General features: G+C 35.1%; 3 protein-coding genes across 12 annotated transcripts; 1 reads left to right on the top strand and 2 right to left on the bottom strand.

Annotated features, from left to right (window-relative positions):
- Positions 1 to 11,581: 11,581 nt before the first annotated feature.
- LOC120634497 (mitochondrial import receptor subunit TOM40 homolog 1) lies at positions 11,582 to 23,191 on the bottom strand. The gene is made up of 8 exons (XM_039905152.1): positions 22,975 to 23,191; positions 21,381 to 21,448; positions 20,765 to 20,956; positions 19,461 to 19,592; positions 18,634 to 18,745; positions 17,719 to 17,795; positions 17,292 to 17,388; positions 11,582 to 14,434 (listed from the first exon to the last, which is right to left on the bottom strand). Exons 1-8 carry the CDS (start codon positions 23,102 to 23,104, stop codon positions 14,295 to 14,297), a joined length of 948 nt encoding a protein of 315 aa, XP_039761086.1. The 5' UTR covers positions 23,105 to 23,191; the 3' UTR covers positions 11,582 to 14,294.
- A 254-nt stretch (positions 23,192 to 23,445) lies between these two features.
- LOC120634602 (UPF0428 protein CXorf56 homolog) lies at positions 23,446 to 24,547 on the top strand. The gene has a single exon (XM_039905331.1). The coding sequence runs from the start codon at positions 23,568 to 23,570 to the stop codon at positions 24,213 to 24,215; it is 648 nt and encodes a 215-aa protein (XP_039761265.1). The 5' UTR covers positions 23,446 to 23,567; the 3' UTR covers positions 24,216 to 24,547.
- Positions 24,548 to 30,881: 6,334 nt separating this feature from the next.
- LOC120634577 (muscle calcium channel subunit alpha-1-like) lies at positions 30,882 to 113,335 on the bottom strand. 10 transcript variants are annotated; one of them, XM_039905284.1, is made up of 48 exons: positions 113,158 to 113,335; positions 81,743 to 81,969; positions 69,873 to 69,978; positions 68,554 to 68,693; positions 68,079 to 68,185; positions 64,582 to 64,734; positions 63,023 to 63,219; positions 61,758 to 61,861; positions 61,358 to 61,536; positions 61,083 to 61,195; positions 60,723 to 60,838; positions 60,121 to 60,223; positions 59,714 to 59,865; positions 59,142 to 59,259; positions 58,964 to 59,056; positions 58,422 to 58,542; positions 58,174 to 58,259; positions 57,870 to 57,973; positions 57,404 to 57,555; positions 56,722 to 56,872; positions 54,922 to 55,057; positions 53,589 to 53,755; positions 52,249 to 52,336; positions 52,018 to 52,125; positions 50,139 to 50,191; positions 49,812 to 49,949; positions 49,009 to 49,123; positions 48,688 to 48,818; positions 48,231 to 48,456; positions 47,629 to 47,727; positions 47,027 to 47,059; positions 45,417 to 45,602; positions 44,899 to 45,001; positions 44,435 to 44,595; positions 43,563 to 43,660; positions 43,401 to 43,489; positions 42,534 to 42,674; positions 42,108 to 42,273; positions 41,283 to 41,291; positions 40,194 to 40,365; positions 39,841 to 39,940; positions 39,463 to 39,538; positions 38,508 to 38,591; positions 38,345 to 38,382; positions 33,639 to 33,739; positions 32,814 to 32,920; positions 31,878 to 31,944; positions 30,882 to 31,710 (listed from the first exon to the last, which is right to left on the bottom strand). In XM_039905284.1, exons 2-48 carry the CDS (start codon positions 81,961 to 81,963, stop codon positions 31,528 to 31,530), a joined length of 5,691 nt encoding a protein of 1,896 aa, XP_039761218.1. In that variant the 5' UTR covers positions 81,964 to 81,969; positions 113,158 to 113,335; the 3' UTR covers positions 30,882 to 31,527. The 10 variants fall into 10 exon arrangements, with proteins under 10 accessions (XP_039761218.1, XP_039761221.1, XP_039761220.1 ...); XM_039905287.1 differs by having other exon boundaries at positions 33,639 to 33,736; XM_039905286.1 differs by lacking the exon at positions 52,018 to 52,125 and adding an exon at positions 50,723 to 50,830.
- Positions 113,336 to 127,279: the final 13,944 nt, after the last annotated feature.

Genomic DNA, 127,279 nt, shown 5'->3' with positions numbered 1-127,279 from the left:
CTAGGCGTACCTAAGGTGGCGCTGTGTGTATTCGTATTGTCATAGTTTATCTATTTGTTATTTATTTAATAGTAAACAGTTGTAAGACATATTTTAACCGGCAAAAAAGAATTATACAAAAGAGTTTTTTTTTTGCTTTATAGAATAGAAAATTTAACAATTTATGTGAACCTACAATTTTATATTTTAACATAATATATCAATTCAATAGCATATTTATTTATATAGATATATATACTACTACTGATAATGGACTATCGAACTATCGTGCCGCGAAGCGGCACATGATAATGTTCATGATAATGTCCATTATCAGTACTGAGAATAATTTGTGTTGGTGTGGCGGTGGTGAGGTATAGGCAGATTAAAAATCTGGCTAGTTATAAAATTTGTTTACCGGGTCCTGTTCGAGCGGCGTGACGTCACTCTTAGTATATAAAGGGTGTAAATTGTTAGTGCGAAACAAATGCCACCCATCCGCGGTGTTCATAAAGGACAAAAACGTTACGGTGAACTACAAAAGGCATATAGTCGTGCATGGAGAAATTTATCTGCTGCAGAACGATCACAATTTGTATCTTATAATCACTGGCGAGCAAGTGATGCTGGAAAAGCGGTTAAAAGGAATTTTATATTCTTGTTTTTCAATGCGGCGTCGTTTACTGCTTTCAAAAACGGCTTCATCACTCTCAACGTACTTCCGCTTTGCCAGAAATTGTTTAACCATTTTATTAAACCGTTGTTCATAATTGTTTTCTTCTGAGATGTCAATAAAGTTTTTCCTTTCGTACTCTTCTTTTTCTTGTTTACATCGTTCACTTCCAGAACATATTGAGTATTCTGGTCCAACAAATTCTCCGTTGTTTCCTCCGCTCCTTCGTTTAAGGCCACAATTTTCACACAGTCGTCCTCGTCGTTTAATATATTTTGTAATTCTACGTTGCTCGACATCTTTTTTATTAAATACTAAAAATTCTGATAATGAATCTATTTTGAAGTCTTCACTCGACCGAAGCTTGAAAGCGAATGGCAACAGAGCCCGGTAAACGTCTTTTTATAACTAGCCAGATTTTTAATCTGCCTATACCTCACCACCGCCACACCAACACAAATTATTCTCAGTACTGATAATGGACTATCGAACTATCGTGCCGCGAAGCGGCACATGATAATGTTCATGATAATGACGTGACGACGGATATATCAATATATCGTCGCCGGGAGAGCGTGGGTCGACGCTTATAAAGTTAGAGCTCTACCCATTCAAAGAGTGTGTAAAATTAGGGAAAAATCAATACTGGACGAAGCGGACGTTCTCATGCATGGGTCTGAGCTCTGGAGAGGATTCGCGTGTGCACAATCTGGCAATGAAGCTGAAATACGAATTAACAAAACAAATACTTCGTCTAAAAGATGTAAAGGTGGAGAAAAAGGCACTAACCGGTTGGAAAGGTTTTTAGAATCTTTTATAATTACGCCTACGAAAAATATTCTCTACACTGGCCATTGGACAAACGGTCCTTTTAAATATATGCCTAAAAATAAGGCGATATTGACTACATGTTTCCATAATGTTAATCAAACTATCGTGGACTTAACATATCGAGAAATATTTTTGAAATCAAGAAAAATTTCTTTAAATAAACTTATATATGTAGCGCCATGGAATAGTGTAGGCGATTATTATTATAACATTTGCGATAGTGTAAATGTTTTGGAAGAATTGTTGAAGTTGCAATTTGATGGAAACAAAGATTATGTTTTTACTTTTTTGAAAAATTTATACTATCTTATAGACAAAAAAGTACCAAAAAAGAATTGTATATCGATTGTGGGACCACCTAATTCAGGCAAAAATTATTTTTTTGATTGTGTTATCCATTCATGTATAAACTATGGCCAAATTGGAAATTTCAACAAATATGATAGATTTCCATTACAAGATGCTGTACAAAGAAGAATACTTATATGGAATGAACCAAACTTTGAACCAGGATCAGAAGAAGTACTAAAATTACTATTTGGTGGCGATACGTGTCCAGCTCGAATTAAATACGAAGGTGACGCAAGTATTCAACGAACACCTATTGTTGTACTCTCCAACACCGATGTCATCCCTAATTCGGCAGCGTTTGAAAGTCGTGTGTGGAAATATACTTGGAAGCAAGCGGGTTTCTTAAAATATGTAACGAAGAAACCGCATCCTTTGTCTATGTTCTATTTAATGTTAAAACATCGTATTTTAAGTCGTAAGAATTTTAATTTTGAAAAATGGGAAAAGGATATTTTAAATAAAAAATAAATGTATGGTTTTACAAATATATTTTCTGTTTCATTAACATAATGCCCTACACTTTCCTTATCACTAGGTTTAATAACAATGTTATCAGCGTTACTAATGGTATTGTTCGAACCGGTCGTTATCGCTGTGCTCTGATTGGCTCTAGGTACATTGTGGTTTACAATAACAATGTTATCATATAACACTTTGGGAATATTCCGTTTGATAAAAAAATCTAATTGATTCGATAGAATATCAACCTTATATTGTAGAGATTTAAGGTTATTCTCAATTGATAAAATTTCATTGTCACAAGTACATTTATTAATAGTTTTTGTAAGCAATAATGAAGGGTCCGGTTCGTTAATAACAATAAATTTTAAGTAAGCTATTAAATACCATAAACGCGATTCTTTAGTATTAGATTCGAGATTTAAAATAAAATCGTAAGTATACAATAAATCTTGACCATATGAATTCCACCAGTTAATTAATTCTTTATATCTACCACCTACTTTATTCCAATAACAATTGGTTGGTGCTATATAAAGAGTTTTACGTTTATATAAACAATCTTGATAGTTTCTAAAATCACCAGATATATATTGTTCAACATTAAATACATTCGATAATACAGAATCAAAATTACGTCTAACAATAGTACTTGAATCTTGTGGTAAAGTATACCAAATATGATTAATAACACACCTTTCAAAATTATTCTGTTTGGTAATCGTCAAACTGTTCATAGCTGTAGAGGTCAAATTCGTCATCTCCGGATTCAATCGATACAGGCACTGTTCGGCCTTGTTTTTCCCGATGGTGTCTATTATCGTTTTCAATGCCTGTTCGTTGAAGTCGCTTTGCCAAATTTGATCTGGGACTGGCTGGTCCGCTACGAACCCGTTTTGATTTAAGTGAAACGTTGTCGGTTCTCCCGACCATTCTAGACTCTGGTCGCTCTCGCTCGACTCTACCAGCTGTAGTAGCAGTAACGCCAAATACATGAGCACCATACCCTTGGAATCCTTTTTCTTTATTAATAAAGAATTTGACATCTTCTGGCCATTCATATGGATCACCTTTGGTACACATCGATTCCATATCAAATTCCACATCACAATGCGTATAACTAACCGTGTATAACGAAGAATTCAAAAAGTTGGCAGCTTCAGTAGCTGGATTTAGAGCGGGCGTTGCCAAAATTCCAAGATGAACTTGTGGCTGATTTCTAAAATTAGAATGTTCGCCCGAGTGTATGTGTACGTAAGTATAACCTTCAACACTTTGATAATAATTATATGACGCACGATTTGTGTAATTATAAGTCGTGTTACCAAGCGCTTGGCTAGCTACCACAGTACCACGTTCATTACCTTCCGTCGACAATTTTAAAAGGTGAGGCACTTGATGCTTATATATAACATTCTTGTATGTGACGTCATCGGCAAATCCATCATCTTTGTTGTACATTGGTAGTAATACTTTTTTTGTTGGTTTTATATAACCATTTGACGGAGAGTATGAGTAATTTATAATCGCCTTATCCATACACTTATTAGCCAATCCAGTACTTAATACTTTATCAAGACGATAATTCATTATAGTAGGAATACCATCATAATCACCATCAGCTTTGTTATATAATATTCCAGCATACCAATTTAGATGTCGAGGTATTTCTGAGGCTCCTCCAATTGAATACATAGCTTGAAATTGTTCAGCTAAAGATTTATTTTTCACACCTGTCGGTACCATTGGCTCCGTAGAAACAGATTCAAGAGGACGATTATCCAAATATATCTTATTATTGAGTCCTACACAATATTTTATTATAGGTACATATTCTGTAGTAGCAGTTCCAGATAACGTTGTACCATGATCAAAAGCTGTTCTTGTACCCAATAAATGAATATCAGTAGACACTTTTACAATTTTAGAATTGAATGGTAATGACATAAATTCTTGTGGTGATAAATACCATGGTACCCAATCAACTGGATAATAAGCGTATGGAGTTAAAACTCTTAAAATCTCTTTTCCACTTAAATTGGTATGTGCATACCCATATGTATATTGAAACCATTTTTTAGTAAATGAAAGATGCAATACTTTCAATCTTGGATTTGGTACAATCTTTGCTATCCCAGATCCCGTCGCAGTAGTAACACCTCCTCTTGATCCTCCGCTATTTGATCCCAATTGTTCGGTATCCATAGGCTCCTGCGCACTACCTCCCGGAGCGACCGACGAGGCAGAAGGAGCCTGAGGCAAATTATTTTGTATATCTGCCATAGCAGGATCTGGGAAATTATCCCAATCAATATTATTAAATAAATCGTCCAAATTGTAAGCGTCGTCGTCGTTATTGTCGGTCCGTTGTCTGGAGGTGGAGGGCTCACCGTCGTGTCCGGGATTGGAGGTATTGGATCCACTGAAGGCTGCGTCAAAATTCCTTTTAACCGCTTTTCCAGCATCACTTGCTCGCCAGTGATTATAAGATACAAATTGTGATCGTTCTGCAGCAGATAAATTTCTCCACGCACGACTATATGCCTTTTGTAGTTCACCGTAACGTTTTTGTCCTTTATGAACACCGCGGATGGGTGGCATTTGTTTCGCACTAACAATTTACACCCTTTATATACTAAGAGTGACGTCACGCCGCTCGAACAGGACTAGCCAGATTTTTAATCTGCCTATACCTCACCACCGCCACACCAACACAAATTATTCTCAGTACTGATAATGGACTATCGAACTATCGTGCCGCGAAGCGGCACATGATAATGTTCATGATAATGTCGAGTGTAAGAGTGACGTCACGCCGCTCGAACAGGACCCGGTAAACAAATTTTATAACTAGCCAGATTTTTAATCTGCCTATACCTCACCACCGCCACACCAACACAAATTATTCTCAGTACTGATAATGGACTATCGAACTATCGTGCCGCGAAGCGGCACATGATAATGTTCATGATAATGTCCATTATCAGTACTGAGAATAATTTGTGTTGGTGTGGCGGTGGTGAGGTATAGGCAGATTAAAAATCTGGCTAGTTATAAAATTTGTTTACCGGGTCCTGTTCGAGCGGCGTGACGTCACTCTTAGTATATAAAGGGTGTAAATTGTTAGTGCGAAACAAATGCCACCCATCCGCGGTGTTCATAAAGGACAAAAACGTTACGGTGAACTACAAAAGGCATATAGTCGTGCGTGGAGAAATTTATCTGCTGCAGAACGATCACAATTTGTATCTTATAATCACTGGCGAGCAAGTGATGCTGGAAAAGCGGTTAAAAGGAATTTTGACGCAGCCTTCAGTGGATCCAATACCTCCAATCCCGGACACGACGGTGAGCCCTCCACCTCCAGACAACGGACCGACAATAACGACGACGACGCTTACAATTTGGACGATTTATTTAATAATATTGATTGGGATAATTTCCCAGATCCTGCTATGGCAGATATACAAAATAATTTGCCTCAGGCTCCTTCTGCCTCGTCGGTCGCTCCGGGAGGTAGTGCGCAGGAGCCTATGGATACCGAACAATTGGGATCAAATAGCGGAGGATCAAGAGGAGGTGTTACTACTGCGACGGGATCTGGGATAGCAAAGATTGTACCAAATCCAAGATTGAAAGTATTGCATCTTTCATTTACTAAAAAATGGTTTCAATATACATATGGGTATGCACATACCAATTTAAGTGGAAAAGAGATTTTAAGAGTTTTAACTCCATACGCTTATTATCCAGTTGATTGGGTACCATGGTATTTATCACCACAAGAATTTATGTCATTACCATTCAATTCTAAAATTGTAAAAGTGTCTACTGATATTCATTTATTGGGTACAAGAACAGCTTTTGATCATGGTACAACGTTATCTGGAACTGCTACTACAGAATATGTACCTATAATAAAATATTGTGTAGGACTCAATAATAAGATATATTTGGATAATCGTCCTCTTGAATCTGTTTCTACGGAGCCAATGGTACCGACAGGTGTGAAAAATAAATCTTTAGCTGAACAATTTCAAGCTATGTATTCAATTGGAGGAGCCTCAGAAATACCTCGACATCTAAATTGGTATGCTGGAATATTATATAACAAAGCTGATGGTGATTATGATGGTATTCCTACTATAATGAATTATCGTCTTGATAAAGTATTAAGTACTGGATTGGCTAATAAGTGTATGGATAAGGCGATTATAAATTACTCATACTCTCCGTCAAATGGTTATATAAAACCAACAAAAAAAGTATTACTACCAATGTACAACAAAGATGATGGATTTGCCGATGACGTCACATACAAGAATGTTATATATAAGCATCAAGTGCCTCACCTTTTAAAATTGTCGACGGAAGGTAATGAACGTGGTACTGTGGTAGCTAGCCAAGCGCTTGGTAACACGACTTATAATTACACAAATCGTGCGTCATATAATTATTATCAAAGTGTTGAAGGTTATACTTACGTACACATACACTCGGGCGAACATTCTAATTTTAGAAATCAGCCACAAGTTCATCTTGGAATTTTGGCAACGCCCGCTCTAAATCCAGCTACTGAAGCTGCCAACTTTTTGAATTCTTCGTTATACACGGTTAGTTATACGCATTGTGATGTGGAATTTGATATGGAATCGATGTGTACCAAAGGTGATCCATATGAATGGCCAGAAGATGACAAATTCTTTATTAATAAAGAAAAAGGATTCCAAGGGTATGGTGCTCATGTATTTGGCGTTACTGCTACTACAGCTGGTAGAGTCGAGCGAGAGCGACCAGAGTCTAGAATGGTCGGGAGAACCGACAACGTTTCACTTAAATCAAAACGGGTTCGTAGCGGACCAGCCAGTCCCAGATCAAATTTGGCAAAGCGACTTCAACGAACAGGCATTGAAAACGATAATAGACACCATCGGGAAAAACAAGGCCGAACAGTGCCTGTATCGATTGAATCCGGAGATGACGAATTTGACCTCTACAGCTATGAACAGTTTGACGATTACCAAACAGAATAATTTTGAAAGGTGTGTTATTAATCATATTTGGTATACTTTACCACAAGATTCAAGTACTATTGTTAGACGTAATTTTGATTCTGTATTATCGAATGTATTTAATGTTGAACAATATATATCTGGTGATTTTAGAAACTATCAAGATTGTTTATATAAACGTAAAACTCTTTATATAGCACCAACCAATTGTTATTGGAATAAAGTAGGTGGTAGATATAAAGAATTAATTAACTGGTGGAATTCATATGGTCAAGATTTATTGTATACTTACGATTTTATTTTAAATCTCGAATCTAATACTAAAGAATCGCGTTTATGGTATTTAATAGCTTACTTAAAATTTATTGTTATTAACGAACCGGACCCTTCATTATTGCTTACAAAAACTATTAATAAATGTACTTGTGACAATGAAATTTTATCAATTGAGAATAACCTTAAATCTCTACAATATAAGGTTGATATTCTATCGAATCAATTAGATTTTTTTATCAAACGGAATATTCCCAAAGTGTTATATGATAACATTGTTATTGTAAACCACAATGTACCTAGAGCCAATCAGAGCACAGCGATAACGACCGGTTCGAACAATACCATTAGTAACGCTGATAACATTGTTATTAAACCTAGTGATAAGGAAAGTGTAGGGCATTATGTTAATGAAACAGAAAATATATTTGTAAAACCATACATTTATTTTTTATTTAAAATATCCTTTTCCCATTTTTCAAAATTAAAATTCTTACGACTTAAAATACGATGTTTTAACATTAAATAGAACATAGACAAAGGATGCGGTTTCTTCGTTACATATTTTAAGAAACCCGCTTGCTTCCAAGTATATTTCCACACACGACTTTCAAACGCTGCCGAATTAGGGATGACATCGGTGTTGGAGAGTACAACAATAGGTGTTCGTTGAATACTTGCGTCACCTTCGTATTTAATTCGAGCTGGACACGTATCGCCACCAAATAGTAATTTTAGTACTTCTTCTGATCCTGGTTCAAAGTTTGGTTCATTCCATATAAGTATTCTTCTTTGTACAGCATCTTGTAATGGAAATCTATCATATTTGTTGAAATTTCCAATTTGGCCATAGTTTATACATGAATGGATAACACAATCAAAAAAATAATTTTTGCCTGAATTAGGTGGTCCCACAATCGATATACAATTCTTTTTTGGTACTTTTTTGTCTATAAGATAGTATAAATTTTTCAAAAAAGTAAAAACATAATCTTTGTTTCCATCAAATTGCAACTTCAACAATTCTTCCAAAACATTTACACTATCGCAAATGTTATAATAATAATCGCCTACACTATTCCATGGCGCTACATATATAAGTTTATTTAAAGAAATTTTTCTTGATTTCAAAAATATTTCTCGATATGTTAAGTCCACGATAGTTTGATTAACATTATGGAAACATGTAGTCAATATCGCCTTATTTTTAGGCATATATTTAAAAGGACCGTTTGTCCAATGGCCAGTGTAGAGAATATTTTTCGTAGGCGTAATTATAAAAGATTCTAAAAACCTTTCCAACCGGTTAGTGCCTTTTTCTCCACCTTTACATCTTTTAGACGAAGTATTTGTTTTGTTAATTCGTATTTCAGCTTCATTGCCAGATTGTGCACACGCGAATCCTCTCCAGAGCTCAGACCCATGCATGAGAACGTCCGCTTCGTCCAGTATTGATTTTTCCCTAATTTTACACACTCTTTGAATGGGTAGAGCTCTAACTTTATAAGCGTCGACCCACGCTCTCCCGGCGACGATATATTGATATATCCGTCGTCACGTCATTATCATGAACATTATCATGTGCCGCTTCGCGGCACGATAGTTCGATAGTCCATTATCAGTACTGAGAATAATTTGTGTTGGTGTGGCGGTGGTGAGGTATAGGCAGATTAAAAATCTGGCTAGTTATAAAAAGACGTTTACCGGGCTCTGTTGCCATTCGCTTTCAAGCTTCGGTCGAGTGAAGACTTCAAAATAGATTCATTATCAGAATTTTTAGTATTTAATAAAAAAGATGTCGAGCAACGTAGAATTACAAAATATATTAAACGACGAGGACGACTGTGTGAAAATTGTGGCCTTAAACGAAGGAGCGGAGGAAACAACGGAGAATTTGTTGGACCAGAATACTCAATATGTTCTGGAAGTGAACGATGTAAACAAGAAAAAGAAGAGTACGAAAGGAAAAACTTTATTGACATCTCAGAAGAAAACAATTATGAACAACGGTTTAATAAAATGGTTAAACAATTTCTGGCAAAGCGGAAGTACGTTGAGAGTGATGAAGCCGTTTTTGAAAGCAGTAAACGACGCCGCATTGAAAAACAAGAATATAAAATTCCTTTTAACCGCTTTTCCAGCATCACTTGCTCGCCAGTGATTATAAGATACAAATTGTGATCGTTCTGCAGCAGATAAATTTCTCCATGCACGACTATATGCCTTTTGTAGTTCACCGTAACGTTTTTGTCCTTTATGAACACCGCGGATGGGTGGCATTTGTTTCGCACTAACAATTTACACCCTTTATATACTAAGAGTGACGTCACGCCGCTCGAACAGGACCCGGTAAACAAATTTTATAACTAGCCAGATTTTTAATCTGCCTATACCTCACCACCGCCACACCAACACAAATTATTCTCAGTACTGATAATGGACATTATCATGAACATTATCATGTGCCGCTTCGCGGCACGATAGTTCGATAGTCCATTATCAGTACTGAGAATAATTTGTGTTGGTGTGGCGGTGGTGAGGTATAGGCAGATTAAAAATCTGGCTAGTTATAAAATTTGTTTACCGGGTCCTGTTCGAGCGGCGTGACGTCACTCTTAGTATATAAAGGGTGTAAATTGTTAGTTAAGTTTTGTCAAGCCAAATATATAAACAATGCATGATTAAGCAAGCGCGAGGCCCGTAGCAAATTCTTTAAAAAAACCCATGATCTGCTATGGGTTCTTAAGTATAAAGTGGTAAAAAATACAATTCAATACTCAATACGAATCTTAAAAAAAATTCGCTAAAATACATGAAAACTTACCGAAAGCCGCTTACGCTGGTACGGTCTTGTGATGAGGCGAGATGATGACTATATGACAAAAAAAGTCATAAATATAAAGGACAGAAAACAGGCCGTGGACGACGACCAATCACCTGGCTAAGAACAATTAAGAACGACATAATCGCGAGCAACACAACAGAAGAGAACCCACAACCGCACGGTGTGGAGCAGGAATACTACTGACCCCAAATGAATTGGGATAAAAGCCAGGAGAAAGAAGAAGATTAAAATTGTAGTATATTACTATAGGCGATGTCTGTGTGCGTATGCGTCAGTCAGGCAGAGATGAGCGGTATTAAACGGCACTGAATGCATGTTTAATTAATAAAATATTAAATAAAAACATTAATCAAACAGGCCGTCAACTAACAAACACTCGACGCCCTCTGCTTAAAGTTCTCAGCAATCTCATCCACTGCACTATGTCTGCACAGTCTTCAGTAATAACTATGCAATATGTAAATGAAAACCGAAATAATATTTCACAGGCTTTAGAGGTACTGTCTCTGAGACTTATCTGTGAAACCGAAAACCTAAAAGTTTTTGATTAAACCACTCCCATAGTTTTTACTTAAAGAAATCAGATGTAGATCTAATTTCACATGCAAAATTAAAATCATGGGACTCCTGTCACTTAACTAGGTACGCGTCGCGTAGGGAAGGTACTATGCGCGCGTCGGTCTTTTATCTTCAATAGGGTTGTCATAAGTAATCACAGAATGTTTTGAATTCGTTTGTATGGAAAAATAAATATGGTTCTTTTGATTTAATATTTTTACAGAGTGATTCCTTATGAAATATACGTATGCATCTTTCAACATTATGACCAAACTTTATTTTCGTTAGAGGTTAGTACATTATTTTCTATCCAGAAAATTTTATTGTAGTGTGTGTGACAACTATGTCATCAAAAATATAGTTTTCACTGTGAAGAACTACAAAGATTTTATTAATACCTTTACCGAACCGATTTAAACGATTACTTTTTGAAGATTGTTACAATAACCAATTCAATTTCTTCAAAAATAAGTGCCTTTTCACCAACCATTATGAATAAATACAGCACTATATTAACAGTTTTGGTAAAATAAGTTGTAAAAGGCAAAAGTACTATTCTCTTTTCACTTTGAAATAGGGTTTTGGTAAAAATAAAAAAACTTATGATTTATTAACATAACTCTATTAAAAATAAACAGTTTAACAACAGGCTTTATGTACAGTACACCATTCTTATCTACACTCATACAAATAAACCATAAACTTGAATTGAAAGGCATATACCAGAGGACGTCAAATGATTGTCTTTAGAAATTGACCACACTATTGTTTTCCTTAGCCATTTAACTGTAAGCAACATTTCAAATTCATATAACCATTATTGCGTGAGAGAATGGCGCAACTTTGAAGTATAACCAACATGTCTTCTCGGCACATCTGTATATTTACTTCTCTTGTATTAATATTCTGTTAATATTATTATAATGAATTTAATACCAAAATAATAAAATATTAATTATGCACCACGTTTATTTTCATTTAAGATTTTATTCAATATTAAATTTATTATGTTTATAAGTAGTACTACATTTTCACATAAGGTGAAAGCCATACTGTGAAAGCAATTTTTTTTTAATTCTGCATTCGGCAGAGCTTATACTATAGAGTGTAAATTTCTTCATAAATGCTATACTGGTGTGTCAAGCAGTTTAAACAATTAATACATAAAGTATTTATATATGAAAATAATACATTACTTATTTTCCATACCCAATATGTATGACAATATATTTAAAATGTCTAGAAGGCAATTTGGTTGTACACAAAACCGCCAAAAAAATCTGCACATTACAGTGAAAAATGCCATGAAGGTAAAGTCATTTCTTAATCCAAACTTGTCAAGCAATACGAAGATGTCTTTCTTAATATGTTGCTCTTTAATACAACCAGGGAAGGGGAAATGATCGTTTCATGTCCATTTTAAGACCTCTTATGTGTCACTACTTCTCACTATTGTCAAATCATTATACAATTCTATGTATGTGTGTCACGGAACCTAAACCCCCCTTTTAATAAACTGTGTAACATCAGAATAGCTATGCACACTTCAACTGAATTAATGAATATACTTTTATTGCAGGCCACAAAAAGTGCATAAACAAAGAAAAGTAGTTTTACCAACAACATATACAATTAAACCACAATTAAAACTGACTATTAATTAACTGACTGTATAATTTGATATATAACACTGCATAACTACTCCAAAACTACACCACATTTATAAGTACCTTATAGTATCTATTAGTAATCTTTATAAACTAGCCTCAATATTGTGATGGAGAGTACTACATAAATTAAATTTTTAGTTCATGTTTTGTGTACAATCAAACTATCAATTTAACAAAATTATAAGTATTTTGGATCTTAAGCACATATTCAATATGTTATGATTAATCTTTTTATAGTTGACACTTGTTTATTGACATGAAAATCATAACAAATTCAATTTGGGTGTCAAATTAAGACAGTATTTCTATTGAAGATGCTTTGTGAACGTCACAAACACAAAATACTACATTCGCTCATATCATTTATCATATAATATTCATGCTATACAATACAATATGGGTTTACACACAATAGTACTGTAATAGAATAGAAATGTATTTATCTACCAATATAACTCAATGATCACCTACTCCAAAGTATTATTAAAATGCTAACAAAAAAGTCTATCGTTAGTTTTTGCTGAATGCATAATACAAAAGAACCAATGTTCAGTATTATGTTAAAACAAAGCCTTTTAATTTTAAGATTGGGAGTCCTTACAATACACCCATGTCCAGCAGTGAATGTCTATCAGTTGAAATATGATTCTAAACACATAACTTTAATATGTGTATAAGAAAAATATCTGTTCTGTTATATTTAGTACTGAATTAAATTAAGGAGGAATAACTTATAAAATTTACTCATAACTAAATATACTAAAAAAACTTCTGATTGGCAAGTGGAGTTTTTTCAATGGCTTTCATTTATACCAAGTTGAGATATCTCTCGATCTTTTTGGGATAATGCACGAGTGAAACCAACATTTACTTATTTGATTGAGTGAATGTTAATTACAATTCATATGTTAACAAAAGAGGTATGGTACGGTATGGTATCTAGTGACAATACTGTTTTCCAATATTTCACTAGATGGCACTCCTCCAGAATAGAACAGTCACGCAAGCCAGTCTGGTCTCTATTCTAAATTGCAACCACATTGGTTCAGAGTGACGAAGTTCAGAAAAGACAAATTTTTTTGTCATTATAAAATTAGTAGGATGATTTCCCATAGAAAATGCAAAAAAAATAAAAGATTTCTCATTCCTTTACAGACACAAATAACCTTCTTTCGACCACTAGCTATACAAGCTATTTATTAAGTAAAATTCCTCTTACAGTATTGTAACTGTAGTAAAAGAGGTAGACATTGACAAGGTCCTGAGTTCAATCCCCAGGACAGGCAATTTTGGTATTTGTAATTACTGAATTATTTCTGATGTGATCTGGTGGGAAGCTTGGCTGGTTACCACCCTACCGACAAAGCTGTGCGGCCAAATAACTTAGTAGCTACGCTACCGAACGCTAGACTGCATCATCACTTAACACCAGGACTGCAGTCAAGGGCTAACCTGTAGCGGATAATAAGAAATATATGTTTACTTGTTGCGTTTTGTTTTAACGTCTGATATATTGAGTTGGAGGTATTACCTACTCCACCAATCGTGGAATTTCTGCCTCTCAGTTTCCAGTATTACAAATTCTCGAACACTTTGCATCACTAAACACTTTTAACACTAGCACACACTCAACACTATACACTTTAGCCGATAATCAGTCCGCAGCCAAACTTAAACTGCTGATTGGCTTGGTTAGCCATGCCTGACAGGGCGAAGGAGAACGGCAAAGGTTGAAGCTTCTTTTCCAGGACTGCACCAATGTTCCAATTGGAGTCTGCCATGCCTGGAATTGAAAGTAATGTAAGTAAGTTTCTTGACGAATAGCCTTCTTAAGTTATCTTTTTGGGGGAGAGACAGGAAAGAACTATTATCATCCTTATTCCTGCCCCTAAGCAGAATTTTTGCAATGCTGTACTCCTATCTGAAGGGCGTGGTTGCTGGTGCAATTATAAGCACCTGAGGCTTAACACCTACGTCTAAAATTGATGGACAGAGGTTGGCATGTTGCAGGACGTGCTCCTTACATGCCCTGTGAAGCGGTTTGTAGGAGAGAGTGTTTATAGGAGATGGTTTTCCATTTACCATCAGGTAGGCCATCTGCATTGTTTATTATTACTAAAATAATAAAAAATGCAGATGTTTATTGTTATAGTAATTTTTTCATGTCAAAATTGGCACTTTTAGAAAATATACTATGGCAAAATAAGAAAAAGAAGAAGAAACACTTTATTGCACGTATAACATACAGGAAAAGAAACAGTAAGGAGTATACAGTACACAATGTAGACATGCAAAGGCGGCCTTATTGCTGCAAGCAATCTCTTACAGGCAACCTTTGTAGATAGGACTTACAGCAAGAGAACGGGATAGTGCCAAGAGTGTTGATAGATATACATAAATACCAAAATGTAAAGATACAAATACATATATAATTTAAATAAATATACGTAATATTATTTTATATATTGTTTTATTTAATATTATTTTATATACCTACATGATATATAAATAGAAAATATACATAATATATATAAATATATAACAAACATAATATATATAAGTAGATTTTAACACACAGTTAAAAAAAAAGAAAAAAAGAATATAAAGAATCTACTTCAAATTTCATCACTCAAAGAGAGGTAGTAGTCCTTCAGACGACTCTTAAATATCGGAAGGGAACTACTTCCACGGATTTCAGCAGGCAGATTGTTCCAGAGCATAACTGCTTTAAAGGTGAAAGAATTACTGAAGAACTTCGTTTTACTAAAAGGGAGTACCAGACGGTTACCAAGGCGGGATCGAAGGTTGGAATGAGAAGATGAGTCAGAAATAAAGCGAAAACGATCCCTTAAATAAGAGGGAGATAAATGACTATTAAGAATAGAATAAAAGAAGGAAAGTAGATGAACTTCACGGCGTAAACGGATAGGCAACCATTTTAGTCTAGCTCGGTACTCCGATATGTGATCAAATTTACGCAGTCCAAACACAAACCGGATGCATAAATTTTGAAGGCGCTCGAGCTTATTAAGAAGTTCTTCGGTAAGGTCAGGATAGCATGAGCCTGCATAATCCAGTATAGGAAGAAGAAGAGATTGGGCAAGAGAAATTTTAGTTTTAATAGGAAGGAAATTTTTCCAACGATTTAAGTACCCAATCGAAGCAAAGATTTTTCGACTCACCTCAGCTACCTGTGGGGACCACGACAGATTATTGTCTATGACGAGGCCAAGATTTTTTTACAAAAGTACTCGGAATCAAATTTGTGTTGTTAAACTGGACAGAGGGCAAGGTACAGAAATTCACCTTAGCTAACTGCTGACGGCTGCCTATAATAATAACCTGAGACTTATGCGGATTTAAGCAAAGTCCATATGAATTGCTCCATGTGTAGATACTGCGCAGGTCATTATTTAACTGAAAGATTGCTTCAGAAACATTGAGAGCAGGGGCAGCGACATAAACTTGCAAATCATCAGCATAAAGATGAAAGCTAGAAGTGAGGAGCTTAGAAACAGAGTTTATAAAAATGGCAAAGAGCAGAGGAGAAAGTACGCCGCCTTGTGGAACACCAGCAGTAAGTGAGGAAAAAGTGGAGAATTTATTGTCACTATGCACACACTGTTGACGCCCAAACAAATAGCTACGGAACCATTCAATAGCACCCCGAGAAATGTTAAGTGATTTCATGATAGCAAGAAGGATATCAAAATCCACATAAGTATTAAAAGCTTTAAAGTTTTTGTTTTAATGAAATTTTTTTCTTTCTGTTTTTGTATAATAATGGCTTGCTAGGTACTTATTCCTAAGCAATTGTGGTTAATGTTATCGTATTATATGTATAACCAAGTTGTGGAAACTTCGTTGGTTTATGTGATACAAAAATATGGCATTACTTTTATGTGTAATAGTACTGTTTGTTTCCCTTGAAAAGCTAATAAATAAATAATCAAAGCCCAATTTAATAATTGTCACATATAAACACTGTCTGTTATAAGCTTAACAAATTTAAGATCATTATTGAATCTATTTAATGATTTTTGTGTGTTGAAGGCATATCAAAATACAGTTATAAATGCCCCATCATCTCTCCCGTGATCACCAACCTATCTGGGCAGGGTGGTGATTATGCACAAAACCCCCTATTTCAACCAGTACTGGTCTGTAATGTTGGTTATCTATTTAACCTGTAACTTATATTACACCTGTAATAATTCAATTGTTTATCTGAATTCTGACATCACATAGTAGAAATTAACATAGTTTTAACTATTGCACTGACTGCGAGCAAATTACTTTTGTCCGTTGAAAACTTATTTAGCGATAGAAGCCTGATTAATCGCAAAAAAAAAGGAAAATGGAGTTAATTATTTGAAAAGCCTTTAAAGACAGTCTCATTCATTACTAGTCATATGTCACTTGTAATTCACCAAGATAAGTCAATAGAGATAAGCCTAGTTAGCCTAGGTATGAGCGTTTTAAGCAATAAATATATTGTGAGGGAACCTGCATGTCTGATAGTTCCCCAAAGGCGTGTGGACTCCACCAATCCGCACTGGGCCTAATCCCTTCTCATTGTGCAAGGAGACCTGTGTGCCCTATAGTGGACCAGTAACAGGTTGACATGATGAATTTAATACCTCTAAATACAAGATCTGCCTTTGGTATAGTAACTTGGTAGCCGATGGTGCCCACCGACTCCATGCCTCTGAATGATGTGTCCATTTCTGCTACCACCTGGAAAATAAGTATGAATAAATTTTAAGAACCTTTACGTCCACATTTGGGATACAACCAAATTATGATTACCAAATATGCAGAGATATACCAAAGTTGGTCTTGGTATATCTACAAAGATTGACAATACACCAATTTTTGCAAAAGTTATGCAATTTTATAAAGTAAACTAAATGGTAGAAATTACTTTAGTATTTTACACAAGCGTGTTTTTTAAGTTTCTTTAGAAATATTAATTTATTGTTAGTCTGAAATCACTGTCTGCTAATAATTACTATGATTGGGAAATATAATAAGATACTGGATTCAAAAATTAACCAATGCGCTAACCTGTAGTTGTTCACTGGCCTGCTTGAAGTAGCAAAGATGAAAACTGGCCGCGCCCACCGTCGCCGATATTTCAGAATCTGGTAATATAACAAAATATGAATAAAGTCTATGTAATTAAATTAATTTTAAAATTTTCCATTTTCTACAATACTGAAAACATAATGCCATTGGTACATAATTATCATTATCATTGTATGCACCCATACCGGCTCACATGCACGATGGATTTTGGTTTGCAGCCCACCACGCTGGCCCAGCTGCGGAGGTTGGACTTCATACACATTCGAGCACATTATGGAGAACTCTCAGGCATGCAGGTTGCCTCATCATGTATTCCTTCACAATTGAAGCAAATGATATTACAATTGCTTAAAGTCAGAGGTGCATACTGGGATTCGAACTCGACGCCTGAATGTTTAGCATTAGAGCACAGAAAAATATCATGTTTAAATATTTGATAGAAGTAGGTATTACTTTGCAGGACTCCTTGATACTATGCAATAAGCTTAATTTGCTTAAACAGGAATCCGTATGGATCAGCATGTATTCATTCGGTTTGCCAACAAAACAATACTAAACTATATTTCTTTAAGTATTAACCCTAAGATGTATGTTCTACATGGTATAGGCATTCATCCTACCTAAACCTAAAACATTTATATCTAGTTTATATTCAGTTAGATTATCTCTCAGAAAGTTATAAGCTAAAGAATTCATATAACGTTTTCTGTATTTAGAATACTCGATCCTGATTGGTCGAGAGCCTTTCACTTACTCGTTAGCGACGTTGCGCTGCACGAAGTGTATTCATTCCTTCATTCATCCATCCACCTTAGACTATGTCATCACTTTCCATCAGGTAAGTTTACAGCCGAGGGCAATATTTGTAGTAGAATATAAAAATAAAAGATTTACCATCCATGGTGTATCTGGCCGCAGCGGAGGCTATCGCGATCTCTCCGCCCGAGATCCTCGCACTGGACTGGTACACCAGCTCTGCCCCCAGCGCCAGTCGCTTGGTCACTGACTGCAAGACATAACCCATTAAATTCTTACACAGTTTGAAAAGTCATGTTAATATGTAGTGCTCAACCGACATAGCTCAACGAGTCGCGAAGCTTAAATGGCAATGGGCGGGAACATCGCTAGGAGAACCAATGGACGTTGGGGTCCCAAGGTGCTGGAATGGGAACCCCGGAAAACGCAGCTTTGGTCCATCCCCAACAAGCGGTGTAGACGACATCAAGCGAGTCACTGGGAGCAAGTGATGATGATGATGATGATGATAAGTACGGAGGAGGCCCAGGAACCGAAGAAGTCATGTCGGTACATATCGAAATTTGAATTTATTGCGACTCTACCACCTGCAGCATATGCGTAAATTGTAATAATTAGTATGTTATAGCTAGTCAACTTGTTTGTATACTCATTGTGAGTACAGGCGCGCAAGCATATACATACAATACAATGGCTACTTCAAAACGGTATTTTTTTAGCAAACTCAAATAAAAAAGAAGGATTTTTTTTTATTCTTTCTATTTCTACACACCAATTTGGAAAAAACATTGTTGGTTTCAAGGGACTTTTTACTTTGCTCCCTAGAAATTTTATCATTTTATCATAATTTCTTTAGCAGTTTAGTAATCCATGCAGCTAGGAGAATTTCGCCATTCAATTGACTTTAAGCCTATGATGCAAATAGTTTCCAACTGGCATAAATATGGCTGTCTTAAAGTTTATACCTGTAAGTAATGTCCAACAAACACTGAAGATTTGTCACTGCAGTCAGGTTTGCCCACTGCCAGAGCTAGTGTGTAGTCCGGACCTTTGTATTCTAGAGTGCCTTGTGTTGCTGACAGCTTGCATTCTTGCACCTGGAAAATAAAATATGAAATTAAAAAGTTGTTGGCACTTATTCATTTATTTATGGATTTAAGTATACTAACCTTCAGTACATCAATAGGTTGGTTTAATAATTTTTATTAGTGTTTTAACCTACACTTGGAGGAATTATCAATTTTATAAATTTAAAATGCATATAAAAAATTTCGGAACCGACAGGATTTGACCCTGCGACTCTCGGGCAATCGCGGCCTGAGCGCTTTTCACCAATTAAGCTACGGCTCTCCTACCGTCGATGCCGAAATTAGTATATCAGCCTTTCACATCAGTCTTATAGCGACTGTAGCGTCATCTAGTAGGGAACGTTGAACGGGAGATGACACATTGCTTTTATATATTTTCATTTCATTTTAAATTTTTAAAAATGGTTGGTTTAATTAAAGCAATTTAAATATCACTTGCTTTAAACGGTGAAGGAAAACATTGTGAGGACACCTACACGCCTGAGAATTCTTTATAATTTTCTCAACAGTGTTGAAGTCTACCTTGCACATACAAGCTTCATACTTATATGGCATCATTAAAATGATGTAAATAGCGTTTAATTCCTTTTCATGTTGCCATATTAGTAATAAGCTTGACCAGATAGAAAAAAAACAAAGTATTATAAGCATTATAAAACCATCCTGTGTGTATTCAAAACTAAATTAGCTTCTTATATATTAAGTAATACGTAGAATGAGTAGATAATAGTAAAATTGAATTTAGTTTAGTCTAATGGCGAAGTGTATTAATTTATTATAGAAAACTAAGTTTCCTATGTAAGTGACTTAGGTCTTTTTATGGGAATAAATCTCTTTAAACCTAAACTTATCCTGTGGCTAACTTCAAAATTCCTGAAATTAAGCCTACACACTTGAAAGGGGTTTGAATATAATAACCCCACAATACAGTATGAATGCTTCATAGGTGCCTGTGATAGCCTTAAAATGGAATATTTAGGATTGGCTTACTGTGAACAATATATGTATCATGAGCTAAATTGTACATGTAACCTGCATGCTTTATGACTTACTTTAAGGGCTTTATTAATCAGAGGGTAAAATTATATCTCAGAAATATTGGCATTGCCACATATAATACTATTTAGTGTCATTCGGCTGCTATATTACATAGTAAGCTAAAATCCCTTTGATATACTCACTTGTGCGGCACCCTTGACCCTGATTTCTGGCGTGAACTGGTGTATCAGGTTGAAGTTGACGTTTCCTGAAGGGTCCACGTCACCCAGCACGACGGGGAAGGCTTCCGTCGGTGATAGTTGCTTCGTGCCAATGTACGTTGCGCCTAGCTTGTAGCCGTTCTGCATTGAGCTCATTGTGAGAGTGTGAGACATCTGGAGTGAATGAAAAAAAAATGGTTTTAAAACAAGCACATATAATACAATTGTATAGTGTAGAAACTTAAAAAATGATTTGACTAGTGCGCTTTTTTTTGTTAGCAAGGACAACATTTTTATCTACTGATAATATCCACTGATACGGGTTAAAATTTACTTGTCCACCTGCCATAGTGAATAATGATAACAATTAGCTTTTTCCCTATGGAGAAAAGGTCACCTGCCCGTGTTAGCCTTGCTGGAGTGCTTTAGGGTGGGCACCAAAGGAACAATAAAATAATAGAAATAAAATGAAATCCCTGTATATATAAGTTTATGCAAGTTATTTGAAAAAAAAAAAAATCAGCTCCCTTACTTGAAAGCTGGTTATTTTCATACATAATTGATGTTTATATGGTTCTAAATCGAATAAAAAAATTACCTGAAAATGATTAGATATCCCTTTGTTGACCATCAGCTTGCCACCTTCAAAATTAACAGGCATTACCTCTGTAAATAATTAAATAAGGTCCCATTAGGTTAAACCATTTGAGACCAATTGAATTTTTTTTTGATTACTTTATATATTAATAAGCTTTAATTTATTTTATGGGAAAACAAGTTATTTTAAACAATTATGAAATTAAATGAAATGTATTTATTTGTGTATGTGAATATGTATATATGACAAAAATTTCTTAACAAAATAAAAACGGTGCAACATATCCAGTCAGGCAATCCCAACATAAAAAAATTTGGTCAATTTAAATCTAGGTCTGAGACTTTAATTGCAGAAATTCATCAATTGAATTAAATACATTGCTCAATAGAACAATTCTTAACAGTAGCTCACCAAACTTTTGTCTCTACTAAGATATATTAAGCTAAAAGGTCTGTGCCAGTTAATTATTAGCCTCTGTGACACAGTGGTCAATGTCACTACGGTCTTACAGTGGGAGGTCTAAGGTTAAGTTTTTTAGGGAATTTTGGGAACTTGTAATTTGGGGAGGCTTGGGCTGTTGCTAGTTACCATCATACTGATAAAGTTGTGCCACAAAGAAAACCATAAGGGCTTTTTTAATACTACTACCAAACCCCTAGAAGGTTAGCCTGATACCATCTGAGACTGCATCATCACTTAGCACAGTGTGATCACAGTGTGATCACCACGTAGCTAGCATAGGCTGGAGACAAAAATTGTATCCCCTGACAAGAAATAAAAATAGCAGGTCCACTTGCCATAGCACAGAAACAGGGAATAGGAGAAGTGAACCCTTATTATTATTTAGGTGTTATTCCCACATATGCACCAATGCTAGGAGAGTTGTTAAAACTATGGGAGAAAATAAAAATTTTGGCTCTTTCCCTGGGGAGAAATATGTATAGCCATGCAGGTGAGATTAGTGACCTTGACTGTTATCTCACCTGCACAGTCTTGTAGACAAATAATTAAAAAATATATATTCATATTAGGGTTATTTGATGAGTATATTTAAAAAGAGTGGAACTTTCATATGAGGCTTATTGATGAGTATATTAAAAAAAAAAAAATTGATTGTCAATCTAATCTAAACAAAAAGTTTCTAAAGTAGTCAAATCATATCAAGTGAAAGAAAGACATTACGCAGGCAGTATTTGATAAAAACTAAGTGAATCCTTCTTGCAAAAGGAGAGTAAGCCCTTCATGTGCAACTTCAATTAACATGAGTAAGTACTAATCTTATCACAAAATAAATAAGGACTAGTTAAAGTGAAACATTCATAAAGGCTGTGAAACTCTCAGGATTTTTTTTTAAGGTAGCAACATTTCATGCTAGAATAAAAATTAAAATATATTGTATGTAGCAATATTTTTACTACTCGGCACTCGCCATATTACATCACAAGATAACCAAACCTTAGGTTGATAGCCTACATAAATATTTAAAGGGCTTTTCTGAATGAATGAATAATAATTTCACATCTATATGGTTTATCATTAAATTTTAAGTCTTTTGCATATAACCTTTTTGCTGCTATGCCTTCTAAATCCTTACCTTTGGTCTTTTTGTGCAATTCATCCAAAGTCCCAGGATTTTCACGTTTATTAGCATTTTCTATGTTCTCTATGTCGGTGCTGGTAAGCCCTGAGTTGGAGACGCGGTACCTGCTTGCTATAGCGCCCATTGCCTTTGAAAATTTTCTTTACTTTTCCTAAAATCAACGGAAATCGATTCACATGTGCAGCCGCGCAGGGAAACACAAATCGGTAGAAAAAAAGACAATCGGTATGAAGTTGACAGCAAATCACAGACAAAATTTAACGAGCGTAGACAATAAAGTTGCCAACATTAAAATAATAACGCGATATCACACATCACTAAAAGCCCAATTTTTTAAAAGCATACTCTCAGACCCAACATATATCCAGTTCCTGTCTGGATTTATCAATAGCTAAATATAGTGCTTGTATTAATTGCCTCTTTGACCAATAATTGGACTCCAGTTAGTTTCATATTAATCTGTGGTTCTTTTATTTGCTACTGTCATTATCAGTTGTCACGCTTACTAATTATTTTTTCCAAAACATCACGAAATATAAGAACATTTAAATTAAAAGTGGAAAACATTTAAATTTTAAAACTCCATAATGCCGAAAGTTGTTTCACGTAGTATAGTATGCTCGGACACGAAAGATCAAGAGGAGTACAACGAAACAAAGCCTTTACACATATATTACTGTATTTGTGGTCAAATGTCTCTTATTTTGGACTGTACCCTGGACAGACTGCCATTAAGACCCACTGATGGTGCTAGAGTTATAGATGGTTCAAAACACGCTCACAAAATAACCTCAGACCCCGACGAAACCGTATATTTAAAGCGTGAAAAGGGCATTGAGAGACAGTATAGGTTGAAATGCAAAAAATGCGGTGTTCCTATTTATTACAAGCACGATCAAGCTAGTAACGTTGTTTTTATCATGAATGGAGCGTTGGTCCAATCAGCAGGTGAAGGTACAGTCACGGATATATACAAGCAAGTGGCTTTAGCTCAGCCGAAGAAGATAATGGTTACTAAGCACACAAAGAACATGGGCAAGTTCAGCTCGGTTACAGTATCGACGATAGATGAGGAAGAAGATGAAATTGAGGCCAGGGAGGTGGCTGACAGTTATGCAAATAATGCGAGGATCATTGAGAAGCAGTTGGAAAGAAAGGGCATGAATAAACGCCAGGCAGAGACACCATCGCAGACTATAGAGAAGCGAGTCAGAGGGACTTTAATTGATAAGTAGATTTATGATATTATTTAAGTTTTATAGTGTAATGGCATTATTGTGCTAAGTCTCTGTACATTATTTTCCTAGAATAAAATCTAGGCTCTCAAAATCTATGCTAACACAAATTCCAGTGTGAAAGAAAGAAAGAAAACCAATAACATTAATAGATCTATTCATGATTTCTGTTTTATTTTAATGTATTTTGTGCGCTGTATTCATTCATTCATTAATATGGATTCATGGATTTCTGTATGTTCACCATCAGTAGAGCAATGGGTTTTTTAACTCTACCTTGCATATTACTCCTTTTTTAATGGAACCTAAGAAATTTGCTTTTTCATTAGAGAAGCACTATATAAGTGTGTAAATTTTATAGTTTTAGTTTATCTATGTGTATAGGAAGAACAGCCTGGCCGATGTATCAAATCGCAGAAGCAGGGCTGTACTTTTCTTTTTCAAAAATTGTATCTTACGAAACTATTAATTATAAGCATATAAAATAAGATAATGTAAGAAAACTAAATTAATAAAAAAAAAAAAATTAGAGAAGCACTCACAAATTTCTTTTGAAAAAAAAAAACACATAGTAAACTTTCACATGTTTTTTATTTATATGAAAACAATTTTACAATGTTTTTTAAACAATAAATATAGATAATTAATAATTTCCCAATTAACTGAGTTGATTGAATAAATATATCTTTTAATTACAACTTTTTTTTTATTTACACAAGTAATTATTTATTTACAATCCAAGGTTCCATTACAACCTGCCTTGGACCTAGAATATAAAAAATTTACTTAAAAAAGACAAAATTTTGAATAGGTATTAGGTACAGATTTTTCATAATTTTGTACATTATTTACATGTTTTTTTGTAATGCTTATTTTTGTGGTATTGTAAGAAACATAATGAAACATTACAATAATTTAACATAATAATGATAACCAATTTCTAATCTCTTTTATTAATTAATTAAACCATATTTCTATTTTCTTGTGTAAAGGTTTCCTACCAGTGGAGGTATTCGTTTATCCTAGGAAAAGCCCAGTCCTAAAAAAGCTTCATATTTAAAAAACGGGTAAAGTGGTATCAAATAAAAACAATATCTTTCTATAAAAGAAGAACCACAAAAACAAAGTATGTGGAGAAATTAAAAAAACTTTTTTTTTGTATAAACAGCTTTTGAAAGTTTCTAAAATCAGGAATAAGTATTGGCAATTGGCTCCTTATCATTATAAAAAACTGGAAAACATTAACTACCCTTAAAAATTCTGCAGATCCTCAAAACCAGTATGATCCTCCATAAAAAATAAGTAGAGAAATAAATGAAGGTCTTGTTGACCTTAATTTATTCGAGATTTATTGGCCTAGAGTGCCTAGTTTGAGATATTTTATCGCGTGATAGCTAACTACGATTTTTATGAAATCGGAGAAGCGCCATCTATTTATTCCATCAGATTCAAAGTCAAAGTCAAAGTCAAAAATATCTTTATTCAAGTAGGCCCACAGGTGGCACTTTTGATGCGTACATAAGAATTACACGGTAGTGAGATGATGGCGATAACCACATTCGTAAACTTAAAACTAAAGCTACGAGGGTTCCAAACGCGTCCGCGTCCGCATTCCATACAAAACTTAGTTAACTCCCACGCGATAGTATTCGTAGACGTATCTAGGTAGAAAATTACACTAACGTCTAACACCTATTTAAGTTTTTTCAGTGTCATAATCTCACCCACGCAAATCATATAAAAGCTTGTTTACGTTATAATTAGCTTTTTGTTAATCTTTGTTTAGGTATTTACTTAGTAAATAAAAAAATGGAAGAGTATTGAAGGCTAATGGTCTAATTCTTCATGTCAATGTAATCATGAAACAACTTTTGCGACGGAAAAAGCATTTCTTCTTATTAGAATTACAATCATCTTTGACCTATTAAATTTGACGTCATGAATAATCGCTGTCATGAGTCTAGTCGTATTGAGAATCAGCACCTCTAAACTGCGGCTGGCGTAGGTATAGAGTTAATTTACGTAAACCAACTTTAACGTTATTTCCGCGCGTGAGAAAAGGGCACAGATATCGAGGGTGTAGGACAAGATTTTAATTTTTACGTGAAAGAGCGCATCTTATTGTAATACTGGTAAGCAGTATTAAATAATACATAATAAATTTAAATATATATATTACCACTATATACATCGCCATCCAGCCCCAAAGTAAGCTTGGCTGATGAATATTTTATGAATAATAAACATAAATATTTATAATATACAGGAAACACCTAAACACTGAAAAAACATTCACGTTCACGACATTCCAATGGTGGTACCTAATCGAACCCAAGGTCTTGTACTCAGAAAGCAGGGTCACTGCTCACTGCGACGGCACAATCGGCCGTCAAAATACTAATACGAGTAGTCAAAATACAAATATTGTTACTAGATTCGAGCGTTCTATAGATTCCATTAAAATCGTAGGCAACTGTTACGCGATCGAATAGCTAGACAACGTTATACTAGGCATTCAGATATTGAGTTTTTTCTCTTTCACGCAAATCAGTATCTCTGTTGTGTACAATAAAGATTATTTAATAATTATGAAACTCTTGGTTGGCCTATGTTGGCCTATGTGAAATTGTCACGCTCGTAAACACAACTTCAACACAATTAAATCATAAAGAAACCCTTTTAAAGTTATTGTAAAAACGCCTAACGTCTCGTTTACAGTTATTAATCCTATACATACTTTTGCATTTTATTTGCAATCGTTACGCTAAGTAGAAATTTAGACAAACTAAATCTGGGAACTTCCTAAATTGAGTCAACTTTACAATCGACGTTACAGTCATTTATTTATTGTAAACGGCTATTCAATTGCGAATATGCAAGTCTTACTAAGGGTACTAGGTTCTTAATAAAATAAAAAAAAAATAAGCTCGAAAGCATCAGTAAATAGATTAAAAATTTAGAATATCTTTACCACAGACTATAACTGCGAACGCGATGCAGTTATAAAACAAGTTTGCTTCTTAAATTCTAGAGGAATGTGGTTGTTTGATGAATGGGTTAGGTTTTGTCAGATATATATTCTAAGTACAAAGATTTTTAAAGGGCACTTACTAGGGGAATCCGTGCTCTAGAAAAGCCCATTTACAAACCACCGATAGTGCTACTTTGGTTGCTTTCAAATCTCTAAATTAAACTATATTGACGGCTCAGAAAAAAAAATCTCTAAACTATGGAGGGTAGAGGTATGGAGAGTCATCTGTGTATATGAAAAAGTGTCGTCAAAATGTATTAAATTAGGATGGCGCCACATTTGCATCAGGGTAACTCTTAAAAGAAGCGCCAAATATAAATATTGTTAGAGTAGGCTTGAAAAATAAACAAGGAAGTATGGAGATACAAGGAAGTAAGGTTATATTTACCACAGTATTTTGTACAACGTAAGTTGTTGAAATTTTCAATAATTAACTACTTTAGTCGATAATGACATTACATTTTTTAACTCGGCATACTTCAATTCATCTACGATTGCTACATTCATACCATACCCTGTGCATCCACCAGCGCCATTGTGGAGGATTTTTGTTATTTATTTAGCGCATACACTGGACACTTTTTCAACTTTTCTCCCATATAAGATGACTCTCCTTACCTCTACCCTCCATACTCTAAACCTTACAAAATTTACAGATCAGAAATGATGAACCCCAAATTGTTAAGTCGTGCTATCCTTTTCCACAAAGAATATTGTGAAAGGAAAGCACCACTTTAACTTTTGTTGTCAGATCTGTCAATTTAGTAAAGTTTTTTCATTTTTTTAGGTACATATTTAATCAGTTCCTAGCTGTACGTGTTTAATTTGCAATACTTTAAACGAATATAATTCAGCTCAAACCATGAATAAGCTCTGAACACATTCAATTTCATAACTTTTGTGCAATGTGAGGCTTTATAGTGATGCGTTAAATATTTATAAATTTTTATTTGTAACCAGTTAGTATGGCACAGAGACTGTTAAATTTAATATTTAAGAATTAGGACTGCAAATTATTTACGTATTTATATAATATTAAATATTTTTTATAAAAAAGTTTTATAATCGCAAATATCGAGACTGTTAATGGGGGAAAATAGTTCCTGTTTTAATTCTACTAACTAGATATTATTTATTTGCTATTTGTCTACTGTCTTTTATTGTGTTGTGATCATGGATTACGATAAAAAGAGTTGGGCAAACCATAGCAGTTCTTGTGGATATCAGACTACATAAGGACAGGTTGACGATTTTTTTTTACTGATATTGTTAAGACACAATGTATTAATTAATACCCAAAATAAATGATGTATCCGAATCCACGCATTAAATCGATCTCGGATAAATGCACATAAAGATTAATTTATATGCATTATTTATCAACTGATTGAGATAACATACCAACATTAGAAGATAAATTTCGCGCGTAGATGTTGGTTAAAAACAAGAAGGCAAGATAGTGTATTGAAATTAGCGAGGGAAAGAAGTCCAAGAGTAAATACAAATAAGGAGGTGTTCATATTTGATTGAAATCATATAGACGAAAGAGAAGAGAGCCGGGAAGAGACAAATTTGAAACAAGATACACCAACGATAATTTTCTGTTAAAGAAGATAAGCGAGATATTCCGATCATCAAATTTGGCTGAATTGTTGTGCTCTTAGAACTATTAAGAAAACAACAGGTATTGGAAAATTGGAGATCATCGTTTTGAAAATATGATAGTAAGGTGGAAAGCAAAATGTTTTTTTTTATAAATTGCATAATTTTTTATACTAGAACTCTTGACCTTGATTATCATTATAAAGTTTTAGAATTCAATTTGAGTTTAGAATTACCTTAAGTATTTTCAATTCCTGAAAGTGAATTACAATGTTCGACCAATCTACTAAAAATGGTGCAGGTTTATTTTGAGACTTACTAGTTTAACTAAGATTTGACTCTATATTAGTTTGAAATTAGTCGTAGTCCCGTTTCGCGTAGGTAGGCGTCACCGTCAAAATTTCACTAAACATTTTATTTCAAAAATGCTTTTCCGTATATAAATACAATACACTAATAATATTAAAGGGATGGAAACATTTTATCATATTTTCAGTTGTTGTCGAGAGGCGGGCGGACGTCCGAGTGAGCGTTACCTTTAGTAACCTCGTAGTCTCATAGTAAACCTGCCATCCAATTACATAAGAATAACGTTCGTTAAGTCTTCAAGTGCGATATTGTCACGCCGATGTAAATCTGGTATAATTTTATTTTTAAAGATAAGTGTGTGTGTAAATGCAAAAATTGTGTCGATTTTTAAAACTTGTAGAAAACTTTACGAGTAAAACTAGGGCTACTATCATTAGCTGGGCCCTTGTTCGTTATGGCATTTATAATGAAACCAGGAGTAAAACGAATCCAGCGTCGCTTTTTGTTAATTAAAAAATTATATGCATTTTCAAAGTGTGGTAATGTTTTAAATATCATAGCGAATAAGGCCTCCGATGGTCAGTCTGGTTTTATGGCCAAATCAAATAGACATTCACGCGAATAGGTCACTCATTAAAGCAGAAAATATTGCAACTTTTTTGTACACAAAAAAAGTCGGGCTCGTGGCTTAAATAACCGCATAAGCAGTTGAATGTTAATAGTTTCTACTTAAAAAGGCCTTTAGGATGCTAATGGGTTATGCCCGACTTTGCAGCGCATCAGGTTAATTCGTCAAAGAGTTCGTAAGCTGCTTTTACATAATCATGCGAGGTTTCTGGTGCTAATTGCATCCTAAAAGCCTTTGCGACTGTCTGTACTCGGATATTTGCTGTGCGAATGAAAAAAAAAAAGGTGAACTGTAGATTTTGTCTGGATTAGTATAGCTGGTGTTTGTTGTGCAAAAATAAATTATCTAATCTAAATTATCTATCTACTCACTAATATTTCAAAATCAATAATACTGAGTAAAACAGTTTTACACACAATTTTTTACATTACAAAGTTACATTGCTTACAGCTCGAATAAACTTGTTTTTTTTAACGTTCAATTTTGGAGTTACTTCTCTTTTTACGTTTATGGACCTGATAATATCAAAAAAAATTACTACTTTATTTTTCATAGACCATTTCTCTTGAAATTTGTTTTCGAATAATATTTGCAAAATAATTACGGGGTAGTTGACTCAACTAAAATAGAGTAAGAACCTATCCATAACTTTACGCAGTAGTATTAGGCAAAGTCTGCCTTGATCTAAATTATATAAAATTTACCTAAGTAATACTTTTAATAATGCACCTTTTAGGCTTGCATTTTCTAAGAAAATTTATCGTTCAATAAGTAAGTATAATATAAAACATGCTTTGTTTTAAATTATTTGGTCTACTACCCCAATTTACTCTAGACGAAGAAGTCTTCTAGATGCGGATAAGTCGGAAATACACTGTTAAAAAAATAATTATAGACCCAAATTCTGAGTAAAGGAAGGAATCGAAAAAACCTACGAAAAGTTCCACGGTTACAAAATTAAGCGATACTCGCAATGGAAAAAAGGAAAATATAAATAATTTCATCAAAAGTGATGCTAGATAGATTGCACACAAATCCTATACTAATTTGACAGCTCTAAAAGTAGTGCTCCCTTTCAACATGGATCATGAAGGAAAGAAGCATTAACTACTTGTAAACCTGTCAATTTAGTTTCGTTCAGAGACTTATGTCGAACGATATTTGCACCATTATCATAGTTTTTGTTTCACCCTAATCCATTAATCTTATCTTTACTATAAAATACCTACGGAACTACAAATCTCACTTTCAACTGTGTTTAGCATTTCACAGTCCCCAAGAAATACAGTATTACAATTCATAGTACCTAATTTGATCCTCCTGTTCGATTCGCTATTTATAAACTGCCAAAAGGCCAAGATCTAACATACGAAGGTATCAGCGCCGATTCTGTACAAATCTCTAAATTAAACTTTAATGACATTTATAAAAAGAGTGCCATCCTTTTCACTATGTTCTTTGTAGAAAAAGACAGCATTATCTTTGGTCATATCAATTAAAATATATTTTAGAGAGTTGTCTAGTATAGAATTGGCACTACTAGGGCCCATAATCGCTGCGACGCTTAAATTGTAATTAGAGTTTGTGATTTCAAAAAATAAAAATTAAACGTTACAGAATTAGATAAACTACCGTGGTTACGATTTCAATGTCACAGAGAGTTAGGGCCCTGACAAAAAAGACGATTGAGCATATTTTATAATCAGACTGTAAAAATAAGAACGCAAGGTATTTGGTAGTGTCTAAACAAGCACCGGCTTGCGTTTTCTCTTTCTTCTGTGGTGAGGATGACGTCTGCCGGCGCCATGCTGGACGCCATTTTGTGTCGGTGCTATAACCGCTTGCAGGGCTGCTGCACTGCCGGCTGGTGGAAGGGGTGGTGCTGGCGGGCTAGGATCTCGCCCTACAAAATCCCAAATATTACCCTATACATACATTAGACTCACTTTCTTTTAGGAAAAACTACGTTAGCCAGGTTTAGTTTCATCACCGCGTGAATATTAAAATTTTGTTAGTCAGACTTTTTCAGCTGTATATCAATTTTGGTATCTTGGTGGTGAAAGTAACCTTGGTAGAAATTTGGTATGCTTACCACTTGGGGCTGTTGGTTTTGAACTTGCTTTAAGTTTCTCTCTTGTATCATTAGTTGATGTGCCGCTCTAAAAATATTTAGAACAGTAGGTATATATTAATAAAAATTAATTGATGATTCGATTTTACACATACACATGTCTCAACGAAATTGACAGGACATAGATTAGTGCATCCTTTTTACACACCATACTTTGTGAATGGTCCCTCTTTTATCTGTCAATTTAGTTTTGTATAGATATGTGTACAACCGAATCAGCGCTTATGCTTTTATACTATTACTAGCTACAGCGACTTCGTCTGCGTTTGATTTTGTTTTTTGATTTGGCATTCAATTTAGTTGTAGTTCTAAAAAAATTTAAAGTATTCAGCATCGCTAAGCCTTAAATGAGGGGTTTGCTGCAGTCCGCGTAGGAGTTCTGTCCTCTATCTCTAACCACATTCATCAGATCTACAAAAAGTTTGGGCAAAATTAAACACATATTATAACCTCTATAGTAAAAAAATATTTTTTAAGATCGGTTATAATTTATCGGTGTTATAGTGTAGAATCGTCAAACACTTTCATCCCCTCTCCCAAAGGAACCGTGTCGGGATAAAAAATTTCCTATATTATTTCTAACACTTCCAAGAATAGTTTTTTTGTGAAAGCGTAACAAACAAACTTACATTCACATTTATAATATTAGTAGGGATAGGGATAACACGAATAACTCACAAAAAGTATCTTATGAGCGGTTTATACAAAGTTATGTGGTTTTTTTATGCACTGCTTTATCTAAACTCATATTTTTTAAGTCCTCAAGAACGCAGTAAAAGTTTAAGAGGTCCATCGCGATCGTGGGATTTCTGTAAATGTGTGACTAGATGTAAGTAAGTAAGGGTATGAGTTAAGATAAACAAGATTATGAGCGTGTATTTCGAAGACTACAGTTACCTATCCATTTGCTCTTGAGTCATGTCAAGTGCCTCCTGCATTTCCCTCGAGGTGTTTCTTACAAATTCCGGATCGCAGTACTCTGCTAGACCTTGTTCAGCTAGCACCTGTAATTTAATATTTAACGTTTTTTTTTTATATCAAAAAAAGTGAGACCAAATTAATTTTCAAAGCTAATTTTCTACGGGTGCCTCGTTTAAAAGGAGGTGAAGCTTACGTACAATTGTTATACATTCATAGTGGCTTATACCTGGCGCCCAAATTTGGTATATTTGGTACCGGTATTTTTTCCTCTTGCAATAAAATCCATGTCAACCTTTGGTCAAATCTTACAACTAAATATACATTTCTATAAATAGGTATATCTGCAACCAGGGGAAGCGAATCGAAACGATCGTACTCGATTTGTACTTATTTCTTTGTAGAATAAAGTTAAAAAAATATACAAAATAATTCGCGAAACGAAAATCTTTATTAGTTTTAATAGGGGTTTCTGGCGAGGCGAAAGATAACATTTTCGAAAAGATTTTTGTCTTTTTACGCCAAAGAAGTATATCTTTTAACGCGTGTACATAAATACACACGTGTTTTTTGAGCATAAATTGTTATGATTTTATCTTCATCATCAGGTGGATTAACACCACGCTGGCCAGTTGCGGATTGGTGGACTTCACACGTCTTTGTGAAGAAACGTTTTGGAGAAAACTCTGGCATGCAGCTTTCCTCACGATGTTTTCCTGCACCTCTAAAATTTAATTCTCAAAACTTTGAAAAGTAAAGTGAAAGTGCGTGCCTAGGTTATTTTTGTATCTTCAAATAACTTACCCTAGTAACCAGGCTCTCAGCAGACCCCACCACGGGTACCGAGGACGTGTTCCTGGGACTGCCGGGAAGCGACACCACCCCGCGTCCGGTATTACCGCCTACTGCATAGGGATTATTATTATACCTTCTATAATGATTGAATATAATCATTAAGAGTCAAAATTGTACAAAAATAGCTGTAAATATCAATTATTGTTTACTACGTTACTGTTTTAAACTACACTTAAATAACAAGTCTCAAAATGGTGCTATTCTTTTCGATAGTGAACAATAAGAGTCTATTTCGTTGTACACAAATCTCTAAACTAAATTAAACTAACAGATTAAAAAGTAGTGCTGTTCTTCTCACACTATATTATCTGAAAGAGGATAGCTCTGTTTTTAGAAATGTCTACTCAGTTTAATTGATAGTTTTTATGTTCAAGACAAAAGGTACCAATGTGTGAATATTACCACTTGACTTTAGACTTGTCAATTTAGTTACTTTAGATAATTGTTGTACTTACAGCTTACTTACTTAGTCTTTTCAATGACTATCAGTCTATAATCTTACTCAAATTTGGGGGTTTCAGCTCAAACAACTTTAAATCTATTTATGTATACAAAGTTTTTTGCGTTAATGGAAATTTAGAAAAATAATTAATTGCAACTATTGATGGTAAACTATTTCCTATATTGTAGTGTAATAATATATAAATGGCTGCTCACTTAGATTTTTATCAAAGTTTGCCCGAGTAGTTTCAAACTCTTTTGTTTTGTACTGAGTCATGTGAACAAGAACCTCAATAGAGTTCGAGAATACGCTGACAGATATCGACGTCAGTACGGCGGCGATTAAAATATATCTTTCTGAATGAACTAACTATATAAACTCAGACAGTTAAAACTCTACAATAGTACAATAGTCAGTTACTCAGGTATGTCGGATTCCTTAATTAAAATATTTACAGTAACTATGATTTCTAACGATGCATTCTAAAATTTTCAAGCCTGTATAAGCTACCATGTACCAACTCCTTTAACTGAAGCAGTGAAACATTCTATCGATTTAAACTAAGTATTATTTAGTTCTCGTGGAAATTTAAGATTTTCGATTACATTCGTGCAAAACTTTAATGAAAGCATTTTTAGATTTGTCACTATCCAAGTTAACTAAAAGCCTCTAAAGTTGTTAATCTATTACTAAATGAAACTCTAGTTAGCAGTTCAGATGACCAGTGTTAGTTTTCATGCTATATTGTTAGAGTTGCCACCTATTTTGAAAGCGAATAAAATATATTATTATCTTTTTAGAAAAGTAATTTTTTTTAAATCTTAGTTAATACATTTTATGTATTTTTTGTTTGTTAAAAACTTCTAAGTAGGTATGACTATCACTTTCTGTTTAATTTTCGAAAAATTAATGCAAAAATTCAAGAATTTGATTTCTAACTTCTTAGTGTTGTCAATTTTGTTGTAAGTCGGTACACATATTTCTAAACTACACAAAATTGACAGGTCTTGAAATAGTTAACACGTGAAATAGAAAACGTCAAGTGCAAAATAAAATCATGTGACTCCTGTCACTTTATTAAGTTTATCTACAATTACATTATAAAATAAAATATAATAATTTTGAAGTTATGCTTCTTTTGGCGCGTTAGGGAAAATTGTAGAGTAAATTCTTACGATGCGCGCGTACATCGTCACAAAAAATCGACACCATGAAGCTAGCTATAGTCAACATTTTAGTTCTTTTATTTTCTAAAAAAGGTTTGACAGTTGACTTTCAATAATTCAAACAATGTCTTTTTTCTATTGTTACTGTCGTTGTTTCTACACACGTAAAATAAGGCGAAAGTTTATAAAAATAAAAATAAAATTTTGAATAGATTTTTACCTTGTTACAGTATAAATTCTAACGCGTGTACATAAGTACACACAAGTTTTTTTAAACATATTTTTTGAAAAAGTGATAAGAAAATTGTTTAAGTTTAATAGGTGAACAAATAGACTATACAATTGTTTATCATAAAATATAGGTGGCAACTCTTAGTTGTTGTAGTGTTGCTATGTTTCCTTTATTTCCAACTTATTTAATTGCTGCAGGTCAAATGGGTGCGATAACCACATTGCGATTATCTCAATTGTTATTATCGGCCGAATTTAAGATACCTACTCGCTGTTGTTCGTATCTTAGCCCCGTGTTTTATCCACTACTGGCTAAAATACCAAACTTTAAATTCTGTAGTATACCAATCTCTAAATTTAACGAAATTGAAATTTCTAAAAATAGTGCTATCCTATTCCACGGGAAACATTGTGAAAATAGCACTATTTTTCGAATTGTCAATGTAATTCAGAGATTTGTGTACGACAGATTTGGCACTATCAACCTTATCAGCGTTAGCCCTCAAGCGTTAACTGTTGGACATAGGGTCTCCGATAGCCTTTCTTTTCCTATCCAGTCATTTCCAGCTACCCTTTTAAGGTCACCAGAATTAGCACCAGTGCCAAACAGAAAGCATTCATAAATTTGAAATATAAAATATAAATTGAATTTATCGTCATTTTAACCGATATTCTTCCACTGCAGGATTTCCACGTTCAACCGTCACTTGATGCAGTCGGCCCATCTAGTGGGGGATCTACCAATAACGCTGCGCATGAACAGCAGACGTGCAAAGGTGTTTCGATTATTTTTACGAAATTGTGCATTATCTGTGTTTGTGAAGTGAAATTTTAAATGTGATACAAAACATGAGGTTCGCTGATAAATAATGGGTATCGAGTCTGAGATTGCGCTATAGAATGCGTATATTATACCATCATCCATCGCATTTTCGTAACATTCGCCTGAAAAGCTTTAAGTTCATTAGTGCGTGATGCTCTTTCTTAAATTGGAAAGCCTCCTTCATAATCGTTACAAAATAATGGACTAACTCCACATATATTTTAACTAGTTCATTAAATACGTGACCTATTATCGTTGCACTAATTTTATGAATTAAAAATAGGAAGGGCTGAATTAGATTCAAAAAACTGTACAAGTAGAAAAGAACAATCAGTAACTGCTATAAATTAAAGTGGAGGAAGTAAAATTAGATGCGAAAAATACCAGAAATGTAGATAACATTTCGAATTCGACTCTGGTATTTTTCGCTAAATAATAGATAACAATAATCAAAAACTAAACCAAATTTTCTGTCGCGAATATATTCCTTGTGTGATATTCTTCCCTTAATTTCTGATAATTGACATTACATCCCCAAACAATTTTAAAATACATTGCACCATCCGAAAACAAAAATCGAATTAATAACCATGCCGTTTTTGTGTTCATAGTTAATAAAATGTGAGATTCTCAATTAATTTACCGTAAAGTTTGATTCATTGCAATTTTATATGGAGTCGATTGGTGCAACTCGGTGAGGGCCAGACCGCGGTGACTAAGTCGCTAAATCACAAGGCTTGCTCGAATGCGCGTTTTTTGATTGGTCGCACGTCGGACGCATTGGCGTGCATACAGGGTATGCACAGGGTACGCTCTAACCGGGAAGATTATATAAAATGGAAGATATATCCAGTGCGAGTTATGAGAAACCGCGAGGCAAGAGCATTGTAAGTGTTATACAAAGTTATGTTTTTATAACTCGTACTGGAGATTTTCTCCATTTTATTTGAATTGGCCGCTTCGTGAATACGCATGCATGCAACGCAGACGCAAGTTTGAAGGCCGCAGGATGGACAACGCGGTCAGTATTAGCCCATGTTTTAAGGGCGCAGGATGAGCAACGCAGTCAGTTTTAAGAACGTTTACTGAATAGGGGCGAGGCTTTGGAAGGAGCTAGAAGGAAACTTTCCGCAAGAACTAAGTGCAGACCTGGCGGCGGCGGATCTACAAGCTTGTGAGGCCGGGCGGGGGCGGGCGCGGGCGCGGGCGCATGCGGCGCCGCCCCCGACGAGGCGCTGCGCACCATCCGACCTGCGGGCGCGGGGCGCGGCGCCGCGCGCAGGCTGCGGCGCTCCCGCGCGTGCGAGAACGTGAACGGCAGCCTCGCAGCGGCGTTGTACCCGTACAGCGTCATCGGCCGCGACTCTGCCGGCGTGCACTCCCTCGCCAGCGACGCGGAAATCTTCGGCGCTATCGTCTCCCCGGGCGACGGCGTCTTATCCTCGGGCGACGCCTTTCTCGGCACTGCTAACTTCTCGGTTAGCTTCTCCGCCCCTTCAGGATGAACCCTCTGTCTGGATGGTGACGTCGATTTGGTTCCGGAAGTTTCGGGTGTCGTCAAGTAGTTGACGCATCCGAATGCTAGACCGATCTGGCCTAACATCTCCGGGTAGTTGGATTTTTGATTGCTGTTTATTTTGTTTGATCCAAAATAGATAATGTCAAGTCCCAAGTCAATTTTGTGTTAGCATCCAAAAGCAGCATGAATGGAGAATAATTTGTGTTCGTGTTAGTATCATGCGAAGTTATTTTAGCTTCGATATCTAAGAACAGATTGAGTGGCTATTTCATTTAGTTATTCGATGGTTTCCTTCTTTGTAGCTTAGCGCTCGCTATACATAACAATGAGGTATTTATATATTTTGGTCCTCCGGACCGGATTTTACTCAATCTATTCCTATATATAAATCAAATTATGCGTTAGTGAACTACTGGCTGTAAAACCCTATATTTGCATTTACAAAAACTTTCAATCGATCACACTCTTAGCTACCTTTGTAAATAGCGTTCTTTAGATCATTCGTTGTTGTTCTGCAATGACAAGCGATACACTTATTGACTATTAACGGCAAAATATTACTTTATTAAAGTTTGTATTATTAATTTAATACATCAAAATTATGATTATAGCTAGTGGTAATACGAAATATACTCACTCGAGCACCTGGTATATTTTTTCTGACTCTCCATTCAATATTAATGGTCTCAATGGTATTTGCTCTTTCGGCTGTCCGTTAGCTCTGCAATAACAAACACATTTATATAAAGTCTACCATTTTACTCGGCGACAAGTTGAAACACCTCAGAGTTTCTCTCGATCACATATATCGCGCACCTCCATATCATGATCGTCAAAATATTACCAGCCCACTTCAGGACACGAGTCTCCTCTTAGAATGAGAGAAAATTATGAAGAATTCTTAGACATGCCGGTTTCCTTACGATGTTATCCTTCATCAAAAAATCAAGTTATATTTAATTTGCACGTAACTTAGAAAAGGTGCATGCCGGGTTCGGAAATCGAAAGTGAAGCCTAAGTCCTGACCACCAGGGCGAAACCGCTTACAATAACAAAGATATTTATTAATATCTAGTGGGTAGCTTTGGCTGGCTAGTTTGCGGATATTTTGGAAAGTGTCCCAGTTAAATAAATAAATAAATAAATATACTACGACAATACACACATCGCCACCTAGCCCCAAAGTAAGCGTAGCTTGTGTTATGGGTACTAAGATGACTGATGAATATTTTTATGAATTATATATACATAAATACTTAGAAAATACATATAAACACCCAGACACTGAAAAACACTTATTGCTCATCACACAAACATTTTCCAGTTGTGGGAATCGAACCCACGGCCTTGGACTCAGAAAGCAGGGTCGCTGCCCACTGCGCCAGTCGGCCGTCAAGTTATCAAGCAACAAGTTGAGACGCTGCGGAATTTCACTCCATCCCACATTTGTCCTGAAATCTCAAGGTAAACTAATTCCGACATGTTCTTTATTTTCGGCAGTTAAAGCCAATCTATTACTTAAAGAAACTAAAGAGCATATTTATAGAATTAAAGAATACTTATTGCAAATGTTTTCGACTCTGATAACTTACAAATTGGGAGCTAAAGGCAAATTCGATACTCCGTATTCCCGCTGCATCATCGAGCTTAAGTGATTGCCGACAGCCTCTGGAAGAAAATAATTATAAAGGTTTAATAACATAGCAATCGTTGCCATCTAAACGAGTTATAATATACCACAAAACAAGACTGCAAAGTTAAAAGATGAGTCAGTGAAAGTCAAAAAAAAAATACGAAAATAATGAGAATTTATGTTTGGAATATCACTACCAGTCATAAAGATGAATTTCTTTTTGTCGTTGTGCTTTTCTAAATGGCCCCTTTAATGTTTTTTTCATGAGAAGAAACTCTGTGATGATGCTCGAAAAACGAAAAATACTCAAGAGGAAAAGAATTTAAAATGTACTAACCTGGAGGTCCTTCACCTTGTTTTCGATGTCTCGGAAAATGTCTGTTAGGGCCGTGCCTTCGTATACTGGACCATACTCCACCGAATAACGAATGATTTCTCTGTCAAAGAACAAGAGCTTGACTTACTTTGAAAACCTTTCTAGAACATGGATAAGAGAGCATTAAATTTGGCAAAGAAAAATAAATATAAAAGTACGAGTATATTATTTCTTCTTCGCAGTCTATGCTGTCTCATCATCAGCACTTACATTTTGCTAACCTTTTTAATATATAAACATAATATATATTTGACGTAAATTTTTAATCGTCAGTTTCAATTTGATCATCATTAAACTAGCAGATTTTTACTTACCCTATGCATAGGTACATCGGTATCTCCAACAATATCAACATCGAGATTCCCAGATATGGCTCGCTTTAGTTCTGGCCCAGCTTCGTGCAATGTCCTCAGACCTGCTTGTAGTGTCATTTGGTGACACTGCTCATCATTCTGCCTCATCTCCTGTTCCTTCCGCTTTTTGAACCTTTGTATCAAGAAGATATATTTAAAGTTTTGTTGATGTTGAGAAGCTCGGACTTGTGACCATCAAAATAAATTCAGTAAGTACTATTAGTAGGACTGCTAGGTGGTAGGTGCACTTTAAAACTTATTTCAATTACTGAAAATGCGGACTTCAATAATAACTTAACATTTTTAAGAAATTACATTACCTTTCGCGAATTCCAAGAAGAAAAATATGTCACAAGTTCGAACTTCAGCATTTATTTTATCATATAAGGATTCGTTTAAAGCATGTGCAACTAATTTTTCAGCTAGGCTATAATTGCTTTTAGAATTCTATGATAGGAAATCTGCCGTCGCTAGTGATTTATTAGAAAAAAATCTATATCATTAAAACTCTACTCCCAAATCTCGAGCTATAAGCTACTCGTAAATGTAGAAATTTTAAAACTGTACAAAGATGTAGATGTGCGCATGTTTTTATATGCAGCAAATAATATAGCCGTTTTATGAGTTGTAATACTATCTAGAATTACGTCGAGAAAAATCCACAAAAAAAAAACACAACATTTAAATATATCGGAGAGGCGGGTAGGTAAAAATTTTATTTGAAAATAGGCGTTTTGCTTTGTTTGCTTTGTCAATAGTATCAAGCATGCTTTTTTAAATGTTGGAGTATGATTACATTGTGGTGTGGGTACTTGGAAAAAGTTTGCCAAATCGTTTTAAATGTTTCTAGGATATTATTTCTTATTTAGTCTTCGAAGGACCATGCAGGGTACAACCGAAAACAGCTAGATTATGAATTCCAGCGATCTTTTGCGTTTTTATTGCGCTATTGAAATTCTAATTGTATGAGTTTCGCAAGTGAAAAAAAACACTAAAAGGGAAACATTCTCTCTCCTAAACCACATACGTTTCCTTAGATGCGTTACTTACGCGTGATTCCTATGAAAGAAAAACATTGTGTCAGTGTCAGACCGAACTTAACAGAAATAAATGACAATCAGGGGTTGCACTTATATACAAAAAACTCTTAAGATCATTTGTCAAGAATCCTAATTTTAACGTAACGTTAATTATTATTTATATTGGGTATCTAACGCAGCCAAAGATACACTTTAGAAACTTTAGAAACATATTAGCTCCAACGTTAAACAAATAAAGTCAGTTATTATAAAACATTATTTTAGCTTGTTGAACTACCCTCAATATCTTTTCTAATAAATAATATGTTATTTCAAAGAATATAATATATTCAATATCCTAGGTTATTATTGAGAACATTGTTTTACTAATAAGGCGAATAGGAGACGGTTAACTGTCTGCTGGATAGCATTGAATTGCTATTTGGAGGTAACTTTATGTGGTCAAAGTGGATCTTTGTGGCAAATCATTTGCAACGAATGAGGTGCTCTTGACAAACAACAGACAAATGGTAAGCTTCTGCAACCAATGCAAGACTTCCGTTGAACAGACACAGTAAGGGATCCTCGACATCTGTGTCTCCATGTCTGCCTGCATGAAGTGTCATTCGTCTACAGGAGCGGTTATCAAAAAAGTTGCCGCATACTGCGTTTTATTAGTTAGGACCATCTATTTCCAATTTTAAAATATTTTTAGCTCCAAAATAAGACAAACAGTCAATCGTAGACCAAAAGCCTATTTATCTAGATGAAATAAATGATTTTACTTTTGAGTAGGTACTAATTTTTTTTAAGTTGTTCTCCAGTTACTTCTGTTATTTAATTCATAATACCTTACCTTCTAAAGTAATCTTGGATGAGGAAGGTTGCATAAAACTTGCCGACCGTAATCTCATTTGGATCTCCAGGAGGTGGTACCACCTGGTCTAGTAACTTGGGTGAAGTTCGTTTCCAGATCTTTTTGATTACAGCTCGAAGTTCCGTGTTACAGTCGTCGATATTTCCTGAACAGTTAAAATTAGATATGTTTAAGTGAATTTTTGAAATTAAATATTAGGGATGGAATTTTCACAAATCTTTTCTTAGCGGATGCCTAGATTGTAATAACTATCTATGTGCAAAATTTCAGCCCGATCCGTCAAGTGATTAGAGCTGTGCGTTGATAGATCAGTCAGTCAGTCAGTCAATCAGTCACCTTTGCCTTTTATATATATAATAGATATAGTAGGGAATATAATACGAATGAGAAAAAGCAGTCAGTTACCATCGGTTTTGATCTTTAGCGAGGTTCGAACGACGGCAAACAGCGTTGCATTGAAGAGAACAGTGCCATCAGAGTTGAGAGGCATATTCATGGACACTAGTCGTTTGCACGCCACGCGATGCGGACACAGTTTACCGAACCCTGCAGAAAAAAAATGAAAATTCATTTATTTCAATTAAGCTTAATTTATAAGCCCTTTTGAAATATCTGTTCAGTCTGTTTTTAGTGACTCTTCCACCGGTTTGGAAGGCATATTCTACACAGCCGACAAGAAACTCGGCAGATTACTCATTTTGAACATCATGTAAAATTTTTCAATCTTTAGAATGTCTATCTTGTGAGAGATGAGAGCGGAGCGACTTTTCAAGCATTATTCGTTACAGTTTAAGATTATTAGCTTAAATTCAATAAAGAGGCATTAGATTAGTAGCTTCGTTCCCTCGTGTACTTTTAAATTTTTAACACAAACATAGAGCTCTCAAAAGTTTACCGAAATCTGCAGAAAAAAAATACTTAAATACGATATAGAGGCATTCGTTCAGGAGTACCTCATGGCCTTTTTAAAATGTAAATCCAAAAATAGCGATCACAAAAGTTTTCTGCCTTTATATATGTCAGATTGTAAGGTGTTGTCAAATTTAGATGTTTGTTCTACTGTGGTGTGGCGGTTTACATGAACTATTTTAATAAATGTTTGTTTTCGGATTCTGAAAATCTGGATATTTCTAAATCTGTAATAATAGCTCAGGGGCCACGTTTGCGTAGACTTGCCTTTCCATTTCTTATTCTTAGTGGACTGATAAAACCTTCAAATACCTTCAACCTTCAGTTGTTTGAAATCAGATTTAGACTATGACATCAACTTACCTAAAGGTGGACTAATTTTTCTTAATAAAGTAACTACATCTAAGTGTTTAATTCGACCCTTTGCGTCAGGATCATATTCACTCCAAAGTCTGAAATAAACAAAATCATTAGTAAGTTACTAAAATACAAAAACGCAAACAATAGTTTAAAGGGAAGCTTCACCTTATAAATTCATCTAAGTGGTGTGGTCCCAATATTGACCAGTCTCTCGTTAAATAGTCGAAATTATCCATAATGACAGCGACAAATAAATTGATAATCTGAAATAAGCATCAATATAATAGAGTCGCTTAATTCATTAATACGGATATAATAATAAAATAGTGTAGGAATAGTAATAGTTATATTTCAAGTAAAATTAATACTCCAAAGAAAAAAACATTGATTTGGATCTCTTACTTTGTGATAACACCTAAGTGATTGAATACACTAAAAGTGAAATACTCAGTAACGCTTAGTAAAATAAGTGTTTTGTGCCGCTTGGATCCAGCGGCTACCGCTTAATGACGTCTGTCCACCTCGTTGGGGGTCGACCAACGCTGCGCTTGCCAAGGCGGGGCTGCCATTCCAGCACCTTGGGACCCCAACGTCCGTCCTTTCTTCGAACAATGTGCTCCGCCCTTTGAACCCCCCTTTGGCCAAACTAATTCTTTAGCCAAGGCGCTCTAGGATCACCGGTAGAATCGTTAACCCTTTTTGAAGATTTTTTAAAAAGAGCTCAAGCCCTCGGTCCCCACGGACCCAAAGTCCCTACTCAAAGAGGTGCAAAAATAAAATTTATTTCAAGGTTTTCATATTTACGCCTATTGGCCTGCTCGGCACTGGTAACAGCCGCTCCCACCATTGACAAGCTGGCCTGGATGTATGATGCATCTGCATCAGACAGCTCAGACAGATCCGCGTATCGACCCAAATTGCATCCCACACAACAGACCTTCCCAGCTTCCACGGAATGAGCGTCATAACATCAGGTCTCTTGCCAAAGATAAAGTGAACATGGTATTGATAAATATCAAGTAACTGGTGATACTCACGAGAAATGAACATAGAACGTAGAAGGATATGAAATATGGGAAGGCAAGGACACTGCCACATGAGCCACTGCTGTCATCCTCCCCCTCCTCCTCGTAATTATTATCGCAATGCACATCCGGCTCCGGCGACACACCCATCATTATGTCTTGCCACGCTTCCCCTACGTACATGAAAAAACAGATTCGTTTATTAAGCTGTCTATGTTACATTGCGATTCGTCAAAGTTGGAGCATTTTTTTAAAAACCATCGCCTATAAAACAGATCAAAACTTCGCAGGGCATGCAAGAAACGTCTCACTAAGTGCCGTCCTGTGTCCAGCAATCTGATGTACACCCGGTAACCAAGCCCTTCAGATCGCAACACAGCAACGCTATTTGGCGACAAGAATAAGTATGGTAGTTCTTCCCCGGACAAGCTCTGTCCCAAAAATTTCTACTACTATAAATGCTACAGCAAACTTACCGGTAGCAGATCGGAATAAAACCAATATAGCTTGGGGAAATGTTTGAAAGTGGTTATTTCTTGTGATAGGCGTGTCGTCGTCGATTGCGATTTTTCCAAAAACCTAAAAACGAACCAACAATGTAACTTCAAATTGTTCAATTACACGCAGAAACCGTTTACTTCTCCATTTATATGATCAGTTACCTCAATGCAATTCATCTCACAAATAAACTAAACTGATTATTACCGGAAAAAATAGACAAAATTCTACTCCTTTCATACCAAGACATTATGCTTTAAAACCTAAAAACGAGCCAATTGTTCAATTACACGCAGAAATCGTAAACTTCTCCATTCATATTCTTAGTCTAGAGTTTGAATAATTTATTTTTAAGTATCATTAAAATATTTTGTTTTTACTGATTATTACCGGAAAAAATAGACAAAATTCTACTCCTTTCATACCAAGACATTATGTTCTTGGCCTTTTAATGTAGTTTCTTGATCTTATGATTAGTCTAAATTCTAGAACTCACCTGCATCCCAACCACAGCGTATATAAAAAACAGCATGAGAATAAGAAGTGCTACGTAGGGTAGAGCTTGAAAGGACTTGATGAATGTCCAGAGAAGTGTTCTTATGCCTTCCCCTCGGGAGAGAAGCTTTACCAGCCTCATAACCCGAAAGAGACGAAAGAAGTTTATAGATGGTATGGAGCTCTCCTGTAAGACAATTTTATGTCAATAATGGAAAATAAAAATTAAAACATATCTCCTGCTCCTGTTCCTTGGAGAAGTAGTCACGGGCATAACAAAGCTACGTTATCGTGTTGTATAAGCTTTCTTTTCAAACTGAGACTTAATTAATTTTAATTACATATATGCAAAATGCACAGTTAAAATTGCTGCACTGCTCAAAAATAATATTGTTTTTCTTTTTTCCTTAAAGACAAATTTTTCATTTACAATTTATTTAAGATGCAAGATCACGAAAGTGTTTTTGGTAATTTTAAAGGTATCTACTATAACTTTATTGATGCATCTATATTCGTTACTTCTTGAATAAGTTGAGTAATGTTGAACCTCTGTTATTTTAAGAAATCTTTTTTAATGATGCAAACTCCTAGTTTCAATCTTGATTTCAAGTTTCCGTCTTCTCTTTTTTCGTCTTCCTATAATGATATCTTAAATGTAAGCAAATATTGTTAATTTACAGTCTGTCTAATATCAGTAAAAAGTCTTTAAAATTTTTATATAAGTGTAGTAAGAAGCTTTTAGGAAGTGCTCTCAAATTATTTATATATTGACTTAAGGAATTTATCATACAAATGTTCTTATGTATGATATAGACTTTATATATTTAATTTTATGTATAGTGTTTCACTATTTCTAGTAAGTTCTTGTTAAAAACTATTTGAGTATTATAGTGTAGTGCTTCTGTGCATTTAACTAGATCTAGTAATATTGGTTGGATATATTGTATCTATTGCAAGTTACTGTCCCAAAATACAAATCATACTTTACACCAAAAGCTAACCTTTGTATATGTATTTGCTTAACAACATCTAAAGCTGGTTTAGTACCATCGAACATTTTAACATACATTCCTTGTATATCATTTATTATTATTACAAACATATTCATCCATACGTTAATTAGCTAAAAATATTTAAAATGTTTACCTTCTACGTTTGACAATATTAAAATATTCAAATCTACTTAGTATTCAAATTTAACTTATATATAAATTTATTTTTCTAAATTAAGATTACGAGTATTCACAATAGCTTTATCTATTGAGATAAACATCCGGGATGAGATTTTGGGAGTGGTCGACTGAAATCTAAAACTTTTGCAGAATTACATACGTATTAATAAACTTGGACTAAGATTCAATGACATCGATATAAAAGTGAAATAAATCAATATTAATTTTTAAAAATACTAACATACAAAGAACAGGAATCATATATTAGGAGTTTATTGCATAAAATCTATAGACCTTTAGTGTAACAGATACATCTTGTAAAAACCACCAATTTTTCTATAAATCTTCTATCAATAGTTTATTTTCATCTCACTGGCCACTCCGAAAATCTAACCATCTATAATTTCAAATAGTTTTCTTTGCAGAAGCGTGCACTTACCTTGACAACGTGCGCTCTTGGCAACCCACTTCCCTGAAATAAACACGGTAGCTTAAATTGTATCATCTACATAGAAAGGGGCTAATGTGAGATCGCTGTAGCTTGCTGTTATTACGACATCTATATCGTCCATGCTCGGGACAGTAACTATATAGCCTAATTTAATATTGCCAAATGACAGTAAAAGTGTAATTTACGATGATTTTCACAGTCTGAATGTTTTCCTTAAAAATAGTATCATACAAATGAAGAAACGAAATTGGTGCTGGGTGTCGAATATGTAAATTACGTAATGAACGAAATTGCACATTTTATCCAAAAGATATGTATATCAAAGAACAACGTTGATGTAAATCAATACAATATACTAGACACCAGTGAGCTTTCAAATACAAGTAACATATTAAATCAATGATAGATACAAAAAGGAAAGGGTTTATAATAATGAAGTTTCTAAATATACGTTAGGTAAAATTAAAAACATTGAAGACAAATATGTATAAACAGTTATAGATGGCAATATTAAATTAGGCAATATAACAGTGGTGAGTGTTGTTCTAAATATCAAATAGTTTGTTGCCAGCGTGCAGTGTGAGCATTACCTGATTCTTGAGTTCGTTTACTTGTGAGACCACGATGTCTATGATGCTACCTAAAACGATGATGAAGTCGAATGTGTTCCACGCGTCACCGAAGTAATTCTATACATAGAAAAATATTTTTTTATAAATTTTATTAAAATGAGGAATATATTGTTTTCGCGTCACAAAATATTTAATCCTCGGAATTATTTTCTCATTTAAGGCTATCAAAGTTCTGAGTGTCCTATAACCGCTCTGTGTCATAATAGCAGTCTAAACAAGTTTTTGTGGTAGAACATTCCTTTTCAAACATTATTAAAATGGATCTGACAGATTTTATTTAGGCACTATTCATCTTATAAATGATAAAGATATTCTTAAATTAACCGACAAATCAATTTTAAGAACATTGCAGAGATGTATTAGCTATATTACATACAAAATTTTACCCAAGTTTTTATCTATCTTCGGATTACTTTGTTTGGGTAACATATAAAAAACTATGTCAATTTAGTTGGTACGCGTTTTAAAAAAATGACTTATTTTTTTACTGTACCTGTCAGAGAAGCATAGTTTTTCTTTATTACTCGAATAATTTTGTGCGAAGTGCATCAAATGCTTACCTTAAATCTAAAGGCGGCGAGTTTAAAAATGAACTCTAACGCGAACACAGCAGTAAAGATCATGTTTAACATGTCCAACGCTTTGCTGTACTCGGGTGGTTGGTTGTGGTACTTCATGGCGAGAGTTATAGTATTTATCATGATCAGTACGAATATCGCGTACTCGAACGGCTGTGACGTCACGAACCACCACACTTTGTACTGAATACGGTGCTTAGGGATATACCTGTAAGATATTTGATTTAATATCATTTTTGAAATGTAATAATTTTTGGTTACGGTATTATATACTGTATAGAAGATCAAGTTTCACGATTGCTGAAAATATTGTGTTAATTCTTTTTTCTTTTTCGCAGAATTTGGTCAATATACGATGGTAAATAATTCACCTACTTTGTCTTGTATACTTCACGTCATTGATTCTTACTAATAAAAATAAATTGTATTATATTATTACCTTCTAATTGGTTTTGCTTTTAGGGCGAATTCTATACAATTTCTTTGGTTCTTATCTAGTTCACAGTTTTTATACTCTTGCTCGCCCTCATTTTGGAATGTCACTATGACGAAACCGACGAATATATTTACCTAAAACATGATTTGTAAAAACAAGGTATTTAACAAAACAAATGTGAATATATTTTGGTCGTTCGAGCCATATTAACCACCAAAGGAACAGTCTACGTTTGTAATAAAAAAGAAAGGAATCTGTTTGGGGAAAGGCAATATGATTTAACAATTAATAACATATTGTTTATAAGTTTATGATAATGCTTACCATAAAGAAGGCGATTATTATAATATAAATTATATAGTAGGCTGCAACAATTGGACGGAAGTTAGTAATGGGTCCCCGATCTTCGGCATTCGAATCTATAGACACGTACAGTAACCTGAAATATAATTTATATTATGTTGCGAATGTCATTATATGTAGCGGTCACATATAATGACATTCGCAACATAATATAAGTAACCGAAGAAGATTGCTTATTTGCAGATGTTGATTTCCAAATTTTAAATTCAAATTCATATATTGAAAAGTAGGCTTATTTTATAAGCAGTTTTAAAGACTGAATACGGCGACTACCAGCCAGCAAGAAACTCAGCAGATTCCTCTTTTTTAACATCAGTTTATAGTTAAGCATTTGTTTTGCTATTGTTTCTTAAACTTTGCAAAATATATTGAAAATCTTGTTGGTATGTACTCTGCGTGGGATCAGATTTCAACTTTCAAATAATGCGGTGTTCTATTTTCAAGATAATTTATGATTGGTCTTTCTAATATTTTTTCCCAATCCAATTAGACCAAGCAATAAATAATCCCTGGTAAATTTGTTATGGGCTTTTTCTTAGAGCAGGACGCGTTGGGAACCCTCGTAGATTTAGTTTTAAGTTTACGAATATGGTTATCGCCATCATCTCACTACCGTGTAATTCACATGTAATGTACGCATCAAAAGTGCCACCTTGAATAAAGATATTTTTGACTTATTGAAAAATTTATCTCTCAACATCTACGAAGTAGATTAAATGGTAGAAGTATAGTACAGTATAAAGCATCTGCAAAAATAATCTTACCCTGGCCATCCTTCAAAAGTGGATACCGTGAAGAGAGTGAGCATCCCTTTCATTACATTATCAAAATGGAATTCATTCCTCTTCCATTCTCTATCTCTAACTACATAATTACGATTTTCGAAAACTAAATATGTTCCTCTGAAAACAAGGTGGGTTGTTTAAAAGTATCGAAATTTCAGTAAAGTCAAGTAAAAAAATAAGAGCAGACATGGTAAATCTGAATACATATTTATATACACACATTTATTCTTTATTTCTTTGAAGTATACAGAAAAGGAGTTCAAGCTATCAATAAATTTATTCAAACTAAAATTTAAAATAACTTACCGACACTCGTCTTTTGTCATTTTAGAAATGTCATTACATCTAAAGAATTTACCCTGCAACAAAACTTCTGTGATTAGATGCCAGATTAGTACATCTTTAATGCTGCGGCTGCCCATGTTAAAATCAATAAAATTTATTTAAAAAAGCAGCAGTTAAAGTTAATTATTTACACTGATTATTTTTTAACCCATTTCTCATGATATTCAACATTCAAATCGATAATAAATCAGATTTTGGCTTCGAAAATGTTTTCAGATTTTGCAAGTTATCGTGTAAGTAATTATTTTTGATACAAATTCCATTAAATCTTTAAGACATTACTTAATTTCATGCAAATAATGTTTCATATATTTTTCGACTGATATCGTAAGTAACATTAACAGCTTTTATGAGACGAATAAGGTTCCAAATTGAAATTATTGTATACGCGACTATAATTGTTGCCAGCCAAATAATTAATTTACTTCTTAGGTTTTTATCATAATAAATTAATTACATTTATTGTATTTATTTATATTTATTACTATTACTAACATTACAACGATATCAATCATAATTTTCGTTAAATTTAATAGCCTTCTCACCTTAAATAGCTGTACACCGACGACAGCGAACATAAATTGTAATAGATACGTAACTAGCATTATATTTCCTATTGTTTTAATTGCTACTATCACACATTTCACCACGTACTAGTGGATTGTAATGAAGGATACAAGTGCATATTAGTTGCGTGGACATACGTTACCAGGGCAAGGATAGTCCGCATTTGTCCGGTAACGACGCAGCATCAGGACATAGGGGAAAAGCAAACATTTTTTTTTTATAACACTTGGGCATTAATATGCACTAAACCTGAGATAAACAGCCACGCGTGAACATGTGTAAAAGTGCTGAAATTTTATATAGTATGTAAAGCACTGTGGGAACTTCTGCTTGAATTTGAATTAGAAGTCTTAAAATGTAAAAAGTTGTGTATCTTTGGTTTGGTTATATTAATGCACATGGATGAGGATCCAAATTATAATTCTACAACGTTGTTATAATTAACTGGTTTCTTGGAATTTTGTTAGATAATTTTTCGATATAGGACTGAATTATGAAAAAAAGTAAACGCCAAGGTAGGGGGATGGTTACACACTATGTAAACGAGGGTATTATTAGTCCTCTAGATGATTCGGATATTTATGTAAACTCTACACCTTTGGGTCAAATATATTACACATGCTTATTCAGTGATGTTATACATTGTTTATTAATTGTAACTCTAGGAATTAGAAACTATCTAATGTTAGTTGACTAAAACAAAAATCATGCCTACATAAAATTTTTTTACAACTAATATATACTTACTAAAAACTGTTTACTAGGTATGTGTTTTTAGGAATTTAATTATGAATGTATGATTTGGGAAATGAGAATGAGAAGAGATACTTTAAGAATAAGGCGGAAACATACAAACACGATAATAAACATATTATAATAGAATATAAAAAAAAGTAAACTACTCATCTGACAAAAACAAAAATAAGCACCAGTGAGTATCTAAGCATAAAAGCAAATATATATTGTTGAAAATACAGAAAGACAGAAATGTAAATCATGAGAAATGAGTAGTGTATAAATGATAGAAAAGAAGTGTTAGGCCAAAATATTAACGATAAAGATAATAAAATAAGTGTCAAATTTAAAGATATTTACTACCCAAAGGTGTACCAGATAAGTAAATAAATCACTGTGATTAATATTTGCATGTGTGATTGGTGATCGACACTCTTGTGATCGACATATCGATATCACTTGTATCGTTGGAGTTCGTTATGATTAATTTGATGGTGCTGATAACTTTGAAGTTGAAATTTAAAAATTTGCCCCCTACCTTGAACATTTGCACTCCCATGACCGCAAACATGAATTGGAGCAAGGATGTAACCAACAAAATGTTGCCGATCGTTTTGATTGCAACGATCACGCACTGAACAACGTGCTATAAATCAGGGAAAAGCTTATTCAATACAATGTCTAATTGAAATGTTAATTAAGTAATTATTTTAAGATTGATATAAGTGAACATTTTTAATGTGATACAAGTAGAATTTATGTAACAGACCTTAAGGCCTTTGGCCCTGTTGATAGCCCTCAGAGGCCTCAGCACCCTGAACACTCGCAATATTTTTACTACAGATATACTCCCGGACCTGTAAATATATATACATTTTTGTTAAGTTATTAAAGCGGTTATGGAGATGGCGATAAAAAAAAAACACTCGGCTAAGTTTGTTGTGGGCTTCTCGTTAGACCAGGACGCATTTGGAACCCTTGTAGCTTTCGTTTTAAGTTTACGAATATGGTTATCGCCATCGTCTCAGTATAGTGTATCTCTCATGTAAGGTACGCATCAAAAGTTCCACCTACTAGTAGGCCCATCTACTTTAATAAAGAAATTTTTGACTTTGATTTTGACTTTGAGTATAGCCTAGTGGTAAGGGCTTCTGGGTGCCGAAGTTCGAGTTCGAATCCACCTTAAGTTATGTGCGTTCTAAGCAATTAAAATAGCATCTGCTTCAACGGTGACGGAAAACATCGTAAGGAAACCGGCCTGAGAGAGTTATCCATAATGTTCTTAAAGGCGTGTGGAGGACACCCGTGTGGATACGACCCGTGCCGTGAAGTGGGCCGTCAATGGTTCGATATGATGATGTTCCAAAAACATTAACGCTCGTTAGATAATAATGAGTGGTGATAGCCTTGTGGTTAAAGCTTCGTCTTTCTTTTCGGGGAGGACCGAGTTAGATCCCACACCCTTTTCGAAGTTAGGTGCGTTTTTAATCTAAGCAATTAAATATAGCTTGCTTTAACGGTGAAGAAAAGTTCAGATGTTTCTCTCTATTCGTCCTTTATTTTCCTAACTGTGTTGTGGTGTACAAATAAAGAGTTTAAATAAAATAAATAATAAAGAAAAACATCGTGAGACAACCTACATGCCTGAGAGTTCGGCATAGTGTTCTGAAAGTGCGAAGTCTACTAATCCACAATTGGCTTGTTGTAGAATACGGCCTAAGCCGTTCTCATTCTGAGAGGAGGACCGTGCCCTGTAGTACGGCCATGGGTCGATAATCAGATGATGATGACAGAATAATGGTCCCAAATGATTGTATAGAAGCAGGTGTTACTTTGTGGAATTCCCTGATATACAATGATCATTGAGCTCAATTTGCTAAAACCCACAAAAAACAGGAAAATCGGTGCAAATAATATTTTTTTAAATCTTTATATCCATACCAAACATATCTTACAAAATGTACTATCAATTTATTGATAAAGCAATGTAGTGCATTCATCCATATATAAGTTTGATCTCTTTCTCTTATAAGAGAGAAGGAGTCTGGCAGTGTGATAGTGATAGTCTAAGAAAATGAGAAAAGGTTAAAATAGCTTCAAACAACTTACTTAAAGCTCATAGAAATGAGGGAGACGCAAACAACTAGCATGTCGAGCACGTTGAAGGCGGAGCGCAGAAAGGCACCCTGGTGGAGAAGAAGGCCGTACGTGATCAGCTTCAAGAACAGCTCCAGAGTGAAGATGCCCGTGAAGAATATATCGAATTGACTCAGCAGCTAAACACATAAAAAAAAATCTTATAACATTTCACCGGTGTAAAGTCTTACTTCCAACTGTGCTTGCGACTGATGTGGACGAGGTCTGTAGACCTTGATAAAAATACTAACAACGTAGAACTCAGTCGACTTGCACTCGTTTGAAAATTATATCGTATATCTTAAATTCTTAAGGCACACCGTATACGCGCGATATTAATGACAATACGAGTATTGATAATAGTTTTGATCAATACTTCAATGGCCTTCAACACGCCTCGCATGCAGGCAATACTATTGTAATATTTAGATTATTGTCAATAATATTGCACTCGTGCGGTGTACACAACGAAATATTACCAATTATATAAATTATTATTGAAACACGCATATGTTATATGTTATATTGGAACATGCTATGACACGCATATGTGTAATGTGTAGTAATCTTAGTCTATACTATATAGTAAAAACAAAAACAACAACAAAAAGTATATATATACTTAATATTATTAAGCTGAATAGTATGTTTTTGTGGTTGTCTCAGAAATAAAATAAAAAATATAACTAACTACGACAATACACACATCGCCACCTAGCCCCAAAGAAAGCGTAGCTTGTGTCATGGGTACTAAGATGACTGATGTATATTTTTATGAATAATATACATAATTGCTTTGAATATACATATAGACACCCAGAAACTGAAAAACATTCATGGTCATCACACCATTTTCCAGTAGTGGGAATCGAACCCACGGCCTTGGACTCAGAAAGCAGGGTCGCTGCAAACTGCGCCAATCGGCCGTCAAGCCGATCTTTTTGTGAAGGATGAAGAAATCTTTATGTGTAGGATGGTCCATTTATTAAAAAAGGCTTAAGGTTATATAACATTACTCTACTATTAATAGGAGCGGAGCATCGTTGAATAATGTTGCAAAAGTGGGAAAATAATATTTCTATTGAGAGCTTCTGTTGCGTACACTGCATAGTCCGTTAGTTACGCAGAAATAATGTTTGATAGAATGGTTTCCCTTAAGAAGTTTTAAAAAACGTGGCCATTTTCTAAGGTATCCGCCGCGTATTAGTTAATACGCGGCGGATCGCTACTAAATTACATGCTAAATTCAGATATGATATAACTAACGTAAATAGATAATAAATTTGTATTTGAATGTACATATTACCCAATTCCGAAAGCCTTTCTGTGCAGCATCCAAAGGGTCCTCTGCAGCCAACATGGCAGATGACAACATGATGCAAACCAGGATAATGTTGCCGAACGTGGACGACGCTGACATCTTGTAGCAGAATACGCGAAACCTATACCGATGTTATGTTTGTTAGATACTCGATTGAATATAATGCATCACATATTAGTTATAGACAATAGTACCTCTGCGGCTCATAGGTTTGACAAGATGTATAAGACTTATAACTTATATGTGGGCACTGTTAATGACACAAAAGTGTTGAACTTGATTGTCTTCATTTTATACATTAAAGTTTGGTAAATATTCAAAAATTGATTATAAAACCTTTCCACATTCAGAATCTGAATTTAAAACTTCAATTGTTGATGATTTGTAAATCAATTGTTCATCAAAACGATAGTCTTAAAATATGTAGCCATATAAATCTTAAAAATATAGTAATAAGTTATAACGCAATCATTCAAATTGACAATAAGCTCATAAAACATGCACTTTAAAAAAAACTGTTAAAACTATGGTAACACAAAAATTATATCATGCTATCACAACAGCAAAGACTAAATACATGCTTTGAAGTTACAAACATTCGGCATTTCAAAAATAAATATAATATCTATGACTATGGAATCCAAAATAAAAGGTGTTCTAATTCTTCATTATGTCATGCTTAAATATCAGAACATGAAACCAGGTGTCTACGAACAAACCGAACTGCTAACATCGGAAACTTAAAGGTACCCTGTTATCTCATTGCCATGGAATTTAAATGGATAATTTTGAAAATCTTGATGTTATATGTACAACGAGGTTTGGATGATTAAGTTTGTAAACATATGTATAACGATGTACTAAATTAACAGGATATCACCAATGATATTATATGTTTCCTTTATATATAAGTTACAATGTACTTAAAAGACCAATGTTTCACTGGTTTACATAATTATGAGCGATCAGTGTGACAATGCGTTTGTACTTTGTAAGTATGCTCATCTGAATTGCGAAACATGTTCTTGCGGAAAGTGTTTTAAAAAGGGCAATAATTACTATTTTCTAACCGTCGATAATCTCATCATAAAATATCATTGGACTATATACCATCATCATTCAGGCTCGGAATAACACAACGCCAATCGTATACAATGAGACACGGGTACCAAATCACCAATCACCTGTTAGTTGGTGAGAATATGAAGAAACTACTAGCGTTTGGTATTGGCGGCGTCTGATTTGGCATATTCAGTTCAGATATCCGCCGTGGTCTAGCGGTAACTAGTGTTCCTTCCTCTTCTAACTCGCCACCATCTTTATAAGACAGAAAGAGATAACATTCCTGTGTTTTATATCTCAATTCACCTTCACTATGTTCAAAAAACATTACACCTTTCTTTCCTTGATCAACCTGTTCAGGGTTCACTATTAATTAAATTAAACCTACCTAGTCATGCCGAAGTGTTTATTTATTACAAAATTCAAACATCTATGTCGCAATTAAATTAAATATAAGAAACAGAAGTGAGATTAGCTAAAAAAGTGAGAGATTAAAATTATAACAAAGAATCAGTTGAAATAGTAAAAAGTATATAATTATACGAATAAAAGGCATAAATATTAAAACAAGATTGCGAAAGTTTTGCAAAAATAAAGTTATGAAACTAATAAAAGTACAAAATAAAAATTCAGCGGTAGTTATTGAAGTATAAAAACCAAATTAAGAGGCAGATAAAATAACATCTAATTAATCGTAAGCGTGGTTCCTGCGATGTCCCTAACCTGTTCGTTTTAGAAAATATGAAGAAGGAAGTGGCATCGGGGATGGGTTTGGCCGAGCTTTGGATATCGACCTCGGAAAGGCGCCGCGGCCTCGCCGATGACGTCGTCGGCTTACGTTTCAATCGCGGCTCATCCTCGTACTCTGTGTTCACTGTGTCGGTTTTTGTTAGCGTCTTCAATTTCTCTTGCCAAATTTACAACCTTTGTATCGATAGCTTTATAAGAGCTTTTTGAATTTTTTTTCAAACCCTTATATTTAATGTTAAACCTTATAATTAAAGAGTGGCATAGTAATAATATTTATTGTTTTAATAAGATCATCAAATCACCTATCATATCGCTTTGCAATTATCGCATTAAATAAATTCGGATAGTGATTTCAATCTAAATGACGACGATGCAACTAATTCAAAATAAAATTCTGATGCCATTGCATTATCGTCTTGTTCAATTTGGACAAGGTTTCGCGTAGGAATTTGAAAATCTTATTTATAAATTATATTTTGAGTTTATTTTTCATTTACTATATTGGAAGCAGACTCTTTTCAATCAATCATATTAACTTATCCAATTTTACCTATTCCAATAGCTTAGTTAAATATTCTTGAATGACATCAATAGTTCTTTTAATAGAATTTGGAGATAAGACTTTTTTTGCAAAAAATACTGTCTACATAATTACCTATATGATTTCTTTGATGGCTTTCCATTTCTTCTTGTTCCTCTTCGATTCTCTCTTCATTTTCTTCGTCCATAATCCCTTCATCGCTCTCTCCATCGATCTCTTCTTGTTGGTCACCCTCTGACCCCATCTCTTCGTATTCCCTTTCCGAGCTGTAAAATGTATGTATCAAAACAGCCTTTACTTGGAGAAATCTTAAAACATTAATATCTTCCATTTATCTTATAATCTTCGTTTAGATCGGAGCCAGGTTAGCAATGTTAAAGTATTTCTAAAATATATTTTGTAAAAAATCGTCTGTCTAATGTGTGGCTATAAACTTACTACTAAAATTTTTATTACGTTAAACTTATTGTTGTGTCTTTCAGTAATGAACTAAAAATAATATTTTAGCGGTTCCATTACCTGGAATGTATAGGGCATTCAAAGTGTTCATACTATAATACAAATACGTAATAAGGCATACTTATCGGTGGTGTAGGCATCGTCATCGTGTATGTATTCGTCATCAGTTTCTGCGAGGATGCCTTCCACACCTTCTTCAACTCCTTCTTTTTCTTCTACGGCTTGCTACACATGATAAAAAACACTATTAATAATATTATGAACATCGTTTTTATGGACTTTATAAAAAAAAAAATTGTACACATTATCCAAAAAAATCTAATCAGGACTGTAAGCAGAGGAGGATTTTTATATTTTTCTTTAGATGCAGCGAAATTTAAAATGTAGCGCAGTTATTAACTATGTAAATATACAAATACACTTACACCTTCTTCCTTTTCGATATTCGTCAATGATTCAGCATCAGCCAAGTTGTCCACGGCAATAGCCAAGAACACGTTCAAGAGAATATCTGTTTTACTGTTAAGGAAAACTATGTGATTTTCATTAGCAAAAATGATAGTTGCATGATTGATTATTTGTTTATCTAAACATTTCTAGATTGACTAAATGATCTTGAAATTCACAACTGACAAGATCGATAACAATACCAGAGATTTTCTGTAAAGGATACAATTACCGCAGATGAAGAGGATGATAAAGTAAATGCAGGCCAGTATGCCGAAGGTACCGACGCCACCGTATGCCTTGATTCCCTCGTACATCACAGCGTTCCAGTCCTCTCCCGTCAGAATCTGTTATTTCAGGAAACTATTTTAGAAAGAAATCATCTACCTTAATGTTTTATTTATTATTAACTAGCGGCTCGGTTTGCGTTAATGTTGATTTTGTAAAACTATTTGAGTTTCTCTTTCTCGAAAAGTTATTTTTGCATCCCTCCGGGACAGTATATATTTCCGGATTTCAAGAACCTTATGTCATTTTCTGTACCTACTCTTTATGAATCATGATGATCAGTTTGGTAGCTGACATAAAATCGTTTAATTTCAATTTAATTTTATCATCATCGAAAATGAAATTAAGGAATTCCAAGAAGTATATATTCCAAGATTTAGATGGAATTTATGTTTAGTCCGAAAACAATATAAATGAATAAATCAATGCAGAAAACCAACAATACGAATAAATTATATTCGAAAAAAAAAACATTGTTACCTGAAATACGGTGAGAAGCGCCTGCCAAAAACAATCAAAGTTATGTCGATCCTTCTCCTCCACGGGATCATAGTTAAACTTGCCTCCAAACACCTAACGGAAAATAACTAGATGTTAATCCATTATATAACTTACAAACTTACTTAATAAATATGTTGTGTATATAATGGATTGTAACCTGCATGCCGAGCAGCGCAAATATCATGATGAAAAGAAAGAGCAGCAGTAACAGCGATGCGATAGACTGGATTGAATTGAGCAGCGACGCTACCAAGTTGGATAGTGATCGCCAATATCTGTGGAAGAAAATATCATTGATTGCTAATTCGTACCACTATCTTGCCCTTATAGTTATAAAATAGTTTGGGCAGCGACACGAAGTAGATTTTTTTTCTTAATTAACTAAAAGTTAGCCCTTGACTGCAATCTCACCTGTTGGTAAGTTGTGATTCAGTCTAAGATAGTAACGGGTTAACATGTTAGGGATATGACAGATACGAAACCCTAACCCCTTCTCCTCGGCATCGTACTCGAACGTTTTATCGCTTAGCGGCACGTATGTGTCGGAGGACTCGTAATTAGCCTCGCGTGAAGCCTCCCACCCAACCAGACCAGAGAAAATTCGAATCAGAGACCTCCCACTTAAAACCACAGGATCCAACGCTGCGCCAGGGAGTTCGTTATAAATTATTTAGCCCAGCAACCCACCAAACAAAAACTACTAGATATAGGTACTAGATGCCCACATACTTGGTGACCTTGAACACACGCAGCAGTCGCACGCAGCGCAACACGGATATGCCGAGTGGTGGCATCAGCTCCGTCTTCGTTAGTACCATCTCACTGATCGACCCGATCACCACGAAGCAATCAAAGCGGTTGAACAATGAGACGAAGTAACCCTAAACGTAAAACGAATCCATGCAGGACAAAATTGTACAATTAATCTATTCAAAGTCAAAAATGAGGTGTGGAACAAGGCGGAGCGGAGCTATGGCTCCATTGTTCTTTCACTTTTATATTAAAGACATTGACAAAAAATAATGGTGCCATTAGAATGCCTTACTTTACACCGCATCTGTTTGAGAAATTGATAACGTAATTTTTATTTAATTAATTCATTTGAGCTAAACAACTGCTTAAATTACAACACTCACCTGTAATCCTAAGCTGTACATTTTAACTAACATTTCTAAAGTAAAGAGTGCCACAAAAATTGCGTTCCCGTACTCTTGAAAGTAGTCTAGCCAGGGTGGCTGGCTGAAAACAAAACCAACAAACAACATAAGCGTTATTGAAATTCACAAAATAGTTTCTGAAAAGGACGGTAAATAAAGTAATTCATATGTTTTATAACTTGATTTCCGAGGTCGTTTTGGACACACATACATACGTTTATGTTTCAAAAGACTTTGATTACAGCGAGGTTACTAAGTATGCAATTGATGATTTTATTAATGACAAGATTGCTTGGAAGCACACCGCTCAGTTTGCATTTCTGGCAAGACCGAATAATTATTGTAAAAATTATAAGCACCAGCTAAGTTTCTTGCCGTGGTGATACTGTTACTACAAGCTAACAGACATGGCGTTACAAAAATGTACTTAAAAAAAAAATGTTGCTCTTGCACACGACTCTCAGCGCATATAATGGCTTGGCTTGATCCTAACTTTGGTTTAAGAACAAAAAAAAAAAGCTAATAAAAACATACATTTTACAGCCTATTTTGATCATATGATATTAGTATAAAGAACTTACTGATAATGTTCACTGGCAAGAACCACGGTGTTGAGGAATACAAGCACGATGATGAGCCAGTAAAAAGTTTGTGATTTGACGGCACGCCTGCATGCACGCTTCATTCGACGATTTACCTTCACAAAAGTAATTCACTATGATAACTTTTATAGTTTATGATAAATTGATATCTCAATCTTAACATATTTCTTTCAACTTACGTTTTACAGAAGGTTTGACCAACTATCTCAATAAAACTTTTATCGGCTTCTTTAAATTTATTTATTTAAAATTTAAGTAAACGCAGTATAAATAAGCTGTTTGACATAGGATCCTTCTTTAAGGCTTTATTGGAATTAAAAAAATAAAAGTTGCTTTTACCTTATCAAAATCTTTCTTCCATATTTTCCCGATAGACACTTTTTGTTGCTCTGGAGCGTCTATTCCTAAGTGGTCTGTCGAATCATGCTCGTTTTGTGTTTGATTTAAAAACTCTGAAAAAGGATATTCGTGATTTTCCTTAAAATTATTTAAGATAAGGTTTTGGTTTACATTTTTTATTTCAAAACCTTTAAGCTTATCACGGAACGATGATCGAATATTACCTTATTTATTACACATTCAGTTTATATCACTAAAATAACCATAATGCTTACCAATGCCGTAATCTCTTTTTTGGTCCACAGTGTCATGTTGATCAGCAAGTGGTTCCAAATATTCAGCTTGCGTGATCCAATCTAGATATCCTTTTAAATCTTCTTCCAACTGCTGCTTCTCTCTTAACTTTTGAAAATCACCACGATTCTTAGCTTTTTCTCTTTCTTTTGAAAATTCTCTAAAATTTTTGCAAGAATTTATAATTTTGTTTACTTATTTAAATTATTCTAACAATATCAATATTGATTGAGCTATTCCATGTGCTCTTTTCCGAAGGTAAATAGACGAAGCTTATATTAAATAGTTATTCATTATTATTGCTTTATCCACACAGCGCAACTTTTACTTAAGAGTTAATAATAGTATCAGTTTAAAAATCACAAATGCAAATAGCCTCACCCAGACAACACACCGAGAATTAGGTTCATGACGAAAAAAGCACCCAATATGACCATCGAAACAAAATATATCCACTCCCAACTGTTGCCCATCGCATCTTGAATCTGTAACAAAACTTTATATAAAATAATCTACAAATAGTAAATCATCTGGATGCGAAAATAGTCAACTACTGGACATAGGTCTTTTGTAGGGCTTTCCAAGTTCTACCATTTTATGCCGTTTGTGACGAGTGACTTATTGTCAGCTTTATGGAATTCCAAATCCCATGAACTATGAGATCTGATACTCTGATTCTTCTCAGTATCGCCTCTTTTCTGATAACAGACAATGGTCCTCTCTATCAAGGTCTGAGTGATTATCTTACTATCACTCATTTTTTAATCTTCAGTTATCTCTAGGTACTTCACCTACTGTTATTGACTGTGTTGTGGAACACCAGACAAAAGCAATAATATTTCATACACATTGTAAGCATTACTTAAAGTATTAATTCATCAGTCAATTCGTAAAAAACCACCCATCCGTCATCTACGAGCTTCATTTTGTGTTTATAGTTTTCAAGCACTGGCTTTTGGTGCACCATGAGGCGTTTAGAAATAAAATTTTTGTGTTTTTGTGAAGGTTAGGAATTAGATAATCCATAAAGTAAAGCTTTGATATTAGAAAAAGTAATAATTATGATGGACGTGCGTTTGCAATATTTTTGAAGTTATACTTTTATACTTTTCTTACTTCTTCTTTCTGTTATACTTTTCTTTAGCGGCGTTAGGAAAAAATAATGGGAGTGAAATTATAAGATGTAATGAAATGCGTGCGCACATCGTTACACGATTTTAACTGGATGAAGGTAGTTGCGAAACGAGTTCTAAAAAGTAAGAGGGGAATACATTGGTCGACATAACTGATGATGGTTATAATTACAAGTAGCGCATTTAAGTAGACGCCCAGCTCGTTGTCATGGCAACGCTACTTATTTAACTTTCGAGTAATGGTCTTCTAACAAGTAAGTCTTCAAAAAAAAAAATGTCGTCTCCATGATTTGATTATTTTTTTTTGTTATTGTTTAGTCGCGAGGATTTAGCGACAGGCTGGCTTAAAATCAGTTCCGAAAATCAGTCAAATCTTCGCCTTTTAGTGTGCATTTATACGGAGCCAGCTCCTTTGTCAAAAATTTTGATTTATATTTAAAACAAATGATGCAAATGTTACAATAAAAAAACTACGCAACTATAAAGACGTTTTTTTTCTTTCAAAACACTTACATTATACATGACATCCGTCCAGCCCTCAAGAGTAATGCATTGAAAGACCGTGAGCATGGACAGACCGAAATTATCGAAATTGGTGATACCGAAGTTCGGTCCGATCCAACCCTCACGACATTCCATCTCGTCCCCGAGGAGAGAGCAGTTGAAGCCGTTATCCGTATCACAGGGGTGAGCGTTGTCCATTATTTCACCTGAAATATATAACAGAGTTTTTTTTATACTCCATCCTATAACAGTTCACTGGACCAAAGACCTCTCCCAAGGGGAGGGTTTGCCCATAACTACCACGCTGACCAGCCATCATCATATCAACCCATTACCGGTCCACTACAGGGCACGGGCCCCACAATGAGAAGGGGTTAAGGCCACCACGTTGGCCCAGTGCGGACTGGTCGACTACACACACCTTTGAGAACATTATCGAGAACTCTCAGGCATGAAGGTTTCCTCACGATTTTTACTTCACCGTCATCCTTCACGCTGATGAGCGATTTCCATTATTTTTCCTGAATTATATTACAAAGTTTTTGACCATCAGTAGCCACAGCAGTCCACTGGACTAAAGACCTCACTGGAGAAAGTTTTGTAGCAGCAGAGCTTTTTGTAGCAGACCTCGTCCGGGAAAGTACTTTGCCATGCATTTACATTGTAAATTTCTGTCTGCAATGCTGTGTTTTTCTGTTGTGTGTGTGTGTTGAAGCGTTGATGGTGCATTGGGTAGGAGCTCGAATTCACTATTATGAAAATTAAGCTTAATTTGCTATACTCCGCGAACAGTAGGAGAATCTGTATGGTGCAAGGGTCCTCAGGGTCTGAGGGTACCTAGCCGAGGATTTTCTTGGTGTGGAGTATACGGATTAAAGCAATTATAAATTACACCATACAGATTCTCCTGCTGTTCGCGAAGTATAGCAAATTAAGCTTAATTTTCATAATAAATGTATTATGGATTTCCGCAAAGTAACGCCTGCTTCTATCCAATGCTCGAATTTACTTTCGGGGGGCTGAGTTCTTGTCCCAGCATGCACCTCTGACTTTTCGAAGTTATGTGCGTTTTCAGTAATTAAAATATCACTTGCTTCAACGGTGAAGGAAAACATCGTGAGCTGCATGCTGAAGAGTTCGTCATAATGTCCTCAAAGGTGTGTGGAGTCCACTAATCCGTACCGTGGTGGACTACGGCCTTAACCTCTTCTCATTGTGGGAGGAGACCCGTGCTCTGTAGTGGGCCGGTAATGGGTTGGTGTGATGATGAACGCTGTGTTCCGGTCTGAACGGTGTGGTGCCGGTGTCATTCCAGGCGCATGGGGTTTAAGGGTGGCATGTTGCAGGACGTGCTCCTTGCATTCCCTGCGAAGTGCTGCTCTGTTTAAAGGCGATGGCTACCAACCATCAGGTGGGGATTTCCCACCTAAAAAAAGATCTTTCCCAGAAATTGGCAGATTTCTTTATTTATGTCAAAGACAAAATATGTGAATGAGTTTTCACTTATTTCACTTTTCAGAAGGTGATGAAACAGGCCCTCAATAGTCCATAGATTAGTTAGTATTTACCTGAAACCCTGCTATAGCACGACTTGTGCATCTTCCCCGAGAACAGCTCCAGTCCGATGATGGCGTAGATGATGATGACGAAGATGACCAGCAGCGCAATGTGGAGCAGCGGCACCATCGCCTTCAGGATCGAGTTCAGCACGATTTGCAGACCTGGAATACAAATAAGTAAATAGTAATGAAATGAATATACTACGACAATACACACATCGCCATGTAGCCCCAAAGTAAGCGTAGCTTGTGGTATGGGTACTAAGATGACCGATGAACATTTTTATGATAATATACAGAAATAGTCGTATAATACAGATAAATACCCAGACAATGAAACACATTATTGTTCATCACACAAACATTTTCCGTTTGTGGGAATCGATCCCACGGCCTTGGAGCTAGAAAGCAGGGTCGCTGCCCACTGCGTCAATCGTCCGTCAATAGGTACTTCGTTGCTTACTAAATGGGCATAGAAGATGTCTCTTACAAAGTTCAAAGTTTTTTTTATTTTTATCTTATTTAGAATACTTTACTGCACAAACTTAGAAACAATAAAAGAAACACACAAGAAAACAAAAAAATAAGTAAAATTAAAAACAATTTAAAAAAAATAATAGTAAAAAAGTTAAATACAGTTGTGTGCAAAGGCGGCCTTATTGCAAAAGCAATCTCTTACAGACAACCCTCAAAGTTTGTATTAAACTTAGAGGATTAAAAAGCCTGGGAGTAAATTATTGCTCTAACCAGGTTGCTTTTCTAATAATTTGAAATAACGATTTGAAATATTGATATTAAAAAGAGTTCCTGGCTTAGTTTGTTGTGGACGTCTTAGGGCGCAATTGGAAACGTTGTAGCTTTAGGTTTTAAGTTTACGAATGCAGTTATCGCAAATCGCAATCATCTCACTGTTATGTACGTACACATTTTTCTTATATTATGTAGTTACGCTGCAAAAGTACCAGTTAGTACAAGCAGTATAGTTTATGGGCCTATAATTATGTATACTACATAGTATGTGACTAGCTGTTGCCCACGACTTCTTCCGCGTTTCTTTTTGTTTTTAAAGCATCCTGTAGGAACAGTTTAAAATTAAACAGTTTCACGATAACTTCTAAATTAAACGTCTGATTGGAATTAATTAAAAAGTATTTTATTGCTATATAGATTTTTAGTTGTAATGTTTATTTTGAATGAATGTTTTTAGGTTTTATTTAGGTTTATCATCATTACGATCATGTTAACCAATGGACGTTCGCGTTTTGCATCCCCTGCAACTTGTTTTCATCTGTCCACCTAGTCAAGTGAAATAATACGGAAGATTGCATTGAAATTGTTGGGTGCACTTGTTCCAAATTACCTCATTGGAGCGATCAACTCGTGCAGTGAACTGGCATCGTATTGCTCAAGTGGCGGGAGCTATCGATTCGCATTAGCAACTAGTTTGCTGACTAATGTGACTCCATTGCGGATTTAACGTAACGAAACGTATAATATAACGTTTTCACGAAACTTTGGAATCGCCTAAATCGATTGCCTTATGATTAAGGCGGTGTCAAATTCAAAATTTATTTATTATTTCATGTAGGCCTATCACATGCACTTATGAAGCGTTCACACATATTTGTTTACATAATTGTAAGGGATGTAGATAACTTCGTTGGCCAACTTAAACCTAAAGCTACGAGGGTTCCAAACGCGCTCTGGTCTAAGAAAAGCCACAACAAACTTAGTCGGGTAATTTTTTTGTTATCACCATCTCACCGTAAATAAATATTAAGCTATGAAGTAAGAGCAATTCATAAGCTTAACCAAGCTTTTTATCGTTTAATTAATCCTTAACATTATAATAAGATTTTTATGTAAGCTGACGTTTAATATAAACTTTGAACTTATTGAGAGACATAAAGAGAAAGATTTCATTCGGTAATTTGTTCTAAAATAATATACAATTTCCCTTGAATGAATTAGGAATTTTATGTAGCCTAGTAAACTTGACAACGAGTTCATTTTTGCAATGGTCTTTACCATTCTTTTAAAATTTTGTTATATTTTTGTGTGCGTAAATTAAATTTTAATAAAATGTCTATAAGAAAAAGCCTTCTGAACTGCCTGCCTTCCATACCGGTAGTAGAGTCACTACTAACAGACTGACTTGACGTTCCAAGAGTGCTTTTAAACTAGGCCTTTTTTTAATTTTAGGTGATAACTATTGGGCCATGGTAATTGTATAACTAGGTATATCCTAAGATTAGGCGTTAATTATTTATGCATTGCTTTTTTTCGTCGTTAGTGAAAACGGGCATTAGTGTATGTGTTATTATTCAACACAACACTAATGCGTTGGTCTTTTTGTGACCGGGCACCACCAAAAAACTAAAAAAAAAACACGGTTTGTCGATTTGAACTATGTTAACGGTGATAGCCTAGTTAGGAGTTCGGTTACACTTTCGGGGGACCGAGTTTGAATCTCGGCATGCACCTCTTTTTCTAGGTTGTGTGCGTTTTTAGGAATTACAGTATCACTTGCATGGGTGAAGGAAAACTCATCGTGAAGAAACCCGCACGCTCGAGATATCTGGAAGGCGTGCTAAGTTTACTCACCCGCACTTCGCCAGCGTGGTGGACTACGGCCTAAATATCATTCCGATATCTAACCACTGCTTGAAAGCCGAAAAGGGGTCAAAAATGATACTCATTGAATTTATAATGTAGTTTTCTTCCCGGCGTTTTGAGTAGAAAAAAATGTATACATTTCCTTTGATTAATAAATTGACTTGTGTTAGCGGTTGCCCACCTGGCTGATACCTACGCTACGCCATAAACATGTTGTGACGTCACTACAAGATTCATTAATATAGAATTGCTTTAATAGTTCTATTTTGCTTTATATAATTCGTAATAATACTTGAGTAATTAATTAATGTTTTCCAAATAGAATAATAACAATATATTTTGTGGAAACTGATATCGAAAAATACTATTATTGGTTCGTTTTGTTGTCAACATTTTGAACAGTACCTGAGCCGTATAAAAGTGGAAGCATTACCTTCTCAAGCATTCATTCTGTATCAAGTAGTTGTAGGAGAAAACTCTGCTCGATTATATGTCAAATGTAAAAAGTATCATTCCAAGTCCTGTCCCCACGTTCTCCAACACTTGTTCTATCGTTTGTGATTAAAGTATAAAAAGTTTTAAAATTGTAAATAAGTTAAGATAATAGTCCACCAATCAGCACTAAGTCAGTGTGGTGGACTACGGCCTTAACCCCTTCTCATTGTGGGGGGAGACCCGTGCCCTGTAGTGGGCCGGTAATGGGTTGATATGATGATGATGATGAATATTCATACATCGAATGGTAGAATGTACTAGGTTGTTTTTAATGTAACAAGATCTGTACGTACCTACATTCTTGTGAATAAATTTGTTATTACCAGTAAAGCAATATTAAACTTAGGTATACTAGAGTAAGTAAAATTAAATTCAAGTATAATTAGTGTACTCACTGGGCACTCCAGAGACGAGCCTCAGTGGCCGGAGTACTCTGAAAGCCCTGAGCGCCTTCACGTCGAAAGCGTCCTTGAATATACTCGACAACACCGTGCTCACCATACTGGAAATAACATGAACGTGTTTCATAAGAGTCCGTAGAAAAAAGGTTCTAAAGTCTATTTTTTTAACTCCCGACCAAACGACGGGGTGTTATAAGTTTGACGTGTGTGCGTGTGCTTGTGTGCTTGTGTGTGTGTGTGTGTGTGTGTGTGTGTGGGTGTGTGTCCTCTCCAGAGAGCGGAAACGATTTTATTTTGTTTGAAATAGTCGAGAGGTTTCTTAGCTATGTTTGATAAAAATCTGTCCAAGATGTCTGTGATGAAGAATCGTCCGCCGCCATAAAATAGCGGATTGCAGTTGTCAGTGGCGCGACACACCACCAAACACTTACTCAAATATGTATTAGTAGGAATGTAGAGATGTATTTACCCAATAACAACAATCGTGAAGTCGAGCAGATTCCAGCCGTTTCTCAGATATGAGCCCTGATGCATGACGAACCCGTACGCTATGATCTTCATGACGCATTCCCCCGTGAATATCACCAGGAATATGTATTCGATCTTTTCCTGAAATCATAAATTAAGTGTATGATGAAAATTAAGCTTAACTTGCTATACTCCGCTATAAAGCAGGAGAATCTGTATAGTGTAATTTATAATTTCTTCAATCCTTACACTCCACACCGATAGATCCTCGGTAATGCAGAGTGTGCACGCACGTTTCGCTCCGAAACCGGAGCATCCTCAGGAGATGTTGACTTTTGATAAACGACTTTTGAGAAACGACGAGGACACCGGCACGGTGATTACGTATCTAGCGACAGGCTGGCGACAGGCGTAAATCTTGCAATCACTGCTGTCAAAAGTCACTTTTCCATACAATAAATAAGAACAAGCCTGTCGCGAGATACGTAATCACCCTGCGGGAGGTATCTTTGCAACATTCGAATCCAAGTAGGACTGTAGTGTATCGATAATGCAGTCGTATATCAAAATACCCAGCAATTCAATGTCATTAATTGTTTCATAAGAACTATCTATTAACCAATTAGCAATAAGTAGGGGATTTTTAAAATCCTTATCAATTTAATAAAATATCTGGCAAATATGAGTTTATAGTTATCAAATAAAATTACTGTAACACTTTGAATAACACACACAATGAATTGAACTGAATTGTTAAGATTTTGACTTAATAATTTTCATAATTTATCACGGATTTCCGCAAAGTAACGCCTGCTTCTATCCAATATATATATTAAATGATTGTAGCAGGTCATTTAAATCCCCTTTATATCAGGTATGATAATCGCAATGCTTTCTGATTGATACTAGGGAGGGAGATAGTATCAAAAGCTATGCTTAAAGATTCGCTATATATGCATTTTCATTGCTGGTACCATGAATTTAGCCTGAGAAATGTTGTTGTCTGTCGGGATGCTTCTTTTGAGGCTAAAGTTGTGGAGCGGAGCGAGGTGTTTCCTATAGTCTGACAAAAAGGTCATATACTTTTTTTAGTAGATTGAGATCACTGGATAGTAATTAAGATTCTGTTTTCATTTTCCCAAAAAATAGAGGTTTAGAAGTCTGTTTATCATGTTAAAAGATAAACATAACCTCAAATTGCGTGGGTTGTAATTTTTTTTTTTAAACTAGACATTTCCTCAAAAATAAGGGTACCAGTGGATTAGGGAGTAGGGTAAGTTTTACCGAATTTAGGAAAGAAATACAAAAAGCGATACTCACTAAAACCCAGTTGGTGTAATTGGAGTCGCTCGCTGGGAATGGCGTGTAGACCGCCAGCGCCACGCAGTTCGCGAATATTGTCGTCAGGATCATCCACTCGAACGGTCTAGAGGCTTGGCTAAGGAAATACTTGGAGGAAAGGTAATAAATATACTAAATATTTGGTTGGCGCATACGTATCGACACAGAGACACAGAAAGACATTCATGTTGGTCACACAAACATTTTCCAGTTGTGGGAATCGAACCCACGGCCTTCAGAAGCGGGGTCGCTGCCCACTGCGCCAATCGGCCGTCAAATGAAGTCCGTCAGATAAAGTTAAAGCATAACAAATACAAGTCGAGTTTCTTCACTTTACGCTATAATACAGTTTATTTTAGTTTGATAAGATTAAAAACACTAACAACATCAAACATGTAAAAGCAACCTTGAAGAATTATAGTCTAAAATAACTGAACAGAACAGAATAGAATAGAATAGAATAAACTAGAACAGAATAGATTAGAATAGACTAGACCAGAAAATAATAAGAAAGAATTTAACAAAAGATATAGAACAGAACAGACCAGAACAAAACAGAATAGAACATAACAAAACAGAACAGAACAGAATAGAATATAACAGATTAGAATCGAATTGACTAGATCAGAAAAGAACAGGCCAGAACAGAATAGAAAATAATGGTTACTCTCCGACCTTTAAACTAACTCTATGCAAAAAATCAAGTTGGTATCAAGGTAAGTAAATCAGGGTGTGAAAGAAGGACAAACAAACCATGAACTATACCCGAAAGGAAATTTTGGCGACCTCGCTGACGCAAAGGTGAGCGCTATCAATTCTAGTAGGAGGGTTTGATTTTCTGGTTTGACAAAAACTTGCCGCTAAGCGATTTAGTGTTCCGGTGAAATGTCTCAGAAACCAATTAGGGGTATTACTACCATACTCCCTACTAAGTTAGCCCGCTACCACCATAGACTGCATCCGAACTTACCACAAGGCGAGATTGCAGTCTAGGGCTGACTAGTGGTGGAATAAAAAAAAAACAGAAATTACAAAATCTACGAAATTATTAGTAATCGCTTTTAAAAGTTTTGTGGTGCGTTCGAACAGTTATTCCTAGTCACAAATCGGAAAATGTTAGGATACTCATAATCCCTTTACACAAAGTGAGATCAAAGACCCCACCATGCGAGTGGGTGTATTTCTAAGAAATGCAGTGGAAATAGTTATAGCTCAGTTTTACAACGTGGAGAGTAGTTATAAATCATTCTGGAGTATAAAATAACACTAGATATTTGAGTGGGCGCTACTTTTGTGTGACATGACGAATTTATCAGTAACCATAAGTTTTATTTTATCGTTCGCTATTTTTTGTAAACATCCAACCGGATTTTTCTCTCGGGTGACCGAGGTATTTATTTCTTTGATTTTAGTAGACGAGGTATTTTTGCTTTTATATCTGTATATATTAATTTAAATACATCTATACTAGATGTTGCCCGCGACTTCGTCTGCGTTTGATTTTGTTTTTTGATGTGGCATTCAATTTAGTTGTAGTTCTAAAAAAAATTAAAGTATTCAGTATCGCTAAGCCTAAAATGAGGGGTTTGCTGCTGTCCGCTGAGGAGTTCTGTCCTCTATCTCCAACCACATTCATCAGATCTAAACAAAGCTTGCAAAATAAAACACATATTGTAACCTCTATAGTACAAAAATAATTATTTAAATCGGTTATAATTGGTCAGAGTTATAGTGTAAAATCGTCAATAACTTTCATCCCCTCTCCCAAAGGAACCGAGCTTAATGTCGGGATGAAAAGTGTTCTATATTACTTCTAATTCTTTTATTATTCTACTTCTTATAAAAAAGTATTCTAACTTATCCAAGAATATGTATACAATTTATGTATGAGGATCGGTTCAGTAGTTTTTTTGTGAAAGCGTAACAAACAAACTTACATTGACATTTATAATAATTAGTAGGAATAGGGAAGTAGGGATAGGGATTAACATGTAGAATGTGAGTTGTTTTCGATTCGATTTGTTGTGATGTTGATTCGATTTTACATTCTGTTTTCATTAAGTTGATTGAAGATTAAGGGTTGTCTTCGAGGATCGTATTTGCGTGTTTCAATATTTTGTTGATAGTTTTAACTCATTTCTTTTGTTTTGTTGTTTTTTAGCCTCTACGCCCGTTTCGCTCCGAAACCGGTGCATCCTCAGGAGATGTTTACTTAACAGTGAATGTAGTGTAGTGTAGTGGGTACATTACCGAAGAACTGTTTGGTGTGGAGTATAAAGATTAAAGAAATTATAAATTTCACCATACAGATTCTCCTGCTTTTCGCGGAGTACGTATAGAATATTAAGCTTATTTTTTATTATTAGTGATTAATTTCGTTCAATTGCCCCATTTCATTATGCCATATCTCAAGAGATGATGAAATGTCTTATCATGACCTTAACATGACCGTTTTTATTTTTAGTTATTACAATGTTAGGTACTGGTCGGAGCTTTGACAGTGTTGTTGTTATCTCGGCGATTGATGTATCCATTCCGTTAAGATTTACTTGCAGCGATTTATCAAGATCTAGTTATTTAATCCTTGCCAGTCTTTCCAAGTCTTCAAACCCTGTGTTATCTTATCGCATCGTCTTCTTTTACAAGAATAATGTTTAATTTGGCTATTCACGTACCTTCAAGCTTAACAAAACGAAATAATTATTATATTTTTTATTCCACTTTAAGTTAAGCGTTGACTGCAATCTCACCTGGTGGTTAGTGATAATGCAGTCTAAGATCGTAGCGGACATGTTAGGGAGTATAGTAACACACTCATGATGAATAAACTTATCTGTTCGTTAAGCCATTCGAAACTACCATTCTTATGTTTAAAATTGGAAATGATTAAACATAAGAATGGAAGATTCGAATTGCTACACGGACAAATAAATTCATCAACTTCATCTTTATTCATAACATATTCAGAGGTACTAATGAGGTGGGAGGGGCTTAGATAGCTAAGGTATGGGTAAGAAAGGTATAAGAGGGGACACATTTTGCATCTCCTGAGGATGCTTTAGTTTCGGAGCGAAACGCGCGTAGAGGGAACATTGCCGAAGATCTGTTTTGTGTGAAGTATAAAGATTGAAGAAATTATAAATTACCATACAGATACTCCTGCTTTTCGCGGAGTAGAGACAACTAAGATTAAATTTCATAATATATCATGGAATCCTGCAAAATAACGCTTGCTTCTATCCAATATTTAACCAAAATGACCTACTCGTATACAGAACAATCAGCGTAAATCACTTTACACTTGCTCAATCCTAAAAAATATTACTAACCCATTCAAACAAACCCCCTATCGCTGATTCATTAATGGGTTTCACTATTTTTACAGCTTCATTTTGTTAATGTTTCACGTCGAATAAAAATCGCTGGGCATTCCTCACAATTACGTGCTTACTGCCAAGTTTCGTGACTGGTTTAATTAAATACGGTTTGTGTGTTTGTACGATAATATTAACAGGTACTCAACAACTCAATCTACTAATAAAGATCGGTAATTTTGGTTTAAATAGCGTTAAATTACATGTAATTAATTAATTATATGCTGACGAGCTCTGTTAACTGTATATATGTGTATTATGTTGCGATGATAGTGGAGTGGTATTTGCATAATACATATTAAGCAATTAAAATATCACTTGCTTCCACGGTGATAGGTCTTTCTAATCGTGAGGAAACTTACATTCCTGAGAGTTCTCCAAAATTTTCTCAAAAGCGTGTGAAGCCCACCAATCCGAACCGGGCTTGCATGGTGAACTACTATACCCTTCTCATCGTGTGAGTTGGAGAGAGTAGTGCACTTGTTATTGTTATTGGAGGTTACTGAGTTCTATTACACTTTATTACATTAACTTTAGCTGCCTCGTTGGTATCTACGTGCCAAAATCAGAAACCAAAACATCCATAGAAGAACCAGAGTGAACTACGATAACTCATTACTATTAATTGGCTTCATTGAATCGAGGACCTCGTTATAAGCAAACCGGCCCACTACTCTCTCCTCCTCCCACAATGAGAAGGGTTTAGACCGTAGCTAAGCTGGCCCAGATCCGTAGAAGAACTAGTGTTACCGGCATAGCTCAACGCATACAGCTCGGAGAACGTTAGGGCCTGGAATAGTGACCCCGTTACCCTAGGGCCGGTAACGACCGGTACGTTTTGGCCCCCATCGTGGACAGATGACATCAAACGATTCGCTGGGTGTCGCTGGAAACAGGCAGCCCAGAACCGTGGAATTTATAACTCCCTATTAAAGACTCTGACCAGCTGTGGACGTTAATCGGTGGAGTTAGGATGATATGTTGATCTTGGACCATTGGATGTATTGTATGCCGGAAAATAGTGATACTAAAATAATTAACATTCATCAATTATATATATATAGCACGTGCATCTTTATTAGAAAATCAATAAACAAAACAATCCACACTAATATCACTTTCACAAAAAAGAAAAGTAAAACTCGTCGAGCCAGTTTCCTTACCTTACCTAGAACAATAACAAATAATGGTAAAAAATCCCTTACCTTTGAAGGCGCCAAATTTTATAATAAAATACCTGTACTTATAAAAAATGTAAACTCATTCAATGTATTCAAAACTACATTAGCTTCTTATATATTAAGTAATACCAATAAATTTAAAGACGAATACATTGAATGAGTAGATAATAGTAAAATTGAATTTAGTTTAGTCTAATGGCGAAGTGTATTAATTTATTATAGAAAACTAAGTTTCCTATGTAAGTGACTTAGGTCTTTTTATGGGAATAAATGTCTTTAAACCTAAAAATAAAGTGTTTTCAGGGGTTTTACAACGGACGGTGCAATGCACACTTCTTCAATTGCGTCAATTGAGACGAGGAAAGACGACAAATTAGTGCAGAATTCGGCGATTTTAGTGTTGAAAGAGACTGTTATACAGGAAAAGGAGAATGAAGAAAATAGTAGAAAGAAAAGACCATGAAAATTTTCGAAAACGTTGTCGATATTTAGGCCGCAAGGGTACCCTGTCATCTCGTTGACAGGGGACCCCCCGTTTAGCCGGTAGAAGTCGACACTAGCGCCCCTGGGTATTCATAAGGATTTCCCCTTCTGTATGGTTAAAAATAAGGACGCGGACGAAGACGTGGGCAACAGCTAATAGGTAACAAATAACCAGAGACAATTGGATATGAGGCAACATTTTTGCAATTAGTATGAAAGTATGGATTTTGTTCTTGACCTTTAAACGAATGTATTTATGAAACCGTAACCCTTCTCCAGTCAAGTAAAAGTGTTACATATGCTCAAAAGCGTTTCCGTTTCAAGTGGCATTTCCTGAAGGGTATTCCAAATGTTTGTCGTCCATTCACACATTGATTGCATTGTTTGGCACTTTGCCAAACGTTTTTTTAGGGTTTCGTAACCAAAGACTCCGCCATCCGTCCGTATGTTTGCCCTTTTTATATTTTACTACAGTGCTTGATGACTTACGGATCCGAGACGTGGCTAACTATGGGCCTCATAAGAAGGCTCAGTCACTCAGCGGGCGATGGGGAGAGCTATGTCAGGAGTATCTCTACGTGATCAAATCAGAAATGAGGAAATCCGTAGAAGAACTAGAGTTACCGGCATAGCTCAGCGAGTCGCGAAGCTGAATTGGTAATGGGCAGGGCACATAGCTCGGAGAACCGATGTACGATGGGTTCTTAAGGTGTTGAAACAGACCTATGTCCAGCAGTGTATGTCAATTGGTTGAAATGGTGATGATGATGATGATGAAAAAAAAACCAACTGTATGCCAAAAATCAAGCTGATTGGTGGCTTCGTTAGGGCGCAAAGGAAGGAAAAATAAGCAAACACACTTTTGCAATTATAATATTAGTGTGGCGGTCACCAGATGGCGCCACAAAGACTCTGCATCGCGCTAGCGAAGTGTTCAAATGTCAGTAACACCCACTCGGAGGAAGATCTTTCTTTTATTACGGTAATAAAAGGGAGCTATCTCCCGTACATTAGTATGGATAATACGGAACCCTTCTTGCACGAGTCCGACTCGCACTTGGTCGTTTATTTTTTCGCCCGTGGATTGTTCCGCGGCGTTTCGTTTATTTTTAAGTGGAAAGGGCGTTGCGCTCCCAATCAGCTTTGTTTTTGCCCAAGTATTATTATTGCCCGCTATACCATTACCGTTACGAAGTGCATTAAGGTAAGTGCTTTTTAGTTTTAAAAACACGGAAATTTTGCTTGAAATGTTTGTGCAATGTGCCGTGTGATCAGTGGCGTACATAGAGGGTATGCACAGGGTATGCAGATGATATAAAATGAAAAAATACTCCGAGCTATAATATGTACTTGCCGATCGAACTAGAACCCCTCAAAAGGGAAGCTGAAGCTATTACCATCACACTACAGAGCACGGGTCTCCTCCCACAATGCGAAGGGGTAAAGGCCATAGTCCACCACGCTGGCCCAGTGCGTTTTGGTGGACTCCACATGCACCTTTGAAAACATTATGAAGAACTCTATGGCATGCAGGTTTCGTCACGATGATTTCCTTCACCGTTGAAGCAAGTTATATTTTGGTTACTTAAAACGCACATAACTCAGAAATGTTTGAGGTGCGTGCTGGGATTCAAACTCAGCGTTCCAAAAGTGAAATCGAGCTCCTACCCAATTCGCTATCACTGATTATTTCTTTTCAACATACTTCGTTGAAAAAAGAGGAAGTTATGGAGGTTGTTTTTCAAAACAGGCAAAACTCCGTAAATTAAAGACTGATTGGCTGAGGTTTATTCCGAGAAACTCCAATCTTAAAATTGTATAGATGTAATGAAGACTTTCGGAGACAGACAAAGGAACTCTTCGTAAAATAACAGCAAGTCAACTGCGATCGTTATAATACAACATGACATCAAGCCACGTACACTCGAAAGGGCTACGCAGACGTTTTTTTATTCCACTACTATTGTGTTTTATTTTGACATTGAACACGAATTTTCAATTAATGTTTCTGATTTTTTTTATATTTTTTTACTCTAATTATTATTACCGCTATTGTATTATTGTGTTACTGTATTAAAATTGCATGTTTTAAATTGATTCTATGTCTGAATTGCAACCAAAAGAGCAACTACTGAGTTTCTTGCCGGCTCTTCTCGGTAGAATCTGCTTTCCGAACCGGTGGTAGAGTCACACAAACATACATACTTGACGTTTCAAAAGTGCTTATAAAGTAGGCCTACTTGAAATAAATGAATTTGAATTTAAATGAATTTGAATTTGAATTTGAAAATATTTGCACGCCAGCTAATGGCAATACACTGTGACTTCGTAATTGATATTTAAATGACATCTATGTAAACGTGTGTATTATGCAAATAAAGATCTATCTCTCTATCTACAAGTTAGCCCTTGACTGCAATCTCACCTGGTGGGTAATGATGCAGTCTGACATGGTAGCGGGCTAACCTGTTAGCGAGTATGGCAGTCATACCCCTCAACGGTTTCTACGCGATATCCGTTACACTAAATCGCTTAGCGGCAAGTCTTTGTCGGTAACTAGCCACGACCAAAGCCTCCCACCAGACCCAACCAGAGAAAATTTTGAAATTGTAATTTCCAAATCGCTTCTGCTGGATATCGTAACCGGTCGATGCTATTGAAATTCTCAGCGCTCACCGTTGCCTCAGAAAGGTCGTCAAAAACCAGTTCTCGTGGTACAACTGTATTTTGATAGAAAATTTGGGGAAGATAAAATATTTCTCTTGCAGGTACCTCATTCGTTAGTTACTATACAAAGTCCGTATATGTAGCGTGTATAACGTAAAGCGCCCAGTAACAGATCAAAAGTTCCTAGCTTGCATTGATTCATTACGATCGGACAGCGGCCAATAAATCCTGGCTGTGGCGCAATAGCGGCGTGCTACGGGACGCCCACTCGTGAGGTATTCAAAACAATCGGGCGACCAAATTCTGTGCAGTATGATATATTCTTGCTGAGCCTATGAAGGCCATAAGGCTAAAATTGTGAGGGCTCAAAAACATTCCTACTCATATTATGAAAATTAAGCTTAATTTGCTATACTCCGCGAAAACTGTGAGATCTGTGTGGTGTAATTTATAATTTGTTCAATCCTTATACTCCACACAAAACAGATCTTCGGCAATGTACCCGCTACACACGTTTCGCTCCGACACCGGAGTATCCTCAGGAGATGTTTACAATGAATAGTGTACTTGAGTAGGTTTCGGAGCGAATAATAAACAGGTTTTAATTTAATTTTAATTTTACGTTTTTATTTTGTAATTTTTTTTTGACGGGCTATTATAAGTTTGACGTGTATGTGCGTGTGCGTGTGAGTCTGTCTGTGGCATCATATTTCCCGAGCGGATGGACAGATTTTGATTTAGTTTTTTTTTTTAAACGTCAATCAGTCGGAAGTGTTCTTAGCTATGTTTGAAGAAAATCAGTCCAAGATGGCCGCCGCCATAAAATGGCGAACGGATGAAAAAAAAGTTTTTTTCACAACACCCACAATATGGGTGACAAATGAATAGGATATACTAGTAGATTACTAAACACTATGCCAAATTTCAAATCCAAGATGGTTGCCACAACAAAATGGTGAAATACATTTTTTTTCACAACTCCCACAATATGAGTATCAAATAAAACGGCTTGACTAGTAGAATAATGTACAGTATATACAAATTGAAATTGAAATTCCGTGAGCCATGGTGTCGTTTAGCCAGAAAACCGAATTCTTAAAAAAAATAGGCTTTACGAGTTATTTGAGGAAATTTAAAAGTGTGCACTGCTTAAATGCTTAAGAGTCGTAATAAAAGAGAAGTTTTTAAAATTATAAATTCCCAATTGCCGTCGCAGGGGCTCGAACCCCGAATTTCCGCTTATAAGACGTCATTCACAACTACGCTAGAGAAGTCGTTGAAAATAGTATGTGAGTGGTCGCACACTGGACGCAAGTCTCCTTTCAATCGCTGACGCAGTTGGACGCATTAGTTTTACCTTTGTTATGCAAACCAAACAAATAACTGCAAAAAGCGTTTAGATAATATCAAAAGTAGATATCACAGTGCAATAACGTTTTTCATTTGTAAAAAGACAACACAGCTGTGGCCTATATTCCGACCGATACGATGAGATGCAGATGTTACGGGCAAAGTGAGCAAGGTGGGCAAAATCCAAAACAGCCGGGCAACAGAATAAAAACTTATTTATTTATTCGGTACCAAAGATTTAAATAAACATAAAAAGGAAACAGGATTTGCACAAGCATAACTTTTCTCTAAAGAGATTTCTCCAAGTCCTCGAATGTGAGAAAAATTTAACGGGTAAATGCAGAGTAGCTTAAAGCAATAATATGATAGATATGCAATACACAGATTTAGTATAAATATCTATGTATATATGACACACAGAGTATTGTGTGGAAGAGAATTCCATAGTCTCGTCAACTCAAAGTACCACAGGTTCTTTACGTCTAAAATTTACAAGTTACTAATATTCGATGCTTTTTCATAAAAAGTCATTTGCTTCAAGCGTTTTATTTTTGCTTTCTGCCTTCTCGATATCTCCGTGATATCGTGGTAGTCCGCGGATGATACTGCGTCCCTTACACGGTTGCCGTTCCAGAAGGTCTCCATAAAATTCCGGCGATTTCTGCGCGATTCGCCCGTAACACAGATATACGAAAAATTGCCAATACCTGATGGCTCGTTGCCAACATATTCATCTATGCGCGATTAGATTGTTCAACTTCGATCGGCCGAGTGGCGGACTCTTGAAAACTAGAATGCATACAGTGCGATTGTGTTCTGGCAAACGGCATTATTGAATTGGCTTGAGATCTTTATTAGCTGCTTGTTACAGTCTAATTGAAAATAATTTTTTGCTTGTTATGCAAATTTAATTGGTTTCATAATAACTAAGCGTATTTTTAATTTAATTAAAAAATACGCGGCTTAGTTTATTGTGGGGTTTTTCTTAGGCCAGAAACTCTTTGAAAAACAGTACATGATTTCTTTTAAGTAGTCACAAAATTCAAAATTCATTTATTTCAAGTTGGCCTAGTGTATAAGCACTTTTGAAACGTCAAGTCAGTCTGTTTGTAGTGACTCTAACACTAGTTTGGAAGGTTCTACTAAGAAGAGCCGGAAAGAAACTCAGCAATCTGCTGAGTTTCTTTCCGCTCTTTTCAACATCATTTTATAGTTCAACAGTCTTTAGAATTTTTCTGTTTGTGAGAGATGAGAGCGGAGTGGCCTGCTTCCAAGCAGCCTTGTCGTTAAGGAATTCTTCAATCGTGTAGTAACCACGATTGGTTAAAGGTGTTTAATATATTGTTTAAACTTAGGTAAAGGTAGATCTAATATTACCTTCAGTATCCTGTTATAAAAGCATATACCCATTCCCACAGAGTTCTGCACTTTTCTCAGATAATATGCTGATATCACTAATTTATGTCCGTTTCTAGTAAGTCGATTGTTTGTATCGACTTTTTGTTTATAACTAACAACAACGGCTCCTTCGAAAAGTAAGATTTGTTTGTTTGTTGTAGCTAATTAAAAATGCACATTCTCAAAGTCAGTTGCCCATTTTAAAGGTCAGAGTTTTCTAGTTTGCTTAAATTATTAATGTAACATTACAATAAAACGCAATACTGACCCGCTAACACTAGATGGCGTTAGTTGTAGTTGCGTGAAATGTAAATCGCGCTAAAGAGATTTTTTTCCATTAGTACAAGACGGTGCCACGGCCTACCATTGTCAATCACTCGACCATTGTAAATCACTAGCGGTATCTGCTTTTCCTCTCGAAGACACTTGCCGGACGCTGTAGTTAGGAACCTTGCTAGTGAAACCTACAGGACGTGCTTCCAGCTTTTGCTTCCACTGCGTGGGACTTTAGCCAGGGACACTGTTCTAGACTGTCAAGTAATTCTAAGTGAATTTTAAATACAACTTTGTTCTTCACACGTGCCTTATAATTCCGTCGCCCCTTTTGCCCCCTCACGTAGTATTGGTTACATTAAAAAAAAATTGAATTTCCATTTTTATATCAGCATTTAAGACTCTATTGAATGTTGGTTCGAACCTCATCTTTCGTATTATATTAACGCAATCGCTGGTTAAAACAGTGTCTTTGTAATAATGTTATAAAAAGAGTTTGTAACGCAGAAGGAAACGAATAGCATCCTTGACGAAAAGATCATTGCTAAGCAGTAACGGCATTTTGTAGGCGTTAATAAAGATACGACTCTCCAATACACAAGTTCTGTAATATCAAACTACATGTAGGGCTGCCTATAACAGTCACGTGCACTTCATATATGCACGAATGCAGTGCCTAACCTCAACATTTCATACAACTTATATAGAAGAAGAATTTTTAAATTTTATGCAATCTTCCTGCTTTATGGTGAAAACCCTATGTGCACGCCACTATCCTAGATGGAGAAATTCTATCTTGTAAATGTTTTATATGTTTAACATCAAAAGTAATTTTTAATTTAGTGTTGGATAATTACTGTATTTTTATTTATTCTGTTCTATAGTGTAGCAATTCGAATGAGTTACAGTTACAAAAAAAATAGCTGCTTTAGTAGTGTTTCTCGAACAGGTCACTTCATTAATCAGGAAAATGGGAAAAGTTTGTGAGCTAGCAACATTCCGATAGTGTGAAGTGAGACGAGCAAAAACGCTTCGTTTTCACTGTTTTTAGCACTGCAAGCAATAAATGAGGGTTCTGGATGTTCTTAATTCTGTGGCTGTAGGGTATTTCGCAAAAGGATACTTCCACTCAACGATGTCAATGCACAGCTTCCTCAACGGGTTCTTCAGAGTGAGACAGAAGAGCGCCCTCTTGGGCCTCTCCTGCTGAACCTTGGCCCCCCTCCGCGCTGGCTTGCGGGGGGCCACGGGTATGGGGACCAGGGGGCCGGCGTCCGGCGTTTGGTTCGCGGCTGGGGTGGTAGGGGTGGCGGCCGCATCTTCACCACCACCTTCTGGGTTCATGTTGATCTGGAAAAAAAAATAATTTAAATGTTTTACAGAAGCACACAAGCACGGAAGCGGTGATAGCCAAGTGGGTAAGGCTTCCTTTCGTGGAGACCGAGTTCGAGCCATGCACCACTGACTTTTCGGAGTTATGTGCGTTTTTAATTCAAGCAATTTAAATATCACTTGATTAAAACGGTGAAGGAAAACATCGTGAGGAATCCCGCATGCCTAAGCGTTCTTCGCAAAGTTCTTAACGGCGCGGCGTGTGAAGTCTACCAATCCGCACTCGGCCAGCGTGGTGGACTACGGCCTTAACCCTTCTCATTCTAAAAGGAGACCCGCGCCCTGTAGTGGACCGAAAAATGGGTTGATGATGATGATGACGATGATGATAGATGATAGATTTAACTTTAAGTTTCCCTATAACTCATGACGACTGATTGGCGCAGTGGGCATCGTCCCTGCTTTCCGAGTCCAAGTCTGTGGGTATGTTTTTCAATGTCTGGGTGTTAATCTCTATTTTATAAGTATTTATGTATATTATTATTTTTTTCCTCTGGTCTAGAATTTCCTTGGTTCTGGTCTGGTGGGAGGCTTTGGCCGTGGCTAGTTACCACCCTACCGACAAAGACGTGCCGCTCAGCGATTTAGTGTTCCGGTACGATGTCGCTTTTAAACCGATTAGGGGTATGACTACCATAGTCCATATACTCCCGAACAGGTTAGCCCGCTACCATTTTAAACTGCATCATCATTTATCACCACCTGGAGGGCAGTGGCGTGCATAGAGGGTATGCACAGGGTATGCAGATGATATAAAATGAAGAAAATCTCCAGTACGAGTTATGAAAGACTTAAGGATAGGCATTGTAAGATCTATAAAAAAACCTTCCCTTAAGTATATATTACTCGTACTGGAGACTTTCTTCATTTTATATTATCTGCATACCCTGTGCATACCCTCTATGCACGCCACTGCTGGAGGGCTAGGACAGACAGGAAAAAAAAAACACCCGATTATATTCCCTCACAGGGGATAAGATTAACGTGTCCGCCTGCTAACGGGAACATGGAATGGGAGAAGTTTATCCCCGTTTATTATTAGGTACATATTGTTACTTGGATATTATTTTCACTTGTGCGCAAGTGCTCTGAGAGTTGATAAAGCTGTGGGAGAAGTTAAATTTTGTATCCTTTCCCCGGGGAGATAATTGTCTCCTGCCCATGCTAGCCCTTACTGTGTGGAATAATAAATTGATTTATAAACATGGAATGTCAATTAAAAAATAACATATAAATGACATTAGTACCTAAATAAATTATATTTTATTATCCAAGAACTCCCTTACCGAGTAATAGCATTTATCAACCAACCAGTCACGTAATTTTGCCTTGAATTTCAAAAATGGCAAATAGCTATAGCTATAAAAAAAAATCTGAAACACTCGTATTCCACAAAATAATAAAACAGCTAACATGTCTAAGAAAATGGCAACCGAAGGGCGAACTAGATGTTATTATTAAATTATGGCCGATTAATGTTTACCTACTCGAAACTAAACACTTGAGCTTTTAGTTTATGTGTCCATCGTACTTGAAGATGGACGGGTAGGGTTATTGCGGAAACCACTCGCAATTACTATTGACCCTGAGTTACTGAACATCAAAGTCAAAGTCAAAGTCAAAGTCAAAAATATCTTTATTCAAGTAGGCCCACAGGTGGCACTTTTGATGCGTACATAAGAATTACACGGTAGTGAGATGATGGCGATAACCACATTCGTAAACTTAAAACTAAAGCTACGAGGGTTCCAAACGCGTCCCGGTCTAAGAAGAAGCCCACAACAAACTTAGCCGGGTGTTTTTTTTTTTTTTTTTGTTATCGCCATCTCACAATGTAATTTTAAATTATTAGAAGAGCAACCTGGTTAGAGCAATAATTTACACCCAAGCTTTTTTATCGTTTACGTAGTCCTTTATACTATAATAGGACTTTTCTATAAGCTTACGTTTAATACAAACTTTGAACTTTTTAAGAGACATCTCCAAGATGTCAATTGGTAGTTTATTGTAGAATTGTATGCAATCCTTTAAACGAATTATGAATTTTATGTAACCTAGTATATTGCACTGTAAGTTTATTCTTACTTCTAATGTTTAAATTATTGCAGTCACATTTTTTCTTAAATTTAGAAATGTTTTTATGGACGTACATTAAATTTTCAAATATGTACTGACTATACACTGTCATTATTTTAAAATCTTTAAATTTATCTCTCAATGACTCTCTCGGACCCATTTTGTAGATAGAACGAACAGCCCTCTTCTGCAGCACGAAAATAGTGCTAATATCAGCAGCATTACCCCAAAGTAAAATTCCATATGACATAATGCTGTGAAAGTATCTAAAATATACCAGTCTAGCAGTTTCTACGTCGGTCATATGGCGTATCTTCTTTACCGCATAGGCAGCAGAACTAAGCCTGTTCGATAAATTATTTACATGAGGGCCCCATTGAAGTTTAGAATCTAACGTTATTCCTAGAAAAACTGTCGTATCCTCCAGTTTCAGTTCCTCATTATTAAGTAGTACAGTGGTTTTCACGTGTTTAACATTAGGTAAAGTGAATTTTATACACTTGGTTTTTTTTCCGTTAAGAACCAAATTATTAGCTTCAAACCACTGTACCACTTTAGCGAGAGAGTTGTTTACGTCGTCAAAAGCTAGTTCACGTCGATTTATTTTAAAAGTCAGTGATGTATCATCGGCAAACAGAACTATCCCGTGTTTATCCTTGGCAAGGTAAGGAAGGTCATTAATGTAAATAAGGAACAGAAATGGTCCTAATATAGACCCCTGTGGGACACCTATTTTCATAACTGATCCATTAGACCGTTTTCCATTCACGTCGACTTTCTGAATTCTATCGCGTAGATAGTTACTCATTAAGTCTAGAGCTACACCCTGAATTCCATAGTGGTGTAGTTTCCTAACTAACGTTTCGTGTTGAACACAATCAAACGCCTTAGATAAGTCACAGAACACACCAAGTGCATCACGTGACTCCTCCCAGGCTTCAAATATGTTTTGTATTAGCTCAACACCTGCGTCGATTGTTGAGCGACCCCGTGTGAAACCAAATTGCTTAATATGAAGTAAATTATACTTATGAAAATGGTAAAGTAATTGATCAATGCATTGCGATCATAAACTGCTAAGATTGATTGATAGCGAATAAGGGTGGGATTGCCTAGTTATGACTAGCCTAGTGTTAGGACTCCGGCCTTATTTTCAGGGGGGCTGAGTTCGAATCCCACGCACCATAGTGAGTCAAAGTGAAGTCAAAGTCAAAAATATCTTAATTCAAGTTGGTCCATAGATGGCACTTTTAATGCTGAGACGATGGCGATATTACGGCCGTTACCATTTTGACGGCCGTTTGGTGCACTGGGCAGCGTGCCTCTGAATCCAAGGCCGTGGGTTCAAATCCCACACCTTGAAAATGTTTTTCAGTGTCTGGGTGTTTATATAAGTATTTATGTATATTCATTAAAAAATATTCATCAGCTATCTCAGTACCCATAACACAAGCTAAGCTTACTTTGGGTCTAGATAGCGATGCGTGTATTGTCGTAGTATATTTATTTATTCTATATATAATTCGAAAACTTGAAACTAAAGCTACGAGGATCCAAAGGTGTGTGAGAAGAAGTCCACAACAAACTTACACCGTAATCGCTATAAAACGATAAGCCCGCCAAATTGTATATATGTTGTTTTGTTATCTTTTTTTTAACTACTTTTTGTGGTGTGCAATGAAAGTATATTCATTCATTCATTCATTCACCACTGACCTTTCTAAGTTATGTGCGATTTATGCAATTAAAATATCACTTGCTTCAACGGTGAAGGAAAACATCGTGAGGAAACCTGCATGCGTGACAGTTTTCTATGAAGTTCTCAAAATGAGTAGAGTCCGCCCATCCGCACTACTCGGCCTCCTTAAAGTGAAGTCGAAGTCCTTAGTACTGGGCTATCACCGGCCACCGCTTCATATAAATAAATAAAATAAATAAGCACGGCAGTATTTTTACCCGGACGGGCTCTGCCACGTAAAGTTCTACTACTGAAAACTTGCCAAATAAATAAATAAATAAATTTACTACGACAATACATACACATCGCCATCTAGTCCCAAAGTAAGCGTAGCTTGTGTTATGGGTACTAAGATAAATGATGAACAATTTTTATAAATAATATACATGTTACCTCATTGGTCGTCGACAACGCATTCGGACTGATGAGTCCGTTTCATCTTGGTGTGATGTTACGGCCGGGGTACCTCAGGGTGGCGTGTTATCTCCTTTACTATTTGCCATATTCATTAATTCTATCACTCAAAAAATAGCTTCTCTCTATCACATGTATGCAGATGATGTCCAGATTTATCGCCACTCAACTTTTGAAAATCTTGGCTCTGCTATTACTGCTGTTAATGTTGATCTTTCACTGATCTGTGAATGGAGCAAGCAGTATGGGCTGAAGGTGAACCCCGCAAAATCGCAATCAATAATTATTGGCAGTCCGGGAATGATTTCAAAAGTTGATTGGCAGAACATCCCTTCTATTGTTTATAATGGTGTCGCTATTCCTTTTAGTGCCACCGTTAAAGATCTTGGCATTCAAATAGATCAAGATTTATCATGGTCAACGCATATTAAGGAGCTGAGTAAGAAAACTTTTGCGACAATGCATTCATTGCGACGCCTACGTGCTGTTCTGCCAATCCCAACCAAAGTTATGATAGCCCATTCTCTCCTTCTCTCAATTCTCGATTATGCGGATGCAAGCTTTCTTAATTTGACTGAAGACCAGATTAACAAACTTGAGCGTCTCCAAAATCTTGCTATTCGGTTCATATTTGGCCTACGCAAATATGACCACGTTTCCGAATTTCGACAAAAACTCAAGTGGCTCCCTATTCGTCGTCGCCGGGATTTGCATGTACTTTCGCTTCTGTACTGTGTTTTATTTCATTTAAAAACTCCTTTTTATCTTAAGGAGAAGTTTACTTTTCTGGGAGTGCAATCTGATTTAAGATCGTGTCGCGCGCTGACTCTGAGTATGCCTTTTCATAGAACTAAGTTCTATGAGCACTCGTGCAAGCCATAGCGCTATGGAATGCGCTCCCAATAGACATAAGGCAGTCTAAGACACTTTGTATTTTTAAGAAAGCTGTCAAAAACCACTATAGTTTGCATTAAAGACGACTTGTAATAGTATTTACTGTTGTTAATGTATTTATGATATGTTATAGTATATATTAGTTTATTATTATTTTTTATTTTTTAATATTTAATTTATTATGTATTATTTTATTTGTGTAATCTAGTTTAAGTATTAGTATGTAGTTATTAGTATGTATTTTTTTTTAATATGCACAACCTGCAGTATGTTATCCTTTTGTTTTCCTTATCCAAAGGTTGCCTGGAAGAGATCGCTACAAAGCGATAAGGCCGCCTTTTGTATACTTCTTCTGTCTGTGTTTTTTTTAATTCTTTTTTTGTATTTTTATTTCTGTGCAACTAAAGAGTATTAATAATAATAATAATAATACATACATACCTATAATATATAGATAAACACCCAGACCCTGAATAACATTCATGTTCATCACACAAACATTGTCCAGTTGTGGGAATCGAACCCACGGCCTTGGACTCAGAAAGCAGGGTCGCCGCCCACTGCGCCAATCGGCCATCATTTTCATTGACAAAATTTGAGAACTCCATACAATTTTCGAGGAATGATTCCCGGAGCGGAGGAACCCGTCGTTATCGCAGTGTCACGTCATTCTCGCTCGACCTACATATCGTATGATTGATAACAGCTTTGTGATGGCTCGCAGTAGTGCGACACCGGCCGTGCGAGGTTTGATTGATGATGGAGCTGAATCTATAATTACAGCCCTAGATAATTTTCCAGCTAACAAACTTAACTTTGAGGTACAGTGAATCTTTATGTATCAAGCATAAACAGTGGCGTAAAGGGTACGCACAGGGTATGCAGGTCATATAAAATGAAGAAAATCTTAAGTACGAGTTATAAAAACGTAAGGGTAGGCATTTTATAACTCTTACAATGCCTATCCCATGTTTTTTTATCACTCGTACTGGTGTTTTTTTTTGTCATACCGGCCCACAGCGACAGGCTTGCGACCGGCGTAAATCTTGCAATCACTGCTGTCAAACGTCACTTTTGTTTATTTATTGTATGGAAAAGTGACGTTTGACAGCAGTGATTGCAAGATTTACGCCTGTCGCAAGATACGTAATCACCCTGCCGGTCGACTTCTCAGAATAAGAAAGGTTCAGACCGTAGTCCACCACGCACGCAGGTTTCCCTACAATGTTTTTCTTCACCGTTCAATCAACACACCGTAAAGTTAGAGTGCCTGGGATCACGGTCAGAAGGGAAAAGCCAAAAAGTCATTATTTTAAAAAAGTTTACTTGACATCATTTCTCTAAGTCGAGTAAAAGTCGTTCATTTTGTAGGTAGTTTCCCCTTTTCTAAATGTCCTTGTAAAGCCATTATGAGCGGAACACTGTCTGTCCTTCGATTAAGCTATAGGCGAGAGTACGGGATACACATACGTATTCACCGCAAGCCCGTAAGGTGCGGTTTCGGTTTGGCTAATACTCTGTAAAATCACATTGAAATAAAGCTCAAATTAATCTACATATTAATACCAAGTGTCGATTTCTTTTGGTAAAACAAAAATCAGGATCACAGAACTTCCGACTGTAAAGCGAGTAACATTAAGTACATTTTGCTTTAACATCACAGTGTTTCGATACGCCGAAACGACTTCACGGTTGCGAGCATCATAATCTTATAATTAGCGTACCTTAGTACGAGATTTGCTCGTTCGAAATCGAGGAGGTGGCGTTTTCTCACAACAAACTCTGTATCGACAGAGAAAAATGGACCTAACGGCACTCGTTTGAGAGTCACAAATCTTCAAATAACATCTAATTTACTCCGATGTTCAAGAATTTCCATACTCGTAAACGACACCTAGATAAAGAGAGTAAATCTTGTATTAAGGCTTTTGCCCAAAGCCCTAGCTGAAGAGTTGTAGGTAAATTTTAGTTGTAAATTTATAAGATCCATTTTACTGTGATTTTTAAGTATTTTGATACTTGACTTGATAGCAAGCGAGCAAACCTTGTACTAGGCTACTAGTCTCTGCCGAAACCTCCAGAGATGCGCGTGGCACACGCTACGCCATTCGAATGCTAGCGCTATTACATTGAGTAAATAAAAACAGCCCCTCTATGTACTTAGTCTAATACGTTTCGTGCAAGAATTGTTTCCTGTATTTTAGACAACTACGCAATGTGTGTTTTAATCCACTGCAAGTTAAGGTGATGGCAGATCTAAGTATAGTTATCACTACCATTCCTCTTTCCGGAGTAGCTTGATCTGTCCCCCTGCTCCCGACGAGGGGACAGACAAGCAAATAGCGGGAGGCAGCCCGGAAATAGTTGGTTTTATTGTATGCGGACAGATCGCACTTTTTATTCCTATCTGTCCCCATTAGGGGACATATAATAATCCCAGTTCCCGCGGACGTCGTACGTGGTGTCTAATAGAATATAACCATAATTAAATCATAAGTAATAGCAAAACTTTCTGTGACAGAGCTCCTTCGGTGAAGTACTGTCAGTTTTTTTTCTTTCTTTCCGCAATTTTTTCAATGCTGTGTTACGGTTTGAAGGGCGAGGTTGCCGGTGTTATTACGGCCACACGAGGCTTATCACCTACGTCTCAAAATGATAGAGACAGTTGCACTCGACACTTGCTATAAATGTGTAGATGAATTTGAGCTTTATTCCAATCTGACTTTACAGAGTATCCTATATCGATAGCCAAACCGACACTTATGCAAGGGGCTAGACCACCTTCCATACAGTCCACGCACCTGACAGGATTGCGGTGAACACGTATGTGCATCGCGTGCGGTACGCACGTATGTTTAAAAGACGCGATCCTTGCATGCCCTGTGAACAATTACTGAGGGGGCCATCTGCTTAGACCGTCAATTATTACAAAAAAAAAAAAAACTAACCATAAGTATTAAAGCTTTTAGTGACAAAGCTCGCCCGGGAAAGTAGGTACCTACTACCGGCTTATCTCAATAGTATCAATTTTTTTAATGCCTTGTTCCGTTCTGAAGGGCGTAGGTTGCTTGTATAATAACAGGAGTACGAGACATACCTACGCCTAGGTAGATGGACACAAGTATGTACACTAAAGACACTTACATTACATTGGATTTTAGATTTTAGTTTTTCACGTTTATTAGTTTCATAATTTTTTTATTTTGTTCATTATTTACCTCTTACTTAGATTTTGATGATTTTGTAATTCATGATGTCAAAGTCAAAGTCAAAGTCAAAAATATCTTTATTCAAGTAGGCCCATAGGTGGCACTTTTGAGGCGTACATAAGAATTACACGGTAGTGAGATGATGGCGATAACCACATTCGTAAACTTAAAACTAAAGCTACGAGGGTTCCAAACGCGTCCCGGTCTAAGAAGAAGCCCACAACAAACTTAGCCGGGTGTTTTTTTTTTGTTATCACCATCTCACAATGTCATTTTAAATTATTAGAAGAGCAACCTGGTTAGAGCAATAATTTACACCCAAGCTTTTTTATCGTTTACGTAGTCCTTTATACTATAATAGGACTTTTCTATAAGCTTACGTTTAATACAAACTTTGAACTTTTTAAGAGACATCTCCAAGATGTCCTTCAGGTGTTAGTAAGCTAGCTTTTTTTTTAATATGGGTTCTCTGATGAATATTTTTATGAATAATATACACAAATACTTATAATATACATACAAACACCCAGACACTGAAAAACATTCATGTTCATCACACAAACGTGGGAATCGAACCCACGGCCTTGGACTCATATAGCAGGGTGCGCCAATCGGCCGTCGCTTGTGTTAATGTAAAAAATATCTTTCGTTTGTTTGTATTCTATTTTATTGTCCTTTGTTATGATTTTTTTTTTTTATTGTTTAGTCGCGAGGATTCAGTGACGACGAAGATAATGGGGCTGGCTGAAAATCAGTGCTGCGCTTTTTTGTGCCTGCTCCTTTGTGACACATTTTTTTTTATACTTTAACCAATTTTGACACAAATGTACATTTTTACACAAATGTGTGACAGTAAAGACGATTTTTCTTTTTTTTTTCTTTTCACAAGGAGACACGTTGCAGGACGTGTTCTTCCTCCCCCCAGAAATGTTGCTCTGTTTATAGGCGATTGTTTTAATATTTTTTAAATTTTAGATTGCTAACCATCAGATGTAACACGAACCTGGTCCGTCAATTGTTACTGTTAAAATGTTCAAATAATTCTCAATAAGTTCAAAGTTTATATAAAACAGAAAAATCCTGTTATAATATTAAGGATTGCTTAAACGATAAAGAAGCTTGGGTGTGAATTGCTCTAGCTTCATAGCTTAATATAAATTTACTGGAAGAAAAAAAAATTACCCGGCTAAGTTTGTTGTGGGCTCTTCTTAGACCAGGGCGCGTTTGAAACCCTCGTAGCTTTAGATTTAAGTTGGCGAACGAAGTTATCACCATCCCCTTACAATTATGTAAGCAAATATGTATGAACGCTTCATAAGTGCCTGTGTAGGCCTACATGAATAAATAAATTTTGAATTTGAAAAAAAAAACAACGGAGTACAGTAGCGTCCTCTACTACCACCTATTACGATCACCCGTGTTCGGTGAGACATGTAGTTCAGCAGTGGACTGTTATTTGATGATGACAAGTTAATCGCTTGATATTATGATGATACAAACAAACATACTTCCGCTTTCAATTTTATTTGGATAGATTATGCTTGATAAAACATGGTATGAATATAAAGTGACGTGTAAGACGCTTAGAAGGTCACGTCCTCCTCCATCGATCCACGATTTATTCACGTCCGAAGTGACGTGAATAAATCAGCATTCCTTCCATAAATGTGCGATACTCGGCGATCGATTGCAGTGATCTATCGCTTCAAAACTACCGTCAACGCACGTGCAATCAGTCGCTGTAATTAAGTAAATGTGCAAGTTTGGCTTGCGCTGGTAGCTTAGACGAGCTTACACGACTTACTTGCACGAGTGTAAGTGACGGATTGCCCCGTGTATGAACTCTGCAAAGCTCTCAATACACTGGGCAATCCGTCGCAAGCGCAAATGACGGATTTCAAGTGTATAGCCATCTGCCTACATCGCAGGCGATTCCGGAGATCACATACTGTTAGCAACCCTTAGTTTAATCATAGATATTGACGGATTGTCATTGTCTGCAGATAGTTTTGCTGGCAATTGAAATAAAATCATGGAAAGATGGACGAGTACAATATTATTTATATACGCTTCATAGTTCTATTATTGTAACCCACTACGTGAAACAATATTATATACAATACTAGCTGTTGCCCGAGACTGCGTCTGCCTTTGATTTTGTTTTAAATGTGGCATTAAATTTAGTTGTAGATCTAAAAAAATTTAAAGTATGTAGTTTCGCTAAGCCTTAAATACGGGGTTTGCTGCTGTCCGCTGTGGAGTTTTGTCCTCTATCTCCAACCACAGTTTGGGCAAAATTATATATAACACATATTATAACATCTATAGTACAAAAATAATTATGATAATCGGTTAAAATTTGTCGGAGTTATGGTGTAAAATTGTCAAACACTCATCCCCCCTCCCAAAGGAACCGAGCTTCGATAAAAAGTATCCTATATTACTTCTAACACTTCTAAGAATATGTGTACAAAGTTTCATGAGGATCGGTTTTGTAGTTTTTGCGTGAAAGTGTAACAAACAAACTTACATTGACATTTATAATATTAGTAGGGATAGGGATAAGGATAGGGATTATATAGTCAATAGTGTTCGATTGATATGGAGTTTTATTAAGAAGGAGGAGGTTCGTTAACAACATAATCTGGCACTTAAGTATTGCATGCGTTTCTTGCTATTACGTTTAAGCATCGTGCCGTTAACATAAATTAGGCGGCGATAGCCTCGGGGTTCGACTCCCTTTGAGGATGACCGAGTTTGAACCCCAGCACTCTACTCTAACTATTCGGGGTTCTGCTTTAACAGTCTAGGAAGACATCGTGAAAAAACCTGCATTCCTGAAAGTTCTCCATAACATTCTCAAAGGCGTTTGAAGGCAACCCCCTCCCCTGCCGGCGTGGTGTACTACAGCCTAAACCCTTCTTATTTTCGGAGGAGATCCGTGGCCTTTAGTGGACCGGTAATTCATTTATGATGATAAACATATTGCACAAAAGTTGCTGGCGCAAGCGATATGCACATACCTATTTGTTCAAGTTACTGACTTGGGCATTCTACTTGCACAAATTCAAATTCAAATTCAAATTCATTTATTTCAAGTAGGCCTACTTTATAAGCACTTTTGAAACGTCAAGTATGCATTTTTGTGTGACTCTACCACCGGTTCGGAAAGCAGATTCTACCGAGACAAGCTTTCCCGTTGCCAACTGGCATGTGTGGATAGCGGCTTTGAAGTGATGGATTACTGCGACATCTCACTGATCCGCTAGTTAATATTATAAACTTGTACAGATCTCCAACCCGGTGGTCAGATCAACTATGAGAAACTGGTGCCCGTACCTTCTATAAGGCAATACAAATGGCCGGTTCACGCTGCAGTTAACCAATTCCGTTGCTCAATTTTTTTTTATGTCCACCCACATAGTGTAAAATCAAAATTTGTTCTTACTTAAAAACTCTGTAACTACGCATAAGTATTATGTGAGATTGTCGATAGTACAAGTTATATGTAAAGTATAATTTATTTGAATAAGTGTGAATAATGTGCTTGCGTTCGGAAGCAGCACGTTTATATAAGGTAAAAATATATTACGCTTATATTTGCGTTGGCGATAAGGTTAAGTTTTAGTTATTGTATCTTTATTTACTCATTGTATATGTTTAAAAAGGTATGTCAGTCTGAACAACGAAAAATATTAGTTTGCGTTAGCAATAAGAACTTATAATATCTATTGTTTAACATTTGTTACATTTTATTGACAAAATAAGAAATTTTCAAACAAACAATACAAATGGCCAAAGACAGGACCCGATGGAGAGAGATCGTATATGACAAGATTACTCGCCATAGCAGTGATCACGATCCTCAGTCATGATGGACCGACTGAAGAGAGAGAGACGGGAACTGTGGCGAATCGCTCGACCCTAACAATTGGAAGATCTGCCTCCGAGCGAGTGTTCGTGGTCGGGGACTGAGGGCCATCCGTTCATCTTTGGAAGGTGTGTATTATGTGACAATTTCGCTAGCGCGATGCAGAATTTTGGGGTGCCATCTCATCATCATGGGTAATGTGGAGACAACCATAAACAAACCGTCTCTCGCGACTTCTTAGGCATATGAGTCAACCTTAAAATGTTGGCATATGCTATCACTGACATTTTTTTAGAACTTTTAAAGACGAGACTTTTTTCCCTCGTCATTCATTGTTTGAGCGTAATTTTAACCATTTATGCACCGCACGCATTGGGAGCCCTCAAAAGGAATAATTTCGACAGTTTTTGCAACATTTCTCATTGATGCTCCGCTCTTATTTGTCGTAGCGTGATATATATCCCTACTTATATTATAAATGTCAATGTAAGTTTGTTTGTTACGCTTTCACGCAAAAACTACTTAACAGATCCTCATGAAACTTGGTACACATATTCTTGGAAGTAATATAGGATACTTTTTATCCCGACATTAAGCTCGGTTCTTTTGGGAGAGGGGATGAAAGTGTTTGACGATTTTACACCATAACTCCGACAAATTATAACAGATTTAAATAATTATTTTGATATATATGTGTTTAATTTGGCCCAAACTTTGTGTAGATCTGATGAATGTGGTTGGAGATAGAGGGCAGAACTCCTCAGCGGACAGCAGCAAACCCCTCATAGCGATACTGAATACTTTATTTTTTTTTAGAACTACAACTAAATCGAACGCCACATCAAAAAACAAAATCCACACACAGACGAAGTCGCGGGCAACAGCTAGAAAGTTATATAACATAGGTATAGTCTTCCTCGATATATGGACTCGGATCGATTATAATATTAGTGTAGATACCTTGCAGAGTTGAAAAAACATAGTGTCAAACGTGTTACCCAAAGGCAGTTTTAACGCCAGGTGTTAATAAACTAGCGTTAAAACGTACCAATTAATTATTCCCCTTCTTATCTTTCCCCGTGTAAACGCTTTCGGCACCGGCAGCTAATTGTGTGTGTAACTGACGCTTATCATGCGACAGTGTATACTAATTACAAATTAAACGTGCGTATAATAATTACCACTGAACTAGGAACATGCAGAATCCTCATTCAGTCATTATTGCATGCAGTGCATTGTGTCCAAAAACTGTCGACTTGTTTGAAATGTAGTCTGTTTGTTTGTTGTGACTTTACCACCCGTTAGAATGGCAGAATCATATCAGGTTCTGCGTGACATTGCATTGATTACTAATGTATGGGTGGTCAGCCACGGCCGAAGCCTTCCACAAGACAGGACTAGAGAAAATTCAGAAATTCCCAAAAGGTCTCAGACATTTGTGCTACCAACTGTGCCACCCTGGCACAGTAGGTAGAATGTTTGAATAATACCTTGATTGAGTCCATAATACACGGAGCCTTGGTGCTTACAAGATTTGCTCGCTCGTAATCGAGGAGTCTTTTCCACATATAATACTCTCTACCGTCAAAGTAAAATGTACCTAATATCATTAATTTTAACGTCGCAAATCCTGTTCTTTAGATTTTTGTTTTACAAACACTCTCGCAAAAGCGCGAGCTAAAGAATTAAGATATACAAATAAGATCCGTTTTACCCCGATGTTCAAGTACTTCCATACCCGAAAACGAGTCCCCGATTGCGAGGGCAAAAATCTTGAACTAAGGCTAGAGATTTTCTCGCTAGGAATCGAGGAGTCTTTTTCGCGTATTTGACAAACTCTGTTTTGTCAAAGTAAAATGGGCACTAACGTCACTCGTTTAAGAGTCGCAAATCTTGTTCTTCTGGTTTTAAAAACGTTCTGTCAAAATGCCTAGCTAAAGGATAATTTGAGCTTTAATGAAATGAAAGAAAAAGATCTATTTTAATCTGAAGATCAAGTATTACCATACTCAAAAACGACTCGTCGATTGCGAGTTAGCAAATCTCGCTAAGGGTACTGATTCATCGGGATTGAGATTACGCTGGTTCTGGGTAAAAGTATTTATAGTTAGCCTTTAATCTTTTGATACTAACCTTATAAAAGATTTAATGCGAAAATATTGAGAGCTTAAATCGAGCACTCCTAAATTTTCATAGTTTTTTCATTTTTTATTGAAATCGTGTTTTACCATTAGTTTGGCGTGGCGTACTTTACCTTATATTATAAACTTTAGTAGGATAGCGATGAGGCCACGAAAAGATGCAAATAAACATACCATACAAATATCACTTTATTAATTTACTTTATAAACTATGACAATATGAACTTATCGTTTTACAACCTCGCAATTCACTTCATAACTCTCTCAAAGAACGATCCAACCCGCCAAGACAAAATCCAATTTCCCGCCAAAACTCCTAGCGTCCAGGTAGAATCCAAGCAATTTGATTGGTTCCCGCCGTTATGCGTCTACCGGCGTTAACCAATCGGAGAATGACAACCGATCGTCTCGTTCAAAAATAAGATTAAATTAAAAAAATAACAAAGAAGTGGAAATTATAATGCTATTTAAATTTAAATCCTAACAATCGACCGTCCTGACAACGTGTGCGCCCTCGCACATGTCGCCAGGAGGCATCCTAACAATCGGAACTTGGCCAGTTGTTTCAATCTTGACATAATTTTACAATTGAGTACCAAAATATGTTATAAACATCCATTATCATCTTACTATATATTTACATATACATTGGAGTTTAATATAACTAACAAAACAACCACAACCATCAATATTTTAGTAAATAATATAGGTAAAGATTATTTTCTAGACCTATTATACCTTTATAATTATATAAATATAATATTATTCATACTACTTCATAAACATTATATAAATCGACTTGATAAGAAAAACAACGATCGATAAATGTTTTTCATCATAAATGTATTCATTATATTTGGGATCCGAACGATCAATTAATCGAATAACCCATTACGACTCATCCCCTGAACGATCGATTTATCAGGGGAAACCCTACAGACATGCCAACAAGACGATCGATTTACTTGTGGCAGTCAGTGGGCATCATACTCTCTCTCTCTCTATTTAAGTTCCAGGACACGATCCGATCGATTCTCGTGCCTGGCTCTAGTGTTTTTGCTGTATCAGGGCACGATCCGATCGATTCTCGTCCCTGATTCCAGCTACATCAAGACACGATCCGATCGATTCTCGTGTCTAATCTGCAACAATAGAAAAATGGTTGTCTGTAGTTTTATGCATCAAGCGCTTATAAAACACACAAAACAAAACTTGAACATAAAACATTGTAAACTAAAACCAAATAGAACCAACTTTTATCCAATTTTTTTTTTTTTTTTTTTTTTTATATTTTAATCAATCCTCATTATAAGTTACTACTGGTAACCGATCCATTCACCTCAAGGCATAAGCAATATGTATCCATAGCATTATACACGATTGAGTTATCTTAATAAGTTAACCCTTTTGCATAAAGTCGTTTGTTCTTTCATCATCATTTCATCAGCGCCTTTGGAAACAGCATTGAGACAGTACCTCTGATGGTGTCCTACCGGCCGGCGCGGGCGGTCGTTATCTGGATGGTGTTATTCAGTCCCCACTGAATATTTCCAGAATGTTAATCCTAATAATTTGCCAATTCTTTCCACCATATTTCGCCGTCATTGCCTCTAAGGAGTCGAGAATGGTAAGATTGTACCCCTGTACCTACTTTGCCATTCAACCTAGAACTTCCTACTGCGATAAGGGTATGCTTTGTGCCCCTATTCAAGCAAAATAGAGTTAATGTGTGAGAAGTGAAATGGTTACCTTCGTCACTCATAATACTGCCTTAGAGCTCTTATCCCATTTAAGAGGTTGGTATTGCTATCGGGCTTAGTAAAACAAAACTTTGTGCAACCCTCTACAAAAACGAGCATGTGCTAATTGACTTTACGAAGGGTACATGAATGGTAAGAAATGGCATATCTGCTTTAGCAATAGGGTAGGGAAGACCTTCATAACGCTTTGAACGCTTTTAACACATGCTTATTTCTTTTATCTGACTTAAGGTAACGAAACAACTTATTATCTTTTATTAATAAGTTATCTTTTAAGCCCTGTTAAGGTCCTACAAAGCTCTGTAGTCTGTACAAAGCTGCAGTGTATGCAGCCAATCCTCACTATTAATTAACCTAACCGAAACAATCTGACCCTAAGATTATATTTATCATTCACTGAAAGACAGCCGGTGCTAGTCAAATGGTATCATGATTGTATTGACCATATGAAAGACAAACGAAGTTAGGTGTATACTAAGCACTGAAGTAGGGACTTGGTAGTAGACCCTGAAGTCAAATCGAGTGAAAACAAACAAGCTTAGCCTATGAGTCGAGCTATCACATCGTCTAGGATGGGCATAGAATAGTTCCCTTTAACTCTAATTAATTTTAGCAATATAATCATAGTGGTATTCGACGCACATTCTCAATAAGCTATCCTTTTAACGTAGACTCAATCATACTAGAATACTCTACAAGCTATTCCAGCATTAAAACATTTATTTTACCTTGACACGTACTTCTTCTCTCTCACGGTGTGACAACCTATCTTATTTACATGTTCTTAAGTATTCTTAGTTTGTTAGTTATAGTTCTTAGTTATGTACGATTGAGTAGATATTAGTTTAATATATATATATTTTTTTATTATATCATTCTTACTTGTGCAATTTTGTTTATGTATTTGTATTTAGCTAATTGAATGTAGGTTTATAATAACTTTACACCACCACCAGATTTTTTTTTTTTCTTTATTGCTTTTATAAGTGAATATAAACAGACAAATATTGAGAAAAAGAAAATTTTCTAAAATCGAAAAGGTGACGCAGATGTATTCAGTAGATATATCGAGGTTTGCCTACATTTTCAACTATAAAGTTAGTTTTATGTTTGTTGGAAGCTTTTTGTTGCACTTAGTCAAACTCGATTTATACAAAAATTTATTTTGGTATAATATTTATTTCAAAAGTTGGTTAAAATAGCTTATATCTTGTGTAGTGTCGTTGAAGTCTCTCTTTATTAAAAAACAAAATACTATTGGCTAAGTAATCACGGAATCAAAGAAACTATTAAGTCTACGAAACTTGGAAAGGAAGCCGCCAGAACCAGTGGCGGTACTACCATACAAGCCGAAAAGATATTAATATTTTTAAATAACACTCGTAATATTTTAAAATCTCTTTTTGTTTTTTTTTTTTTTAAACTAATTAAAACATTATTAAAAAAAAAAAAAAAAAAGTTCTGTCTTGGACGTCCGTGTGTCTGTATGTGCGGATCCCGTATCTTGTGGTCACGATAACTAGCGAAATACTTCACTTATCGAGTTGGTTTTTTTTTTTTCATAGGCTTTAGTATTTGAGGAATAAAAGCCTATTACTGTTTACGGTATAATTAGATGTAGTTTAATTATTATTTTCAAATAATCTCAATTTTATTGTAATGAATAAGATTATGAGGCGTGGACTTTTGGATTTTCCAACTATTGTATTCTACTTCCGTCTTTGTATTTCTATTGTTCCTAGATAAATAAACCTTTAAGGTCGATAGAAGAGAGTACATTGGCTGTTTAACTCAATATCAACTCTATATCCATCGTGGTCGCGTTAGTACAACCTAGATCTTTACGTCTACAAATAAAGTTAAAAAAAATACTTCAAATTATTGTACAAAAATCTCAATGACCACTAGTAAATAAAAAAAATTAATAAATAAATAACAAATTATTACTAAAAGGTGTGAAGCGCCTTTTACCTACCTACTTTTATATAATTTTTCCTTTATGCACACTAAAGACACTCACATTACATTTGACTTTACATTTGATTATAGATTTTAGTTTTTCATGTTTATTAGTGTCATACTTTTTGATTTTGTTTATGATTTACCTCTTAGATGATTTTGTATTTCATGATGTCCTTCAGGGGTTAATAAAGCTTATGTTAATGTAAAAATATCTTTCGTTTGTTTATATATTATATTCTATGTTATTGTCCTTTTTTTTTTGATTATTTTGTTATTGTTTAGTCGTGAGGATTCAGTGACGACGAAGACAACGGGGCTGGCTGAAAACCAGTGCTGCGCTTTTTAGTATGCAGTTATACTGAGCCAGCTCCTTTGTCACACACTTTTTTTTTTTTTTTTGTTCTTTAACAAATTTATGTAACATTTTTCTTCTTTCTTTCTTTAATTGAAGACGCAAAAGAATGTTTGTAACGATCGAGCAACTCTTACATTCTCTGCTTATCTATTTCTGGTATTTATAACTGACAGGCTTCTATTTTAAATCAAAATTATCTTAAATAACCATAATCATAAGTGGTTTGATGTTTTTACTTCAACGTCTACTCGTTTTGCCCTGCACAAAAATGAACTACCTGAAATCCAGCAAGGTTCGCAACAAGGGAACTGTTATACTGACATGTCAACTTTCAGAGCGATAGAGACCACCACAAATGAAATATTGCATGGTCGGCTTACCCTCAAGACTTTTTCTTACGATGCCGTTTCCCTTAAAATTATGTTCAAGTCTTGCCTTACCGATACTGCTCCATGGATCTCTACCACTCATGCCGTACTAATTCCAATCAAAGATTCTTGTATCAAAAGTGACATCTTCCTGCCGATATCCATGAACTGGAGCTTAGTTGCAACTTTAGAAACGATAATATGGGGCTGTTTCGGGTATGGCTGATCTTTGAGGATAGATATAGATCTTTTAGCAAATTGCCAAATATAACTTTACATAGAACACGAGCGTATACTCCATTAACACTAATTCTATAATCATTTTACATTGCCGAATCCCCGTAATAAAGACGGTATATACTCGTAGTCATGAGCCACACCTAACTCCTTAACTAAGGATTCCTTCACCAGCCTAATCTCACTGCCGAAAACGACAAATGTTTGACGTGACGTGCCGTTTATTTGCCCATTTTTCATTAATTTTCAAATAAAAAGAGAGAGGGAATTCTTTTCCTGAGACAAATAGTTTTGGTACGAGTTCTTGCTGCTTATCAAAAATTGCAATAACTAATCAGGAACGAAATACTAGAGCACCGGATTTTAAACTCCTTTCACTGATATCATGAATAACTGCACGCCTATCAACTATATCGCTTTTCATAAAATTAAATTTCTATAGGTATTATACCTGCTCTTCCTTTTAAGTATATCCCTTAAAGCCTGGCCCTAATTTTGCTCGCAAGGAAAAACATTTACTAATTTCTCTTGCCATTTCGGCCCGGTAACAAAACTGAATTTAGGTCTTCCTACCATATTTTGTCAAGGCCTTGGAGTTTCTTTATAGCAAAATGAGTGACAGTTTTATTTATTTTTTTCCAACCGTATACATAAGCAAAATCATTGTTTTCTTTTTAGCCAAACATCTATCCTTTGGTTTGGTGGAGGGAGTCGAAATTGAAACTATATTTGGGTTCAACTGTTTGGAAAGAACTTCAGTACCTACACGGTTGAGACGTCAAACTGTCCTTAAGACATTTCAAAACATTTCTTAGAATCGGAAAGACGACGTGACCTTTTATCATATCTCGCGACGCCACGACGCGCCGCCCGGCAGCATGCACTGCACCGGCCCCAGGCTCTGCCCGCCGCGCCGCCCGCTGATCTCAGGACACGTGGTCGCTGCGTTGACTGCGACTTGAATGTTGCCGCGGAGTAGCCCGGTGCGAAGTCATAGCTGGCGCGGTGTAGCGGCTGCGACTTCTATTGTTGCTCTCGCAGTTGCAGTAACAGCCTCTCCTAAATCTTCACCCGCTCACGGCTTGGCTCTAGCTCCCGACTCAGGACCCGAGAAGATCTGCGTGCACATAGCCAGCTACGGCTCCGCTCCCTCAGTCGGCTCCGGCTTCGATATTCCACGGGTAGGGTCAGATACAAGAAAACAAAGTTTAAGTTTGAATTTTTTTTTTTTAAATAAACTTAACAAGGGGTGTAGACATCTGCGCGTAACAAATAAATACAAATGAAAAATAAAGAATTCGATTCCATTGTTTTTGTTTTTTTTTTGTAAGATTTAGAAACATGTCACAAATTCTCAAATCACCGTTACGTAGAAAGTGACTGTTAATATTAAATTTTTATCATATTTGCGATAGCCTGAATGCCATAATAAGTTAAACCTACGTTTGGTACATTTGAAAATAATGTCTATCGGAAAAATAATATCAGATCCAGAGCTCGGTAATTTATGGGATCTTATTTTTATATAACCTACAATATGAGTATGTAAATATACTGTTACAAATGAAATTAAAACTCACTGAAAAAATATTGCAAAATAGGCACTGAGTCCGTGCACACTCAATTAGGTTAACAACATAAATATTAATCGTACATGTTATTATGACATAACCATAATGATTGTTAGTAACATTTCGCGTAGCTAAATATTATTATAAATTAATTAAACAGCTAATAAAATTATATAATTGGGCGTGTACTTACGCGTTGAAAAGGTAACGCTGTCTTGTCACTTCTGAATTATTATAAACTTTAGTAGGATAGCGATGAGGCCACGAAAAGATGCAAATAAACATACCATACAAATATCACTTTATTAATTTACTTTATAAACTATGACAATATGAACTTATCGTTTTACAACCTCGCAATTCACTTCATAACTCTCTCAAAGAACGATCCAACCCGCCAAGACAAAATCCAATTTCCCGCCAAAACTCCTAGCGTCCAGGTAGAATCCAAGCAATTTGATTGGTTCCCGCCGTTATGCGTCTACCGGCGTTAACCAATCGGAGAATGACAACCGATCGTCTCGTTCAAAAATAAGATTAAATTAAAAAAATAACAAAGAAGTGGAAATTATAATGCTATTTAAATTTAAATCCTAACACTTATAACAATTGTTTTTTACAGTGATAAGTGGCATTTAAAAAACAGACCTGAAGTAAGGGATTTAAATGTTGTTTCTTGTATTTTCACAGAAACGCAATTTTGTCTTTATTTCAACTACCCATTGAAGTGAGTATTATAAACATTGTTATATATATACATCTTCCAAGGATGAATTTTCGGACCTCGGTCCCCGAGCACGATCACCCGCTCGACGGAAGAAGATCTTCCTATTGATACGATTAAACGTGTCACCATAGCTCCTGTACACTGTACGGGAGCTATGGTGATTTTCTATAAGCTTACTGTACGGCGTACAGTAAGTCCCCTCTTGGTACATTGCTGAAGATCTGTTTGATGTGGAGTATAAGGATTGAAGAAATTTTAAATTACACCATACAGATTCTCCTGCTTTTTCCGTCATCATCTTTTCGCGGAGTATGGCACATTAAGCTTAATTTTCACAATATATCATGGAATTCAAAGTAACGCCTACTTCTATCCAATATATATATATATTAATATTTTAAATATCTGACCAAACGATGAAAAGTTATTTTGCACCAAGCTCGTCGGCGCGTCTTGACTCCAGTCGTTGAGCTGTGTTACAAACAAAAGTCTAATTGGTAGACGCTTCGTAAATAACCATCTCATTTCTTTGATTCCCAACGTGTGTTTAAAACAACGCTTTATACAATCCACCTTTTGAAGCTAAACAAAAATAGAGTTGCAGAAATAAAACAGAAATAATTGAATCTTTTAGATGCCTCTCAGTGACTTTATATAAATCGTAAGCTTAGAGAGAAATCCTACTATAATATTAGGAACTAAAAGATGAGAAAGTTGTTGTATAAATTGCTCTACTTTCATAGCCGAGTATTATTTGATCGTGTGATGGTGGAAACAAAAAAAACATTGCTGGGTTTGTTGTACGCTTGTTCGTACCCTGGTATTTTAGCTTATTTTATATATAGTTATAAAAAACCTTATAATAATGGAAACTGTATGCATGCATCTTGCCCATCACAGGTGCCTGTGATGGGCCTACAATATGTTCTGGCGGCGCGGCGGCGCGCCGAGGACTGTGCGTCGGGTTTCGATTACTTATTTTAAAAAAAATATCTTATCCAATAATGATCCTGACTATGATCCTGATTACAATTACGAGTTCGATTTCAATATCGATACGATTACGATTCTGATTATGAACCTGATTACGATTTAAATTATGATTCTGACTATGATCCTATTACAATTACGATTTCGATTTCGATTATGAATTTGATTATGATTATGATTTCGATTATGATCCTGATTACCATTACCATTTCAATTGCGATTACGATTGCGATTGCGATTTTGATTGTAATTACGTCTATCATTACGATTTCGTTTTAAATGGTTATTTCGATTTTGATTTCGATAACGATTAGCATTACCATTTGGATTAGGATTATGATTTCGATTATGATTATGCTTCCGTGATCCTGATTACGATTACAATTTCGATTGCAATTAAGATTACCATTACGATTTAGATTATCATAAGTATCCCGATCATTTTTTTTTTTGCAAATGCGATTTCGATTTCGATTGTAATCGCGATTACGATTACAATTATGATGTCGTATTTTTGCTTGAAAGGTGAATTAATCGGGAGTGTTTCTTCTTATATTTGATGAAAAGAGGTCAAAGATGGCCGCCGTCACAAAAATGGCAGATTAAATGATTTTTCACCATCCCTTCAATACGGTATCAAATGAAAGGGCTGAACTAGTAGACTACTAAACACTATGGCAAATTTAAATCCAAAATGGCGGCCACTACGAAAAAGGGAATTGCATTTATTTTGCCACAACTCTTACAATATGGTTATCAAATCGCTTGACTAGTAAAATAATGAAGATTTGAAGTCGGGGGATTTTAATATTTAGTTTTATTTATATATATTTGTTATTATTAGCAAACGTCGTTTTATACGTGTTTTCGGGCAGTGAAAAACTGCTACACCATCATTAGAATACGAACGTAAACTTCGTCATTATCTACAAGATTATAATAGCTTAGGTGGTAAATAAGGCGGTTCTGAAACAAGAGAACCCCAGTTCGAGTCCATTATCTTTACTTATTTTTTGCTCGGGGTTCTTTTATATCCAAAAAAAACACCAGCTCAGGATCTTAATATTAAACAAATATAAATTAAAAAAAAAAAAAAAAATATTTATTTCGACCGTCTTGGTCATAAATGGTTAGTAAAATACAAAGTTAACTGTTAGTAAACTGAGCCTAAGGAAATAGTTTATATAAAAACCCTTCTAGCATGCCCGATTGGAAAGCACGTTTACCATGCAGCAATGGCACAGGTACTGACAATCAGTCCTGCCAGCAAGTACCTACCCTCAGAAGGCCGTTGGAACTAGCCAGAACCCTGCGCACCAAGGATGTAAACCAATATACTCAATGTATTACGACAATTCACACATCGTCATCTAGCCCCAAAGAAAGCGTAGCTTGTGTTATGAGCACTAAGATAGCTGATTAATATTATTTTATGAATATAATACACATAAATACTAATAATATACAGATAAACACCCAGATACTGAAAAACATTCATGTCCATCACATGAACATTCTCCAGATGTGGGAATCGGTCCCACGGGCTTGGACTCATAAAACAGGGTCGCTGCCCACTGCCCAAAGCTATAATTTCACTTTATAAGGTACTTATACTATGCATGCAAATGTTTTTTTTTAAAACATTTGCATTTGCCGAGAGAAACGAGCAACCGCAATGCTGATTGCTCCATTCAAAAGTTGCGTAAGTGATTTACGCGGTTTCTCTCCGTGGGTGTTCTTAATAGGGGAAGTTAAGGGAAAAATTTAATTCTGAATGGCGCAAAGAATCTTAATGGAGTTGTTTTATATTTATGGAGGTCAGTGAGTCTTAACGCCGGGCTACCGCCCCCTTTAAAGTTTCAAGTCAGTTTTCTAACTACAAATACAAATGTTCTTCAATGGCTGTTGCCGACAATTTCATTCGCTTTTACTTTAGTTTTTAAGAGACTTCAAACAAGATCAGTATCATTGTGCAGCCACAGAATAAAGAACATACAGAAACCGTGTACACGACTAATATTGAAGCAACGGAAACCACACCACTTTAGATTGGTTTCTCGAACAAACGGTTTGTCACTTCATACCATTGAGCAGTTGACAGTAATTATTTTACCTCTAATGTTATAAGCGTTCATCATAAAATGGGAAAAAATTGTGACCTAGCAACATTCCGCGGGTGTAAAGTGAGACGTACGCGGGGCGTTTGCACTGTTTTTGGACACAATGCACTGGTTGAATGAGGATTATGTTCTTTATTCAATTCTAATAGGACGATTTAAGAGCATAGACTTATTATACAACTTACCATAAGCACGGCTAGCATGGGCAGGAGACAAGTATCTCCCTGGGGAAAGGATAAAAATGTATCTTTTCCCACAGCTTTATCAACTCTCAGAGCATTGGCGAACGAGTGGAAATAATATATCTATATATAATTATATATCAAAGATAAAGTGTGTGGGTATGTTCGGTATAGGCTCAGAAACGACTGGACCGATTTCAATGAAACTTTCAGGGAATCTCCGGATTGACCTGGCGAGTAATTCTGTAAAGTTTAGTGACGATCGGAGCACCCCTATTTTTGAACTGTCAAATACAGCTTTTATTTACTATGATGAAATTATGATCTTCACCCGCTCGAGAAGAGAATAGAAGAGAATGAATACGGAGAGAAATAAATGATTTAATATATTATGAGACTTAAATTAAAAATTTTATGATGTAAGTTTATTGTTTAAATAAAATAAAGCAAAATCTAGCCCGGCGAAGAGGGCTGGGTACGCTAGTGTGTAATAATAAACGGGGGTTAACTTCTCCTATTCCATGTTCCCATGATTTAGCAGGTGGACACGTTAATTGTATTCCTTGTCGGGGGTATAATCGGGGAAATATAATTTTTGACTCCCGCCTGTGCTAGCCCTGCAGGTGACGGTAACAGATATTTATATGAAAAAAAAGCGGAAAAAATTATATTTGAACAAAATCAATTTTGCTAGACCATAAATGGCGGAGTTATGCCCGAACATAAATAATGTTTTTTTTTTTTTTTAAACAACCGAATTGATAACCTCTTCGTTTTAGGAGTAGCCTGTGTGCCACTTCTATACTAATCTATTCTATGGTGCCAGTAAGGCCAAGGCGTACGCACGTTGCCAGAGCCCACTGTGCAGACATCGTCGTATCGCCATCAATAATAAATGTTGGCATCGATTCAGCCAGTGTCGCCAACGAGGGTCGAGGGTCAAGAGCTGGAGATTGCGCGTCAAAGGGCACCGATAGCGCTGTTGACACGAACCATCTAGAGTGCTACTCAAATCAAAGACAATAAAGCCTCGCGGCTGTATCCTATCCCGCGGCGTCACCCGCGTTAAATTAGAAAAAATATATACAACGTGTTAATGAAAATCAAAATAATACTTCGCAAGCTTTAGAGGTACGTAATGTACTGTCTCTGAAACTTATCTGTGAAACCGAAAACTTATTAGTTTATAAGTAAACCATATAGTTTTTACTGAAAAAAATCGGATAGGTAATGGCCCTCATGCAAAATTATTACCACGTGACTTATACCACTTTATTAGGTACAAGCGACATAACGTTGGTACTATGCGAGTTTCGGTCTTTTACCTTCAACAGGGTTGTATAAGTAAGCACTTATAATGTTTTAAATTCGTAAGGAAAAATAATATGCTTCTTTTGTTTTATATAGATTTTTATATCATCTGCATACCTGGGCATACCCTCTACGCACACCACTGATGGTAGTCATACCCCTAATCGGTATCTATGCGACATCGCACCGGAACGCTAAATCGCTTAGCACGTCTTTATCGGTAGGGTGGTAACTAGCCACGGCCAAAGCCTCCCACCAGACCAGACCAGAGAAAATTCAAAAATTATAAACTCCCAAATTGCCTCTGTCAGGAGCGAACCCGGGACCTCCTACTTAAATTCATAGCGCTCACTGTGGCTCCAGGGAGGTCGTCAAAAAATATATCAATCTCAAAAATCCTGGCTTTCATTAAATTTGATCACGTACATTTTGATACCCCATTTTATCCTACTTCACCACGAAGATAAGAAATGCATAAAATACTACTGAAATTTAGTAGTATTACATGGATGCAATAAGAAAGCGAGTAGGGCAAAGTTGATGGAGTTGCGAGTCCACGTGAAACGTTGCAACTGAATTGTCTTAGGACACGCGACTTTTACGGGGCCGAAGTTAATTGTGATTTTTCGTCTTTGCAACATTTTCTTTTCAAATATAGATTTGCGCTTGGCCGCAATTACACCCGAAAATAAATGGCGTTGCGGCCTAAGATGGAGCGCGTCTGGACAGGAGATGAATATTAACTCTTTATTTGTAGGAGCCCATATTATAGGTATCGGGCAAGACGGAAGCCGGAAGAGCATTCCCGCAGGGTAATAACGTATCTCGCGGCAGGCTTGCGACAGGCGTAAATCTTGCTATCACTGCTGTCAAACGTCACTTTTCCATACAATAAATAAACAAAAGTGACGTTTGACAGCAGTGCTGCAAAAAAAAATCTTGCACTGTAATAATACATGAAAGAACCCTGCAGATCTTTGCGGTGCATCGAATTGGGAACGTGGAATCAAAACGCTTTGTACGAGTCCAAGGGACATCAACTACGTAACGGTGCAGATCCTTACGATGCCTTGCAGTCCGATGGTAGAAAGGTGAAGAAGGAACCATATTAAATAGTTCCCGAGCGCACTCTCCGAAATATATCTTTAATCATTTTAGCGATGATAGCTCAGTGGTTAGGACACACACACACACACCTCTTACTTTCTAAGTGATGTGCGTTTTAAGCAATTACAATATCACTTTGCTTTAAGAACAACGCGCAGCAACGCATACCTTGGCTCCCCAGCATTACTCCCTGAAACACTTTATTCTGGAGTTCGACTGGCTGGAGTGACCCAGCGGGGAGCTGTACCAGTGGCACTACGTACGACGGAAGGTTCCGGCCGATCAATTGCGGAGACAAGCCCAGAGAAAGAAGAAGAATCTCTTTGCTTCGACGGTGGAGAAAAACATTGTGAGGGAACCTGCAGAAAGTTCTGAAAGGTGTTTGGAGTCCACGAAGCACTAGGCCAGCGTGGTGGATTAAGGTTTTAACCCCTTCTCATTAAGGAGGAGGCCCGTGCCACGTGTGGGCCGGTAATGGGTTGATATGATGATGACGATGATCATTTAAGAGTTCCGCAATCAACAAGGATGTTTTCATCATGCATTTTGCCAACATCCTTGGTTTTGTAGCCAACATCCCGGTTTTGGTTTCCGGCAGGGTTAATTTGGGAATTAACAATTCCTGAATTTCCTCTGGTCTGCTTAGGTTTCAGCAGTGGCTGGATACCTACCGATTCAGCGTTCTAGTAAGATGTCTAGTAGAAACCGACGCGTATGGTGTTAATATAACTGCCATATACCCTAACTGTACCTTACTTGCTACAGGAACGTGTGCGACCGTGGGGGGAATTCCCCAGTGAACAGGCTGTAGGCATTTCACTTCCGACGGTAATTGGGCGGTACGATTGATACGTGTTCCAAATGCCTAATGCTCGACGGAGTTAGGAATTTCCTATTCGTTCTTATTGCACCTCGAACCTACTTACTAAAAAATTACGGCTTCCCTCGTTATAAGACTTATAAGGAGAGAACTTTCGACAACTTTACCGATAATAAATTATAAATAAATATACTACGACAATATACAAATCGCCATCAAAGTAAGCTTTGCTTGTGTCATGAGTACTAAGATAACTGATGAATATTTTTATGAAAAATATACATAAATATACCAGACATTGAAAAAAGCCTTGACTCAGAAAGCAGGGTCGCTGCCCACTATTGCCACTTGGCCAACTATTGCCATATATTGTACGGTTTGCTTTTTTATTAATGAAATCGATTTCGTCCAATGACCTCGATTATACGACAGGTTGATGGACCTTGCCATTGATTTTGAGAGAGGGGTATTTTATATGAAAATGTAAAAAGTGTCAAGTGTATTAAGAGCCCTAGCAGCCTATATTATCCTATAAGTGCAATGTGAGAAAAATACAGTCATTTTTAGTTTTGAAAAGTCCTTGACTTTCATATAGCGGGAGCATCACCTCAACGCTTATGAAGCGTGCAAAACAGAACTGCACCACTTGTTTTTTTTGTTCTATGTCCACCTAAAGCCATACTACGCACACACAATACATTTTCCAAAAACACCAAGTAAACTGGAAGAAAATGTACCTTATTCAACAGTATGCAATAAAGAATTAAAATAAACATGTAAAAGGGGAGTCTACGAATATTATATTGCCCTGTATATCTTAATATATATAAATCTCCTGTCACGATGTTTGTCCGCGATGGACTCCTAAACTACTTAACCGATATTGAATTAAATGGGCACACCGTGAGCAGTCTGGTCCAACTTAAGAGATATGATAGCTTAGATCTTTAATTATAGTCGCAATTTTATTTTATTGCAAATTATTTGTCTATAATTAATTGACAGTCACATGTTATATATATATACTACTATAATCATTTAAGGCTTAGCGATACTCAATACTTTAAAAACAAAATCAAACGCAGACGAAGTCGCGGGCAACAGCTAGTATTATTGAGCTGTCCTGAACTATATAACCCTACAATTGCCATTTACGCTTTGCAACTCACTCAGCTTCATATTTCGGTCTGATCCTTTTCCTGATCCCGCTTCTGATTTAATCACGTAGGGAAAAGGAATTAATCTTCTAGGGCTTCTAGCTTCTAGCCTTCTGATAAAAGACCCATGCTCTGTAAAGGGACGATGATGATGAGATACTCTTTCAAAACAGACATTAGTAAATGCAATATTATAATATGCAATTAGTTGTTTGCATTTTGTTGAATTGTTGTGTCTGTACATTAAAGATTTTTGCAAACAAATAACTGGGAGGCGTTAGAAATCAGTAATAGAAGACAAAAATGCAATTTGTGAAATAAATATCTGTTTGTCTTTGTGCATTTTTGTCTGTATGCCATCACGCAAATACTGCACGTATTTGAGTGCAATTTAGTAAACTTATAGCTGATACTCCGCATTAAAATAAATTATAATTTTCATCCCGAAAAACAATAGGGTGCCAACGGGAATGATGGAAATGTAATCCATAACTCCGCAATTCCTTAACCTAGTTTAATATTTTTTCTTTTACTGGAAAGGTTTTATTGTTATTTTAATTATTAGTTATTAAAAAAACTAGAGTAGATAGTGCTTTTGTGCATGTATGAAGTGTACGCCTTTGCTTACCGGGTAAGATTGTAGTAAAGGGCTATCTAGTAGATAGATTAAAAAAAGCTTTTGCATTGCTCTATCCGTTAAACGTAATAAATACCTTAGAGAAACGCTCTGGTGACGTCTATGCAAATAATTACGGACAATGTCGTGTCTAAAGACAATAACTGTTATTGGCGTACTCGTTAACATTAGTTTTATTGACGTCGCGGGCCATTAACGTTATTTATATGTGTGACTCGATGGTCTAGTGGTGAGCATGATTGGGCCAATATAGTGTTGGGTTTTTCAAGAAATAGAAAAAGAAAATATTTATTAGAAAAACTCAGTACAATAAATCTTTGGAATCCTTACCCCTAAACTAGGAAATCCCGTATCTTAGGGGCCAGTGCCTTCCCAAACATTGATTCAATCATTGCGATAATATATAGTGAACTTTAACAAAGGAAACTTTCAAAGGTGTGTTGAGTTATCTAACGGTTAAGTGAGAATAGTATACTTAGATACAACATAGATAAAACTTTTCTAGGTAGTAAAAGAAGCTGAATATCCATAAATACTTTAATTGTACCAGTTCAAACACTCTGAGATTGTAATATAACATCACAATGGGCATCTGCTAGTTGAATTCCAGTCGGAATGATATTAAATATTAAAATGTTCGCCCATTGTGCGCAGATAACGCTTACTAAGCGCGACCTTTGCTTAAAAACTTCAACCTTCTCACATTTAAAGCTTGTGAAAAGAAAATGTAATAAAATCTTTATATTTAAGGTATTTTGCATCTTCAATATATAGAATGTGTTATCAAATTACGAAATAATGTTGATTCGATTCGTTTGTATGGAAAAATAAATATGCTTCTTTTAATTTAATATTTTTACAGGGTGATCTTATCTTATATCTTATTCTTATATCTTATCTTATATCTTATTCTTATATATATATAAAAATGAAACCCGTTTTCCTTGGTCACGGCATCACGCGTGAATGGCTGGACCGATTTCACTAATTCTTTTTTTGTTGTGTTTGTTATTATTAAGAGAAGGTTCTTACGGAAAAAAATATTAAGATAATCTCTCAGAAATAATGAAAAATATACATTTAATTTTGCATATTTAAAAAAACGCGCGTAACGAATGTCAATGTCATTCACAGCCATAGACTTTATTGAAAGAGCATTGTTTGTTCGGACACGTGGTTACTTAATTAAATTCTTATTAATTTTTGAAAATAACTCGCCACGGAATAGTTATGTTTAAATAAATATTATTAAATGTTCCGATTTTATGACGTTACTAAGGTAAAATATAGGTAGGCGCACCTAAGTGTGGTCTGAGTATATGAGTTTGATTTCAGAACGCATTACCTATACAAACTTCGCATAACCTATTTAGTAATCTGTGGTAGTAGCCATAGACTATATTGAAAGAGCATTGTTTGTTCGGACACGTGGTTACTTAATTAAATTCGAGCAGATGAGATTGCTGTAAAGGGCTAAAAAAAAGAAAAAAAAAACATACCTGTATGAGTCCACTGTTCGCAGCCAGAGAATCGAACCCGTTTCCGTTGGGAATGCCATACGCCACTCACTTCACTACACTTTATCAAACAAAGGGATTTAAGATATTAAATTCTATCTAAACTTCGTTATGAACTTTGGACCTTATGCAGTCTATTAATATATTCAAATGTTAACTATTCTTATTATTATTAGGAAAGTAGGTTTGTAGCTATGGGATTTTTTTTTCAGACGATGATGGAATTATTTGTTGGTTCGACGATTTGGTCCCCTGTAACAAGAGAGAACATATTATTAAAATCTTTAATATAAACTCTGCCCGGATATACAAAGCAAGTTATCAGCATAAATTAGTGTTATTTTAGTCCAGCCCAACGTTCTCCAACTTCTATTATTGTTTTTTTGACGTGACAATGTCTTATAAATTGGTTTGCCGGGTGACACTTCAAGAAACTGCGTTACGCTCCGCTCACGTTATGCGCTCACAATGAGAGCGAGTGAGAGGCACGCGTCCCTTCCACTCGGGCATGGTTAGCCCGCCTAAGAGCGAGAGAGACAGACATAAAAAGTGAAAGGCATGCGTCCCTTTGTAGTAAACGCTGTTTCATTGTACTCAAATGTATTGCAAGTTATTGTATGTATATTTGTATATAAATACGTATGTATGTGTAAAGGTAAAAATAAAATTTTGTTAATATGAAATTCAGTGCGAGATTCTTTGTATAAATTAATGTTTTAAATATAATTCTTTGTATAAATAAATGTTTTAAATTGTTACTATTATTTCATCCTTCTTCCTACTATACGAATGAATATTCACATTAAAATTATTTTACCACTCAAAGTCGTTGTCACGTAAAACTTTTTTCTTTTAATAAATAAATAAATTTACTACGACCATACACACATCGTCATCTCATGTCTATCGTAAAACCGATGGACGTTGGGGCAGACGTATTCTGGAGTGGAGACCGCGCAGTGTGGGGCGACCTACAAACCGTTGGACAGATGCCCTTAAAAGAAGGTAGCTGGAAGCGGCTGGATGAGAAAGGCGTGGACCGTGTGTTTAACCGTGACTGTACTCTCGGAAAGACCTATGGAAGCTTGCACACTGATGATGACGATGTTGATGGTAAAGTATTGATGTGTAGTTTTTGGCAAAGACCCCGCTTTCTGAGTCCAAGGCTGTAGGTTCAGACCCCACAACTGGAAAATGTTTGTGTGAAAAAAACAATGGACACAACAAAAATAAACTTAAAAAGTAGGATACAAAGGGCGGCCTTATCGCTTAGTAGCGATCTCTTCCAGGCAACCTTAGGATTAGGAAAACCAAGAGAAACCGATTGTTGGGGTGTATTATTATTATATACATACTTACGAACAATTACACACAAATACTTATCAAGATTACACACATAAAATACTAATAATAATAAATATAAAAAATAATAAACTAATATATACTAAAACATAGTTAAATAAGAGTAAGAGTTAATCACTGTCGTCTTTATTGCTCAAGATAAAACATGAATGTTTTTCAGTGGTTGTTTATCTGTATATTATATGTATTTATGTATACTATTCATTAATACAAGCTACGCTTACTTTGAGGCTACGTGGCGATGTTTGTATTGTTGAATTATATTAATTCATTGTTATAGTTGTTATAGTATTGTTAGTCTGTCTTCCGGCGCGCACACCGTTCCGAGCGCAGGATTTATTTTTAGCGCGGGCATGTAGGTCATAGATGTGCAGCAGCTACTGCGAATGCAATTGTAACATCTATTATTGTCGCTTCTACAAACGGTACTATACACTACAATTGTAGGAATGGTTGGTATTCCAAGGAGGGTCTAATCACATAGACGGGCTGTTTAAAGTATCCCAAAACAAATGCAACAATGTCTTTAATGATGAATAACATAATTTAAAATTTAAAAACCCCCCCTCTTTTAATATTGTGTGAATTATTGTACTAGTCAAGCCCTTTCATTTGATACCCATATTGCGGAAATTGTGAAAAAATACGTAATTCGCCATTTTGTGGCGGCGGCCATCTTGAACCGACAAACTGAAATATAAAAGTTATTTGTTTTGTAAATACAATGACACAGCACACACACACCCTAACACACACACACACACACACACACACACTGAACTTTAAAACTTGGTATAAGAGCAAGAAGAAAAGTAACCCACCGAGCATTAGCACACTAGGTAGAAATAATAGGTTTGTGTGATAGACATGAACGTTTTTTAGTGTCTGGGTGTTTAGCTGTATATTATAAGTATTTTTATAGTATATTATTATGAATAATATTTATAAAAATATTCATCAGTCATCTTAGTACCTAGATGGCGATTTGTGTATTGTCGTAGAATATAAATTTACTTATTTATTTATGTACGCCCTTCAGACCGGAACACAGCAATGCTGCTGGCTAATAAACATAGCAGACGAGTTCTGTCACAAAAAAATACTATTTCTCACTGCGACGGCTCGTTCGTAAATAACATTTGAACCGATACCATGTTTGACTGCATAATCACATACCACCAGATGAGATCGGCAGTCAAGGGCCAACTTGTAGACTCTAGTGTAGTAAAAAAAATGGGCCCCTTTATATCATCTGTTGATAGATAGTTATCCACGTGCCTCCATAAAGACGGACTCATTGTGTCGGCGCGACGACCAGCTAATGTCCCGTTAAAGGGCAAAGATCCAGCGATAAAGTTCTAGCCACATTTGCAGATTAACGTATTTTGATACTATCTATGTGATTTTGTCACCTTTTTGAAGTTATACTTCTTTAGCGGCGCTCAGAAAAAATCATGGGAGTGCAATTATACGATGGAACGAAATGCGCGCGCACATTGTTACATGATTTTAGCATTAGAAGGTAGTTGCGAAACAGAGTATGAGGGGAATACATCGTCCGCCAGCTCCATTTTTACGATGAACGCGCACACCGTCCCAAAAAACCGGCACTCTGAAGTTAGCTATAAGGTTTTACAGTGTACACTTTCAAACGTCAAAGTCTGCGGGCTCATTCCGGTGATTTAATTGATTCAATTGTACGAAAATCTCATATTTTAATATTCAGTGAAACTTGGTGGTCCGATAATGAGATAACTAGATAATGCGTTAAAGCAAAACTTTCAATGTTTATTATATTAAATACTTACCTTCTTTCTATTGTTATAGTCGTAAAAATATAATAGGCCCGTTTTGACATTTGTCATCGCGACGTAACTAGTTATGGAACCATAAGACTCTGTACTCGATACTCACGATAAATCAATTCAAGTTTGTATCAGTACTTGATTGATATTATTATGTATTGTAAAGTGTTCGTTCATTCAAAGTATTCCTTTAACTTCACAACCAATACGCGTAACTGGCTGTTGATTATACGTCCACTTTTCAACATGTTGAAACAGAGTTAGTACTATATAAAAACAAACACAAAAATCGAGTCAAATCACTATGTTTAAATTAATGTCCAAAATAGAAGAGCCATAGTTAACGTAAAAGTAAACGAGCGCACAGTCAACTTTACAAGATGAGGAACGAAAAACTGCGCAGTGCGCGTGGGGACGCTTCAGTCATGTGCCGCTTGGTCAGATACATCAACTCAGACTCATTATTTAGAACCCATTTTGAGAACCAAGCTCATTCGTTGCAGTAAAAATAACTACACAATATATAATTTCGATATTCAGTAAAAAAATGGTTACAGCTCTAGTATAAAAAAAAAAAAGACTGAGAACGTAACTGTTTTCGGAACGTTTCGCAACAATTATAAATTGCATGCTACTATGAAGTAAGCGCAAAAAGAATACTCGCGATATATTCTTTCGTATTATTTAACGTCCCAAAAAAATTTACGTATTTTTTAAAACACTGTATGTAATTGATTTTTATTTTTTTGTTTCTTTCAGTTTCGTTCCAAGTTACATTCTATGGTCTTGCACAAATGTCATAACGGGCCTATTACATTTTTACGACTACAGTGTCGTTTTCTCTACAAACGTAGAATAAGGCGTAAGATAAAATTTTTGAAAAGATTGGTATCTTGTTACGCCAAAGAAGTATAACTTCTAACGCGTGTACACGCACGTTTTTTTATGATTTTTCTTAGTTCAACTCTTCAACTTCTAGCGGAAGCCTATACTTATTGTATATGCTTTTTATATCAGACTTATAGCTACTGTAAAGCCAACAAGTAGGAAGCATTGCATCAACTATCTTGCTTACTTATGCATTTTAAATTCATAAAATTTGTCACCTTTATTTTCCAATTACTGTTTTCCGCATTTTTGTACTACTGTAATTGAATCAATTTTACAAAAATCACCGGAATGTGTCCACAGACTTTGACAATTGAAAGTGGAAATTCCCAGTTTCTGTCAAACCTTTTTTTGAAAAACTTGCCTAAAAAAAAAAACGAAATGTCGACTATAGCTAATTTTAGGGTGTCAGCTTTTTGTGACGGTGTGCGCGCGCATCGTAAAAAGTGAGCTGGTGGACTATGTACTCCCCTCTCACTCATTTTTGCAACAACCTTCACCCTGTTAATAATGAGTACATACTTTAATAAATCTTGTGTTTCATCAATAGTTTTCTTAGTTGCGCCAAATAATGCATTGCATAGGTAAAGTTTTGCCAGAGTTAGAGTTCCATTATTGCAATTGTTAGATTTCAAAATGTTTCTTAAAATTACTTATGCTAGTTCCTGATAGTTTCATTTTCAATCCGTTATCGAGTAATAGAAGATGTGGGACGACCCTTAGAGAACTTTAACATTCTCTCAAGGACGTTAAAACTATTTAGTACCTAACTAAGTAGATAAAAACCTATGTATTTTTCAATGATTTGATTTACAATTGCTTTTTGATGATTATGTATAAATGAATGAATGAATGAATGAATACACTTTTATTGTACACCAAAGAAAAAAAGTAGTAACAGAGATATAAATACAAAGCAAGGTAGTACAATTACATTTACTTAAGTACATTATAAACTTAAGTGCATTATTTACTTAAATGCATTATTTACTTATATACTTTAATACATTATATACTTAAGTATATTATTAAATTAAATACATTATTTACTTACGTGCATTACATACTTAAATACAAAATATACTTAAGTTTATTATTTTATTAAGTAAATTATTTACTTATTTATATTATATACTTAAATACATTATATACTTAAGATAATTATTTACTGCAGAACATTATTTACTTAAGTACATTATATACTTATGTACATTATTTACTTAAGTACATTATATTCTGAGGTACATTATCTACTTGTTACATTATATACTTAAATACATTATTTACTTAAGTGTGAATGAATGAATGAATACACTTTTATTGTACACCACATAAACATAACAAATTAACAGTAAAAATTTAACAAAAGGTATACAATTTGGCGGCCTTATCGCTACATAGCGATCTCTTCCAGGCAACCAAAGGCGTTAAAAACAGCTCAAGAAGAGAGGTAGGTGGTGCATTTAACTGTACTGTGTTGCAAATAAACATGCATTAACCTATTATATTATATATTATATAGTATATTATATACTTAAGTATATTATTTACTAATTTACATTATATACTTTAAAACATTATATACTTCAGTACATTATTTACTTAAGTGCATGTTTTACTTAAATACATTATATTCGTGAAAACATTATATACTTAAGTATATTATATACTTAAATACATTATATACTTAAGTACATTTTTTACTTAATTACATTAAATACTTAAGTACATTATATACTAAAGTACATTATTTACTTAAATACATTATATACTTCAGTACATTATTTACTTAAGTGCATGTTTTACTTAAATACATTATATACTTAAGTATATTATATACTTAAATACATTATATACTTAACTACATCATTTCATTAAGTGCATTATTTACTTAAATACATTATTTACTTAAGTACATTATTCACTTAAGTGCATTATTTACTTAAATACATTATATGCTTAAGTTTATTATTTAATTGAATACATTATTTACTTATGTACATTATATACTAAAATACATTATATTCTTATACTTTAATACATTATATACTTAAGTATATTATATACTTTAATACATTATATACATAAGTACATAATATACTTAAGTGCATTATTTACTAAAATACATTATTTACTTATGTTCATTATATACTTAAGTACATGATATACTTTAAAACATTATATACACAAGTACATAATATACTTAAGTATATTATATACTTTAATACATTATATACTTTAGTACATTATTTACTTATGTTCATTATATACTTAAGTACATTTTTTACTTATTTACATTATATACTTATGTATATTATATACTTAAATACATTATATGCTTACTTACATTATATACTTAAATTATTATTTATTTAAATACAATATTTACTTACGTACATTATATACTTAATTACATTATTAACTTAAGTACATTATATACTAAAGTATATTATTTACTAAAGTACATTATATAATTCAGTACATTATTTACTTAAGTGCATGTTTTTCTTAAGTACATTATTTACTTATTTACATTATTTACTTATTATTTAAACTTAAGAACATTATATACTTAAGTACATAATATACTTAAGTATATTATATACTTTAATACATTATATACTAATGTACATTATATACTAAAGTACATTATATACTTACTAACATTATATACTTAAGTACTTTATGTACATAATTTACTTTAGAACATTATTTACTTAATTATATTATATACTTAAGTATATTATCTACTAATTTACATTATATACTTTAAAACATTATATACTTCAGTACATTATTTACTTAAGTGCATGTTTTACTTAAATACATTATATTCGTAAATACATTATATACTTAAGTATATTATATACTTAAATACATTATATACTTAAGTACATTTTTTACTTAATTACATTAAATACTTAAGTACATTATTTACTTATTTACATTATAAAATTAAGTACATTATATACTAAAATACATTATATACTTAATTACATTATTTACTTAAGTTTATTATTTAATTAAATCCAATATTTACTTAAGTATATTATATACATATTTACTTAAGTACATAAAGTGCATTATAAACTTAAATACATTATATAATTTAGTACATTATTTACTTATTTACATTATTGACTTAAGTACATTATATACTTACTTACATTATATACTTAAGTTTATATTTGATTACATACATTATTTACTTATGTACATTACATACTTAAATTCATTATATACTTAAGTACATTATTTACTTAAGTACATTATCTACTTGTTATTTTATGTACTTAAATACATTATTTACTTTATTACATTATGATCTTATTTACTTATATACTTTAATACATTATATACTTCAGTACATTATTTACTTAAGTGCATGTTTTACTTAAATACATTATATTCGTAAATACATTATATTCGTAAATACATTATATACTTAAGTATATTATATACTTAAATACATTATATACTTAAGTACATTTTTTACTTAATTACATTAAATACTTAAGTACATTATTAGTTATTTACATTATAAAATTAAGTACATTATATACTAAAATACATTATATACTTAATTACATTATTTACTTAAGTTTATTATTTAATTAAATCCAATATTTACTTAAGTATATTAAATACATATTTACTTAAGTACATTAAGTGCATTATAAACTTAAATACATTATATAATTTAGTACATTATTTACTTATTTACATTATTGACTTAAGTACATTATATACTTACTTACATTATATACTTAAGTTTATTATTTGATTACATACATTATTTACTTATGTACATTACATACTTAAATTCATTTTATACTTAAGTACATTATTTACTTAAGTACATTATCTACTTGTTATTTTATATACTTAAATACATTATTTACTTTATTACATTATGATCTTATTTACTTATATACTTTAATACATTATATACTTAAGTACATTATTTACTTAAGTACATTATATACTTAAGTACATTATATACTTCAGTACATTATTTAAAGTGCATTATTTACTTAAATACATTATATTCTTTAAAACATTATATTCTTAAATACATTATATACTTATATATATTATATTCTTAAAAACATTATATGCTTTTTACATTATATACTTAAATTATTATTTAATTAAATACAATATTTACTTATGTACATTGTATACTTAATTACATTATTTACTTAAGTGCATATTTTTCTTAAGTACATTATTTACTTATTTTCATTATTTACTTAAGTGCATTATTTACTTAATTCAAATTCAAAATTCAAAATTCATTTATTTCAAGTAGGCCTAATATAAGCACTTTTGAAACGTCAAGTCTGTCTGTTTGTAGTGATTCTACCACCGGTTCGGAAGGCAGATTCTACCGAGAAGAAGCCGGCAAGAAACTCAGCAGTTGCTCTTTTCCAACATCAACAATTTACATTTTGTATTTTAACATTCATTTTTCTATCTTGTGAGAGCTGAAAGCGGAGCCGGATGCTTCCAAGCAACCTTATCATTAAAAAATTCATCAATTGTATAGTAACCTCGCTCTAATAAATGTGTTTTAACAAATTCTTTAAACTTGTGCATTGGCAGGTCCAAAATCACCTTAGGAATCATATTATAAAAGCGTATACTCAATCCCACAAATGATCCCTGTACCTTACGCAGACGATATGCAGATGACACTTATTTATGACCATTTCTTGTAAGTCGACTGTTTATGTCCACTTTTTGTTTATAAAGACTAATATGTTGTCTTACAAATACTATATTGTTATAAATATATTGTGAAGCTACAGTAAGTATGCCTATTTCTTTAAACTTCTCACGGAGGGATTCGCGTGATTTAAGTTTATATATTGACCGTACAGCTCTTTTCTGCAATATAAATATAGTTTCGATATCAGCTGCTTTACCCCATAACAAGATTCCATAGGACATAACACTATGAAAGTACGCAAAATAAACTAGCCTAGCTATTTCAACGTCAGTAATCTGTCTAATTTTTCTGACTGCGTAGGCAGCCGAGCTTAGTTTACCCGCTAGTGAATCTATATGGGCACCCCACTGTAGCTTATTATCCAAGGTCACGCCCAGAAAAACTGTGGAAGTCTCTATTTTTAGTGATTCACCATTTATCATTATATTTTTGTCAATTTTCTTTACATTTGGTAAGTTAAATTCGACACACTTTGTTTTTTTGCATTTAAAAGTAAGTTGTTAACTGTAAACCAGTGCGACACATGCGACATAACACGGTTTACTTCGTCAGAGTTATCTTTACTCCTATCAGTCTTAAAAATTAGAGATGTATCATCTGCAAACAATACAATGTCGCATGTTCCACTGACATGGTACGGTAGATCATTTATATACACTAAAAATAGAAAAGGACCCAAAATCGAGCCTTGTGGGACACCCATTGAGGTATTTGAACCCTGAGACTTTGCATCATTTATGCAAACTCTTTGGGTTCTATTGCTGAGATAAGAGGCAACCAAATTTAGTGCAACGTTTTGGATACCATAGTGGCTTAGCTTAAGAAGCAAGGTTTTATGATCAACACAATCGAAAGCTTTAGATAGATCACAAAAAACACCCATGGCGTTCTGTGAACATTCCCAGGCATCATAAACATGTTTTATAAGTTTAGCGCCTGCGTCCGTTGTGCTACGACCTTTAGTGAAGCCATACTGCTCAGGGTGTAGTAAGTTATTTACATTAAAATGATATAAGAGTTGATTTAATATAATTTTTTCAAATATCTTACTAAGAGCTGGTAAGATTGAGATAGGTCTGTAATTGTTTATATCATTTTTATTACCAGATTTAAATAGAGGAATGAGTTTACTATGTTTCATTAGGTTCGGGAAAGTACCTAAATCAACACATTCATTGAAAATTATGGCTAAAAGAGGAGCAATGACGTCAATAATTTGAGATATTACCTTTACCGACATTCCCCATATATCACCTGTTTTCTTTAATTTTAACAACTTGAAGTTTTTACTGATATCCGATGCATCTATATGTTTGAAATGAAATAAAACTTTGCACTCATTAATGTTGCCTCTTAATACATTCTGAGCTGCAGTAGGTGAGGAATTTAGTGAATCTGTTAACAAAATAGGAACATTCTGAAAAAAGTTTTCAAAAGTACTAGCAACTTCTGTATCAGTAGTTACCATATTATTATTAATAATTAATTCAAAATTTCCGTCTCGAGATTTAGTTTTCCCAGATTCATTATTAACAATTTTCCAGGTTGTTTGTATTTTGTTTTCAGATTTTACTATCCGATCTTTAATGTATAGCGACTTAGCTTGTCTACAAACATTTTTAAATGTTTTGGAGTAACTTTTTACATATTCAAAGAAAGTTGGAGTCTGATTGTATTGTTTTTCATCATATAGCTCATACAACTTATCCCTGCTTTTGTAAATGCCTATTGTCGCCCAATCACTAAACCTCATTTTTTTATTAGAATCTATGTATTTAAAAGTAAATACTTTATTAAATGCACTTTCTATTTCATTGAAAAGCGTACGATAAAGATTGTCGGGATGACAGTTTTCAAAAAAGAGAGCAGGAATTTTGGCTGATATTTCACCTTCAAATCGCGTCAGTTTACTCTGAGTTATCGGCCTGTACTTAACAATATGTTTATTTCTATTTGTACCAACAACAGTAATTTGTTGGCCACAATGATCTGACCTTAAATTGTTTAATATCGATTTACCTAAGATATCACAGTTAAAAAAAATATTATCTAAACAAGATGCTGAAGTTGCTGTGATTCTAGTAGGTTCATCGAAAGCATTATTCAAATTAAAGCATTTAAATAAGTTTAACAACCTAGTCGTAGTAGTATTATGTAATAAGATATCAACATTGAAATCCCCGCATACTATTACATTTTTAGTAGACATACACAATCGCTTAAGGACATCTTCCATCACATCCTCGAATTGGTTGAAATCACCTGAGGGGGGATGGTACACACACTATTATAAAACGCTCCAGCTCCACACAAGACAGTTCAATTATGCGCTCCACAGAAAGACTAACTATATCTTTTCGCTCCTTACATGTTATATTATTGCGTACAAAAATTAAGGATCCACCATGAATAGCAGTCTTTCTAAAGAACACACTTGACATTTTGAAGTTATTGATGTTAACTGCTATTTGTGCTCCAGTGAGCCAATGCTCAGTTATACACAATATGTGTATATTGAATTTTTCAACAAACAGTTCTATTTCTAATTCTTTGCCGGTGAAGCTCTGTATGTTTTGATGTACAATGTTCATATTACAGAGCTTCCCCGTTGTCTCACTGTCTAGTTTAAATAACTATTTATTATAGTACTAGAACAAGTACTAGGGTCAATATTAGAAATATTGGTGGTACTTGAAGTACAATATGTAGAGGTGTCAATAGACTTAGTTACAATACTTGTAACAGTATCATTTAAGTTGTAAGCTAGTAAAGATGCCAAGTGATGCTTACTTTTCTTAGATAAAATTAAACTATCTCTAGACAATAGGGATGACATGGATTTATTGATGTCAAAATAAAAAACTGCGTCACTATGACGGCATGTCAGGTTATAAATTAATAAATTTAAATTATAAATATGTTCATTCTGCTTTGAACTAAATGTGCCACAGTAAGGAAAGGCACACATAACGAATTTACATTGAGTTTTACTATGTAAAGCTAGTAATTTATCAATGCATCTTATAATTTGATGCTTTTTGACATTCAAACTGTCTCCTATCAAGAGAACAACATTTTTATTTACATCTAAATAGTCACTATTCAAACTATTAATAAGATAATCGAAACTAGCCCCCGGTGAACATCTATTAGTCACTGAGTGATCAAGGTAATGGTTCATAATAGGTCCAAAACCTTTACCTAACATGTCGGAAAATATAATTGTCTGTTTTTCAGGCATACTTTTTAATAAAGGTGAAGGGTCTGGTATGACAGTTGTGCACTGCTCCAGGCATGTTTCTAATTGGTTGGAAGATACTGTATCACATAATTTTAGGTTAGTCATAGGTATCTCATGAGTACAGTTACATTTATTTGCTAAAGTCTCAAAGCGAGCCATGTTGTAAGTACCTAGGGCTAACAACTCATCAGCTGCCAGAATTTGTTCATCAATCTGCCTTTGTGATAGCTCATATTTAATGGTTACAGTTTTAAGTGAGTCCTCCAATTAATAATAATAATAATAATAATCTTTATTCCAGATATTACATCCATTTTGTTAGTAATACAAACAATTGCTTAAGACTATGTTAGTAACTAGGTTAGTTTATTTATTATAATATAAATTTATTTGACTAGATACCCATCCATGAGACACTAAGAGTGCATATGCAAACCAATCCAGTGTCTCATAAATGGATTATCTAGTTTTTCAGACAAAGTCTTCAGAATGCCGTTGGAGCTACCACGGATTCTGCTCATCACCGATGCTGCTCTTTTTCTCATAATTGCATAAAAATCGTCGGTACGAGCCTCAGCAAACATCAGTGACGCACTGCAGAACCTCGGCAGCTCCATCAGCACCCTGAATCCATTATTATATTGGACGCGCAGGTCATTGTAGGTCCTCTGCGTATATGACACCCACAGGCTGCACGTGTAGAAAGTTTGGCAATATGCCTTAAAGAGAGTTATTTTTACTTGTTTGTTGCAACGTGCAAACCTGCGAGCTACCATATTGCAATTGTTGATAGCAATTGTTTAATTACATCATTGTAAAATACATTATATACTAAAATACATTATATACTTACTTACATTATATACTTAAGTTTATTATTTAATTGAATACATTATTTACTTAAGTATATTATCTAATTAAATACATTATTTACTTACGTACATTACGTACTTAAATACAATATATTCTTAAGTTTATTATTTAATTAAATAAATTATTTACTTATTTACATTATATACTTAAATACATAATATATTTAAGAACATTATTTACTTAAGTGCATTATTTACTTAAATTCATTATATTCCTCAAAACATATTTTCTTAAGTACATTATTAACTTAAGAACATTATTTACTTTTTTACATTCTATGCTTTAATACTTTATTTACTTAAGTATATTATTAACTTATTAACATTATATACTTTAATACATTATATACTTTAGTACATAATATACTTCAGTTTATTATTTAAATAAATACATTTATTACTTCTGTACATTATATACTTAAGTGCACTATGTACTTAAGTTTATTATTTAATTAAATAATTTATTTACTTATGTACATTACATACTATTATACATATATATATATACATAAATTCATTATATTCTTAAGTACATTATCTACTTGTTATATTATATACTTAAATACAATATTTACTTACTTATTATTAACTAATTTACATTATATACTTTAATACATTATATACATAAGTACATAATATACTTCAGTACATGATTTACTTAAGTGCATTATTTACTTAAATACATTATTTACTTATTTACATTATATACTCTAATACATTATTGACTTAAGTATATTATATATTTATTTTCATTATATACTTTAATACATAATATACTTCAGTACACTATTTACTTAAGACATTATTTATATAATTTAATACATTATTTACATATTTACATTATGTACTTATTTACTTATAAACTTTAATACGTTATAAATTTCAGTACATTATTTACTTATTTACATTATATATTTAAATACATTATAAACTTAAGTACATAACATACTTAAGTACATTATATACTTCAGTACATTATTTACTTAAGTGCATTATTTACTTAAATACATTATATTCTGAAATACATTATACACTTAAGTATATTATATACTTAAGTACATTATTTACTTATTTACATTATATACTTAAGTACATAATATACTTCAGTACATTATTTACTTAAGTGCAATATTTACTTAAATACATTATTTACTTAAGTACATTATTTACTTAAGTACATTATTTACTTATTTACATTATGTAC

Source organism: Pararge aegeria, chromosome 24 (genome assembly GCF_905163445.1).
Source record: "Pararge aegeria chromosome 24, ilParAegt1.1, whole genome shotgun sequence".
In the NCBI taxonomy this organism is placed as follows: domain Eukaryota; kingdom Metazoa; phylum Arthropoda; class Insecta; order Lepidoptera; family Nymphalidae; genus Pararge; species Pararge aegeria.
Note: the sequence above shows the minus strand (reverse complement) of the source record. Positions and strands in the feature narration are given on the sequence as shown.

What these genes read in the sequence shown, in the direction of transcription:
- LOC120634497 (XM_039905152.1), bottom strand. Translation starts at nt 23,104, where the DNA reads ATGGGCGCTATAGCAAGCAGGTACCGCGTCTCCAACTCAGGGCTTACC. An exon ending in TTGTTGGACATTACTTACAG is followed by an intron (nt 18,746 to 19,460) that starts GTATAAACTTTA and finishes TATGTCTTGCAG; the next exon opens with TCAGTGACCAAGCGACTGGC. An exon ending in GGCCAGATACACCATGGATG is followed by an intron (nt 17,796 to 18,633) that starts GTAAATCTTTTA and finishes TTATATTACCAG; the next exon opens with ATTCTGAAATATCGGCGACG.
- LOC120634602 (XM_039905331.1), top strand. Translation starts at nt 23,568, where the DNA reads ATGCCGAAAGTTGTTTCACGTAGTATAGTATGCTCGGACACGAAAGAT.
- LOC120634577 (XM_039905284.1), bottom strand. Translation starts at nt 81,963, where the DNA reads ATGAACCCAGAAGGTGGTGGTGAAGATGCGGCCGCCACCCCTACCACC. An exon ending in CGCTTCTCACCGTATTTCAG is followed by an intron (nt 58,543 to 58,963) that starts GTAACAATGTTT and finishes CTGAAATAACAG; the next exon opens with ATTCTGACGGGAGAGGACTG. An exon ending in TAATAATCGCCTTCTTTATG is followed by an intron (nt 48,819 to 49,008) that starts GTAAGCATTATC and finishes ATCATGTTTTAG; the next exon opens with GTAAATATATTCGTCGGTTT.